The following is a 144,179-nucleotide window of genomic DNA, read 5'->3' as shown; positions in this document are numbered from 1 at the left end:
CCTCTGGCAGCTCATACTTGGCAGGTTAAATTATTTTCCTTCTTTTCTCATCACTGGAGGCAGAGCTGCAGCCCCTGCTCTGTCCCTAGCTAAGCTCCTAGAGGACAGGGAACATGGATTTTTCTGAGCTGTTTCCTTCAGCAAAGGCAAACAATGAGCAAAGCCTAGGGGTGGTCATCTGGGGACAAACACTGGGGCTCCAACACATGTCCCTGCCTTGATGGATCACTTCAACACCTTCATAACCTTAGGGCAGGACCTTTTCTTCACTTGCCCCTGCTCTCCCTTTATTGCTCTTAGCATCTAGGTCCTACTGCTCTTTGCAGGGTGAGGGGCTGATGTCCACCTCACTTCTGCAGACACATCTTGTGTCAAGCCACCATGAGCATAGTTGTAGACATACTGATTTTTATTTTTTTTATTTGATATTTTGACTCTCGAAATTGGATCCACCCTTTCTTAGATCTGCAAGGCTAATTGAGTGGAGGAATTGATTACCATGGGCATGACAAATTTCTCATCTCTTTAAACGACTCACACTGCTGTAGTTATGAAATTCCTGTGAAGTCCCTGAGTTGTGTTCTGCTGGAGAGCAGAGATGCTCATGGGGTCCCTTCTCTGGATACACACCAAATCCAGGGAGCAATGCCCCGTTGTCTGGTGCCTCTTCAGAGGGATGCTGAGATGTTTGGCTCAAGTTAGGGCTTTTCCTCAGCCATAGTAGTAGAGACCACAGAGGCAGCTTGTTTTTCAGCTGGGAATGAGGCTGATGCAGGTAGGTCTAGGCTCAAAGTGCTGGGCACCAATGTTGCTTTAGCTCCCTCACTGCACTGTTCACCCTTGGCACACTGTTACCTGTTGATCTGGAATGCACAGGACTTGGAATTATGAATCATAGAATGGTTTGGGTTGGAAAGGATCTTAAGGGTCATGACTTTAAGTTCCAGAATCTGCAGTTCAGGAAAGACAAGGAATCACCAGTGAAAGTCAAACAAAGGTCTACAAAGATGCTGAGGGGACTGGACCATCCCTCTCAGGAGGAAAAGCTGAGAGATTTGGAGCTATTTAGCCTGGAAAAGAGCAGGCTGAGAAGTGGATTTTCACAGTGCTCATCAATATCTAAAGTGTGGGGGTCAAGAAGATGGGGCCAGAATCTTCTCTGTGATGCTCAATGTCAGGACAAGGGACAGTGGGCACAAACTGGAACACAGGAAGTTCCATCTGAACATGAGAAAAACCTCCGTTTCCCTGTGAGGATGCCAGAGCAGTGGACCAGGCTGCCCAAAGTGGTTGTGGAGTCTCCTTCTCTGGAGAGATTCCAAACCCACCTGGACATTGTGATCCTGGGCAACCTGCTGTGGGTGACCTTGCTTTAGCAGGAGGGTTGGATTAGATGATCTTCAGAGATGCCTTCCAACCCCTACCATTCTATGTTTCCCTGATCATCTAGTTCCAACTCCCTGCCATGGGTAGGGACACCTTCCACTAGACTAGGTTGCTCAAAGTCCCATTCAACCTGGCCATGGACACTTCCTTGAGAGAAATGAAATACTCTTGGTGGTAGAAAACTTCTCTCTGCAAGAGACCATGGTTCCAAGTTTTTAATATAATGTATTTCAAAGGACTTAATGAAAGTTCATAGAATCACATAGTTTATTGAATTGGAAGGGACTCTTGAAGGTCATCTTGTCCAACTCCCCTGCATCTCCAAGTAGATCAGGTTGCTCAGGACAAGATTAAGTTTAACCTTGAATGTCTCCAGCAACAAGACCTCAACCACATTAATATATGTATTTCACAGTTTGAGTGCATTCTAAAGTCTGCAAAGTTATGAGCTCCAGGAGGAGATACAATGAGAGACACCATCCCCTGATGCATTCAGACCACTCTGACTTCTAGTCTTTACCCAGCACCCCTCCCTGACCTCTGTGTGTGCAGTCACACGGAGTATCAGAGGCACCAAGGATTACTGTGTGTGTTTGTAACAAACCCTGGGCCATTAACAATAGCTTCACGGTTGGTTGTTTTAGTTTCCACTAGGATATTACCAGCAGTCTAAGTGGATGCTTTTTACTTATTTTTTAATATATCCTTTGTGGGCAGAACAGCGTAGTGAGCAATCTTTGTGCTCCAAACAAGATAATGGGATGATACAGTGGACCCCCTGCTCAGCTGGAGATTGCTAGATAATATATGGTACTCTGGTGAGATAATAACTCCAAATGGAGTGAGTATTTCTCCCTGCAGCATTTACATCAAATACTTAGGATAGCCTTTTGTGGACAGAGAAGTCAGAGGTTGTATCATCTGACGGGGAATGGAAAATACTTGAAAAGAAAGGGGGAGAGGGGGAAGAGCTAGTCATTGAGATGATTTTATTTTCTTGAGCTTGCAAGGCTGGGAGACCATGGAATAAAAGGAGATGGAGAGAATAATTGGAGTTACAAAGTGTGGGCAGCAAACTGGCCGTTGGGTGAGTTAATGAGCTATAGGAAAATTAAATCCCCAGACCCCTCTATGAAGATGTTTTCCCTTGTGTTTTTTCCTTGCTGGCTGTCAGCACATGCTAGAAAACAGGATTCATGGTGGCACGGGCTTTGCCATAGGTGGTGCCAGGCCAGCCTGCTGTCACTTCATTTCTTTCTTCGAAAGGGAGCAGACTTTCTAGGCAAGGAAAACACAGCAGCTGCCTTCCCTAAAGCATCGGCCATGTGCTGAGAGGAGCTTACAGCAGGAGTTTAAGGGTTGGTGCTGTTATTGTGGGCTGGGGAAGGGCAGCAAAAGCAAGGAGGAGGGTTAGAGGTGAGAGAAAATAGTGCAGAATGCCATCTTGCAAAGGGTGAGCTAGCGAATTTGGGGGATGAGACAGAATTTCTGCTAAACTGAGGACTCCCAAGTGTGAATTAAGAGGAGGAGAAAGACCTTGGGGCATTCTCTGTGTGCAATTCATATGTGATGCTGCAGGGGGAAAGGAAAATGTGACCCTAAAGTGTAATAAACAAAATAGAGATGAGGAAATATTTGTGTCCTGCAAAACACTAGGGAAAAAGTCTTTGGGAATGTGGCCCAGAGTTCTGGTCTTCACCTGAGAAAAGTTTGAGTTGCAGCAGGTGCAGCAAAGGGTCACTGGGAAGGACAGGGAGAAAGGGGCCTATTTTAGGCAAGGAGATGAAAAACATCCTCTGTGTTTGGCCAAGGAGGTTGGGAGAAGATGTGATGCCTGTCTATAAATACAGCAGGAATGTAAGCACCAGGGAGGGAAGCAAACTGATTGAACTCAAAGGGCGATGTCAGCAGAAAAACAAATCGCTCTAAACTAGGCAGGAATAAATCCAAGAGGAGATCATCACGTGGTGATAGGATCCTGGGATGATTGTGGATAATAGGATCATTGAGGGTGAAAGACCTCAAAACTAATTTGGAGGCAGAGCTTGTTAAATTGATGAAGGATGTGACAGGGCTGTTTCTGCCGACAGCAAACTGGGAGCTGAGCTGGGAAATCCCTCTGGGTGTGTATTACTGTGAGCTCTCTGACTTGAGTCCACAGTATCTCAGTGACCCTGAGCTTATGGTAATGTTTGTAGTGACTATTAATAGCACCACATGATTTTTTTTCATTTTTCCCCCTCCCATGCCTTGTTGCACCAAGCTGGACAGATATCAGGATGGATATCTGAGCAAGGTCCTTGCTGTAGGTACCAAGGAGAAGCAGCAATGCAGACCTTGAGCTTGTGTGGGTCCTGATGAGCAAATTGTTAGCAGAAATGCTGTTAATAGTCTGCTGGTGTTCAGGACAGTTAATGAGCCCATGCAGGAGTTGGGTGCCTGCTGTGTCTGAGCTGGTGCTTTTCAGCTGGGCTGAGGAGCTGAGCCATGCTTTGGTGATGCTGGAAGCTTCCAGAGATATATTTAGGAGCATGCAGAAGGTGAGGAAACCAGCACAGCTTCAGCTGAAGTGGCAGGCACAGACTCGATGATTTGATGGTGTTTGGGCATTGCAGAAGTGGGGCAAGCAGTGCTGTAGGGGTCATGCTGTACCCTAGGGACAGGGCAGGCAGTGGGAGCTTGAAGGAATGGGGCTGAAGGATGTTCATGGTGGGAGATGCTCAGCTTTGCCTGCAGGATGAGTGGGGGAGTATGGGTACAGCAAAACCACTCTGAGATGCTGTGTACAGCTGCTGTTAATGGGAAGCACAATGCTGCATTAGTGCTTTATAGAAGAGCAGCCCAGAAATTAGCAAAACTGACTTGCCCTCCCCCCCAGTTACTTTGAACATTGCCTGCAAGCTGAGAGCCTCCAGACAGATATTTGTAAAGTCCTCTTGGTGCTTCTTTTTTTGGGTAAGACCTCTCAGGGATCACTTGGGATTTTGGAAAGGGTCATGTGAGGGGAACATGAGAGGCTTCCCTGGGGGAAAGGGTATTTTTTTCCACAGCAGAAACAGACCTAGGAATGATTTCCCTGTTATTTTTCCCCTAGGCAGCTTTGTTAATCAGACGAAGCTTGCAGATCTGTTAATTTGTTGGACTGGAATATGCTTAACCTCGTGATGAGGGTGTTTGGATAGAGGCTGGGCTGTTTGAAGACAAAGGGGTTAGCTAAAGCTTATGTGGGGTCACAGTGACCTAATTACAGTTTGGAGGAAATGCCGGTTTTGGAAATGGTCTGGGTTTTAACCAGAGAGAGAAGGTACCTGGAATGCACTGTCAGATGTGAGATGTAACATTAAATGAGCATGTAAATTAGATGCCTCTCATTATAAAGGGCAAGTTTGATGAACAGATCCTGAGAGCTTTCCCCAGAATGATGCCTTTGACTTCTGCTGCTTGTCTTATTACAGCAGGACAAGAAGGCTGGCTGGGTGGGAGGGATAATGAACTGCTGATAATGCTGTGCCTTGGAAGAACATGACTTTGATGCTGGCAATATAGAGAGATAATTTTTCCTTCAGGCCCATCATCAGTATATCTGTGCATCACCACAGAATTTAGTGTGGCTCCTCAGGAACATGGCAAAACCCACCATGAGGCCTTGGTGGGATGAGGTTTGTTTGAAAGTAAAGGTCAGTGTTGGAGTTTTTTTTGTAGGTCTTGCATCTAGTGCCCTGCTGGGGCTGGTGAACCTCTCCTGGGTCTATTTACAGTCAAACCCAAGCATCTCCCAAAATTGTCCCCAGGAGCACCCCAGCACTCAGGTTTATCATCAGCCATGATGGAGAAGAGATTTGGTCATCTCCATGCACTTGTCTAAGTCCTTGGGATAAAGCATTGCTGTTTTGGTTTGTTTGTTTGGGTCTTTTTCTGCCCAAAATAATCTTGACTACTAAACCTCAAACCCAAGACCTTCTCAATTTGATGATATCACCTCAGAGGCATAAGATGATTCCACTTGAGCTTATACTTGCTGGAACACCTTGTGTTTCAGCTCAACCTGTGCATGCTGGCTGTGTGCTCCAGCCAAATGCAAAGGTTCTGGGGATGCAAGCAAAATCACATTTAGTTTTTCTGAATGCAAATGGTTGGAGGATCAGAGATGTCCATTCCATTTAGAAACAGGTTAGAGCAGTTCTTATGTGCAGGGAATAGATTTTGCTGAATAAGATGGGTTTTATTACCAGTCCCCAAAGTGAAGATGAGAAGCCTGTTTCTCATCAGCCATATTCCTGGCTTCATTGGTCATCTCCTTTGGTTAATCATATTAATAGGTGTGGGGAGAGCCTTGGATGTTAACAGAATGGACCTATTCTTATGGGTTCTATGCTGTATCACCCAAATGATGTTGCAAAGGATTTCCTGAACTCCTCTGCTCTCCTGGAAGAGGTAGCAGGCTCTGAGGCACATCTCCAGCCAAACATCCCCAGGTAGCAGGCTCTGAGACACTCTCTAGCCAAACATCCTCAGGTCATGTAAATGTTCATGGTTCTCCTGGCTAAGTTTTCTCTGCAACAAGGAGACTGATGCCTTGAGCATCTGTAAGTTTTCCTTTTGGACTTGTATCCTATACAAGGAATAAAATCTCTTGTGCATTCTCTGTGCTGCTTTTCTTCATCTCTGCTGCACTCTTGATCTTTAACTGTGGGATTGTCACATCCAGGATGACCCCTCACAGTGTGTCTGTGAAGGTTTAGGAGATGAGGTCCCAGTGTTGGTTACACCCCTCAGCAGGAACTGAAATTCCCTTAAGCTGGAAACACGAATAAACCCTTAAAAGGCAGCCTCCCTGACTCTGATTACAGCCATTAGCAGCCCTGTAATTGTCACTCTAATTGCAGGGGACTTGCAAACCCTGTGCCCTGCCAGAAATATAACTCGATCTCCCCTGAGATGTTGCTTTGTGGGCATGAGCCTGAGGATTTGCTCTTCTCATGGTGACAGAGGACCAACCCTGAGCCCAGTGCTGGTGGGGAGGGTCTGGGGGTTGCTGCAACCTCCCAATATGTAAAAAAGATCCCAGGTAAGGGCACAGATAAGCTTGTTACAGGGCCTTTTTCACCAGATGGACAAGTCCTTCCCAGGTAGATCTTCTGTTTCATTAATATGCCATTAGCCTGGTGTGCCCTGCTCTCCCTGGCTGACCGTCATCTGGTGGAGAGATCACGTTTCCAGCTCAGCCTGTCCTTAGCATCACATTGCCATTGCTCCTCATCTCCCCAGCTGAAAACAAGCAGAGAAGGAGCTTGGACCACCTGGCTACAGTCATGCCAGCCTTCCCAGGGCTCATGAGAGGTCCTGAATGTGGCACTGAGCCACAGTCCCAAGGCTATGGGGAAAGGCAGTGGTCCCAGTGCAAAACCACATCACTGCCATCCCTGTCCTAAGTGCAGGTGTGAAATGTGGGATGATGTACCATGGGGTGAGAGGGACTCTTTTGAGGCAGGGAGATAAACTCTAGGGACAAAGATCTCCTCCTCTCTTCCTTCAATAGCCAGAATTTGGAGGTCACAAGCAGAGAGCATAAAACAATCATTAAAAATAATGGAATTATAGAATGTTTTGGGGTGGAAGGGACATTTAAAAGTCATCTAGTCCACCCTCCCCTGCAGTTAGTGGGAACATCTTCAACTAGAACAGATTGCTCAGAGCCCCATCCAACCTGAGATTTAAGATTTTCAGGGATGGGGCATCTACCACTTCTCTGAGCAACTTGTGCCATTGTTCCAGCACCCTCAAGGAGTTAACTGCATTGTCCAGGGAGGTGGCAGATGCCAGATATCTGGACACATTCCAGGTCAGGTTGAGTGGCACTCTAAGCAACCTGATCTAGTTGAAGTTACCCCTTCCAACCCAAATCACTCTATGATTTTTATGACTGCAAGAGATGCCAAAGGATTTGAATCTTCTCCAGGTGCACTTTGCTATAATTAAAAAAATCCCAACAAAAAAAAAGAAAGGAAAAAAAAACCCAAAACAAAACAAACCCACCCATAAAAAAACAACCCCACAACAATCATAGGAGCTTGGAGCCCCTGGAAGGGTGTTTGTGGGCTTTGCAGCATGGCAGTATGAGGACAGGTGGGTGACTCAAAACACCTCAACCTGCAGCACAGGGGAGAGCAATTTGAGGCTGGGAACCTGCTGGGTTCATCTGTAGCATCTATCAAATTCCTCTGAAAAAAACCCTAAAGCCTGGCAAAATCCCCCCTCCTGTGTGATTCTTTCTTACATGTTTTCTGTCAGTACATTTTGTTCTCCGTTTTCCTCGGTGCATACTGAAGTGGGAGATTTTTACAATGATTCACAGCGTTCTGCTGAGCAGCTTCAAGCAGCAACTGGGGAGACTGTTCAATAGGCATCCAGCCCAGAATATTTTGTACACTCTTTAAATGCAGCACTGTAATTAAAAGACATGCTTGAAATAAATGACAGAGGGGCTTGGGGTTTGGGTTGGGTGTTTTTGGTTCCATTTCCTCCTTTTTTCTGTTGTTTAATCCCCAAAGGAGATGGAAAAGGGAGTTGAAGTTACACTCGAGTACCAAAAGACACAACAGTCATATTTGAACAAATAACATCCAACAATGTGGGTTGACACAATTACTTTCAAATGCTAGATGTTCGCTTATCACCCAGGGAACTTTCTCTCTGATTAAAAATAATTAGTGCTGGCATTAAATCTGTTCGGAATTACCCGGCGCAATTCATCTCCTCTCGCATGCTGCTGCCATATGCCTGGTTTGTTGAGTGGAAAAATGTCTCTTTCGTTCAGATAAATAATGCTTTGTAAATATTTAGAGATGGATGTTCTGGATTGGCAAGCAGCTATATATATATATTTTTTTTTTTTTTTGTGGTGATAAATATGTGCAAATCAGCTTGGTTTTGGCGGTGACTCCCTTTGAGGCAGGCACTATACGGGGCCAAATTAATCCCTGTGTAATGGCTCAGGGGTTGTGCCAAGATGACTTACCACGGGGACAGCAGAAGGGTCATTTCTGCTGTGGAGTAAGTGAGGTGAAAGCAACTTTTAAAGGATTTTCAATCTATTAAGAGCAGTATCTGCATGGCTTTACAGCTATCTGTGGTCAGGGTGTTTGGCAAATGCCGCAGATTTTTTCTCATTCATATAATCCAGAATAGCTTTCATTGGAAGAGACCTTTAAGAATCACAGAAAGATTCAGGTTGGAAAACACTCTCATAGAATCAATAACATTGGAAAAGACCTAAAAGATCATCAAGTCCAACCTGTCACCCAAGACCTCATGGCTACTAAACCATAGCACCAAGTGCCACATCCAATCCCCTCTTGAACACCTCCAGGGACGGTGACTCCACCACCTCCCTGGGCAGCACATTCCAATGGCTAACAACTCTCTCTGTGAAGAACTTTCTCCTCAGGGTCACCAAGTCCAACCGATAACCCTACTCTACAAGGTTCACCCCTAAACCATATCCCCAAGCACCACACACTTTAAACACATCCAGGGTTGGTGACTCAACCACCTCCCTGGGCAGCACATTCCAATGCCTGACCACTCTTTCTGTGGAATTTTTTTTTGTAATGTTCAGTCTAAACCTATCCAGTCATAGCTTGAGGCCATTCCCTCTTGTTCTATCACTGTGAGAAGAGACCAGCACCAGCCTCTCTACCTTTCAGGTAGTTGTAGACAGCAATGAGGTGTCCCCTCAGCCTCCTCTTTTCCAAACTAAACAGATCCAGCTCCTTCACTTGCTCTTTGTAAGATTTATTCTCTAGGCCCTTCCCCAACTTCATTGCCCTCCTCTGCACTTGCTCCACCAGCTCCACATCTCTCTTGTACTGAGGCGCCCAAAAACTGGAAACAATACTCAAGGTGTGGCCTCACCAGAGGTGAGTACAAGGGGACAATCACTTCCCTGCTCCTACTGGACACAGCATTTCTAATGCAAGCCAGGATGCCATTGCCTTTCTTGGCCACCTGGGCACACTACTTGCTCATATTCAGTAGCTTGTTGATTAGAACCCCCAGGTCCCTTTCTGCCAGACAGCACTCCAGCCACACTTCCCCAAGCCTGCAGCATTGCTTGGGGTTGTTGTGACCTGAGTGGAGGACCTGGCATTTGGTCTTGTTGAAGCTCATGCTCTTAGCATTGGCCCATTGATCCAATCTATCCAAGTTTCTCTGTAGAGCCTCCCTACCCTCATGTACATCAATACTCCCACCTAATTTGGTGTCATCTGCAAACTTACTGATGACACACTCTGTCTTCATTAAGGTTACCAACAAAGATGCTAAATAGAAGTGGTCCCAACACTGAGCCCTGAGGAACACCACTTGTGACTGGCTGCCAGCTGGATTTAACTCAACTGACCACCACTCTTTGGGCCTGCTCACCCAGCTAGTGCTTTATCTGGTAAAGAACATCTAGTACAACTGTTAATCCAATACTGCCTAGTGTCCCTCAGCACCACATCTACACATCTTGTAATTAACTCCAGGGATGGCAACTCCACCAGCCTGTTCCAGGGACTGACAACCCTTTCGAAGAAGAAATTGTTTCTAATGTCCAATCTAAACTTCCCCAGGCACAACCTGAGGCTGTTTCTCCTTGTCCTGTCACTTCTTGCTTGGGAGAAGAGATTGATACCCACCTCACTCCATCCTCCTTTAAGAGAGTTGTAAAGAGTGAGAAGGTCTTCTGTCAGCTTCCTTTTCTCCAAGATGAACAATCCTAGTTCCCTCAGCTACTCCTCACAGGACTTGTGCTCTTGATCCTTCACCAGTGTTCTTTGGACACGCTCCAGCACCTCAATGTCTTTCTTGGAGTTAGGGGCACAAAACTGAGCTCAGTATTTGAGGCACAGCCTCCCCAGTACTGAGTAGAGGGGCACAATGGCCTCTCTAGTCCTTCTGGCCACACTATTGCTGATCCAGGCTACGATGCTGTTGGCCTTGGCCACCTGGGCACACCCTGGGTCATTTTAAGTTAGCTGTCAACTGACACCTCAACCTCCTTTTTCAACAGACAGCTTTCCAGCCACTCTCACCAAGCCTGGAAGATTGCATGGGGTTGCTGTGACCCAAGTGGAACGTCCCACTGTCAAAGCCCTAGGAGGCTCATGGGATGTAGGAGGAGACACAGAAGCTGGATCTTGTGTTGTGTCTGGATCTGAGCCTGCTCCCCGATGCCTGGAAGGAGGCTTTCCTCAACTTGCTCCAGACTCCTGCCAGCCTTCCTGCTGCCATTGCAGGCTCCTGTAGCTGGATGGGACTGTGGGTTATTGCTCCTGAAAATGTGTAATGACATGCGAGCTGTCACTTTGCATCTTTCCCCTTCTGCACATCAGAAGTGCTGCAAAGAAACCACTCAGCTCAGCGCCAGAGAGCGGGATCTTGGTGATTCACGGGAGGGAAATACAGTGAGGGCTGTCAAAGGGTGTACAGAGCATTTAAAGAAATATGGTTTTCATGTGTAGTACTTTGTCCAGAAGCTTTAAACAAGATGAAATCTTTTCCGTTGGTGAGATAACAGGCTTTGTGAGAGGTGGGACCCAGACATATCCCTCCCTTCCCGAGATGCATCCCAAGGAGGAGGGGTCATAGATAGCATGGCTACGAGATCAATTTCTTTCCATTGGGATACAGACTCATAGAATTGTTTCAGTTGGAAAAGACCTTTAAGATTATTAAGTCCAAGTGCTAACACTATGGGCATTAAACCATGTCCTGAAGTGCCATGCCTACAAATTTTTTTCATATTTCCAGGGTTGGTGACCCTGCCACCTCCCTGGGCAGCCTGTTCCAATGCCTGACCACTCTTTTAGTGAAGGATTTTTTTCTAATATCCAACTTAAACCTCCTCTGTTGCGATTTCAGGATATTTCCCTTGCATAGGAAGGGAAATGCAAGTCCCAAACTTGATGGTTGTCTTCATCAAGGTCTGCCACCTCTTTGTCTCCATCTCCTCTTTCTTCTTGGCAAGAAGATCTCATTCCTGCCTGGCTTGGTCTGACTGTCTCAGTAAACACTCTTTGGGTGTATTTGCTTTCCATTTGATTAAAACGTGAAGGCAAACAATGGATATTAATGAATCCCTTTGTTTACAATGCCAACAGGGTTTTGAGTCCTCCACCTGATTTGCCAAGCAAGCTGATAAAAAGATCAAACCTTGCATTATTTACCACCCTGACTCTCAATGTAATGTCTGAATCGACAGAGCTTGTTTACTTTTTAAAATTCAAACGAGGATGACAATAATCTCCTTTCCAGGAGGCTGCTGGCCCCCTGCAGGGTGTGGTCTTACCTACCTCTCTCAACAAGATGTCACAGCTGGAGGCCAGCCTGAGAGACCTGGTGTGACTTCTATTTCCCTGAGCTCCAAGGTCTGCACTCTGGCATAGAGGGGCAGGCGCAGGGTCATGTTACAAAAACTTGAAACCAGAGTGAAAAGGCTTCTGGCAGTCAGCTGAGTCATCAGCTCCTTGTGGTTAATTAGACATAGTTCCTAATTAAAGTCATTATTTATCTTGGAAAGAAGGGAGGCTGGGCTGCTCCAGCTGTTGCTGGAGCTTGACGAGTTTTCTGGAGATGCCAAGAGGGAAGACTGGTGGGAAATGGAGGTACACCTGCCTTCTGGGTACCTGAAGGCAGGTCTTGGTGGGGGACTCTGTGGAACCTTCCCCCCCCCCCCCCCCCCTTTTCAGCCTGGAGCAAAGGTGGCTCTGGGGAGACCTTATAGCAGCTCTCCTGCACGTGAAGGGGGCTTACAAAGAAAGCTAGGAAGTGACTTTTAAAAGGGTATGTTGCAACAGGATGAGAAGGAATTGATTGAAGCTTGGGGAGGGCAGATTTAGACTAGGTATTAAAAATAAATTCTTTACAGTGAGGGTGGAGAGACACTGGAACGGGTTGCTCAGAGAGATTGTGGAGGTGTTCAAGGCCAGACTGGATGAGGCCTTGAGCAACCTGGTCTAGTGGAAGATGGCCCTGCCCATGGCAGAAGGGTTACAACTAGATAATCTTTAAGGTTCCTTCTAACCCAAACCATTCTATGAAAAACCCTAGCTATCAAAACCCAGGAGCTATTGGCAGGGTTAGTGTCGCATCGGATGCTCTGGGGGTTTCTTCTACACTGTCCCATGTGGTGGCAGTTGTGAGATGAAGAGGGATGAGTGGTGGGAGTGCAGTTGACCACAGGCTGGATCCAAAACACCCCTGTGCAGGTTAATAGCAAAAAAAAATTGGAAAAAAAAAAAAAAAGAGGATTAAAGACTTTGCTCTATTTCTCTGGAATATCAAAGACCACAAGCCATGTCTGTGCCTCCATGCTTGTCCTGAAATTGCATGCAGTGAACCCATCTACTACTTTCTGCTCCAAAATGCAACAGTACATTAGAATAAGGGGAAATGGCCTCATGTTGCACCAGGGGAGGTTTAGGTTGGATATTAAGAGAAGTTTCTTTACTGAAAAAGTGGTCAGGTGTTAGGACAGGCTGCCCACGAAGGTAGCGGAGTCATCATCCTCGGAGGTGCCAAGCTGATGCAGTCTGTGAATCTGTGAAAAGAGCACTTACAGAGGAAAATCATGTCCTGTGCTCATGCAGCAGCCCACTGCTTGGGGGAAGCTCAGGGCTCTACTCTTGGTCTCCGTGACCCCTCTCCATGTTGCCATGATGTGAGTCAGCTGCTTCCCTCTGCCTTTCCCTCCATGATGAATAATTCGGCAGTGATAACCTTTAACAAGTCCCAGGGACTGTTAAAGCTTCATACTGAAATGCAGCCCTGTGTTTTATTAGCAGAGCCCAGGACAGAGGCAAAGTGCAGGTGTAGGGAATGTGGAGATGTCTGCTGGGGGTTTGAATGAATTCCCCCAAGAAATGCATTTAGTTCATACAGCAGTATCTGCATTTGATGGGGAGGGAGCCCTGTAACTCAGCCTTGCTTAAATTGCAGCACTGTCCAGTAAATCTTGTTTGTGTTTTAACGCTTTAAAGCTCCAGCAGCTCTGAGAGCCCTTGCCACAGCGTGGCACCTGGAGCAAGCCTTTCCCAGGATGATCCTTGTGGAACTGAGGCCATGTCTGGAAGCGGAGGTCTGGCTGAAGACTGTCCCAGGAGCAACCTGACAGCCTCAGTGATTCAGTCAGAGTGTGAACCAAAATGCATGTTTCTGATTGAAAGCTGGCCCCTCGCTCTGCTCAGGCTGTGAGGTCTTTGCAGGATGGCCAGGTTGCTTTCACAGAATCATGGAATCACTTAGACTAGAAAAGACCCTTAAGATCATTGAGTCCAGCCATTAACCCAACACTGTCAAGTCCACCACTAAGCCCTGCCCCTAAACATCGCGTTTCTGGCTCCTTCTGTTTGCACAATGACCTGGAGAGGGAAATCCTGGGCCATGGCTGGGACATTCTGTATTTTTGGTGTGCAAATAATGACCCCAAGCACAAGGGGCTGCATCTGGTGGGTACTGAGACTTCCCCAAGCAGGTCTTGCACCTCAAGCAGTGGTAGCAAAACTCTCTCTTTTTTGACTTGCACATGAGGTATCCGTACCACATAACCGGTGTGCCATAATTGCACTCGGGTTGGTGGTGAATCAGAGAGGCAAGCAATTTATGTCAGGAAGATTTCCCCCCCTCCCCTTGCAAATTATAATGTACTATATTGTCATTATAGGATTATGATTATGTCTAATAAGTAGGAATTTTGAATTGCTGGCAACTCTTTAAACCTTAATGTGGTGATTTCATTGCCTGTCCAGAAGCAAAGGCAGACAGCGATGTCATGAGAATAGAGAAGTCTGTGTGGCTGCCCAAAGGGAGATGGCTTTTGGAGGTCAGGATGAAAGGAGCTGTTGTGTGCGGGTCTGCTGCTCGCCATAGGAAGGGTTTGGTGGTCAGCAGGGCTCATCATGTGTCAGCTTTGAGCACAGTTGCTGCCCTTTGATTTTGTGACTGAGGGGTTTGGTTGATCCCTGCGGGTAATGTTCAGCCCTGTGTTGGCCATCATATAGATGAGAGATGCTTTGAAGTCATGGGGTTCTACAGAAGCATGTGATTATTCAAGGTAGTTCAAGGCTATCGTGATTCTCTTTCTGCACGGAAGGGCTAGAAACATGCTGGTGGTAATGCAAATTGCAAAAAAGAAGATGCAAAGGGAACATTAGAAGATGATAGCCACTCCTACACCTAGGTGACTCAGATGTTCTGGTCATGTTGTGCCTCTCATATAGAATCACAGAATCACTAAGGTTAGAAAAGACCTATGATATCTTTGAACCCAACCACTAACCCAACACGGCCAGGTCACCACTGAACCATGTCCCTCAGCACCACACATACACGTCTTTCAAATCCCTTGAAGGATGATGATTCCACCACTTCCCTGGGCAGCCTATTCCAGGGCTTGACAATACTTTTAGGGAAGAAATTGTTCCTAATGTCCAACATAAATTTCTCCTAGCATAGCTTTCATCTTGTCCTATTGCTTGTTATTTGGGAGAAGAGACCAACCTTCATCTTGCTCAGATCTCCTTTCAGGATTTTTTAGAGAGCAAGAAGGCCTCCCCTCAGCCTCCTTTTCTCCAAGCTAAACAATCCCAGTTCCCCTAGCCACTCCTCATTGGACTTGTTCTTTAGACCTTTCACCAGCTTAATTCCTCTTCTTTGGACATGCTTCAGCACCTCAATATCCTTCTTGTGGTGAGGGACCCAAAATTGGACCTAGTACTCAAAGTGCAGCTTCATTGGTGCCAAATACATGGGGTACATGGGGACAATCACCTCTCTAGTTCTGCTGGCCACACTATTGCTGATCCAGGCCAGGATGCTGTTGGTCTTGTTAGCTACCTGGGACACATTGATTCATGTTCAGCTGGCTGTTGACCTACATTGTAGGTCCTATGCTGCAAAGGACTGTCCCCAGGGATGTTACGCATGCATGATCTATGTTAGCTGGCTAGTGGCTGGGTGATTCCTTGGCACCTCTCACTGCCCCTGAACTTTCCTGGTTAGGGAGAGTAATGCAACTACTCTCTGATACATTAAAACATAAAAAGTCTTTTGAGTACCTGGGCAAAAGGTTGCTCAGAGTTTCTTACCTAACTCAGTTCCTCCACTATCTGTAGAACAGCCCTGTATGGGTTATTTAAATGTAAAGTTCCTTTTTCATGGGTACTGAACTGTTTCAAAATATGAAATCTCAAATCCCCAATGTCAAATAAAAAAAATATTAAATGGAGTGTTTTCTGTAGTGTGATGATTTTTTCAGTGTCAGTCTCAAGATTTTGGCAGGCATGGTCTATACTTGATCAACTGCAGTTGGTAAGGCTACATTTGAAGGACCATTGTCCCTGTAATCAAATCTCTGCTATTCATTTGTGTGTCATTTGTATGAAAATTGAATGCACCTTCTCCCTCAGATCTTCCACTAATAGGGTTTGTTTTATTTTGGGCTTGTTAATGGGCTGTGTAATTTAAGGACAAAGCCCTGTGTTTGAAGTTTTCGCCATGACTCTAAGTCACTCATCAACTCTAAGTACTGTTCTGCCTTTGCAGAAGAAGGCACCTGGAAAAAAAGGGTCTCTCCAAATCCAAACCACAGGTGAGGACAAGGGATCAAGTCAGTCATGGCCAGTTGAGCAGCTGATGCTTCAGTCAGGATTTCTCCTCTGGAGATGTTGTCTCTTGGGCTTTTCTTTACACTGCCTTCCTGATGGTCTGCTGGGCTCCTTAAGCAGCAGCAGAAGAAGCAGGAGAAGGGGGAGGAGAATGGCTGTTACATACTGCTTGCTCTTCAGCAGATTTTACAGTACCCTTGCGTGCTCTCTAAGCTTTCTACCACACCCTTCTCCTCTTCAGCACTTTCCATACTGCAGTCTGGTCACATTCTTCCCCCTTGGCTCCAACCTCACTTTTAGAAGAGAGGTTCCTACATCTCTTACAGATTTAATTCATCTGCCTTTCACCGTGCAAGACACAAGAGCAACATTAAGCACATGCACATATCTCCTCTAATTTATGGGCCTGCTTGGGAGCTCCATGTCTTCTGGGTGTTGCTGAGTGGTTTTGCAAGCAAAATAAATATCACCCTTCCAGGATTTGGGCTGATAACTTTATTTTAGGCATTTTTCCCAAGGCTGGGGGGGGAGTACAGAATCTCCACCCTTTAATTCTTCACTGATAGATGTTCCTTCTGAAAAATGTTACTCAACTGAGTCATGGAGAGAATAAATACATCTAGTTGCAGACTCAGTTCTCACTGCTTGGAATTTATGTCATAGGCAACGTCATTCCATCAAGATGTAGCTGCTGTGTGCATCTCACCAGCGAGATAGGAAGTTGCATATATCCTGTTGTGGGCATGCAGAACAGGTATCTTCACAATACATCCAGTGCCAGTGCCTCACTGGAGGATTTCCTTTCCACGGAAGGACGAACCTCATTAACACAAACTTCAGAGGAATCCAACACTGCCAGCCAGAAGACAAATGCAGCAGTGCTACCGTCATTTATCAAATGGAGAATGACCTTTGCTATCCATTAGGGTGAAATGAAAAGCTTTGGGCTTTAACTTTGTTAAAATGCACATGGCTGCCTCTCTCGATCCCGGAGCCGGCGCGTTGCTGGGATTAATCAAATTGTGCATTTTGCTTAAACAGGATTGTTATAGAATTCAGTCTCTGCGTGAATTTGAGAGAGCAGGCAGAAGAATTACACTGAGCCTGGCTGCAAAATCATCCTGCTGCGGTCAGTGGATGAGGAGGAAGAAAGGGTTTAAGAACCAAATAATGTTTTTAAATTGTATCATTTGGATTTAAGTTACTTTTGGTCAGAATTGAATACGTGTGTCTATAAAGCTCTGTGTGTGTGCTTAGAAGAGTTGGAGGAAATTGGTGAATCTCACAGAATGGTGGGGGTTGGAAGTGACCTCTGGAGATCATCTAGTCCAACACCCACTGCTAAAGCAGATTCCCCTAGAGCATGTTGCTCAGGATCACAATGTCCAGGCAGGTTTGGAATCTCTCCAGAGACTGCCTCTCTGGGCAGTCTGCTTAGTGCTCTGACACCTGCACAGGAGAGAAGTTTTTCCTCATTCAGATGGAACCTGCTGGGGTCCAGTTTGTGCACACTGCCTCTTGTCCTGTCACTGGGCACCTCTGAAAGGAGTCTGGCCCCATCCTCTTAACTCCTGATATTGATGAGCATTGAGAAGCTCCCCTCTCAGGCTGCTCTTCTCCAGGCTAAACGCCCCCAGGTCTCTCAGCTTTTTCTCCTCACAGAGATGCTGCAGCCCCCTCAGCATCTTCATAATCCTCCACTGGACTCTCTCCAGTATGTCCCTGTCCCTCTTGAACTGGGAAGCCCAGAACTGGACACAGCACTCCATCTGTGGCCTCATCAGGGCAGGGTAGAAAGGGAGGAGAACTCTGGATTTCATTTTGAATTGCACTCTGATCTGCTACAATTTTCCACACAGGGACAGTTTTTGTCATGTATTTCACTTTGAAAAATGCTGATGTCCCAAGGAAAGATGGTCATGCTGAAAAGAGGGAGAAGAAGACATTTCTCTCCTGGCACTGGGTATCAGAGAGAGGACCCACAGAAGGAAACAGGGCAAAGGATGGATGTCCATGCCTACTGGGGAAACTGGGGAAGGAGCAGGCCTGCCACAGCACATCTGGAAAATCCTCTTTCTACCAGATATTTAAGCAAGGGGCCTCAGGATATTCAGTGCTCTTTTACACAACTTGTCTCCAATGGTCATCTACCAACACAAATCGGACCACTCCCTAGAAGGAGTTGGTTGGATGACCACTGCTGAGACAGAATCCCAGGGCAGCCATGGATTGCAGGCTGTTAGCAATTATGAGTCAGCCAGGACAGCTGACTGTAGTTGGCTACAGGTGTATCCAAGACCATGAACATCACACTCAGTATAACGAGAGAGAAGTCTGCTGCATAAAGAAGACTTTCCTGCTTGTGTTCCTGACTCTGCCCATTTTCCCTCTCCTGCTTTGGAGGACTGCCTTCCTGAATATTGTGGCTGCTGCACTTTTGTTGGGCTGAGTATAACTGTATTTTATATTGACTTTGGTATTAATTTGGCTCTTTTACTAAATCTGTTTTGATTTCAACCTGTGGGTCTTCTTTCCTTTTCCTGATTCCCCTTCTCTGCCAGGGTGGGGTCATCAGGTAATACATGGAACTAGATGATGTTTAAAGGTCCCTCCTAACCCAACCCATTCTGTAATTCTAAAACCTCACATCTCCTCCTGAGCTCCTTGGCCACCAAACAGGTTCCTGTATCTGCAAGTACTTTCCTTCCTTTTCTCCCTACAAACTTTTGCCTGGTTTTTGTCTGGTCACAGTGAAGCCCAGCTCCACCCTAGCAGTCATGTGGGCTAATGATCTGGGACCATCTGTGGCCTGGGCAACTCTTAGTGTTGTCACAGTGAAGATTGATATATTTTTCTGCATAACCTCTCCAGTATTTCTATTTTCCTGGAAATTCATAAGGTGAGGACACTTCAGAGTAATGCACACGAAGGCTGAAACCTTCTTATCTTTACCCAGGAGCTGCACAAAGCTCTACGTCCCTGAATTTTCAGTCATTGGTGTTCTCTGGGAAGCTGCCTCTTCTCACATAGCCAAGTTTCATTCATAGCTGACTCAAGCTAAGGCAGAACAGACTTGGAGCAACCAAAACAAAGATAAGAAGTCCATGCAGCCATGTGAAATATGTCACATGAATTCACTCTGAGGCCTCACCTTACAGGCTTCTCCATATGGGAGAACTGGAAAACTATGACTGGGCCTCTGTTTAGAAAATCCACCAAGTTTATCAGTTGTAATTAGGTCTCTGTTATGCTTTACATAAGCCTAAAAAGGCTCATCTTTTTTTGTTTGTTTGTTTTCTTTCTTTCTTTGTTCTCCTTAATGTATCTGCTTATTTATAAACATAAATCTGTTTTGGAGCACATGATGTGACAGGGTCTTGAATCAACCTGAATTCTATGGAAATAATGTCAAGCTTTGTGTTCCAGTTGGTGTTGATCATCTTGCAGATAAGATAATAATACTTTTGCATTTAGACAAGACCAGAAGCAAATGCATGCATACTTGTAGCTTTAAAAAGCAAGAAAAAGCAGTGACCATGAGTACTGGATCTTGTAAATCATCTGAACACCATTGCCTGGTCTGACAATAGCTGGACAAAGAAGCTGGTACACCAGTGGAAATCAATCTGTTATTGGACAGATTTCCTTGTCTGTTCCTATAGTTAATGCAAAGAGACCATTTAAAACAATTAGCTGGAAATACATCATTGTTTGAGAAGGGTCTCTAGGAAATGTCTCTTTATCTAAAGCTATGGGTTACCTCCAGTGACATTGCTGCAAATCACCACTGAATGATCCTGGAATTTTGTTATGCCAAGTATCATGTATATTTTTATAGAGGATGTGGTATTTATTTCCAGGTGCTTGTAATAATGAAGTTTGCATCACTGTTACATATCCATATGTAAAAGTCATTCCCACTGTGGACTGGGAATACCTGGAGAAGCTCCATGGCTCCAGATCCAGGTCTTGCTGAGGCCCAGTTCTCCCCTGGGAATACCTCTGCTCTGAGAAAGTGAGTTAGGAGGCTTGAATGAGGAACAAGTGACTAAATATTGACTCAGAGAAAAAACAAAGATCCCATTTAGATGTAAATGGAAAAGGGGGGAGGGGGAAAGGAAGGGAGGGAAGGGGGTGGTGTGTGGAGAAGGAGGAAGGAAACAGAAATGCATAAAATAAGGGTCTACAAAGAGAATTATCCTGTTGCAGAATCCATTTTCCAGACTTCCCTTGGTGAGTTATCGGCAACACTTCACGTATTTGTGCAGTCAAATAGCTGAGAGGCACAAGTATATTCTCCAGGAGCAAATAATTCCCTTTCCTGATAACATCTTCAGTAGGGCTTGGTTGCAATATGCAAGCACAATGGCATGAATTTTGCCCTGAAGGTAGGGGGACCCAGTGTGCTGCTTGTCAGGCAGCTCAAATTCAAAGCAGAAGTGATATATGCACTCAGGAGGGCAGGCTTTCAAAGGCACTGGGGTTTTCCCATGGGAGACAGGCACGTTGGTGGTTAGGGAATCTTTCAGCACCTGCCTTCACCCTTGCTTCATAATCTTCATTCAAACAGCAAACATAATAACCAACAGCTGATGTGAGTGTTTTGGTTCTTATCAAGATGGTGCATGGGTACCAGCTTCACAAACAACAAATGTTTGGATGTGAATAAACAAAGTTTCTTTATTAGAATAAACCAAACCAGGTTGGAAGAGACCTTCAAGATCATCGTGTCCAACCCATCAAACAATCCAACCCACCCAAACAGCTAACCCATGGCACCAAGCACCCTGTCAAGTCTCCTTCTGAACACCTTCAATGACGGCGACTCCACCACCTCCCCGGGCAACCCATTCCATAGCGCAATCACTCTTTCTGTATAGAACTTCTTCCTAACATCCAACCTGAACCTCCCCTGGCGCAGCCTGAGACTGTGTCCTCTTGTTCTGGTACTGGGTGCCTGGGAGAAGAGACCATCATCAGCCTGTCTACAACCTCCCTTCAGGTAGTTGTAGAGAGTGATAAGGTCACCCCTGAGTCTCCTCTTCTCCAGGCTAAGCAGCCCCAGCTCCCTCAGCCTCTCCTCATAGGGCTTGTGTTCCAAACCCCTCACCAACTTTGTTGCTCTTCTCTGGACTCGTTCCAGCAAGTCAACATCCTTCCTAAACTGAGGGGCCCAGAACTGGACACAGTACTCGAGGTGTGGCCTAACCAGTGCAGTGTACAGGGGCAGAATGACCTCCCTGCTCCTGCTGGCCACAGTGTTCTTGATGCAGGCCAGGATGCCATTGGCCCTCTTGGCTGCCTGGGCACACTGCAGGCTCATGTTAAGCCTACCATCAACCAGCACCCCCAGGTCCCTCTCTGCCTGGCTGCTCTCTAGCCACTCTGACCCCAGCCTGTAGCACTGCATGGGGTTGTTGTGGCCAATGTGCAGAACCCGGCATTTGGATGTGTTAAATCTCATGCCGTTGGATTCTGCCCATCTGTCCAGCCTGTCAAGGTCCCTCTGTGGAGAGGGATAGGGAAGAGTTACAGAGAAGGATATGGTTTGGCTGGTAGGTTTTTTGTTGGTGGGTTTTGGGGTCTTTTTTGTCTTGCTTTCTGGCCATATCATGGATCTGGGCTGCTCATAGGGAATCCTCTAACAGTATGAGCATTTGGACCTGAGATGTCTGGTGTTGGTGCTGCCAGAGCCAGGTCCAGATGCTGGTCTTTTCCATGAGCTACCTGTCTACCTTATGCATTGCTGATTTGGGTTATCTGAAAGCAAACCGTATCCACCTTGAATGTGCTCCTTTGCTGATATTGAGCATGTACATCAGTGCTGCTTCTGAGTTAGGGCAAAGGGAAGGTCTACCAGGGAAAGCCTGCAAATTTAACAGAGCAATTTCTGCTCTGACAAGAAGACAAGATGCACCTTGGTGTGAAGTGTCAACACTTCATTTTCAAAACAGGGTCTCAGACCTCTCTGCATGAATGCAAATAACTTATATGTAGTGAGGTTGTGCGGCCCAATACAGAGACCCACATGATTCTGACTCTGGTTCAGCTTCTGTGTGGCACTCCTGTCTTCTCAAGACAGGTTATCCATCAGCACTACTCATCTGCCTTACTCTGGTTTGAGTTGTCACTTCTGAGTCTGAGAGTGTGTGGTTCCAGGAGAGTCTACATCAAGTTGGAGTGGATCAGATCTGGAAAGGTGGAGTTCATTAGTCTCCCTGGCCAGCTGAATGAGTGCTCAGGATGTGTGAAATTAGGTTAAAATAATGTAATATCTGTTGGTTCAGCTTTTTATTTCTCTGCTGTTGACGTCACTAACAGTAACTGACCAAGACAAAGTGAAGTACTTGGAGAGAAGGGTAAATGCACTTTCAAGGTCAATGGTTTTTCTGAGTTCCAACAGGATAATAAAACATGAAGGAGCAAAAATCCTGTCTCTGCTACAAAGCCCTGAGCCCATGTTGCAAAATTGGGCCGCTTGCAGGGGTTTCTCCGCTGCTGCTCTCATCGGTATTTACACCAAGATGTCAGGCATTGTAGGGATGTGCTTGCCCATGTTGGCTTGGCTGCAGAGGTGAGGGATTATATGTGTCCTGCCCTTGCCAAGCAGAAACACCACTTTTTTTTTTTAATTTTTTTTTTTTTTTTGTCCCCACTTGCTGGGAAAATGGGGGCCTTCCTGGCTTGAGCTGGGAGAGAGCTAATTCAGTTCTCAGTCTTCTCAGTGATGGCGCTTCCTGAAGTTAAGATGGTGTCAGCTTCTAGTAGTAATAAGACTGGTGTTTAGAGTTACTACTAAGGACTGATGTGCAGAAAAGCTCTTGTTTGTACTTGCTCCTGCGCAGATCAAGGTCACTGCTAAGCCTTGTGTACCAGGTTGGAGGCGCGGTAAGAGCTGGCACCTGTGGGGAAGAGCAGACAATTTGAGTGACTCTAAACTGACCAATGAGCATTTTCTTTGTAAGTAAAATGCAGTATAAAGCTGAGGGATCACAAGGGGTAAGCCCCTTCTTCAATGGCTAGTGTGCAAAGTGGACTCTGCCCATTCTGCCTTTGATCCTAACCCATATCTTTCTCTCCTTTATTCCCTTTCCCTTTGGAAAGGGAAAGGGGTTAATTGAGAGTGTCTGTCACTTGTTAAGTGGCCAGCCAAGCCCTAACCCTTCACAGCAGCAAACACAAGAGTCTATCATCCAGGTGCATGGAATTCAACTGCTGCTCCACACTGGCGGCACCAACACAGATAAGATGCTTAGACAAGGGACACTGCTCCATCAAGGGCTCCCAGCAAGCACTGTTTATCTGCATCTTGGATTTTCCTGCAGATGAAAAGCATATAATCCATGGAGACAAAACCCAGAGCTGTGTTTGCAAATTGAAATCTTGTGCCCTGCATGCTTGCTGGGAAGTGGCATATGAATGGTGAACACTTGCAGCATGCTGTGTTTCACAAGGGCACATCTGCAGGGGCTTTGCTACTTGCAAGGGTCTCTTGCTCTGCAGTGAGGGAAAATGTGATTTTCCTAGTGTTGTGGGGTTTTTTCCTCCTTTTTAAAATTTTGTGTGTGTGTATGTAAGGCTCTACAGGATGGGATTTGGAAGCTTTCCCAGTTTTTGCAAATAAAACTGAGTCTGTCTGTGGAACATTGGAAGAAGAATCTCAGGAACGTGGGAGCGTTCTCCCTAGAGCTGCTCTGGAGTTTCTCCTCTTGTTGCCTTGAAATATTCCTAAGGCAGTGGTTGTTCTGCACATGTCGTCTTGTGCTGGCAACAAAGGAGAAGTGAGACCCAACAGCAGCTTTGTATGGGGGGGGAGTATATATGTGTGTGTGTATCTGTGTGTATGTATATATATATATAAAAGACCCTGCAGTTGCAGAAAAAAAAATTAAGGAAATATCTAGCTCATATTCTTTGTAGGACGAAAGTAATACTAGCAGCAGTGACTGCTTCAGTCATTGCAGGTTATAAAAGACTTCAGTGCATCCTTGCATCCTGTTTTTCACGTCACCACACAATGGAGGCTGTCTATTGGGGCAGCTAACCAGCTTCCTAGCTCTAGTGGGACTTGAGCAAGCCAAAAAAATATTAAATGAGCTGAGATAAAAGGCTATAGCTGTCTCCCAGGCTGCATATATTAAAATGGGAGATGTACCCTTTTTGCTGCTCCCCATCTACATGAAGGATATGATGACTAATCATAACACTATGGAACAAAAGCTTACGGGCATTATAGTTGTGATTTTTGTGAGTTAGGAGTTGCAGTGAGATCAGGAACGTGATGAACCCTGAAAAGAAGAAGTTTTATCTTCATAACCAAGGACTGGAGCTGCATGGTGCCACCAGTGGGATTATCTATTTCCTCCAGGCTGCTGCCTTAAGAATGTCAAGAAGTTAAAGTGATTCGAGTAAAAATAGAGACCAACATCCTGGATGTTGGGGGAAGGCTTCACATCCGGTGGGGAGCTGAGAAAGGCAGGAAGGCACCAGGCAAAGCCCATCACTGGTGGTGAGTCTGTTTTGCATGGGGACCTGCATACTACAATGGGAAAAGGGTGAAGAAATCCTGTGGAAAGCCAAAAATCCAATTTGGTTCCTTTTCTGGGGCAAAGATGGAGTTATTTTTGCTTGGATTTGTTACTCTGGCATCTGCCTGAGGCTGATATGAGATAGGCGCCAGGGCTTTCAGGGCTGGTGGGGTGGAATTGGGAAGTGATGCACATTCTGCTACCCACAGAAATGCTGCTGTGCATGGCAAACCTGTTGATTTTATCACAGATGGGCTGTCCTGGCAAGTACAAGCTCCTGAAATTTCCTTTTGAGTAACAGTGGACAGGTGATGTCAGCAACCCTAGGATGGAGATGTGGGGACATTGAGAGCTGAGAAGTGACACTTTTCCAGGGCTCAGTGTTGAAATATCATCTCTGTATAATTGAGTGAAGAAGACTCAGCCTGTCCTCTAACAGCAAATTAAACACAACTTTGTGGGTTTGGTGGTTTGCTGCCAAGTGCCAATACAGCTCCATATTAATAGCTTATGACAGGATTATTCTCCCTGGTTTTTGGCAGGAGGGAGCTCTTTGGCCTTAATCCTGCTTGTGGCTAAGGGAAGAAGCCCAGCACATCCCCTGTGTTTACCAACGGTGTAACTCTTCACTCCCAGATACTGCTTAAGACTTAGATTGTTAGAGATGAGCAGAGTAGAATGACCTGCATTGATCCAAAAGTGCCGCCATGTGTTGAGGAGAGGTGAGGATCCTTCATATGTGTCAGTCTTCCCCATGAACACAGATTCCCCTGGACAACTGTGGGTATTCATCCTCCACCACCTAAAAAAAAAAAAACTGTCAGGTTGCTAAATCAAAGGCTCTATAAAATTTTGTTTATCTCTGTAGTGAGCCCAGCATTTAAATGCCTAGCAGAGGAAGAAGAAAAAGGATAGGGCTGGAGATAGAAAAGCAAAAGAGGTTTGAAGCAGCAGGTTTATGAAGGTAAAGAGCACACAACCAGCTCAAAATCTCTTTGGGGGGCATCTGGCTGAAGGCTCTCATAGAGTTAATCCTTCTTTTAAAATCACAGACTCCAGCCAGGTCATAGAGAATGTATTTAAATGAAAATCTCAGAGACATATGTAAGCTAGTTCCTGGGAAGTCCAGCATCCCACTCTTCTCTGTGCTTGCAGTGATGAGGAACTGACCAGAAAGGCTTCAAGGGCTTGATTTTTGGGAAAACCTGAGCTGTCAGCACTAGCAACTGAAATTCACTGAACTGAATTGGCATCGTTGCTGAAAATAAAAGCAGGAGTTTTCTCCAAGAAGAAATTTAAAAAATTTGTTCCCAGCTATTGAAGTTTTGACTGAGTTTGTCAGGATCTGCTGGTTTCTGTGTAGGCGGCAGGGCTGGGCCTGTGTTGGAGGCTTCTGGACTGGTCAGCAGTGGGGCTGGGGAGCGGGACAACAAAGATACATGTGTGCAAACCACCAAAACCTCCAGGGAAAATGAGGACAGCCTTGAATTTTTATAAGGAGGTCAGCACAGCCATCGCTTTGTGCTTCCCACAGACCTGGGGACAATGACCCTTCTCACTGTTACACATTTGCAAAGAGGAGGAGGGGAAGAAAAAAAAAGTCAAACTTTGTCTCCTTCGCCCTGACTGTGCCAGCCATGTCCTGTGGGTGCAGAGGGTTGGCTGGGCTGAAGGTGACACCCTGCAACACCAATCTGCCATCAGTGCATCTGCCAGCACTACACAGAGATGATGTGAATTTGGGGGCTAGAAATGTTTATATCAGCTTCATGCTGGAAATTGCATGGAGTCACCAGGAGTCAAAGCACGAATAAATAACTACAGGGGGAAAAAAAAAGAAACTCAAAGCTCCCAAGATGCTTAGGTCTGCATTAAAGTTATCACAGGGCATGAAACAGAGACATTTGTACTTTTTCTGCATTCCCTTATCTTACAGAAGCACAGAGAAGCATTTATTCACATGCACACAAACATTTCTGAGAGGATCCAGACAAAGTCACACTAAAGTATTTAAATGTAGCACCATGCCCAGTCAATGACCTTTGCATAATTAGAAACTCTTTCTAATGGACCATGGCTTCTGCCTTTGTTTTCCCTGCTATAGTCTCCATATGCTCCATTTGCATCCTGGAATTATCGATCAGCTGCATGTCTCAAATGTAAAGATTTATAAGTGGTGATGCAGGGTTGGGGGTCCCAGGTGGTGGGTTTTCAGGTCACTGAGGTTCTGGCTGCTGCAGATGGGACAAGCAGAGGGTTTAGCTGCACAGGGCCTCACTAATGAATTGCAAGTTGGGCCAGTTCATGTATGAGGAGGCTTCCTATGGCTCTGTTCCCATCTGTTCCCAAAAGTCAGGCTAACAAAACATAAAATAACTCCCTCCTTGCACACAGGGCTGTCACAGCCAGTTCTTCCTTGTAAAGATGTCAGCATGTCCCTACCATCAGCTTCATCATATGCCTGGAAATCAGAGGGTTTAACAGCCTGTGGGGAAGAAAATGGTACATATCTCTTCTGCTAAGAGCAGGTTTGGGATGTTTGTCTTATAATCAGCTTGGCAGGGGGCTCTAAATGCGGCCACAAGGCTGCCTTCCATTGCTTTCACCCTCTGGAGAACTGAAGTCATAAGACCCTATCCTCCACCTATTAAGTCAATGAGATTTTGCCACCAGCTCTGTGGTTCCTTATTATCCAGATGTGGATTTATAGGGTTACTTTTGCTTTCCTAGATGCTTCCATGTGACTAAAACATCTGAACTGATGAGCTCTTCATTCCAGAGGCAGATGGTGATTTTTATTAGCAAATGGTTTCCTGTTCCTTCTATTCCTCCAATAACATGTTTCTGTTGCTGTAGTTGGATGTATGATCTATATATGATCACTAACACTTAGTGATGAATTCATGTGGATTTGCTTTCAGCTCAAAGGCTTTTTTCATTTATCTTCTCTCTCTTAATGGCAACAGCAGGTATATGTGTGCTCTTCTTGTACAAAATAAGTCTTGCAATTTTTTCATACCTTCTTCCAGTATTTTCATACAAAATCTTCTCTAATTTAACATAACTACTAAATCTCAGTGACCCATAACTCTGTCTTTTCCCTGTTCAAAAGGTGAGAAGCTCTCAAACTCTTCCAAGATAACTTAGAGCCTTTGTTAAGGAAAGACATTATCTGATGAGGTATGAGGTATCTTCATCTCCTAACGATTCCAGTGAAAGCCAGTAGCAATCAGGGGGCTACCAGAATCACATTTCTCAGCCATTACCTTATTGCTGTGAGACACATTTTCAGCTATCCATCTGCTAAAGAGCCCATAATAATGACAACTCGACCAGCATTGAGGCTGCTCCTGACAATAGAAGCCCTTCAGCTCACAGAGCTAATGACTTACTAATTACCCACACTGAACAGGTGTAGAAGTAACCATCTATAACCATCTATACCAAGAAAGCACCCATAACTGGGAGGAAAGCAGCACTAGGAGTTTCAGGAATTGCAGTCAGAAATACAGAATTGTGTCTGTGTTTTGTTTGGAAGAGAACTTTAGGATCACTGAGTCCAACCATTAAACAAGCACTGCTAGGTCACCACTAAACCACGTCCCTCAGCACCCTGTCTACACGTCTTTTAAGTCTCTCCAGGGATGTTTGCATGTTGACTTTACAGGATGTTGTAGGATGTTGTTCCTTTTGCTACGTCTTCCTGACATCTGTGCCTGCCTGGTGGCTGGGGTTTTTTGATGGTGTGTTTGTTGTGGGTTTTTTTGTTGTAATTTGTTTTTATCCCCCCCCCCCCCCCCCCCCTCAGATTTCAAAGTTTTGGGGGCAGCAACAGCCTCTATTTGTCTGAGTTTATCCATTGCCTGGCTGAAGGCAGCCTGGAAGCTTGCCAGGAGCACCTGGCAATGCACTTAGTAAATTATAGTAATGAAAAGAATGTCAAATGCTAGGAGGTAGTTATAAGGTTTTACTGATGTATATACTTGGAAGGCCAAATGTTGCTTTTAACATATTCAGATATGACCTGGCACTTCTTTACCTTAACAAGATGCAGAGGAGCAATCTGATTAATTGATAGGTCTTACTGCCTGTGAAGTGTGGACTCCCAAGTAGTTGTTAGATCCAGATCCTTATAAAAATGGTGGTGTGGTTTTCTTCTAAAATCATATGCACATATCAGTGCTGCAACAACTGCAAAAGGCAGTGCTGAGGAGTTTGGGGAGATGAGGTGATGGGTCCCTACTGGCTCAGTGCTTTTGGCCATGGAGCTGCTCGAGAACAGCATGGGCTGGATCACACTGGAGATATGGAGGATGTTTCTGCAACTCTGCTGCCTGAATGGGAGCCAGGGAATGGTCTCTTGTTTCTAATATGCAATAATTTCTAAAGCACATTTAATTTTCTGTAGTGGAAATAAGTGGAAATGACATTTAATTTTAAGTGGTTATGTGGGTGTTCATGCTTTGCTGGTGGGTGAAATACTTCAGTGCCTGCAAACTGGGAAATTCTGGAGTCTGAGGTTGATGGTGCTGACATAGTGAAGCTCCCATTATCCCATCTCTCCTCAAGCATCCCCTGAAATGAAGACTCCTTGTTTAATAAAAAGATGATTGTGTGATTCCAGCAGCTAGATGAGGCTTTCAGCATAAAGAGAAGTAAGTGACAAGCCCTTGCAACAGGAGCCTTTCATTCACAGGCAGCCATAGGGCAAACCAGAGCCAGGCTGAGACTTGAGCTTTGCCAGAGCTTCTGCACTTGAAAAGCAGAACTCCCCTCCTACCTTCTAGTCTGCAATGATTTGGATGTTTTCACTATGTTAGATGGGGGCAGGCTGGTTGATTACGGGATGACAGAATATCTCTTTGTGGATGGAGACCCAGCCAGCTGCTCTTGAAGCTGCTCTCCCGGGGGATGGGAAGCATTGCCGGGGACTGTTCCCATAGTAGGATGATGTGGTCCAAGCCTGGAGAACCAATCTCACCAGGTTTGTCTACTGGGATAAAGGTCAGAGTAGTAGAATTTCCCCTAAATCTGATATAAGTAAATTATAGAGTAACTGTCTCCATTCTCTGCCTCTTACCACTGTGTTTGTACTAACTTTCAAATGGAGTTGAAATTTAAAAGCAAAATGGAGCAACATCTTGGAAAGAGAAAGTCCCTTCCTAGATGAGCAGCTTGGGCAGGAGAGAGCATCCTGCAAAGAGGGACACAATGATTTAGGAAGGGACTCAACTCTGGGCTGCAGGTCTTCAGGCAGGGGCTGGACCTCTGGGTAGACCTGCATCCTTCTGAGGAGAGGTCAAGAAAACAATGCTGAGATTTGAGTTGCCAATGCTTCCCATCTTGGCAGATGGGTAATAAAGGTGTTTGTTCTCCCTTAGCTATGACAAGTCCTTCAGGAAAGAAACTACAAAGAGAGTGAACAATGCCAGTGATCCTGGGGGTGAGCTATGTGGCACAGCGTGCTGGCTCTGCCCCATAGGAAAAGAGATCTGGACCATCCACTCAGAATAACTCATGTCCCTGAAAAGACACATTTCTTGACACATTTTATTTGTGATTTAGACTTTAGACTGTGTTTTCTGAGCTGATCTTGCAAGAGAAGGACCAGTAGTGACTGTAAAACCTCAGGATGTCTTTCTTGAATGATAATAGATCAGTTAGAGGCAGTCATTAGACAGATATGACTAAGGTCATCCTTTATTATATTCTTTACTTGGACATTTTCTTGCTGGGTCCTTCTGTAATTTGCAGTCGGCTTAAAATTTTTGGCTGCTCAGTCCCATGGTACCACAGAATCCTAGCAACAGCTTCTCCCCATTGTGAAAATGAGGACCTCTTTCTGGCCTTTGGTTTCTCTTGCAGTCAGCTGCTGATCCATGAAGACCTTTCTTTATCTCTTGCTACTTTCATTATTTGACAACAGTTATGGTGGAAAAGCTTTCTTGAAACCCAGGTATGCAATACACGTTCAGTCACCTTCTCCATCATGTTCGTTGACTGCTTTGAAGAATGTGAATGCATTATAACCTTTGACTTCTTTCTGCAAAAGCCCCCTGTTGCCCTTTCCCTGGTGTATCAGGTCTGCCAAATGGATCCCTATGGATCTGTATGTGCCTACACTTCGTCATGTTTTGTATTCATTCGCCTAGTGTAGGTCAGACTGACTGGACCACAGGTTTTAAACTTGTCTGTTCAGAAACCAGTGTCAAGTTTACTATTTCTCATCCACTGTGGACAAACACTGTTAATTATTCACATAATTATATTTTAATCTCTTTAGAAGTCTTAGGGCAGTGACATCTTAGCTCAGCAATTCCAGTTTGGAGCATGTCTGAAAAAGGGCAGTGAAGCTGGTGAAGGTTTTAGAGTACAAGACTTGTGAGAAGCAGCTGAGGGAATTGGAGTTATTTAGTCTGGAGAAAAGGAGGCTGAGGGGAGACCTACTTGCTCTCTACAACTATCTGAAAGGAAGTTGTTATGAGGTGGGGGTTGGTCTCTTCTCCCAAGGAACAAGTGCTAGGATGAGGGGAAATGGCCTCAAGTTGTGCCAGGGAAGGTTTGAGTTGGACAACCCTGGAAGAGGCTGCCCAATGAAATAGTGGAGTACTAATACCTGTAGGGATTTAAAAGACACGTATATGTAGTGCTGAGGGACAAGGATTAGTGGTGACCTGGCAGTGCTGGGTTAACGGTTGGACTTTGATGATCATAAATGTCTCTCACAACCAAAACAAATTTAATTATTCTATAATTTGCTCCTCTAATTTACCTATTGATTCCAAAATATCTGCTGGTGACACTTGTATTCAGCAAATTCATCAAGTCCATTTCAAATAAATAGAGTTTTGTTGTGGGAGCCTCCAGCCCCCTTCCTGATGCAGACACATGAGGGAATCATTTACCTGATCCACCAGGGCTGTATTTCACCCATGACTTCTCATGCACTTCCACTGCTTGCTGGCCCCATCAAGGCCCTGGTAGACTTTCTGTCTCTTATGTGGTTTTATGTGCATTTTTATGCCTCTGGCAAACTGTTCCATAAAATCTTTTTCACTTGCCTTATTATATGTGGTTTTATATTTGTCAGTGTTTATACTATATTCTGTTTTTCTGCTTTAGATGTAGCTTTTTGATTACTATCTTTTTTTGTTCCTAATAGACTTCTTCACTCTGCTGCTCCTCTGCTTTTAAAAATCCTTTAGGGTCTTTATTAAGGAGCATTACATGTTAAACTGGAGCCTGTAACATATCTTTAAGCTGCTGCCATGACACTTGAAAGTGTTTTATCCTTCTGTTTATTTTTTGATGTAATTCTCCTTTCTAAATTTTAGGTGTTACTGTGAATTAACACTATTACATGCCATGGTGGAAAACTAAAAAAATAGCATGTCCAAAGTATGTGCTGCTTAAATGTTGTAAAGAAGAGCAAATCTGTTTTAGCCTAGTCAATGTTAGTCACTGGACCTCTGAAACACAGGACTGAAAGGGTCCCCAAAATATACCAAGCTCAGTGCTTCATTGTTAGGAGCAATCACATCATATTTTTTCCTGCAGTGTATTTATCAATCCTAAATTTAAAACATCTACATCTTTCTCTTGCAACTTCTACTCACCCTCTGTGACTGGGGAAGTTTGTACCTACCCAGATCATACCTGGTTGATCCTAACCTTAGAGCTGAGAAGGTTTATTCACTGCCCTGGAGCACAAAAGCCAGGCTATTGTGACTTCAGAGATCAACTTTTCCAGCCCACACCATCCACATTGATGGCTGAACATAAACCTAAACCCACTCCTGGAAACTTTTCCATTAATGGTAATAATGCAGGACTAGGAATGGAAACCTTTAACCCATTTTATGTGTTAATCCTATGTACTGTGAGCTTCATATGCAGTGTAAGCTGCAGGTATGATGTGAGGGCTTTCAATACTTTCTCTACATTTCAAGTCCAGTCCCTAAGCTATGATTCATAAAAGTGCTAAAGTACTTACTCAGGATCCAGCACATCTGTAAGTACTTTGCTGAATTAGAGCCTTATTAATCTTCCTGCATTTAAAATAACTTTTTATTACATTTTAAAAATAAATGGGCATGTACTATTTCTTTGTGTTTGGGATTTTTTTGAACATGGATTTTAATGCTCTTCTAGCTTGGCTGGAAAACCCTCCTTCCAGCCAAGCAGCTGCTTGTGCTAAACCTGGGACCAAACTCTCTCTCACTGACACCACCATGAAGGAGCTCCAAGTTATCTGTGTTTCCCACTTCCGGAGAGAAAACAACTAAACCTCCCTTCATTACTCCGAAACATCATGCCAAGCCATCCCAAAGAAGAGACCATAAGGCATTTTGAGGAGAAAAATAGCAGAATGCAGCTGTGAGTCTATTTCTCAGTGTTGCTGTTTAACATCTTTGTTGGTGACATGGGGCGTGGGATTGAGTGAGCCCTCAGCAAGTTTGTTGATGACACCAAGCTGAGTGGTGCAGCTGATGTTCTGAAAGGACAGGATGTCATCCAGAGAGACCTGGACAGGCTTGAGAGGTGGGCCTGTGTGAACCTCATGAAGTTCAACAATGCCAAGTGCAAGGTCCTGCACATGGGTTGGGGCAATCCCAAGCACAAATACAGGTTGGGCAAGGAGTGGGTTGAGAGCAGCCTTGATGAGAAGGACTTGGCAATGTTGGCTGGCAAGAAGCTCAACATGACCCAACAATGTGCACCTGCAGCCCAGAAAGCCAACCTTATTATGGGCTACATCAACAGAAACACGGCCAGCAGGTCAAGGGAGGTGATTCTTCTCCACTCTAGTGAGATCACACTTACAGTACTGTGTCTAGCTGTGGAGTCCTCAGCAAAGGAAAGACATGGACCTGTTGACACAGATCCAGAGGAGGGCCACAAAGATGATCAGAGGATTGGAGCACCTCTCCTATGAGGACAGGATGAGAGAATGAGGGTTGTTCAGCCTAGAGAAGAGAAGCTTCAGGCAGACCTTATAGCAGCCTGCTAGTACCTAAAAAGGGCCTATAAAAAGATGGTGAGGAACTTTTTACAAGGGCATGCAGTATATAGGGCAAGGGGGAATGGCTTTAAAATGGGCGGGGGGGGGGACGGGGGGTGGGACACGTGGGGAGGTGGGAGGAAGGAAGGAAGATTTAGATTAGATATTAGGAATAAGTTCTTAATTGTGAGGGTGGTGAGACACTGGAATGGATTGCCTGGAGAAGCTGTGGATGCCCCATCCCTGGAAGCATTCAAGGCCAGTTTGGATGGAGCTTTGAGCAACCTGATCTAGTGGAAGCTTGTACCTGCCCATGGCAGGGGGGTGGAACTACGTGATCTTTAAGGTCACTTCCAACCCATTCCATGTTTCCGTATTTCTAGTTTAATGGATTTAGGGGGAAATGCCAGCAAAGATGTGCTTGTACCAGTTTCAAAAGGAATTTTTGGAGCTGAAAGAAGCAGTGGTGCTGGGTTTTGGGGCTATAATCTGTGTGGCACATGGAGCTGTGTGATGTACAGCAAAGCTGCTCCTTCCTCCTGGCTCTGCTTCACTAGTCAAAGATTTAAAATTTTAAACAATTAAAAAACTCAAATGCAGGTTTCCAGTGCTGGGAGCAATAGGTCCTCAGAAATGGCAATGACAAAATCCCTGCTTGGGAAGAAAAGACCCAGCAACCCTTAAAACACTTTGTGGGGCTGGGTCTGAGCTTCCCTCTTTACTTGCCAGGCTAAAATACCCCAGGGGAAGTGCAGAATGAAGAGATTTTGTATGTACAAGTGAAGAACATTTCCAAGGGAAAAAATAATGTATCAAACCACACAGCAAGGGTTATCTTGCTGTCCCTCACCCCAGCACAGCTCTTCCACCTCCTACAATTTTTTTCCAGGTTTGCACATTTATTTTTCAGCAATGCAAACCAGTGCATGTTCTGCTGTATTTAAGCACAGCAGTTTGTACTGATGAAAGAAAACACACAGGCTTTTCCCTATGCAACTTTCCCCTGCTCTCCAAAAAGCATAGTGTTTAAAAATGAGATAGTGTGAAAAAGAGGCAAAAATGATATCTTCAAGGTCCTTCCTTGTCCCTCCCATCCCTATGTGGGGCTGGGGGAGCAGCAGAAGATGCTGTAAATCCTGTCACATTAATGGGAAGTTTGACTTAAGAGAAGCCGAGCTGAGGTGTTTGGGAGTGTTTTTTGGAAGAGTATTAAAGTTTGTTTACATCGTGTGAAAGCAAAACTACAGCGAAGGTCTTGCTTTTGGCGGGGGGAGGAATGGGAGAAGTTGAAGAGGACACAGCCAGGAGGTTTGTTTTTCACACTGTTTTCACTGCTGTATTTGTTTTCTTTGACAGTGACTTACAGCCTGGCTTTCTTTTCTATTTTGTTAGGGCAATAAAGAAGATAAATCTGTAATAATTCAGCTCTCTGTCTTTAATAAAATCTTGTCTTCTTCACACAGCCTCTGGGAAGATCTCCATTTTGCGGCCCTGAGAGATTGGTTGGTTTTTTCCATTTCACCTCCTCACCAGAAATGACAGAAAAATAACATTACCAGGAAAATTAATAGCTAAATACAATTTCAGGCAGAGGGAAAGCTTTTGGCAAGAAGAACAGGACTCGATCCTGAGTCTGCTCTGACCTGGGGGATCCTTTGCTCCTGGGCTTTTCTGAAGTATGATGGCCACTGCAATCACTTTTGCCTTCATTAATGGGTTTCTGAGTTAGAGACCTCAAAGAGCAGTTAATGAGAGTTTCTGTCCTCAATGCAGATTGATGTTGAGCTAATCTTTGTTAGTTTTTCTTGTGTTTGGTACCAAGGAGAAAGGAAATTAAGCTCTGAGTGAAGACGTTGGTGAGGGAGAGGCTGAAGCAGTGGCAGGCTGGAAGGAAAGTCCTTGGAAATCATAGAACCACAGAAACATTGTACAGTTTGGTTTGGAATGAACCTTCAAAGGTCATCTAGCCCAATGCCTCTCCAGAGATATCTTTGACTAGATCAGGTTGCTCAGATCCCCAAACAACCTGGCTTGGGATGTTTCCAGGAATGGGGCACCTACCACCTCTCTGGGCCAGTGTTTCACCACCCTCAGCATAAAAGATGTCTTCCTTCTACCTACTCTGATTCTTCCCTTTTTTAGTTTAACGCCATCACCCCTTGTACTGTCACAACAGGCCCTGCTAAAAATTCTGTCCCTATCTTTCTTACAAACCCTTTAAGTGCTGAAAGGCCACGAGAAAGTCTCGCTGAAACCTTTTCTTCTTCAGGGTGAACAACCTCAATGCTCTCAGTTCAAGAAAGTGGAAAGTTTAAGGTTTTGGTGTTTTTTTTTTTTTTTGTTTTTTTTTTTTTTAAATTTTGCATGCTGGTGATCTAGAGCTATAGGAAGGTGTGGTCTAGAGCCCATCCCAGCTGCAGGTGATGGTAGGAGATGGTCTGCAGCCTTTGGAAATTACACAGAACCCTGAGGTGATCTACAATTCCAGGGTGAGAGATGAGATGACACAGAATCCCAGGTGATCTGCAATCAAGCCTGCAGACAGCTGTGGGTCTGACGAACCACCTAGGATCTAGACACTAGCTGGGGGCAGGAGGTGATCTAGAACCCCCAACTCAGACAGGAAGCAATCCAGGCTTCCACGTGATCTAGAACCAGGCCTCTAGGCAGCTGTGGGTCTGAAGATGGGGTGAAGACCCATCCCCCCCACCCCCCCGGATCTAGACATAGGGGGGCACAAGGTAATCTAGAACTCTGCATGGTGGTCCAGCTGTAGATCCAGGTGATCTAGAACCAGGATGACCCTGGTGCAGGTAGCCTAGAAGATTCTCCCCGCACTGTCTCCACGGTCGAGAACCCTCGGCCCCAAAGCCTCCGCCGCTGCGCCCACGGGAGCGCGGTCCGTTTAATAGCGGCCCCATCCCTTTTACTCTATGTTTACATAACACACCGAGGCCGTACCACTGCGGGCCGTGATGGGGGTGCAAGGTGAGAAGCAAGGGGCGGAGAGCAGTGGTGCCGAGCTCCACCTCCGCGGGCGCACCCCCACCGCAGGCGGTGAATGGGAGCGGGGAGGGTGGGGCCACGCGTGTACAGGCAGCGGGAGGAGGGCAGCGTTATGCTCCGCACAACCCCCTGCCGGAGGGAGTTGGTAGGTGCCGCGCGGCGCTCCTCCCCTCGCCCCCCCAGCCCCTGGTGTAGTGGCCGTTGTCGGGCGGCCGGCGGCTCAGTGCGGGGCGCATCGCGGAGCCCTGTGGGGACTGGCTCCCCGCCCCGCGGCGGATGTGGGGGGGACTCTTTAGCGGCCGAGGTGACTTTGGCGGCGGCCCCATGTTTTCCCCCAGCCAGGAGGAGCACTGCGCGCCCAACAAGGAGCCCGTCAAGTACGGGGAGCTGGTGGTGCTGGGGTGAGCACTGTGAAGGGGCGACGAGGTTGTGGGGAGGCAGGGGGACGCGTCGGGGACTCGTCCTGAGGCGATGGAAGCGGCGGCCGTTTCCTCTCTGCGCCGGCTGAGGCAACGCTTCTCGCTTTGCCGCGGCCCTTGGGGTCCCACCGCTGTGAGGACGGCCGCTGGTCCCCGCCGCCGGCAGCAACTTTCGCGGCGGGGAGAAAGCGACTCGGCCCTTGGCCCGCATCCCGCTGCGGCTTCGGCGGCTCGGGGTGGGGGCATGTGGGGGCTGCCGGGCACTGCGGCTGCGGGGCCTGCGGGCTGGAAAGAAACTTTGAGTGGGGTGGGGGGGATGAGGGTGTGCGGAGTTGGCCGGAGAGGCTGTGGGGAGACCCCAGCCCTTTCCTCCTCTCAGTCGCCGCCGCTCGCTGGGCTCTCCCCTCAGTCCCTGTCTGCCGGCGTCCTCCTTGCAGATTGCAGGGAAGATGACTTTGGAATTAAGGAGTGGGGGAGGAGGAGGGTGAAACACTTGTATTCCGATTCGTAGTGGAAATGTTTATTTTCCCAGCTTGATACGGATCTTAAAGTAATCCGCTTGGTATTATGTTCTTGCCCTGCTGTTAGAGCTCGAAGCCTTTCTGCTGAACGCCGTGGAAGCAGATGAGGGAGAAGCGTCTAAGCCGCGCTTGCTGAGAGCCCTTGTGAACCTTAGAAGAGATGCTTAATTTTGCTAGTTTAATACGCAGAAACAGTTAATGGTATAGATTTTAGTAAAAAACACAATAGAGGCGTTTTCAGCCAGCCATGGAGCAGAACAGTTACAGCCTTGCTGCGCTGTTCAGTTCCACTCCCCCCTCAGAATCTGTTACATATTTGCTGCAGGGTCGTAAAAAAACCTTATGCTGGTTTGTTACGGATTTTTGTTGTTGTTGTTATTTGTTTTGGGTCAAGTCATCTCTTCAAGGAGTGTGTTCAGCCCTGCAGAATAACTGTTTGAATCTCTGGGAGCTGATAAAAAGAGCAGCTAAGACTGGGTACTTCTGTGTCCAATGATGTATCTTTTTTTTCTTGAGGGCTGCTAAATGTTTCTTATCACGAGACTAGGTCAAGATATGGTTACTATGGAATAAAATAGAGCTATTACCAGAGCTGGTATTTGAAAGGTTTGAATTTAAGCTGAGTAACTTGATTCAGGAGAAATATCCATATCAAACTAAATTTAATAAAGAAACCTTCTTGCTGTTTCCATTGTGGAAATGGAGGGTAACCTCAGCTGTGCAACACTGTCTCTGACAATGAAGTCGTAGTATGATGTTGAATCTTTAATTTAATTAGAGTGCATAAATTGATGTTGTGCTGCAGAGGCTTTTTGTGCACAGCTGGAAGCGTTTTCCTTTCTGTTGCTTTCCTATTTTTAGCAGCAGTTGAAAGTACAGAAGTATGAAATGTTTTGGCTCTGATCTTAACCTAGCAAAGCCTGGTGTGCTTTTGCTTTAATATGGGAAGGCATTGATCTCAGCTTATCGGTTCTGCCAGAGGTCCTGATCTTCACTGCTGTATGTTTGAAACATGTCAATAACATTTAAATAAATTTTGTAGGACTGAGGTTTGGTTTTGTTTGAGGATCAGCTGTTCTCTAAAACTACTGAGGTTGTAGTTTTGGGGTGTTACATGTACTAAAAAACCAAACAGATTCCCTTACCCTTGCAGTAGAACCAAGAGGAAGAGGTCTGCAGAGGGGCAGAATCTTTCTGGTCAGTATGTCTCTAGGCTGCACTGAAACAATGGGGCCTTGGCTGCCACGGTTGCTGACACAATGCGCTTGGTGGATGTGATGTAGGAATAGGTAGATGTGGTGGAAACAGTCCAGGAAATGCTTTGACTTCAGTAATTAGGTTTTTCCCTTTTTGGACTGAAGATTGGGGGTTTTAAGAACCATTTAACATTTCAGGAGTTGATTACTGCATTTCCTGTCAGAGATGTCTTAAATGTTGTATGTAGTGCCATAAATAATACAAACATGTATCTCTCTTTCATTGGTGACTCAACATTTGTGACTAGGAACTGTTGGAACAGCTTAGGCATCTGTTCAGTATTCTAAAAAAAAAATATTTCTTAATAGCTATTTTATATTAAAATCTTGTAATCTGGAGTTCCATTTAAATAAGGCATGTAAATCTGCTTTTCTCCCTCCATGAAACAGACCTGTGGACCAACAGAAGCATAGCATTGCAGCTTCTGTTGCAACTGCTTGATTCACATTGATAGAGTGACCTCACAGCTAGATTTAAATTAGCAAAATCAACAAGCCCTAGTTGTTTTGAGATACTGTGTGGTTTTAAGGGGTGGGGTAGGGGGTGGTGAAGAAGCATTGATGCTGATGTTGATGAATAACTTCTGTCCTGAGCTGTGAGACTTTTAAATTAGGTGCTGAAAAGGCTGATGAACAAAGGAATTGGTGTACCTGGCAAACTGCTGGGAGTCTGGTTTTAAGATGATAAAATTTCCCTTTATCTTTTGCTCTTACTCTTCTTAGCAGTATTTAAGTAGGGTTGTTGTGTACTTGACCCTTAAGAAGGTGTTCTTTTGGCAGTAGGTAGCTCTCTCACCAGAACATGTTCCTGTGTTGTCTTGAAATAGTTGGGATTGCTTGTCTGTATGTTAGTGTGATCAGAGGGTAAAAGCCTGAGGCATCTGAAGTCAGTTGTTGCAGCAGATACATTTCCTATAACCTCCTCCCAGTAAACTCTTTCGTGTTTTCTGTCAGTGATGTGACATTGCATGTTTGGCTAAGATTTTGCTGAGGTTTACATAATCAATGTTGTAGTGGATAAAAACAGTTTATGTAAATCAAGCCAGACAGGTCAAGATGGCTGGTAAAGAGATCATCTGCTGATTGTGAATCTGCTTGTGGAATCTGATTGTGTGCATCTGCTCCTGACATCATCTGCTCACAAAAGGCTACAGATTTCTTGGGGAAGCGGACATATTCATACTCTAATTTTGAGGTGGGAAGCAAGCTTTTTTTGAAGTCCTAAGTAAGTAGTAGCCTATTACATATTCCTTGAAACATGGGGTCGGAGGCAGAGTTTTGAAGGAGATACCAAATACAGTAACCAGTGTGAGCAGAGTGTCAGGGTATTAGTACATTTTCAGTAACCTTCATTTGACTGGTGTCCAGTTAGCACTACAGAGCAACTTCCAGTTAAGAACTGTGCTAGGGAAAGCAAAAATTAACCTTTTGAGGTGGATGTTTTTCTCCTTCCTCCAAGTACCCCTTTTCCCTCTCAAGTTTGAGTTGCACTGTGAATAATTTATTCTGGCGTAACAAAATTTAGGCCTATGTGGCTTTGTCTTGTGTGCAGGGTGCTTGGTCCTGGCAGTGTGGGGTGGGTTTTGCTGAAGGCAGATGTTAGTGGCCTGGTGCTGTTAATGCTCTCTTCCTTTGGGACTCTCTGAATGTGTCTTGGTGAGCTTGCCCAATATTTAATGATGTTGAAAAGTCACTTAACTAAAATGATGTAAACTGAAGGAGGAATACCAAAGCGAGCAAGTCAATGGTAATGTAGCAGTGAAATAATTTTATACTTGATGTTAGGTTCTTTCAGTGTTATGTATTGTCACCAATTCTGAGGAGTTTGGGGTTTCTAATAGGTGTGTAAAATATTTCTTACTAACCAAAGACATCTGTTAGCTGCTCATTAGCAGGGGGCACAGCGTTTAATTGAACTAGACAAAAATCTTAAAGGCTGTTGCTCAGTGTTGTTACAGTGCTCACTTTAAAAATCTCTGTCAGCACTTTATGAATAAATTTTCCAGAGTCCACCATTAAAATGAATGAATCTGTTAACTTGGGTGCTACAGTGTCCGAAGAAGCCACTAGGAGCTGTGAACTTGAGCTTTGTTTAATGTGGATGGTTGGATGTGCTTGAATAAACACAGAAATTTCAAATTGAAGCATAGGGGGTTTGTGTTAATCTGAAGGAACCTCCAGGTTTTGAGTCTTGTTGCTTATGCAGAGTTTTTCTGGTGGATCAAAGTTGCTCCTTAAGCAGTACCTCTTTGAGGTAAAAATTCATGACGTGTTTCCTACTTCTGAGCACGTTTCCAATTTTTTACTTAATTCTTTGGTTTTTCATATAATTCTTGTTAATCTTTTGCTGTGCACTTCAAGGAGAAGCTGGTGCAGTTTTCCAGTAGTGTTAACAGTGCAGATGCATTATGGTATCTGTTGTTCTCCCTGTTAGCTGTTGGATTCTGTTTAGGGACCAAAGACAGGAAGGGTCCCCCTGGCTATGGCATTAAACTGTTTTACTTACCCAGATTTGCTGTTTGATATCAAGCTGAAGCTCTGCCTAACGATCTTGTAGTTTTCTGTACTACTCTGTGATTCTGTATGGTGTAGATGTGTTGCTGAAATTGTTCAGATGACTTGGATTCTGCTTTCGAGCCCTATCTAAAAATGTAGTTTAGGCTTCATTTCAAGGAGCATCTACACCAAACCATGGTAGGCACCCATTAAATATGTTCAAGGTCATGATTCTCTCTGCGAATCATTTGCTTCAGCAGACTTAGCTGGAAGACTGGCTTCTTGAGCGGCTTTTTATGTCCTGCACTTAGTTTATGACATACTGAGAATGTGAACAGTGCCAATTCAGAGCTTGCAAGAAGATTAATCAAATACAGTAAGTATTGTGTCTGAATAGAACTTTACCTGCAATCCAGAAAAATTAGTAGAAGGGGTTATGTTTGAGGAAATATACATGGTTTTTATTTGGTGGAAGTTTGTGTGTGGCTGGATAGAGCAAAGGTTTCACTTCATGTAGCTATGGAAGAGAAGGCATATCCAAGCTGGTTCTCTGCAACTATCCTATTCCTTGGAGTATTTTTGACTTTCTCAAAGTGCAGATTTGTATTTGGCTGTAGGCTTTATTCACAGCATCTTGATACTGTGAATTGGAGAGAAGAAACTTCAAACACTAGAAGCTAAAATTCTATATTTGCTGAAGCAAATCAGAGCATCAAATATCTGCATGTTTACTGCTTGTTACAAGAGGGACACTGAGTGTGTTCTTGAAGTTAAACTGTAATCCCCTTAGTATGTGCAGGGAGCAGGTCACACGTGTATGAGTGGAAGACTTTTCTTCTTAAAATGTGAAAACCAGACTGCTTACTCTGAGTAAACAAGGCTGAGAAATTTAAGACTTTGCTGCCTTTGACTGATGCACTTCTTGCATAGAACCAAATGGCTGCTCCTTTCCTATCTTCGGAGAATTAGGGATGGATAGTTTTCAGTGTTCAGCTGCAATTGATAAATGAGTAGATTCTATGAAAGCCCACTTGGTTCTACTTTGAAATATGCATATAAACCTAGAAATTACTTTCTAGGTTATTAAGTGTAGTGTTTTGTTGCTGAAAGCAGCATCTTGCTTAAGCTATTTCATGCTCCATCTTTAACAGCAGGCTGTTTTTCATCTGTGATTACAAGGTTGCTTGAGAACAGATTTTTCCTAAAGAAGTCAGGAACTTTTTATTATCCAGTTCAAACTAAATTATGACTGGTATGTACTCATTTATTATGCAGCTAATGCTGCTCTCTAAATCACTTTGCCCTTACTCCTCAATAATGACAGCACATATCAGCTTGATACTTTGAGGAGATGTAACCTTCTTTTCCTGCACTCTGAGTAAATAAGAAGCTGTGTGAGTGTTGTATGATGCTGAGCTTTAGCCAATGTACTTTGCTGAAGGTAGATTTATTAGTTCAGAGTCGCAGCAGAGAACTTTTGGTACTGTTTGTGAAGTACTATAGGAGTGCCTGTAGGCAGCAGCTGTTTAGATAGACTGAACCAGCCATTGTGTCATTTTTCTTTTTGGGATTGTCTGCACATGTTTTGGTTCTGAATTTGTCTTGAGTATGTGTGATGAGTATGGGAATGAAGCTTTCCAAAGGATGCTCCTCTAGCATGTTGTACAGTTGCAGTCTTCATGTTTAGTAGAAGTGCTTCTCATGATGTCATCTAGAGTTGTCTTTGGTTATTCTGCACTATCATACTTGTGGCTTATTTGTCCTGTGATCAGCAAGTTACATAAAGGAGGATTCAGTCTGAGCTCCCAGTTTGAACCAGACTGTAGTTGGTTTCTAGCTTTACTTTGTGCTGTCAAATCTTGTTCCGTTTGTACTGTTTGATACCATAATCTCATTTGCATTGAGGATGCTTTTCCTTTTACCAACAAATATATTCTTATGTTTATTCTCACTCTTTCCCAAGGTCAGCACTGAAAAGCTTACATGTGACTTGTCACAAGCTTAAACCTTGAGGGACAGGAATGGGGATGGTGACGTAAGGGAGCGTGCGCACTTCCAGAAAGATTTGTAAGGCAAGGCTTCTTTGTTTTGCTTGTTTTCCAAATACATCACTAAGTGGTGGCCTTGCGTTTTTCATTTGCGTCACCTACATATGCCAGTAGTCTGTTGAAGGGGTCCTGCTTTTCTTTTAGATGACTTGTTTCCCTGATGACAAGATGCAGTTAGGAATTCTATGCCTCCCTTACCTTTCTCTCATAAGTTTTTAAAACGTCTAATGTAGCTTTATGCAGGTTAGTGCTGGGTTTTGATCATAACATCACTCATCATTCACATACTTTGGAAGATCAATTTGTAACTTCTCTGGCAAACTGCAAGTAACATAGAATAACAGCTAATAATGATAAAATAGTTTGGGTTGGAGGGGATCTTTAAAGGTCATCTAGTCCACACCCCACCCCCGGGCCCAGTGACCGGCGATGTCTGCAGCTAGATCAGCTTGCTCAGAGCTACATCTGACCTGACCTGGAATGGTGCCTGAGATGGGGCATCTACCACCTCTTTGGCCAGCTTGGGCCAGTGTTTCACCACCATTACTGTAAAAAAAAATATAAATTCTTCTTTGTATCATCTAGTCTGCATGTTTGTGATGAACTTCAAATAGTCCCCCTTCTGAAATGAATGATCTGCTTTTGGTCTTAATGCATTATACAATAGACTCTATTAATCTTATTACTTGGTAGCCTAGAATAGGTCTTGGTCCTCATATTAAGCAAATAGTGCAGTCAAGAGCACTTGAGGCTTCCTTTAGTATGCTGGGGGTTGGTGAATAGGTGGAGTAGTTCTGTCCCAGCTTTTCACCTGTAGTACACCACTCTGCATCCTCTCTTTTTGACCAGATATGCCCCTTCTGTGATGACTCCTTTTGTGATGAGCTACCTGTTGGAAAAGGACCTGGGTATGTTTGTTGACAGCATGCTGAGTATTAGCCAGCATGTGTCCAGGTGGCCAAGAAGGCAAATAGTATCCTGGTGTGGATCAGAAATAGTCTGACCAGCAGGACTAGAAAAGTGACTCCTGTACTCAGCACTGTTGTGTCCACACCTCAAGTACGAGGTTTGGTTTTGGGCCAGATGCTCCAAGAAGTTCATTGAGGTGCTGGAGTGTGTCTGGAGAAGACAATGAAGTTGGTGAAGGATTTAGAGGACAAGTCTTTTGAGGAGAGGCTGAGGGAACTGGGGTTGTTCAGCCTAGAGAAAAGGAGGCTGAGGGGAGATCTTCTCGCTTGCAACAATGACTTTAATGGAGGTTGTAGTGAGGTGGGTGTTGGGTCTTTTTTCCCAGGTAACAAATGACAGGGTGAGAGGAAATGACCTCAAGATGCACCAAGGGAGGTTTAGGTTGGACATTGGAAGCAATTTCTTCACTGAAAGGGTTGTCAAGCCCTGGAACAAGCTGCCTAGGGAAGTGGTGGAATTGCCATTCCTAGTCAATGTGGAACTTCAGGACATGGTTTAGTGGTGAACTTGGCAGTGCTGGGTTATCAGTTGAAGTCAGTGACCTTGTTGGACTTTTCCAACCTGAATGGTTCTATGATTCAAACTTGTGATACAACCTGCTCTGCAAATAAGTCTCTCACTGACTCTTTATGCACTGCTGATGATTGCATAAAGGGTGCACTTCTGGCTATGTGATTTCAAAGCAAACAAAGATTGGCAGAGGGGAAGGGCATCAGTCAGTAAGCTGTATGTGGGATTTCCTTAGTGTCCAAATAGGTATCATGGTGCTGGGAGTTCAGCAGTAACCTTCCTTGAGGTTTGACTGACTCTGCAGAATAAAGCTCTTTCTACTACCCTTCCCACAAAGAGCACTTGTTGGTTTTACTTAGCAGAGCTTAAGTTACAAAAAGACAATGCTTGCTAGCTGTGTGAAACCCTGTGCAGGTCAGTCAGAAACATGCATGCAGTGTCATAGTAGCATCAGTTAATTACTAGGTTGTGGTGAAGAAAGAACCATTCAGCTAAAAGCATTCCTCTGTATCACAACAGAAATGTCATATGGACAAAAGATACTGTAAACAGCAGTTGTGAAAATGGATACAGACAACATCTACAGTGTTGAAGAGTGTGTTGTATTAAAAGCAAAGTGGTTTGGAGATTAGCTTGATTTGATTAGGCACAATGCAAGGTACCTATTGCTGAAGGACCTATTGCATGCTTCTGTCAATAGCAATTTGTTTCTACTGTAGGGAGGGAAAGTAAGCAAGCTCTGTTTTGTGCTTCTGGAACCTCACTTCAGGTGAAGTTTTTTCCCGTTTATCAATATTTCTAGTAATGGACTGGGACTCACTGTGTCTTGATGTCACTGGAGATAAAACTAGTGTGCTCTAAGGAGCATGAACTAGAATCACAGAATGCTTTAGGTTGGAAGAGACCTTTAAAGGTCATCCAGTTCACACCCCACTGCAGTCAGCAGGGGCATCTTCGGCTAGAATGGGTTGCTTAGAGCCATAAATGACCTGACCCAAAATGTTTGCCTGCATGGGACTCTTGCCACCTGGGCGAGTGTTTCACCACCCTCATTGTAAAAAGATTCTTTATTCTATGTAGTTTAAATTGCCTCTTCTAGTTTAAAACTGGCACCCCTTGTTTTGTCACAACAGGCCCTGCTATAGAGATGTCTTCATTTTCTTATTGGCCCCCCCTAAGTAATGAAAGGCTGCAAGATTTGGGGCCATTCCTAATCTAATGGAGTAGAAGGTTTCCTGTGCTAGGGGATAGTATGAAAGCCACACGTGTGCCTTTTTGAAGTATTTGGCAATAAAGACCTAATATTCATCTGTCACACTTACTACTTATATTAACTATGATACAGCTACATTGTGTGGCAATGAACTGTATTAAACGCATGAAAGCAACAAGTTGCGTAGCGAGACAAATGCTAAGTGAAAATGTGTTTACTGTGCTGCATCCCCAAAGGAATGGGGACAGGTAGGAAAAGTTATGAGATAGGTGGCACTTAGTAAGGTTACAAGAGAAGACCAAGAAGCATTATGGCCTTCTCATGAGTATTGTAATGTTAACTCATCCTTGTTGCAAAATTCTCCTTTTTCCTCTCTTCATTCAAGGAATTGAGGATGAAGAAGTGTTGGCATGGTCTTTAACTGATAAACACTATTCAAAGGCAAACTTCATATTCAGCTGTAGTGATGCATTTAGTAGGCTTTCACATGACTCTTCACCCTCAAATATTTGTTATCTTTATTTTAGAATCCAGTAAGTTCATAAAACAATTTTATCCATTGAACAGGATGGCTTAGTAGTGCCTAAACAAACAGGTGGGTGTATACTCTTAAGGCATGTAAATGTCTTGGATGAATACAGTGGAGACAATTAGTCATTGTATGAAAGTAAACTAAACAAATCGAAGCATAGAACAGCTTAAATCTTCTCTTGTGTATTGCAAATAAACTGGAGACCGAATGTGCAAACTGTCTTGCACGTGTCTTTAGGAAGAGTGAAAGAAGTGTTTAGTCTAGACACAGAAGTTAATGGGCTGAAACTCTGATATAAGCACAGCTGTATTTCTTCATGTGCAACAGTGTGACTTTTTGATTGTTGATGTCTGATTTAGTATGGTTTGGTCATAGCCTTTGAAACAGGAGCAGTGTGTCTGTGTCCTCTTTTCACAGGAAAGACAGAGCTCTTGAAAGATGCTAAGAACTGTACGGTTCTTTCTTCCCTGAACATTGGTACAGGGTTCTGCATCTCCCAGATGATTGTGTTTTTATGGAACATTGACTAATAAACCAAAATATCACTCTGCTTCCAATTTGCCTTCCTAGTCAATGCTTGACCTCTGAGAGCAAACAGCTGTGAAACTCAATACTTCGATTCAAAAATCATTTTTGGCTCTGGAGAGGAATCTTTCAGGCTGGGTAGGATTCATTACCTTGTAGTTGTCCTAACCTTTCTACTAACTGATGTGTAAAACCTACTTTGCATTACTTTTTGAAATTTAATGTCTTTTGGAATAATTTCCTAGTGCATCAAGGAGTGAATTTTGATTTCAGGAGTTTAGCCTTTTGTCACAGGCTGTGGGCAGAAGTCCTATTCCATAACTCTGATGTGGTGGGGGAGGTTGCAGTGCCTTGTTGCAAGAAATACAGGTTGCCTAGGGAGGTGGTTGAGTTTTTAACGTCCTTGGAGATGTTAAAAAAAAGACTAGATGTGGCACTTCAGGACATTGTCTGGTAGTCTGCTGGGTAGAGAGTTGGACTTGATGATCTTAGAGGTCTTTTCCAACTCGATGATTCTATGGTTCTATACTTTCCCCCCCCCCAATGCAGAACAGCTTTGGGATGGAGGATTTCTTCCTGAGAGTGTTCTCTAATCTGATTCTGCCAGAAGATTTAATCAAATGGGCTGTCAGTGCCTTGGTGAGTTTTGCCAAAATACTACCAGCACATTAGGCAAAGAGAAGAAGTTGATCTTAAGGCAGCTTTGGTTGACATAAGCAGCTGAGTAACTTCTTCCATCAGAGCTAATCTGGAGAAGGAAGTTTGGCAACAGAGCAGTGTTGCACTGTTTTTGACTCATCTCTTGTTTTTAGCTGGTCTTCACTGAACTAATAAAAAGCTTGAGACACGAGAGATGCTTTTGAACAGCACTGGCAAGTCAGTTGGGACAGCACGAGCTTTCCTGGAGGTTACAGGAATGTGCTTCTGTGGGCCATGTCTGTGGAAGTGGCAATGCTTTGGTCTTTCTGACTGTGCTGAGATGTTTTCCTTCTGTAAGATTTTTTGCTGAGGGTGCTGGGGTACAGACTGCAAGGGACTTGATTTTTTTTAAGAGATGTGCACTGAAACTTCTTTCCGCAACCTCAAAAGCATTTCTTAACCCTTTTTGATAGTGAGCCCCTACAACCTGTTTAAAGACTTTGACAGAGCTTTCCCCAAAGCTCTAAGTATGTTCCTCCTTTTGCTTTGAGGCAAGCCATTTTTTGCAGTATTTTCACAGTCTGTTTACTGTCAGAGCAAAAGACCCTTAACTCTTGATTTTTGTGCACAAAATACTGTTACATTGCTGGCTCAGCCCTGTCTTATCTCTTTGGTTGCACAATCACACTTTCAGCTGCATTACTTGAGTGCTCTATATGTAGTTTTATTGCAAGCATTGAATTTCCATCATGCAGGGTTGGTATAATATAGCAAATACCTTTCCATGTAAGGAAGGCTACAAAATAAATAGTGCAGGTCCCTCTGTAAGCAAAGATAGGGTTTCAGTGATTAGCAGGGTCTAAGTCAAGCTTGGTCTACCCTCCTAGTTTATTATGTGCAATGTGACTTTAAATTCAACTCAGGAATTGGCCTTGGATCATATATTGATAGTTTGCACCTTAGACTCCTTGGAGGAGCCTGGTTTGTATTAAGATTTTACCTACTGGAAGTCTGTCAGCATAAGGAGAACAATTGTGAAATAACACTCTGCTAAAGGGTAGGCAGATATTTCTGTGGCAAAAGTGATTTGCTCTTTCTCCTCTGGGCATTTTGTAGCCAGTGAAGGCAGGCAGGCAGACAGGAACTGGGTTTGGGGCTGGCTTGATTCCAGTTGCAAACTCTATTCAGACCCAAGCCAGAAAGAATATGGGCCAATGTGTAAGTTTTGGGCAGAGATGACAGTTGAGAAAAACCAGCTGTCTTGGTTTTGTGAACTGGGAAAATTTGTTGTCAATATGTCAGGTGGTAGAAGTATGGGGTTTTGTGCTCTGCAGAGTTAGAGAAATGCTTTAAGGATGAGTTTGTCCTGCATAAGTCAAGAGAGCAAGACACTTAGTTGAGTTAAACCAAAATAAATACTGGTAGATAAGCATGTATGGTGCTCTTTAATATTCAGAAAGCAAGCATATTCATTAAAACCAGATGTACAAAGTGACTTTCTTCCCCTATCCACCACCATCCTTACCCATCCTTGAAGCCTGTGTAAGTAATTTTTGAACAGTCTTTTTTTCACTTACATGAAGGTAACATCCTGGTTAGATTCATTACTAAGTCTGAAGAGTTGTCTGTTTAGGGATAATCTAAACTTTGTTTTCTACCTTCTGCCACTCCCAGGTTGTACATATGCTGTTGCTCATTTTTGAAGAAGAGTTTTATTAGATGTGCAGTCCTATGCAGAGTGTGACAGATGTCAAAATTAAAAAGTGCTGGAGCAACCCAGAAGTCCAGACATGCAGCTTATCTTGCTGTAATTTAAAGCCACTTGAAACCTAGAGAAGTTCTGAATGAGATGCCTCTTTTGCATTGATCATGGTAGCTGCTCATAGCCTCTACACCTGCTTGTATTTGGGATGCCTCTTTGAAATTCTACGGGGCAGATGTTGGGTAGTGACAGGATAAGGTAGTCAGTTTTGTGGTGATGATCCAAACAGATGAAATCAGTTGTCTGAGATAGTTACTGTTCCTAACCATCTAAGCAGTCATCTCACAGGAGAACACTGCATCCTCAACTCTACTGGCACTGTTAGCTCCCTGTTCCAGTCATTTTCCATCTGCCTCTGATGAATACATAGGGAGTTACTTGAAGATGTAGTGACAGATGAGGTGGTGGTCTGTAACTGGAAATGAAGTATGTCATTGAGTTAATTTTGTTCCAAAGCCTCCCAGTGCTGTTTGAACTATGTTGAGGAGAGTCTGTATAATGGAGCCCCCCCAATGCCCCTGCCTCATTCAACATCAGAGAATCCATGTGACTACAATTCTCACCTCTGAGGAAAAGCTTCAGTTGGAGCTGTCATGTTAGTAGACAAAGGAGGAGTCCAACTGCATGACATGTACTCAGAGGAAATCACGCTTTGGTGATTCTCCAGCTTATGAAATGCCTTGTTTTTTGATTGTTCTTGTTGTCAGTGCTGTTGTTTCACCTCTACTGCCTGCAGCAATGGTGGAATGTCAGCTTTGAGTGAATGGGAATGGACACAAATGTTCTGGGTACTGCAAGTAACTATGGTGAAGAGATTTGGATGTAAAAGAGTGGTGTAATCCCTAATGGCATACTAGGCCACACCACTGGTACTTGTGAAGAGAACTTCAGTAGAGTAAATGTATGCTGTGTCTATGTACAAATCAGCACAGTGCCTTGGAATGAAAAATGTTCTGGTTGTGTTTGGGGTACTAGAAAAAGCCTTAATAAATTGTTTCATGAAGTACTCAGTGTAGAACATTGATCTTGTGGTGATACCTACTTTTGCTTTGGATCAGTTCATCTTTGCTTTTTCAGTAGAAAAATACGCCCCTGAAGAATAACTAAGTGTCAGCTTTTCTTGGAAAGCCAGTTTTTTTGGGAGGCATTTTGAACACAACCCCAAACTTTGTTTCGGTAATTGTGAATAGCGTCCCATTTAGTTTAGCAGCCTCATGCTCTTCTCTCTCATGAGCTCAGTTCAGAGCTAAAACTAGTATTCTGTTACTCAACACAAACATTAAATTCTCTGGATGTGAAAAGTCTCACTTTGCAAGTGGTTGTAACATAGCCTAGTTCTTGGCCAAAACTCTGTTTGGGATTTGTCCAGACTTGGAATGTTTCTCTAGTGGACTTCAGGTTGGTTCCATTATAATGGGCAGATCCAGAAGATTTACTTCTGAGTTTTGCAGACAAAGATTGAAACAGGCTGATGAGGTGTGACTGTTCCTGTATGTCTGTCTTATCTTCTGCTGCGGTTCAAGGTGGTAGAGTGATGGCATCTCTCACTTGAGGGAGTTCTACATAATAGAAGCAAATGCTAGGGCTCTTTTCTCTGCTTTTGATAGGACAGTTGGAGGAAAGTAGAACAGCTGTTGGAGACTGACAGGTATTCTTGTGGGTATAATGTCGAAGTGTTGACAGGAGCAAGGGGAGGTGTTTTGTATTTTCTAAAATGCGCATGCAGTATCTTTAGCTGGGCAAAGAGGTAAGAATTTGGCTATCTACAAGACATGCATAAAAGGGAGCTAGATTGTACTTTACAGAATCACAGAATGGTGGGGATTGGAACACCTCTGGAAATCATCTATCCAACCCCCATGCTAAAGCAGAGTCACCCAGGTCAGGTGGCACAGGGTCACATCCAGGTGGGTTTGCAGTCTCTCCAGAGAAGGAAACGACACAGCCTCCCTGGGCAGCCTGTTTGAGAGCTCTGGCACCTTCACAGGAAGGTTGGTTTGGTTCATGTTCAGATAAAGCTTCTTGTGTTCTAGTTTGTGCCTGATGCCCCTTGTCCTGTTGCTCAGCAACACTGAAATGTCTGACCCCCAATAGCTTTAGATATTGATAACCATTGAGGAGAATCTGTCTTCTCTTCTCTAGTTTAAACAGCCCCAGGTCTCTCAGTATTTCTTAGTCAGAGAGGTGGTCTGTTCCACTCATCTTTGTAACCTCTGCTGGTCTCTCTTCAGTAGTTTCTTGTCTCTCCATGTGGGGAATACAGAACTGGACACAATATTCCCTCCAGATGTGGCCTAGCTGGGGCAGAGTACAGAGGGAGGAGACCTTATGTATCTTCAGACACTGGCAGGAGAGAGGGATGCAAAATTTCTTACCATTTTACCCCTCTACTACCCTGTTTTCAACTGAGTATCATGGCCAAGGTGCCCTTATGGATGGCAATGTGGACTGTAAAAACTTGAAGGCAAAAGGTCATCTCTTCAGCCAGCTGGCTGTAATTGATTGCTTGATTTCTGTCTCTGAACTAGCTCTATTCAGACGTGCTTTGCCGGGTAATCTGCTTCCAATTTCAGTTTTGGGCTCATGAGCCTTGTATCTACAGCTGAATTTCCATTTGGCTTGCAAATGGTACTTCTAAGTCCTGTAATACTGTTTGGAATTATAGCCTGTACTTTGGGAAACACTGCTTTAAACAGATCCTGTGTTTTCGTGGTCTGGTTTGCCCCATAGGTGCAAAGAAATCTCAATAAATAGAGAGAAACATATGGAGTGGCTTGGGTTTTTTTTTTTTTAAAGCGGGTGAACAAAAATAGTAATAGGATGCTGACTCTGTGGATTTTGGCTAAGAAAAAGAGATGCATTTCCAAAGGGGAAAAAAGAGGGAGAACTAGATGTGGTTTTAAGCTTGTTTTCTGTTCTACAGTCCATTGTGCCACTTGTGTGCGTTACTTAATATCTGCTGGAATGCATAACACAAATTTTTATGGATCTTCTTTTTGTAGAGTTTGTAAGCAGAAGCAGGCTGGGTGAGCCCTGCTAATAAACCAAGTGAAAATGTTGGTCCTCCAAGAAACTTGGACACTGTAAGAGAGCTTCACTGTGGCTGCAGAGTTTCAGCAGTTGCATCTTTAAGAAAACAGTTGCATAGTTACCTTTTGTAAACCCATGTGTTGCTGCATCACTGGCAATGGTGTGCCATTCCATGTGGAGACACAGCAGTGCAAAATCTCTTGTTCAAGAAGTTGCTGCAAGAAGCTGTGTAGTGAGATTCTCCTAGAAACCAGAACCTAGAAACATGAACAACTTGAGGAATGCATCTCTTTGGTGACTTTGATTCATACTTAGTTGGTGCATGGTGATACCTCAGCTCTTAAATATTTGTGGTGGTGTTCAGAGACCTGTAAAGGGTCAGTGTTTATTTTGATGGAATATTTTGGAAAGCCCTCTTAAGGCCTTGAAATCCTGTGGGTAGAATTGTGAAACCGAAACACTGCCATAAAGCTATAGAGATCAGATTTTTGTTTTGCTGATTAGCAGTACAGCAGCAAGATCTTTTCCTGGAGGGAGGTGACTGATTAACTTTGTAATAGATTATGATACAAGCAAACAGCCAAGGTTGCTGCAAGTTATAAAGTTGTCAGTGTGTTTTGAATCTGAAGAAGATCTATTGAAGTCTAGTTCTGTGCATTGCTTATTTCTGGTTTATTAAGACATTTTTGAGTGATGCACTGTGCTTTCTGGTACACAGTGATCTGATTGGTTTCAGGTAGTTCTTTAAAACTAGATATGAAGAAAGAGTTATCCTCTATGGTTTTTAGGGCCCTTAACACACTTGTTACCAAAAAACCAGTTACTGCTTGGCTTTCTGGCCGAGTATGAACCAGGTGGCCAAGAAGGCTAATAGTGTCCTGGCCTGAATGAGTAACAGTATGGCCAGCAGGGCTAGGGAAGTGCTTGTTCCTCTGTATTCAGTGCTTGGTGAGGCAGCACTTCAAATGCCAGGTTCAGGTTTGGGCCTCTCACTAGGAGGACACTGAGGTGCTGAAGTGTGCCCAAAGAAGGGCAACAAAGCTGGTGAAGGATCTAGAGAGCAAGTCTTGTGAGGATTGGCTGAGGGAACTGGTGTTGTTCGGCCTGAGGAAGAGGAGGCTGAGGGGAGATGACTTCAGTCTCTCCAGCTACCTGAAAGGAGGTTGCAGTGAAGTGGGAGTTGGTATTTTCTTCCATGTAACAAGTGATAGAACAAGAGGAAATAGCCTTAAGTTGCACCAGGGGAGGTTTAGGTTGGACATTAGGAACAATTTCTTCACTGAAAGGGTTGTCAAGTCCTGGGACAGGCTGCCCAGACAAATACCTTAATGATGATTCAACCACTTAAAAGGCATGTACATCTGGTGCTGAGGGACATGGTTTAGTGGTGACTTGGCACTGTCGTGTTAATGGTTGGACTTGATGATCTTAAAGATTCTTCCAGCCTAAATGATTCTGTGTTTCTATAATGCTGCACTGCTTCGTTGTGCTCTGCTGCCCAGCTCTTGTAGGCTTCTGTGTTCTTTGTTCCTCTGCTTTTATTTCTATATCTACCTCCTTGCATGGCCTTTCTTTTCATTTTTACATTGTTTGGAGAGTAAGATCTAAAAGCCTAAATCTCTGACAATAACTCACACTGAATACTCCATGCTAAGTGTAACCATGGAATGATCCTCACCTAGGTTGTAGTGCAGCAGCTTTTGAAGATAACCGTCTGAAAACTTTTCAACCTCTAGATCTTGCTGGGTGCCAGAAGACCGAAAGGGAATTCTTTGGTTTTTCTTCTCACTTAACATGCTCTAACTCTGTTTGGAGCAGGCTGTGTGGCAGATTATCTTGCCTGTGACTGCTTGTGCTGCTATAGCAGTTGATGATAATTTAGCATCGAGGATATTAAGGAAGCTGTTGCATTGGGAGAGGCAGTAATGCTTGCGAGTGCTCCAAAGAAAGAACCCTCTTTTTTCTGTTTGAGACAATCATTTGGGATTCTGCTAAACAGTTGGGATTGACCAGAGGGCTGTGTCTTTTGTAAGGTTGTCTTTTCCCTAAGAAACTAAAAGGAATGTTAAAATCAATAGGATTTGACGCAATTTGCAGGTCAGGATACAGTAGAGAGCTGCGCTTACTATTCAGTGCACTGCCTGTGAGATCACCTGTATGCACAAAATGGATGCAATTTTTCTCTTCAACTGTGCTAAATGGTACTGGAGTAAACTGAAGAAGATTCTCATCATGTTTAAGTGTGTGAAAATGCTGTAAGTGACGTGTCCTGGAATTTCTTGTCTGTGGAATCACAAAACTGATGTTATAACTGCTTGTATTTGGAGGATAACTGAAGTCATAAGGAAGCTATCACTTTTTGTTATGAAAATGTGAGCTGTCAAATAGTTCTTGATAGCCTTTTAGGGAAACACTAGGATTGATAAGGAAATGGTTTCCCTGGATTATGCTGCCTTTTTTTTTTTTCCAATGTCTCAAATGGTCCTTTGAATCAAGTGTAGTTCCTCCATAATGTTTAATGTAGTGAAATTACAGATGTAACCTGGTATTATTACTATTCATTCCTCAGACTGAAATTTGAACAGCCTGCTTTTGCCCCTTCAAGCATGTGTGAAGATTAAATAGGTTGGGAGTAAGCTTGGTATGTCAGGGGCTTTGAGGTCTGTGATCTCCTTGTTTTATGTGAAGTCCAATTTGTCTTAATTTTGAAGCTTGCTGGGTGTTGTTTTTTTGTTTGGTTGTTTTTTTTAATCTGGTATTTGAGAGAAGATAGTAAATTGTTCCCAGACAAAAGTGTGTGGATCCTAAGTCCCTGGTGTGTTGGATGAACAGCCTTCCTTCTTCACTTCTTTCTCTCGCACCAAAACCTAGCTGTGCTGTGTGTAGTACTTGCCTTCGAAAAGGATTTTGTGTTTATCTGACTTGTTTTGAAGGCAGCAAAACTTCGATCTTGCTTTCTGTTGTGCCTCTTTCTTTTTGGTTTAACAAAATGCTGTAACAAGCAATTTCAGTGGCATTTGGCTAGATTATAGACACTTCTCAGATGAATGGCATTTCCTCTGTAGAATGAGAGGTTTAGGGCTGGAGTGAAGATTCCTTAAACGTGGTGCTTTGCTCACCTCTTATGCTCTTGTAGCTAGAATAAAAAGCAGGCTTTGAAATGAACTTGATTAGTTTATACCTGGTATTTTGCTGCATGCTAGCATTGTTGGTGTTATGCAGTGGTGAATGGTTTTAGTTGACTGCTTTGGAGATGGGCTTAAGGCACCAAATAAAATTGCCTCCTTGTTAAATGAGTGCTGGATAGAACAGTAAAATGTTGGAAATAAGGATTGTTAAGGAAGTCATTATGTGAAAAAACCCCGACAACAGATTCCTTTTACTCTTTGCTTTCTCAGAAGAAAATCCCTTGCATCCTAATGATCTTCTGGCATACTACTTGCATGGGAATTGGTATCCTAAATGTGAGGGTTTGGAGGTGTTTTATGTGTTGTGTTTTTTTTTTTCTCCTGTTAAAGGTAGCTGCTCTTTTCCCCTACTAGTATCATAGTTATGGATGACTTCTACTAAGTCTTATGTTGTAGGTGAGACTATAATAATTTCTTTCTCTGGCTGTGGTGCTTAACTGAGCTGCCTTGATAGGTTTTTCAGCTATTAAGTTGTTTGGAACTGTCAAGTTATTTGACTGCTTTAATTGAAGCTTACCCTGATGCTCTACTAGTCTGCATCAGCATACTCCTTTAGGCACTTTGAGAATATTAGCTTTTAATCAAACTCTTGTGCTGCTTATATAGTTGTCTTGCAGAAGCTTATGCAGTGAATATCCTCCATTACTGCCTCTTGAAACACCTCTTTCTACCTTGTCATTAACACATGCAGTTGAAGAATGTGAATTCCTTTAATTAAACTAAGGTTGCAATGCCAATTGAAACTTCTGCAGAAACTTGGATCTTTCAGTGGTGGTGGCATTTGCTCTCCTCAATATCGCAGAAGTAACAAATTATTTTTTGAGACGAATAACCTGAGACAAGAAACAAACTACTTGCTAAGAAAAATACAGTCAAAGAGTTACCAAAAATTGCTGTAGTAAGTTCTTCCCACCTCAGAAGGAACATTTAGTTTATATGAGTAACAAAACCATGTTCATGACTGGATCTCAGTTGTCTTGTTACAAGTATATTAATTGTAGAATTATAGAAGTTTGGATTGGAAAGGACTTTTTAAAGTCCAACCCCTCTGCATTAGGCAGGGACATCTTCAACTAGAGCAGGTTGCTCAGAGCCCCATCCAGCCTGACCTGAAATGTTTCCAGGGATGGGATGTCAACAGTCTCTCTAGACAACTGGTGCCAGTGATTTACTACCCTTAGTGCAAACAGTTTTTTTAATTGTATCTAGTCTGAATCTACACTCCTGTGCCACTCACTCTGAGACTGTTCACTTTTGCTACTGCTTTATTTTCTTCCCCTATTCTCCCAAATCAGGATTAAACTGGCTGTGTGGTGTAAATAAAGATGATTAAAAGCAGTTCTTACACAAGCTATTTGCAAGCCGATAGCATCCTTTAACTTTTTGTTTAGGATGATGCTTATGTGTATCAGGTGTATGTTTTCTAGAATTGCCTGTGTTACTTAAGCTAAACATGCATGAGGATTAGTCAGCTGTAGTTTCTATAAACGTTCTTCCTAAAACAAACTCTATTATTTTCTTTGAACTATTTTCACAGTTGTTATAACAGCAGGGCAGTTCTGCTGACAGTGAAGAGAATGTGTACAGTAGAATAGTTCAAAAAGCAGGCTGTAAATTAATCTCCACTATAGTGTACTAGATCCTTTCATCACTTGGCGAGAGGTATGACAACAAGGCTTTCCCCCTGCCTTCAGTCAGGATCTTGAGAACCAGAAGAGCAACCAGATCTTTTCCAGAACACCAAGGGAGAAGTAGGGTCATCTTGGAGACCGTGGAGCTACTTTACATGTGATTTCTTACCTTGTTTTCATTAGATAAGGTTCTACTTGATTTGTATACCTTGTGAAGGAGGGAAGTAGGTTCCATCTTATCTGATCTGTTGTAGGTGTCTGCAAAAGATTTATTATTATTTTTTTTTCCCCCTATGGTGTGCGTAACCTTTTAACTGTATGTTCAGCTAATCCACACTTCTGATTCTGCTTAGAAAGAGGCTGGCTGTATTTGAACACAAAGCAGCGTAAGTGCAGTGTACAGCTTCTGGTCAAGCTGACTGCAAGGCTCCTAATGGTGGCAGGAACAATTAGGAGCAGCTTTTGAAGGGTAGATTACAAAAAGCCCAACCAACCCACCAAAATGCCCTGATCACTAGCTGGCAAGGTAAACTGACCTTCTTTGAAAAATCTACCTAATTGTCAGGTCTGACTGCATTTCACTGAAACTCTGCAACTTCTGTGGAGGCTCTGTTTGCCCTAGTGAAGGCACAATACTCCAGAAGTGGCCAGTTTTGAGCCCCCTAGTTCAAGAGAATAGAGTCCAGCAGAGGCTATGAAAATACTGAGGCATCCGGAGCATCTCTATGAAGAGAAAAAGCTGAGAGACCTGGGGCTGTTTAGCCTGGGAAGAGCAGACTGAGAGGGGATCTTCTCAATATCTAAGGAAGTGTCAAGAGGATGGAGTCAGACTTTTCAGTGGTGTCCAATGACAGGACAGGGGGCACAGGAGATTCCACCTATAAGTAAGGAAAAACTTCTTCACTTTGAAAGGAGACCACTGGAGCAGGTTGCCCAGACAGGTGGTGGAGTCTTCATCTCTGGAGAGATTCGAAACCTTCCTGGACACAGTCCTGGGTAATTTGCAATGACTCACCCTGCTTTAGCAAGGGGGTTGGACTAGTTGAACTCCAGAGGTATCTTCCAACTCCCACTATTCTGTGATTCTAGGACAGTACAGGTAGCAGTAAACTGGGGAAGCAGTGCTAAAATTGGGCACTTGGTAAGAAAAGGTTTGTGGTGAGCAAGTAAGATTGATTGCTATGCCAAAAAGTCTTTGACAAGTACTGGAGAAGGGAATACTTCCTGAAATGCTTTGACAGTAAATGACTTCACAGGTGCAAGTTGTAAGAACAGACATGTGACTGAAAAAAAAGGCAACTGATTATAGCCACATTTAACTTTTCCAGTATACCTTTCTCAGGGATTGTCATGTTCACAGATGCAAAAACCTTGCTTATAATTGGGGAAAGATATTATTTGAGACTTTGAAACTGGCTGGTTTGGATTTTCTTGCTCTGCAGGAAGACTGCTTTATGAAGCTGTGCTGCTGGTAGTGATTAGGAGGCATTTTTGCCTACTAGAGATATCTTAGGTAGCATATTCTGAGGCAGGACTGTGCCTTATATTAGACTTCCTCCAAGATTGCATAAACCAAAGATACTGAATCAGTGGCTCTCCTTAGTCAAAGAATGGAAGCTCTTTGCTTACCCACGAGCTACTCATTGCTATGGTTAGAGTAACAAAACCTCTACTTAAGGCTACTTTGCTGCTGTTACTTTTTTAAATGTTTTCCTTGAGAAAGAAAAATCAGATGAGAACCAAATCTAGCATGGGAGCCTGCTGTGAAAAAGGAAAACAGGTTGTTTAGGCTTTTTGGTGGATTTGGCAGGAAGTGCAAGAGACTTGCTTTGACTTCAGTCTCCCTTGCTGTGTATCTGAGGAGTATTTTAACTCTGATGTTGAAACATGGTAGAGAGGCCGGGATTTTGCAGCCTAACAAACATAAATGACTAGACTAAACCTTTGAGTTGGGGATGGGACTCTGACCCCTTGAATTTCCATCTAGGTCTGTTTTCTGTCATTCATATGATCAGGAAGGAGCTCTCTTTTGCCAAAGGTATGTCTGTGGAGCACAGAAGGGAACCTTCTTGTCCATCTAGGCTTGTGAAGCTGCTTGTTGAGTGTCAGGGGATGATGAGAACAATAGTATCCTTCCAAACTCAAAGAAACTTCAACATTAAAGGGGTGGGTTTTTTTGTAATCTTCATTACAGGAACAGACTGACAACATAACCCTAGTGCTTCTGGGATCAAGTGATGCATGTAATCATCAGCTGGAAGACAAGCTTAGACTTAAATTCACATGGAGTTAATATCTATAATGCTGATACATAGTACCAGAGAATGAAGTTCAAAGGAGAAAATAAGCTAGTAGTATCCCGTTGGTACAGAAGTGCTACTTATATTTGCTTTTCATATTTGGCAGCCCTTCCCAATGAGATTGAGTTTGAAAATAACTTCACTGTTCTGTTTCACTGAAATTCTCAGATAATTGGCAGGCAGCAACTGCTTGTTTTGTGATGGTCTAGTACACAAAAAACCTATCTGGAATAGATACTGTCCTTACAAATAGATCCAAACCCTTTCAAGTTATTTTGCTGAAACAGTTCTCTGAGATACAAAAAGAATTTTGCAGTCTGATGCAAGTATGAAGTTCTGGCATTGATAAACCAAGACACAAGTTCACTTTTTTTTTTTGTCAGTGTTGTGTATACTGAAGCTTTCTGTGCATTTTGGTCTCGAGTGGTAGAGTTGATAGTCCCCCTGTACTCAGCAGTGGCAAGAACAAATCTTGAGTAATGGGTTCAGTTTTGGGCCCCTCACTACAAGAAAGATATTGAAGTGGTGGAACAGGTCTTGAGATGGGCAACAAAGCTGGTGAAGTCTTATGGGCAAGGGCAAGTCTTACGAGGAGTGTGAAGTAGCTGAGGGAACTGGGGTTGTTTAGTCTGGAGAAAAGGAGGCTGAGGGGAGATCTGGCTCTCTACAATCAACCTCAGAGGAAGTTTGTAGCCAGTTGTAGAGTTGGTCTCTTCTCTCAAGTAGCAAGTGACAGGACAAGAGGAAACAGTCTCAAGTTGTGCCGGGGAATTTAGGTCGGACATCAGAAGAAACATCTTCCCTGAAAGTGTTCTTAAACACTGGAACAGGCTCTGTGGGGAGATGCATGAATCCCCATCCCTGGAGGTATTTAAAAGACATGTAGACGACATAGTGCTGAGGGACATTGTTTAGCACCAGAGAGCTGGTAGAATTAGATAATGGTTGGACTCTTGTCTTAAAGATCTTTTCAAACCAAAATGACTCTGTGCTTCCGTGAGACTTTTCCTGTTTAATATGTGTTCAAGGGAGTACTTGTTGCATGCCTCAGCAGAAGAGGGCTTTCCTGTCAGTCAGGACTTGAGCATTCAGTCATGAAAAGCTCTGGGGTTGGATATTGTAAAGGTGAATAATGTCTTTTTAGACTTCTAATGTTGTAGATGCCATGATAACTGTAGACTCAGAATACTTATGAAGGAATCTCCTGCCCTTTGTGCCATTTCTCCCTTGTTGCTGATGTAAGAGCTTCTGTGGCTTTGCAGTGAGCTGGAGAGCCAGGAACTGATGTGGTTTAAAACTAAATTTAAGGAGTAAATCTGGTTTTGTTTCTGTTTTGTGTGAACCAGGCAGAGAAGTAGTAGGAAGAAACTAGCAAATGATAGGTGGGACTGCAGTGTTGGCCCACTCTAGTTCAGTGATGATAAAAATACAGTGTAAGCACAAACTGAATTTTTGTGTGGAATATTTACTGCTGGATGATACAGAACATGGAATTGGAATGTACTTGGAATTGGAATGTACTTAGAAGGAAAAAGTCACTCAAGTGTGACTTTACTTGTGCAGCTTTATTGTTTAGTGCAGCAAAGATGTGCTCTCTGTCCCTCACTGGAGCTATGGTAATAACTGAATTGCCATCTGCATAGCTAAGTCTGGAAAATGGGATGGCTTGCATCTGAAAATGGTGAGGTGTGCAGCCAAACTGTTAGTAGTATGTGAGGAAAGCCAAGTGAAATCACTCCTTTGTGCCCAGGGGAAATACTACCTGTGAAAATTATGACTTGTTCAGTTTGTAGTCTTTTTGGAGGTAGATTACATAGGTATGGGGAAGTATTTCAGTTTTATGACAGCTTGTATTTTCATAGCATTGTAAAAAATAAATTGGCTACATGCAGCAGCTTCTGTCTGGTAGCTAGTAGGTATTCCCTGTAATTTTGAGGATGACTTCCCTGAGCTGAAGTCTGACTTTTCAAGATACAGGACAAGATTTTTAGAGCTCTTATCCTTAATAGCAGAAGTCTTGTTAAGGCTTTGCCACTGACTAAGCCTGATTCCTTTTAAAATAAGCCAAGCAAAACAAAAAGGTGGTGTAACAAGCTGTCCCACGAATAGTTCAGAACTGGTTGATGCTCGCTGAAGTAGTCCAGTAGGTTCCTACGAGACTTGTAGAAAATAGGAACTTGCCACACTGTTCGGACTGTGGGAGAGAGCATGTGTGGTCTTGCTCTCCAGACAGCCATGAATCTAGGCAGAGGAGAGGCTTTCGTTACGTATCCCAGCTATGAGAAAAACCTGATTGGAGTTTGCATTTCATTATATACCAAAAGTACTGAACTGTTTGATGTAAATCTGTAGGAAACTGGCTTTGATAATTATGGTGCCCACAGCCTATGCCAACACCACTCCCTTATTTGCAAGGAACAGTGCTATCAACAGAGATAATTATCCCACAAGGTTTCATAATGCCCAGTACTGCTGTCTCTGAGTAGCATTTGGAAAAACTATAGGACTGCTCTTTCCACATGTGTTGGTCTGATGTTTTGGAACATCCAGAGAACTTCAGCAGTGCCCTGTAAATCTGTGTGTGAGCAGAATGGTCTTGGAAACGGTCATTCTGTCTCTGTGAAATTTAATTTCTCCTAGTTTATTAGTTAGAAACAATATTTGTTGTTGACTTCTTGGTGGGATAGAGAGTTCCAGCTGTGGGTTGTCTCTGGTAGTGCTGGCCTCTTGTGAAGCAAAATGCTTCCCTGACATGCTAGTAAGTTGTTTCCTAAAGTGTATCAGGTTTCTGGTGCTACCAGAAGGCACTGAGGAGAAGGGAAAGGAGCTGCTGCTTGTGAAGAGGTGTTGTAAGAGGATTTGACAGGGAACTTCTGTTCATGAAGCTCCTGTTGGTTACGGGGTAGCTCAAGAGTCTCCCAGTATACAGTGATGGGGAATTTTTTCAGTCCTTGTCCATCCCGTTTCATTGCTGTTGCATCTTGCCACTGAGCACTGCTTAGTGAAACAGTTAAGAACAATGAAGGATAGCAGAAGATAGCTCCTTGTTCTTAGAAAACCTGACTTAAAGTGGCCATGCCTGTATTCCTCCTCTTGAATACTGAAACTGATCATGTCCTGTGGGACAGCTTGGATCAGAAAGGCCAAGAAATTACCATGGGGTCTGTTGCTTCAAGGGCAACCTTAGTTGCACATCTTCCAAGACAGAGATGCTGCATGAGTGGGTGGGTGCAGGTCCTGTTGTGGCTGATGAGAGCCGATGGTGTTAATACTGGTTCATTTGGTATGTAGATCATGTAGGTAGTAGCAAGGGAAGGTGTGGCCCGAATGCCATGGGGAGGGTGGTTTGTGGTGAACAAGTTGAGAATCCTGGCCTAGAAAAAATGAAGGCGTCTGCAGGCTGTGGAGAGGAAGGAGGCAAGTTCTCTGACACTCATTTTAACTCCTGTGAAACATACACTTGTCTTAGTTTTTTTACCCATGTCAGATCAAAATAAAACTTCAAGGTCTATAATTAAGGCATAACAAAGTAAAACTACCACTTGGCTCCTCCTGCCCTTTTGTGCAACTGAAATTTAGGAGTTGGCACAAAGAAAATCTTCATGAAAACTTGTCAGTGCTAATCTGGATGAACAAATTAAACTTTCACTTTGCTTTTATTTCCCTCCTATGTAAAGTTTCCAAAAGACTTTTAAACCTTGAGTGGTTTCTTTCCTTTTTTTTTTTTTTTTTTTTTTTTTCCCCAAAGAGAATTAAATCCCACAGAAACCTGAAAGAAAATAAACTTGCCTTTCCCAGTTCAAATCAACTTGCCTTTCCCAGTTCAGATTATTTTGTGAAGGGGGGGGGGGGGGGAAAGGTGAACAAAATAACCCCACTAGCCTGACTTTAACTTGCAGTGGAACTGCTTCAGTACTGCTTAGGTTGTACAAATATCAAAATACAGAATACAAAGGTAGTGATGATACTACTTACAGATCTGTGTTTCTGAAGGAGTAGCTACTTTCTCAGGTGTTCAGATGAAAATACTTGTAGAAAGAATGTTGTCTTCAGGCAAGCTAAAACTTGCTGGCATATTCCTGGTAATATAAATGTCTTTGCAAGGAGGCATGTGTATCTATCTAGGAAGATTCAAGCTGCAGAATCAAATCATTCCTGTTTTGAGGACTGGTATTTAAGTTGCCTGTGGATCATGTTGTTACCTCTTTCTAGAAACTGGTCTCTTGTGATGAGGATCTCCTGTGTAGCTTAGTGCTACTCGTGTGTGGAATTAGTAACAGGTTTCCAGATATGATCAGGCCTGGCAACAAATAATAATGACTTACTCCTGTTTTGCTACTGTATTGGGGATTTTTTAAAAACATTCCACAAACATACAGTAGCTTTCCCTGTGAAAATGGAACTGGAAGAAAAAGTCCAGGGTAGAGCCCATCTGAAAAACTCTTAACTTACCTGATGTTAGAGACTCGTAGTATTGTATGTTTTAAAAAAGTCTGGGTTTACATTCTACAATACTTAAATTTGAAATTTTCAGTATTTTATACTCTCAAACATTTGGCAGTTCTGCAGCTCAGCCCACTGGTATTCAGACACACATGACACAAGGTGATCCTTGCCTGAAGTCAGCAGCAAGCCTTCTGCAGGGCACTGCTCCACAACAGTGACACCACTTGCTTTCTTTCACACCCGTTTCTCATTTGTATGCAAAGGGATACAAGGGTCTGCAAGTGTGTTCTCTTCCTATACAAACTAGTTTGTTCCATATACAAAACACAATGCTGTGGGTAAAAAAACACTTCAGGGCTACTGCACGGCTTTTCCTAGCCAATAATTGTCACAGAATTGATCTTACAGCTGGAGCAGTGAGTGTCTCTTGGCCTTCTGTAGGGCTACAAATGATTTCAATCTGCAGGTAGTGTGGTGGATGTAAAGCTAAGTGTATTTCTAAACAGATAATGAGTTCTCCTAGCTTTTGTAACCTCTTTTGCTTTGCAAGGAGTTAAGTCACCTTTAAATCTTCTTCCTTCTCCTTTTCAGATTCTATCCCTGACAGCAATATTAGCTTTAATCATAAGGACTGCAGGAAAGGGGTAGATATGATCAGTGTAGAACAGACCTCACCAGCAAGACAAATGAGATTTCTAAGTGGAATAACATCTGTAGCTCTTCAGGCAAAAATCTGAAATCTCTGGGGATCAGGAATGGAAGAGGCATCTCTGTAGTGAAGTGGAGTCCTGAGAGACCATAGACCAGCTGAGAGTTAGCAAGAATGTTCAGGTGACAGTGCTGTGAGGAGAGGCATCTACCTGTCTTAAATCTTTGGGGTAGGAGGGTGGTGAATTCAGTGCTTCTGCATTGCAAAGAATTATCCAGTCAATCCTTTCCGTGGGGAAGGAGCTGTGTCCTCCTGAGACATGAGACATCTCTGAATAATTAATCTGTTGGGTCTGTCCTCAGAGATGAAAGAACTGTTGAAGGCTACCATGTTACACCTGGTAAAGGAAGTCATTAGTGAGTCTGCAGATGTAGTCACATAAATTAAAACCACTCTCATCTTCTTTCCTTAATAGATGAAGCCTTTAGGATTAGAGTTTGTGTTTGTTGTTGTTTTGTTGTTTTTTTTTAAAAGGGGGGGGAGGAACCCCAGCCCAACTAAAAGAACCTGCTTTGAGGTAAAATTCCCTTTACTTGCATCTGAATTACTTTGTTTTTCCAAACCACTTATGCTCTTCCTCTTGTCTTCCTAATTTCTGCATGAGATGTGGCGAGGTGAATGGTGGGGTAAAAATGTTTTTAAAGCACTCCCACGTATTGAAATTGCAGAGAAGATTTAGGATTTGTTCTAGAGGTGAAGAAGTGTTTCTGTGACTGAACAACTCAGTACTTAATTAGTAATTGATTCCCTTATTAATGATGAATAAAATTTCAACCATTGGCAGGTAAACAATTTTTGAGTGTTCATAATTCAAGAAACAACATTTACCGTGGTTGTCACTTTTTGTGTTCTGCCCATGGATTTGATGACTAAATTGCTGCTCCTTTAATCCATTTGGTGGTGATTTATGCCATTTTATTTTCTTTTATCTCTAGGTATAATGGGTCCCTCCCTAATGGTGACAGAGGACGCAGAAAAAGCAGATTTGCCCTCTATAAGAGACCGAAGGCAAATGGAGTTAAGCCCAGCACTGTTCATGTGATATCTACTCCCCAGGCATCAAAGGTATGTGACAGTGGGACAAATCCTGTTTATTAGATGATCCTGGGTGGAGAACAACTCGTGTTTTACTGATGACTTCCCTTATTTCCTGTTCATTCTGTGGTAGATATGTTTGGTTTAATAAAAAGTCTACAGTGGATTTTCTTTCCAGGGGTATATATCTTTAATCCAGTTACCTCTTTAAATAGTCTTTAACCTTAGGTATGAGATAATCTGGTGTAGGAACACCTGTTCAGAAATCTGACTTTTTCAGGACTACCTGAAAAGGAGTACCTGAGCCAAAGAGTAGTTAGGTGAAGCAAGTACAAAAAGTACTTGATTGCATTCTCAGATTGGTGTGTCTCTTTCCTCTCCAGAAAGATAACTGACATGATATATAAAACCATCACGATCTCTCTGTTTCTTTAATTTTTATTGTTTATAGTGATATTCTGTATGCTTTTATCTGAAGTTCATTGTAGGTGAAGGAGGAAAAGCAGTGAATATATTAACATATTAATTTATGGAGGAAAAACCAATGGAGTAAAATAAAAGTTAATATAGTAATGTTATCATAGATCTGGTGGAGGAACATATTCAAGCTGCAAAGTGCTGCTATCTCTTCTCTCAAAGCCTTTTTCTTACAAGTAAAAGGTTACTAGAGTTGAGGTGGAACTAGAGGGTGGTGACACTCATGTGGCTGGTTTGTAAGAGGCTTACCTTGCTTTTACCAGAATACATATCAAGCAAAGTGATTTAGACATGAACTTCCCTAGGGTGGCTTAGGATAAACTTCCATGCTTAACAACAAGCTCACCATGAACCAGCAGTGTGCTCTTGTGACCAAGCAGGCCAGTGGTATCCTGGGGTGCATTAAGAAGAGTGTGACCAGCATGCTGAAGGAAGCTTTCCTCCTTCACTACTCTGCCCTAGTGAAGTCACATCTAGAGTATTGTGTCCAGTTCAGGGTTTCCCAGTTTGAGAGACAGGAAACCATTGGAGAGAGTCCAATAGAGGGCTACTAAGGTGATGAGGAGAGTGGAGCATCTCCCTGATGAGGAAAGGCTGAGAGACCTGGGGCTGTTTATCCTGGAGATGAGAAAACTGAGAAAGGATCTTCTCAGCGCTGATCAGTATTGAAAGGGCAGGTGTCAGGAGGGCAGAATGAAGCCAAACTCTTTTCAGATGGTGCCCAGGACAAGGAGCAACAGTCACAAAGTGGAGCACATGAGGAAAAACTTTGCCGTGAGGGTGCTGGAGCCCTGGAGCAGGCTGCCCAGAGAGCTTTTGGAAAGACTCCAAACCTATGTTTGTTGTTATCCTGGTCAACCTGTTGTGGGTGACCCAGCAGGGAAGATGGATTAGATGATCCTCAGAGGTCCCTTTCAACCTCTGTCATTCTGTGATTCTGATATCAAGGGCCAGAGAGAGCCTACACCATTCTCAGAAGTGTGTTGTTAACTTAGACCAAGAGAAAAATATTGTTTAATGGATTCTGTAGGATAGGTTAGTGGAACACTGGAACAATTTGTCCAGGGAGATAGTTGAGGCCCCACCCCTGAAGATATTCAAGGTCAGGCTTGACTGGGCTCTGGACAACCTGATCTAGTTAAGGATGTCCTTTCTTGCTGCAGGGAGGTTGGGCTAGATGACCTTTGGAGGTCCCTTCCAAGGCAGACCATTCTATGATTGTTTTCTCTTATAGTACCATACACAGTATATAACACCTAGACTTATTACAACATGTAATATCAGATTGTGCTGGTCCTGCCTAATGCAAATCTTTTCAGATTAAAGTTGTCTGTAAATATTTTTTTCAGTATTCATATACTAAAAATTGAAATTAAATCAACCCCCAAAATAAGCCTGTAGTCTGTCTGTATGTTGGTAGCTCTCCTCTGTAGCTCCAAATGTAACAAATGAATAAAATGTGTTTCACGTAGCGGATGGAAACGTACACATGTTCTCACTGGATAATCTTAGGCATTTGGACTGCAGATGATAGGATTTTGGCATTTGAGTTGCAAAATATTTAAACACCTGGCAGACACCACAAGGTATCTGGTTAATGTTTGTCCGTGTTGTTATTGTAGTGCAGATAAAGTGTGTGTGTGTGCTGCACAAATTAGTGCCCTTCTAAAGATAGCATATGGGCTGGGAGATTAAACCCCTCCTTTGAGGATTTGGATTCAGGTAGCTGTGTCAGGTTCAATGCATTTTCTTGGACTTTCTCTGAACCCTTATAAAAGAGCTTTTGTCTATTTATACTCTTGTCTGGGGCTAGGCTGGTGGATGTGTGCCAGAACAGTGATGCAGTGGATTTCAGTTCATGCTCTTTCAATGCACTTACATTTTAAGATGCTTTCGTAGGCTTTTCTGACATCTTAGACACCAGATTCTAAATCTGTTTTACAAGGAATGGTTTCTGCATACAGCTTCTGCAAATGATAGCAGAAATGTAGACTTAGAAAGGAAAGAGTGAGCTGCTTTGTTCTTAGAAAATAATGTGCAACTTGACCTCAAAAATTTTTGCTCTGCTCTCAGTCTTTCAGCCTAACTCTTATTTAAGGCAGATAAAACAGTGGAAACTTGAGCTGCACAGGATATTAGCAAGTTTCCTCTCTTTACATTCTTCCTTCTACTTTTCAGATACCACTTCCCTGTTCTGCTTTGTGTGTCACTATGTAAAGTGAATCTTGAAGTAGAAAGAAACATGTTGGGTTTTGTGTATTGATGCTTTTTGGGTGGTGGATTTAAGTAGTGGGTAAAACACTGTCTCTCTCCAGTTGTTTTGTCTCTCCTGTGGCATGGGTGCTTGAAAAATGTGTAAAGCTGATTTTGTGCTAATTCCATTAATACAGCAGCTCAAGAAGTGGAGCTGTCACCAATTTTCAGTTAGCATGTCAGCCTGAAAACTGTAATAGATTGTAAGAGGATGCTTGTCATGTTCCATTGTCCCTGCTATGCAGGTGTCAAGGACAGCTGGAGTAGCAATGGTTTCAGTAGTAAATTTAGCTGAGCTAATTGCATATGAATCAGTGTCTTTTGTTTCTTCCGTTGGAGTGCTTGTTTTTTTGCCATTCTGCCTTCTGGAGGTGCTGAAGAAAATTCAGAATTGCTTGGCCTTGTGAGGACATGTGGCTATATTGGGGGGAAAGCACTGCACAGGGTAACGAGCCTCAAGTGTTTTCAGAGTATTGTTAAAATATGCATGTCTTTCTTCAACATTTTGTACTTCAAAACCTATTTTATTAACTCTGTTTAGGCACCATTCAGGAAATTTTCTAGTGTCCCTATTTTATAACAAAACTCAGACTGTCTGAGACAGATACTGCCAAAATTGGTATTACTGAAAGAAAGGATGATAAAAACTCTTGGATTCTCTTTTTTGTCTGTCTGTATGTGTCTGGGGTGGGGTGGGGGGATATGAGACTCTTAACTGTATATGAATGTTACTCAAGATTTAATAATCCTTTTTGCTCAACCTAAGATTTGTTTCAAAATCAAGTCACAGGAGAGGCCATTCTTTTCATGTACTTGGGCCTCATAATGAAGAGGAAGACAGTCATCAGTCATAATTATTATTCTGTGAAAACCTTCCTCCGACTACCAAACTTAGTTGTATGCTTACTACGACCTCATGATGACACAGCTATGATTTACTGAGTTTTATTCAATCTATTAGAGCTATTTAACAAAATCAAAAGGTGGTTTTAATGCTTATTTGGTTAACTGCTGCTTTCACACAAAATAGTTCATGCTGTGGAACTCAGGTGTAGGGCTGCTGGTGTGTGAGGTGGTTGCAAGGTTTACTTGGGCAGAAATTTTCCAGTGAGTGCAGAACATCAGGTGAGAGAGGGATGTAAGTTTTTATAATAATCATCTGGGAATGATGAGATATTAAACTGGAATTTACTAGGGGCCTGGGAGGGAAATATGGGAGGTTTTAAAATTGGTAAAACTTTGTTTGTGTGGTAGGGTGTTTTGTTGTTGATTTGACTGGTGGTTGGTTGTTGTTTTTTGGGGGAGGGGTGTGGTTTTGTGGTGTGGTGTGGGTTTTTTTTGTCTCAGGTAATGCATGTCTGGCAGGGAAAGAGGTGTCTGTAACTGAAAACCCAGCTTAATATTACTGTAGTATAATATTTGAGGACAGTGTATCTTTCTTACTGATCTAAAGTAGGTGGATTATGTGTTCTGTCTAAATAGAACTGTGATCCCAATTTCTGCCAAGCAAAGATGTTCATGTTCCTGTACACATCCAATCTGTTGGTTCAGTGGGCTGTTACATTAACACTTTCCCCTTGTGCAAACACAGGTAGATCTTCACTCCTCCTCTTCATAGTTATCACTAACCTCCTGGCTGGATGTTGTTAGTTGGAGTTCTTTTTGTGGAACAGTGTGAGAGAACTCCTCCAGTTCCATATGAGGGAATTAAGAATGAGGTTACTGGTGATACTGAGCTCTCAAGTTGTGTCATCCCCCATGACTTCAGGTATGCATGCATTTGGATTTCTTTATTGGTTTCTAGTGCTTTGAAATTACTTCCATGGGTGTGAAGTATGAAAAACAAAGAAGGAGCTTCATGTGCATTTGAGTTACTTGAAGGGTGGCTTTAGGAAGCATGAATTGTGGGCATTAGCCCTCCAGGATTCCCTAGGATTGTCTCTTGAAGTATGAATGTATTCTATTGTAACAGCATGTACTATATTTGAGACTTCCAGAGTACTGAGTCAGTGGGCAAGAGAATGTAACTAGCGAGAACTAGAAGTGCTCCTTTAAAAAGTGAGTGTTATGCCTTGATACCTAAATGGTTGGATCCTTAATACTGGCTTGATAGAAGGTTGCAAATGTCTTTTGAATTGCTGCAGAGTGCAAAAAGGACCCACCTGTAATCCCTTTATGGTGGTAAGTCTTAGTATTTATTATGTGTTTCTTGGGATCAAAAGTTTTCATTTGGTTAACCTGTTGTGGATGAAGACAACCTCTTTTCTCCCCTAAGAAATTACTGCTTCAAGCTGACTGGGGAAGATCTTTCTGACTTCAAGTGCAATTACCTGCCGAGTTGGCTTCTGCTTTGTGCTATCACAACAGCAACTTTTATAGTCACTGTCTGGGTTCCTGCAGCTCAAATCAAGTTTCAAGCTGCTACTGGAGAAGAACAAAATGCAGCCATACGAATAATTATTAGGTTGAGGGAAGAGCTGCAATTTGTGTTTTGAGTGATGAGAGAAAATGAAAGTATAGAATTCTTGTCATTAGTTATCTACTGTAGATATTGCATCTGCTTTGACGTACTTTGTGAATTCTGAGTAAAAAGAGTAGAAACCCTTTTGACAGACAGCTTTTTGGTGTTCATTCTGGTGGAGAGCTGTAGAGCTCAGCTGCTATCAGGAGGATATTGTGTCTTGTCAGTGGCTTCTCTATTCCTATTTGGTTTATTTATGGGGTAATCAGTTCATGGAGCACTAATTTATTCTCAAGTAACTTAATCACATGGGTATCTTGAGAGTCCTGAGTTGTGCAGAGGCAGCTTTTTCTTGGCTTGTCAGACTGAGTCTTCTTGAATAATAGTTTTGTTAGTGTAATGTCCTTCTATTAAATGAGCATTACCTAAACATTTCAAGTCCCTATCCCTTTACCCTTGCAAATAGCAGGGCAGAAGAAAATGGTTAGACCAATTTCATTTGTGGGGCTTAATAAATAACAACTGTTACTTGGTTTGAAGCTCTTCTTCCCAAGCTTTTGTGACCTATAGAGCAGAATGCATGTCAAAGGTTTTGGAAAATCATTTTACAGTGCTTTCTAACAAACCCCAGATGTTTAGTAAAGGAAGGGGAATTAAAAATTGGTGAGGACTACAACAGCGCTTTTTTTTTTATGACTTAATGTTGTTTTTTTGTTTTCATGCCCTTCCTTCAGAGGGTAGACAAAAGATCAAAAAAAATGCTTTCCTTGTTTAAGCTACATCTGCTCTAAATCAATATTTAGAGCAGATTCTGCTTGCATTTGGGTGTCCTTTGAAAGCAGAAAATAATGCAGTGCTCACCAGGGCTAGTGTTGAGAAACTTGAGAGCATTGCATTTCCCTCCACATGCTTCTTCACTTTCTGCAGAAACCAAGCTGTGTAACCCACTACTGCACAGTATCTAGCATCTTGGAACTTCTTTTACCCTGTCAGAAGTAACTTGAGGCAATTTGATTTTGTGGTAATGGAGAGCCAGGTACAGGAGAGACTAAATCTGAGCTGAATTTGAAATGCTGTGCTGTAAGGTCAGACACCACACACTTTTTTTTCCCATCAGGGAACGCTCTCAGTGGTTCATGCTGCTGAAAAAGCTACAGGGAGGATTTGCCCTGCAAGCAGCAGTGCCACTTGTTTCACTGGAAGGTAACAATTTTACTGACCCAGCTTTATGTCGCGTGACTTCTTTAAAACCATCTTGTTCCAATTTGGCTGTTTTCAGCCTGCTGCTGCCCCACCATTCCTCACGATTTAGAGTGGCAAATTTGGACCACCTACTGTAGTGGTGAAGCTGTGTCCTGTTACACATGTATTCTGTTTGGACTCTCAATCATCTGGAATGGATCTGCTGACTGCTCTGATCTTCCTAAAAGTTAGGAGAAAACCCAAAACTGGTTTTGGATTAAACAAACCCGCATGGATTGTGTGATGCTTCTGCCTGCATGGTGGTACAGCCTCTTGAACTTGTTGTCAAGGACAACACATCTTTGCAAGTTGGTGTGAGAACTTCCCTGGAACATTACAAAGTGATGACAATTTGCTGTTGTATTCCTGGTGCTTGGGTGGGCCATGCTGCATCACAATTCTGAACAGCCTGTTGACTCTAAGAACTCTAATACTATACTTAGAAGAGCCTAGGACTGTAACAGAGGAATTCCTAGCTACTCTTGGAAATGTGCTTCATCACCTCTGTCATGGGGGCACAAGTCTGTAGTGTGACTTTCATGTTAGCTTTGAACTGCAGAGACCATGTAGAAAGAGGCAGTTGGGTCCTAGGCTGTGTAAAATGTATTTTTGTAGCACATGGGATGCAGAATCTATCCTTAATGGAAAGTTGTAGCACAGAACTAGACATACAAGCTCTGGCACTCGGAAGAGTCGTAAGACAGGGTGCATCTTATTCTTGTTACCCTCTTGCAATGAAATGGAAGGTTCTTGGAGTGTCTGTTGCTGATGATATGTGTATAGGTTGTTTCATGCTCAGAAGAAGCAAGAGGAACATGCAACTAATGATATATGTGCTTTTCCTGTTATCACAAACTAGTGTTTAACACAAAGTGGTGTTAAATGGATGGAATTCTCTGTTTTGGAAAAATCAGGCAGCATATACTCGATCACAGCACTGTGAAGAGCTTTCCTGGAACAGAGGAGTTGGAACTGCATCAAAGGGTAGATGAGACTCCTATGCTCTAAGGCTTTGTTGAGAAGGGCAGTTATTTTGAAAACACAAAGGATTCAAGCTTTATGGGCCAGCAGTAACTTTTCAAAGAAACAAACAGATGCTGTTCCTGCTTTACAAATTAGGAAATACTTGTTTTCCAGAGTGCTTTGAGATGGAAAGAACAAAAATCTAAATATTTCTCTTGTTGGGAGTCTCTTGTGACTGTGTCTGAAAATGAGTAGTTTTGTCTGTTCACTAAGTGAAGTACCAGAGGGGTGACTGACTTGGGAGACTGCAGGATTTCTCTCTTCACTGTTGGTCTTGTCTGAGAGATGTTTATACTTTCTTCCAGATGGACTTTGTTTTGGATCTTGCTGGTTTGCTCAACACCAAAGACTTTACAAAGATTTTAGGAGAAAACAGGGAGTACTTTATTAGGATAATCTCTTTTGAAGAGATGTACCCCCAGCAAGGTGCCTGTGGTGGTGCTTCATTGGCTGAATGCTCCAAGCTCTTTAGTGCTGCATGCAGAAATTGTTATCTGTGCTTAGCAGTTGAAAGAGCAATTCAGAATTCTTTAGCTTCTACAAGATCACGATCTCCATTTTAATCATTTCATGAGCTGCTCTTCCATGAAAACAAACTTGTCTAGCCATTGGGTCTACATCAGATCTTGTACTTACATGACCTTCATGCAGGACTGCATGTGTTGTGTACAGACTTGTCTTTAAGTTCTACATGTGTCTCTTGTTCATAGTGATTGTGCCAGTGCTTCAGGAAGTTCTGGGATCTGCTGATGCCTGGTGTGAGATAATGCATGTGGTAATAATACTTTGGTCTTCTAAGTTCAGTAATAGCAGATGTCTATCACTTTACTTGAAGAAGCTCGTTAAAAGCCCAACATTTCCAATTTCGTTGGTTCTACAGGACTCAGTTTTCCTCTAGCTCCTTATCAGTGGGAGCTCAGATCTCTCCTATGCTGACTTCACCACTATCAGGGAATGATGAATGCTTGCTTCTCTGCTTTTTGATACTAGCAAGAAAGGACAGTTCCTGTCAAGCTTAAAACTTTTGTCTGCGCTGCAAGCTCATGAATGGTCAAAAATGTCTTCAACACTTATGGGCTAATTTGTCTAGTTTGCATGTTAGAGGGCTTTGCACTCAATTCAAAACTAGTGAGGTTTGGAAATGCAGTCTACAAAGCAGATTTGGAGAAAATAAGGAGTAAGACAATGACTGCAAACTCACAAAAACTGGAAGGAGGACTGAAAGGAACTTGGAAGGGGCCTTGTCAGTTACTTTTGACTGTTGGCCTTTATGTAATGACATTTATGAATTTCAGACAATAGACTACTGTAAGTTTCCATACCATTTTCTCTTTGCTTCAGCCCACCAAAGAATCTTCCACTACTGAAGGCCAGCAGAAAGGCAGTTCCTTGGTGGTCCAGGTGGGAGGCAGACAGAAAAAAAGCTGACCTCACTTCAGCATGGGCAGCTGCTCTTACTTTGTTCCAAATGAAAAGCTGGCCTTAAAAAGCTGGATTTCAAAACTTGTAATAGCTCTAAGTGTTCTTCCTAACTCATCCCACTCCCAGAAAGCTTTCTCAAATCTTACTGTTTGGTGTTTTGTCACAAAAACTGATTTTGTTGCTGCTTGAGTGTAATAAATAAACTGTAAGTCAAAACAAAATTTTTGTGCAAGAGACATCCCATGATAAGTATCTTAAAATATCACTCTGTTATGATCCAGACTGATACTGGGAGAGTCTAACTCTAGTTTCCTTGGTTAAAAATATCTTGATTATTTAATGCTCTATCTTAGTGTCTTTGTGGTATCTTTGTACTACAGTAGCAGACACTGCTGGAGTTGAGTGTTGCGGTGTCATTGTGATGCATATGGAAAAAAAAGACTCTTCTTGAGGAACTTATTTTTACTCAAAATAATAGAAAAGGATTTCGTACAGGAAAGAAGTTTCACATCGAAGCTTCTTTGGATGTGTAACTTTTCCCCGAGGTCTCAAGGAGATTGTGAAAAGATCAAGCTATCAAGTCAAGTTAAGGTAGTCCCATTTGTTACTCTAATTGAGAACTTTTCCAGAAGCATTTTTGTCAAACACTTTTGTAATGTACATGTTTAGATGATGCAACATATGTTTTACAGATGGTTTTTCTAAACTGGTTTTACAGTGTTTGCCATGGAAATATTTTAGGCATTGGGGGGGTGGGGGGAGGAAAGCATTCCAATTGATGTTTGAAGAACACTGGAATTTGAGAAGGAATTTGTAGCTTTAGATCAATGGCTATAACACTTATACAGTAAAATTTGGGCACAGAGTTCATTCAGTACATCTAAGCGAGTGCACATTCTATACCTTGAACTTTGTTCCAGTACTGGATGTTGGACAACAACTGCTCCTTCACAACTTATTATTTACAACCCTTTGGCAGAATTTTTTTCTTCATTTTTGCTGTAGGGTTTAATTCCAGACTTTCAACTTCACAAAGTGCTTTCTTCCCCACCCCCCTTCCCTGGGGAGTAGACACAAGGAACATCATGATAGATCAGCTTGCACCTCCCCTGTAAACCTCTGCAACATACAAGTTTATTTCTAATCCTTGGTGTTCTAGGATCAATTTCTCTCAGTCCCCATACCTGTGCACTTCTTGCCATTGTGTCTGCTATTGCTTTAGTTCCAGTTCTCCTCGTTTTGTAAACTTTAGATGTGGAACACTGTCTAATACTTTGGAAGGTCAGCACTTGTGAGAAGGTGGTGGTGAAGCAGTGGTGTTGTACTGCTTGATTCCACCACCTTAAGGAGAGATTTCCCTTCCTGCAATCTCTTGCTCTGCCCAGATGAAGATGTACTTGCTAAAATGAAAAAGTAGGACTCTGATTTTTGTGTCACTACATGAGTAAATGAATTCTGTATAGAAAACAACTGATTAGATGTTAGCCATAATGAAGACTAATGCATGTATGTGTATACCAAATAGATGATGAGAGGGAATACCATCATACAGTGTGGCAGTATGAATCTATTGAGAGGTGTTCAGACTCAAGTAGTAGTTAATTTTGCTTGGTGGCAATGAAGTTAACCACATTTAACATTGAAAGTGCTCAACCACTTTGAAAAGTGAGTGTGTAGAGGCACCTGCCCAGGTCAAAGGGTTGAATGGCTTCAAACAAATTTCTGAAAAGGAGAAGATTGTGGAGTGGAGCAAAGGGTTCCTCAACCTCAGGTAGGATTGTGGGCTGTGGAAATGCTGAAGGATGATAGTTCTGCTTCAACAGGCAAATGTGACAGCTTTCAGGAAGCTGTAATCTTTTCTGTTCCAGTGTTTGCTACGTCATGTTTAGCTGCAGTGTTCATGACAGCGTACTAATGTCAATTAGAAGATGTCTAATACCCAAGCATACCCAAATGAGACCATGCTCATCAATATCTAAAGTGTGAGTGTCCAGAGGAGGGGGCCAGACTCTTTCCAGTGGTGCCCAGAGGTGGGATGAGGTGCCAGGCAAAGGCGGACACGAGAAGTTTCACCTAAACATAAGGGAAAAACTTACTGAGTCAGAGTGATGGAGCCCTGGCACAGGCTGCCCAGAGAGGTTGTAGAGTCTCCTTCCTCCTCTGGAGACTTCAAAATCTGCCTGGATGTCATCCTGAACAACCTGCTGTGGTTGACCTTACTTTAGCAGAGGGGTTGGACTAGATCTCCAGAGGTCCCTTCCAACCCCTACCAGTCTGTAATTCTGTGAAATAGTCATGCTGTCAGCTGCAGCAGTCCTGCCTAGAATGCTTTGAAAAAGCCACTTTGCAATAGACAAAAACACAACACCACAGGCAGGTACAGTGGAGATTCTCCATCACTTTGGCACCTTTGCTGTTTCAGCAGCTCTTACATATGGAGGTCATCACTGAAAGGAGTGTTGGGGCCATTAAGGCTGGGCTTGAGTCCGACACCTCTGTTGCCACACTTGCTGTGTTGTGTAGAAGTTGAAGCCTTTTCTGTGCAGGTTTAATCTCTGTCAGCGAAGTCTAGAAGATGGCTTAAGCTGAGCAGCACATGCCTATTTCAGAGCAAACCAATTTAGTCAAGGCTCCATTGACTCAGTAGCAGCTTAAACATCTGATGTGTATGGTAGGTCATACCAATTTAGGTATCTTAACTGCTGACTTAACCTCAGTTGAAGATGATTCCAGAATGAACTTTATGAAGTTTAGGTACAGTGGATGTTTAACGTTTTAGAAGCCCTGTGTAATCTGTCTTTCACTGATTTTTCTGCCAATCACTTAAGGAGTGTCTGCAGCCATTTTTCCTGTACTTCTGCCAAGATTCAGAGACTGTTTTGAAGTCAAGGAAATCTTTCTTCTTCAAGGAAATGTCATACCCAGAATAATTTGTTAATCGTGTATAGCTCTACTCGTATTTAGGGCTGGTTTTATTAGCCCTGAATGCTCTGTCTTAAAGGCAGTACTTTCTTGGCTTTCACTCAACTTGTGAGTTGAGTTAGTATTAGGAAAAGATCATAAATCTGAGATGCCTTGATTCTGTCTCATCAGCATATTTAGTGTTGCAGAATTGTCTCAATTTTGTTTCTCAAGTTTCATTAGCAGGGAGGAGAGAGCACTCAGAACACTTGTTACAGTCGCATAGTGTCTGTTCTGTATCACTTGTATGACCTTTCCTGTTGTATATCAATAGGTATTTGAAGGACAGTGAAGATAAAGGGTAGGTTTGCTTTAAAATGGAAAACCTCCTTGTTCAAATATCAAGGACTTGCAATCTCATTTCAGTGACTGGCCAAAGTCTTTACAGTATTTTGACATGATGGTTTGCTCTGTGTGTGCTTGCTTCATTTGGGCATTTTTTTAATCGATTAGTCTAGACACCACACTCCTCTTGTTCCTAGAAAGGATGACTAGTGGTAAAGTAAACTTGCAACCTATGGTGGGGTGAAACTATACAATTTACAATTGCAGCCCTTTTTCATGAAGCACCTTGGGTAGATTTAAGTCATAGAATGGCTTGAGTTGGAAGGGACACTAAAGATTATTTAGTTCCAGCCCCCCGTCATGAATAAAATGTGTTCTAGTGCCTTGTGTCTAAATAATCTTTCATGCAGACTAGTGGCAGACTTAGTGTGGAGTAAGAGTCATCATTGATTGCATTCACTGACATCACTTGTGTCAACAGCAAGAAATTGCATGTGGAGTGGAAAGGCCAAAAATGCACTGAGTGTCTTGACATTGTCAGTGCTGTAATTAACTGATGATTGTGCCTTGGTGTAGTAGTTCTGTGTTTACAGCTTGTTACACTGAGTGTATGTTGTTGCTTCACATCAGCAGGGGGAACACCTTGCTGTTAAAATAGGGATTGTGGTCATATTGAAGTGCTGTTAGCAGAAACTAAATTGTCTTTGTGGGGAGGGTTTTCTCATCAAGAAGAGAGTTTGGTTGCTCTCTATGGTGTTTTGGGTGAATGGCTGCAAAATTGTTAAGTTGGGAGAGTTAGCTCCTAAATTTCACAAGTTTTTAAAGAAATAAAAAAAATGCAGCTGAGGGAGTCACATTAAACTGACATACAGGATTGGGCTGTGGCATAGTTTTGGAAGGATGTATTCAAATAACTCTATGAGAAGATGACATATAGTGTGGGGAAAACAGCTGCCTAAGAAGCTTGTGGATTGTCATTTTTGCCTTACACGTAATCTCCTGCACATCTTATGAAAGCAGATATAATACATGGCTTAAAGAGGACCTTTGATTTCATGAACAGACTTGAAAAGGGTAGGTTAGAGACCTTTAGTAGTTATTCTGTGCCAACACACCTCCACTCTTTCATCCCCTGACAGTTACTCACCTTGGGCTGCTCCTCTTCTCATAGAATTATTTAGGCTGGAAAAGATCTTTAATATCTTTGAGTCCAACTAACTAACCCAACTCTACCTGTCCCTCAGCATTATATCTGTGTATCTTAAATCCCTACAGGGGCAGTGACTCCACCATTTCCCTGGACAGCCTGTTCCATGGCTTGACAACCCTTTCAGTGAGAACATATTTTTCCTTACATCCAACCTAAATTCCCCTGATGTAACTTCCAGCTGTTTCCACTTGTCCTATCACTTGCTACTTGGGAGAACAGACTAAACACAACCAGTTAGTTCCCTCAGCCACTCCTTATATGATTTGTGCTCTAAACCCTTCACCAGCTTTACTGCCCTTCTTGGGGTCTGCTCCAGCACTTCATTGTCTTCCTTGTAGTGAGGGCCCTGCTACTCTTTTGGCATTGGATAGTAAGGGGCACCAGGAGTCTTCAGTCTGGTTTAATATTTTTTTTTCCTAGTTGGCCTATGCTAGATAGCAGTCAGATGCCTTTGAGCCTCTTAAAAAACCAAACCAAAACATTGCTGAACATTTTCTTCTTGGAAAGAAAAATGTTACAACTGCACTCATGGGGATTTTAGTGAGAATTTTCCTTCTCATTTTGCTTTTAATATATAAAACATATATGCACAGTGCTTAGCACTCACTACTGTTGATAGAGCCTTGCTCCTGCTGGAATGCGTAAAACAGAAATAAGTCCAGTATGTCTAGGAATTGTGAGACTTTATGTGTCCCAGTTTTCACTCATACCATATACACCATGTAGATCCATTGCTCCTTGTTGGTAGCATTTGATTTTTTTTTTTCTTTTTTTTATTCCTTGAGCTGGCAAAATGTGAAACTTGTTCTTGCCGCAAGAGGCTTGTTGTCTCTGAACACAAATTATGGCAGTGTAAGGAGAGAAAGGGGTGGGGGGAGGTGGGTGGTGTTGACAGAATAGTCACATATAGCATAGCCCTGGAAAAGAGATTTCAGTACTCTAAAATGTAAACCTACAAATTGTTCTCTTAATCGTTTGTTTTCAGTGCCTGTGTTAATGTAAGTAGTTGAATACTGATGGTTCTGGCTTAAATCCTAAAATCTCCACTGAATCCTGGTTTTGAATCTTCATGAATAAATGGGTCTTAACTTTGTAAGGCAGGAAATTGTAGGGTGGTTTTTTTGTGTGTTGCTTTGTTCATGTTTCTGTGAAGGGGAATCTCGGAGTAATAAATAGGCTTCTATAATTGGAGTATTAGTTACACTAGATTATCTCTTAGTTTTACTGTTTTATACTGAAATTCAGTACTTTGTGTGCTTTGCTAAGTGAGATGCACAGAGGCAAGCATTAAAAATTACATGTTACAGCTGACTTCAAACTCTTCTGCTTTTATGTTTTCCTTGGTACTGAGGCCTTTTGCTACTGAAAGGAAAAATGCAGGATACAAGCTGTTCTTTCATAGCTATCATTTCCTCAACACTATTATTTTGCTTGGAAGCTAGTCTGAGCAGAAAGTGTCAGTCATCTATCTGTGTGTCTAGCAGCAGAACATTGATTTGTGATCTCCTGGTGTCACAAATAAAATGAGTCTTTCCAGAGCTGGACAGAATTTGAGCTCGTTTTTACTGCAGCATTTGCACTGGTGAAGTTTCATAGTAACAACTCAGCTTTTCCTCCTCCAGGAAGAATGACTGCCCTTTGTTCTCACAACTTAAGCTCATTGTTCTTCTCTGAGTGCCTTTTCCATAAGTGCTGTGTGGGAGTTTTTGTTTGTTTTTAACTAAACTGGAAAAAAAAAAACCAACCCTTGTCTTAATTTGTGAAATCACGTTTGAACTTCCTAACAGAAGTGAGTTGGGTTGATGTGCAACCATCCAAAGCTGCAATTATCTCTTATCTTTGTACTCCCATGGGGCTTCATTAAAGTGGCTCCTCTTTCCCTGCTGCTGTTTCCCACCACAGTCAAATCTGGGATTCAGCAGACATTTCTTTTATATATATTTTTTTTGGTGTGTGTGTAGTATTTTGTACCTACAGGTGGAATATCTGTGTGAGATCTGACAGACCTTCTAGTGTTTAAACCTGCTTGTTTGATGGTTGATGCTTTTGCTGCTCCACTGTTTTGCTGCATCAGCTCCTTTGCTGCTCTCAGTCAAAGACAGGACAATTGCCTCTCTGAAATGGCTTCAGACTGGTGTATTTCTAATATTGCTTAGTACAATTTGACAGGCACTTAACACTTTAATTCTTAAAACCGCATTTCATGGTGGGATAGTGTGTATTTAATTTAAGCAGGCTTTCCTGAAGTTTTAGCTTTGCTAGCCAGCCCTGAGGGCAAGGATTTAATACTTAGATACTCCAGGCTGTTCAGAACACAGTGTAGTAACGTTGTGCTCTTCAGGTAGTGCTTTGTCTTTTCATAACAATTAAGCCTTCTTTCATTTGATAATTTTAGCTATCAAAATAAAGTCTGAGCCTCAGCTCAAGACTAATAAAAATGCAGTGGGTAGGTGATGGACACAAAACCTTCTTCATGCTTGTATTTCCACTGTGTAAAGTTGGGCACCTTTTAAATTATTAAACTCAATATAATTCATAGAGTGGGTTGAATTGGAAGGGACCTTGAAGATCATCTGGTTCCAGCCCCCTGTTGTAGGCAGGGACACCTTCCACTAGGCCAGCTTGCTCAAGGCTTTGTCTAACCTGGCCTTGAACACCTCCAGGGAGGGAATACCCACACCCTCCCTGGGCAACATGTTCCAGTGTATCACCATCCTTACTGCAGGGAATTTCTTTCTAATATACAGTCTAAATCTACTCCCCTCAAGCTTCATATTCATAAATGCATATTAGATTTTACTATTTTTTTTAATTGACAATTCTCTCTTTTTGCTGATGTATTTTAGTAGGGCTGAGTTGATTTCCATAGCGTATACGGTGGTGTCTTTGACAGCATTAAAATGTTGAGTGCAAGGCAGGGGAAACTAATAGCTTATACCTGCATTTGTAACTCCTGGATAAGATGTCTGTAATCTTTTGACAAGAATATGCTTAAACTTCTGTCTGTACTTCATGACACTCTGTCTATGCCTAGCAAGTGAATGTTAAGTGTGTCAATATAACTTGTAAAATCAAATTAGAGGTCTTTGGGATTACATACAATATATGAGAAGCTTGTTCAGCAGGTTCTAGTCCAAAGAAATATCTTACTTGCCTAAATAATAATGCAAGGAATCTTTGCAAGTGAGAAGAATAAACTTTCTCTGGCATTTCTGTCACTTGCTAAGGAGTTGTAAATGAAATGCTACTATAATAAAGGACACTTTGGGAAAGTAGGAAGAGGTAATGCAATCTCCTAAACTTCTTACCATCTTGTGTAGGAAGGGATGGCTACATGGCCTGAATACCATGATCTAGTTCCTCATCCATTCCCATCCATTAGCTTAGAACTCCTATGGGATCTTTCCTATAGTTAATGAAATTTTCTCTACCTTTGGAAAGGCTCAGGGGGTACCTTTATTGTGGCCTTCCAGTACTTAAAGGGACCTATAGGAAAGGTGGGGATGATCTTTTTAGCAGGGCCTGTTGTGACAGGACAAGGGCTGATGGTTTTAAACTGAAAGAGGGAACATTTAGACCAGATAAAAAGAAGACATATTTTATCCTGAGAGTGGTAGAAAAACTGGTCCAGGCTGCCCAGAAGGGTGGTAGATGCCTCATCCCTGGAAATGTTCCAGGTCAGGTTGGACAGGGCTCTGAGCAAACTGATCTAGTTGAAGATGTCCCTGCTGACAGGAAGGGGGTTGGATCAGTTGACTTTTAAAGGTCCCTTCCAACCCAAACCATTCTATGACCTAAGAGCCTAGCTGTATTTCCTTCCCAAAGGTAGGAGGACATTGTAAACCTTGCATAGCACCTCATCAGTGCCTTTTTATCCCTGTGCATGTTTGCCTGTATTTGGGGAGAAATACAAAGCAGAATGTGTTCACTGGAGGGTTTTAAGGTGAGTCCTGCTTTACTGAGTACCGATACAAGAACCACTTCTGAATGTGTTTCCAGGAATCCTAAGTGGCTGGAGAGAGAAAGCGAGAGCACATGCTGGCTTGGTAATTGATTACTGCTATTAGAGCAGTGGGGGGAATTCCTGAAGAGTTTTAATGGTCTACTAGGAATGTGAAGAGGTAAACTGGATGATTAGGGACTTAGAACTGAATTTCTTAACTCCATGTCCAGGATGGAAATGTGGTGCTACTGAACACAATTCTGTGGGTAATGTATTTTTGGTGATAATCTATTGATTTATATAGGACCTTGGCACTCAACTTGTCTGGTTAACCATTTCAATACCCTATTGCATGTGATTCTAAATAAATTACTGTGCTTCAGCTGCCTAGTGAGAACAATTTAACAGTGCTGTTACTATGATGAACATGAGGAAACTTACTTAAGTGAGAGGGATGCAATTACTGATGGTGTCCCATAGTATTGGGGGGGGGGGGGGTGTGTGTGGAAGAATAAGCAAGGATGGTAAACTGGCTGATTGGTGACAACAAAATACAACTTTCTGTGTTTTCCTTGGTGTTTAAAATACTGTTTTAAATTTTGTGATCTAGTCTGAAAAGTCCAAAACAGAAAAATGGAAAGGAACACTATATAATGTGATTCCTAGAATGGTTTAAGCTGGAAGGGACCTTAAAGATTTTCTAGTTCCAACTCCCTTGCCATGGGCTGAGACATCTTGTACTAGGCCATGTTGCTCAAGACTTTGTACACTTCCAGGCTTGGAACCTCCACAGCTTCTCTGGACATCCTGTTCCAGGGCCTCACCACCCTCATGGAGAAGACTTCCTTCCTAAAGTCTAATTAGACCAAGCTTCTTCCACTTTGCAGCCATTACCCCTTGTCCTGTCACTATGCCTTTGCAAATAGTCACTTTATGGCTCTCCTGTAGGCCACCTTCAGACATTGGAATGCTGCTCCAAAATCTCTGTGAATCTTCTTTTCTCCAAGATCAAGAACCCCAACTTTCTCAGCCTGTCCCCACAGCAGAGGGGTTCTATCCCTCTGATCATCTTTGTGGTCCTTCTCTGGCCCCGCTCCAACAGTTCCATGTCCTTATGTTGAGGGCTGCAGAGCTGGGCACAATACTGCAGCTGTGTCTTAACTATTATAATTTGTCTATTAATGAATTTAAATATCAACAAATTATTTGGAAAATAATTGGTTGCTTGTGGGATTTCATAGCAGTAAGCAATTTGCAGCATAAAATATAGTTTTAAAGAAAGTTTAAAACAACAGCAAAAAAACCCCAACAGTCCTACAGACTTCATTTGACAGTTCATAGAGGTTCAGCTGTCAGAAGGGTGAACAAAAGAAAGGTGACTGCATAGAGTAGTCTAGATGGCTTGGTGATACAGTTGCTTAAAGAAGGAATATTATTTGTAAGCTGACTGTGACCAAAATCTTGGTAAAGCTAGGAGTGATAGGACGAGAGGAAACGGCCTCAAGTTGTACCAGGGGAGGTTTAGATTGGGTATTAGAATAAACATTTTCACTGAAAGGTTTCTTAAACACTGGAACAGGCTGCCCGGGATGGTGGTTGAATCTTCATCCCTGGACATGTTTAAAGTACAGAGATGTGGTGCTGTGAGACGACGTGGTTTAGCACCAGCCTTGGTAGAGTTACGTAGTGGTTGGGCTTGATCTTGTAGGTTTTTTCCAGCTGAAACAATTCTAGTATTCCACGATAAATGTGTGGAGGATTTTAGCAGGGCCTGTAGTTATTACAACAGGGACTTTGCCTTGGAAACCAGAGCTTTCTACAGTCTTTGAGAAGGAGTAATAGATTACTTGGCTTGGATGAGAAGGGGAAGGGCAGCTGGAGGGGAGTAGAGGCATCATATACTCTGATGAGGCTGCTTAATGAAATACTCTATGTGTAGCTCTGCTGTCAAGCATTCAGAAGGATTTTGAAGAACTGGAGAGGATGCAAACAGGAGTCTCAGAACTGATTTGAAGGAGGGAATAGAAAGTCCCTACAGCATCAAATGAAAACTGGCAGTTTGAACTAGCTATTCTGCAAGTTACTCACCACAGCTGCTTGAGAAACTGCCATTTACATGGCAGAAAGTGGCTCACAAATTTGCTTCTGAACTGTAGCAACTGCCGAGCAATTTCAGCTTGCTGCTGTGTGAAAGCTGAAGCTCCTTGATGAACAGTCTGGCTTACTTCTCAGACACTGCTGAGCTCTGAGCATGCATCCTGCGGTTGTGAAAATACGAGATACTAAAAGGCATTCTGTTCTAGCAGGAGAATCAATAATGAGATCTAGAAGCTGAAGCCAAACCAACTCAGATGGGAAGCTTTTTAGGAGACTAGTTAACTACTAGAGCAAGCTAGCAGGAAAGACTACTTTTAATATCTTTGAAATTAAGTTGGCATGGAGCAGACTGAGAGATCTTAGCTGAACACTGAGTGCTTAAACCAATACAGAGATAGGACCAATTTAGCAGTAGGATAAGGGGCAATAATGGTTTGAAACTGAAGCAAGGTAGATATAGGCTGGACATAAGGAGGAAGTTCTTTGCAATGAGAGTGGTAAAATACTCGAACAGGCTGTCCAGGGATGTGGTTGAGGCCATGTCCATGGGCAGCCCAATCTAGTTGAAGGTGTTTCTGCTGACTGCAGGGGGTTTGGACTAAATGACCTTTGAGAAGGGTCCTTTCCAACCTGATGCAATCTATGAAAACTAGATGAAATTGTGATCTATGAAGTTGTGACCTGGAGAAAATTTGAGCTGATAAATTACTAGGATTTTTTAAACTTTGTGTTGAAGTGCTCTTTTGGAGAAATTAAGTGGACAAAGTTATTTGTTTTTTCTGACACAGGTTTTCACTGTTTAGCATTAGAGTGGGGGGGCAAGGTTAGTTGCCTCAGTCACTGTGGTGGTGTCCTGAAAATTAAGGGAAAAGGTTCCTGTGTTACAGTGAATAGTGGCTACTGTTGCAGTATGTGAGGGGAATAAAATAGAATAATTTAGGCCTTTATGATCATGGAGTCCAACCATTAACCTAATGCTACCATGTTTGCTTGCTAAATGTTGTCCCTAAGCACCATGTCTACGTGACTTTTAAATCCCTCGAGGGATAGTGACTCCACTTCCCAGCACAGCCTGTTCCATATCTTGACAACCCTTTCAGGGAAGAATTTTTCCTAATAATCCCACCAAAACCTCCCCTGGTGCAACTTGAGGCTATTTCCCCTCATTCTATCATGCGCTACTGGGGAGATGAGATGAACACCCACCTTGCTCCAAACTTCTTTTCAGAGGCCAACAAACTCCCCTGAGCCTCTTTTTCTCCCAGTTCCCTCAGTTTCTTCTCACAGCACTTGTTCTCTAGACTCCTGAAAAGCTTTTTTGCCCTTCTCTGGATCTGCTAAAGCACCTCAATGTCCTTGTAGTGAGGGACCCAAAACTGAGCCCAGTACTCAAGGAGCTGTCTTGCTGGTGCAAAGCACAGGGGTACAATCTCTTCTCTGCTGCTGGCCATGTTGTTGCTGATACAGGCCAAGGTGCTGCTGGCCTTCTTGGGTCTTGGAGAAACAAAATTCAATTGTTTGTGAGAAAGCTGAAATGGAGACTTCTCTTAGGTGAAGAGAATGATAGTGCTTGTTGAGAGACAGCAGTATCTGTGTCTACATTATGGATAGAAAACCTGGGAAGCATTAGTCTGGGAAGATTAAAGGAAGATACCAGCTTTATTGCCCATAGGTGATTTATAGCCTCAGCTCTGTCTGCAGAGGCATCACATTGCAGGGAAAGGGGTAAAAGCTGTGGAGAAACTTTCTCAGCTCTTGAGGCTTTTGTTTCTGGTGCCTCATTAGACAAAGTAGATGCCATCCAACTTTAACAGAGGAGCTGTTTAAGAGATTATTTGCTACTACTAAAAGCTCAATAGCAAAATCTGATACCCGAAAGATCCTCAGTTTGAAGATTGTATTTAATCTGAGGAATTGTAAATTGGAATGACACTATGCAATGTTAAGTGGTGGTTTCTATTCGACTATAAAGTTTTGTTTTATAGCTTCTGCCATCATTTTAAATCCCTGTTATCCCTACTTGCTGACCTAACTTAACAGTCAGAGGGTGAATCTCTTGAGTGAACGTATTTTTATATCACGTACCATGTACAGAAACTCAAATGTCAAAATGAGAAGCTGTGATAAAAGGTGTCCTGAATTACTTGTAGTATCTATAATAATAAGTTGATACACCAGGATAGATTCATGTAGTTGGAAAAAAAAAAAATCCTCATAGCTGTGAAGTATTTTCTACTTCATTTCCCAGGCTTTCTGATAATCCATGAATGGCATAAGAGAGTCAATGCAAAATAGAATTTTTTGATAGGACAAGACATACTGAGTCTGTAAGTTGTTTGAAGTCATGTTGCAGGTGGGGAGTCAATTCAGTTTGAGACAGACTGAAACTCTTCCTTACATGGTTATAGGTGTCTTCCTTGTTTGAGTTAGAGCAGAACTAGTTCTGTCCAGTGATTTGCCACTTCAACTCAGTCTCTTTAACAGCACTTCCTGAAGTTAACACTGTTTTGACTGACGGTGTCCGCTTCTAGCAGCGATAACACTCGATGTTTATAGTTAAGTGTACCAAAGGTTGAGAAGCAGACCAAGGGTACTGCTAAAGCTTCTGTTCTTTGTTGGGGTGCAGTAATAGGTGGCAACCGTAGGGAGAAGCAGACAGTTCACCTGAACCTAAATGTACCAACAAGGGATTCCATTCTGTGGTGATCATATTCAGTGTAAAGCTGAGGGATCACAAGGGTCAGGCCTCTTCTTCAGTTGGTGGTGTCCAAGGAGGACACTGACCCTTCTGTCTTCAATGCCAGTCTGTCAGCTACTGAATCCAGTTCCCGTCTGCTGCTGAGTCCAGTCTGGGACTTCCCCAGTGCCTGCCCACAGCATCAGTGGTGACTAATTGCCATCAGAGGGCTGGGTGCAATATTTGTGTTGTATCTAACTGTATCTGTTTTATTTTATTATTATTTTCATTAAGGCTATTTTAGTTTTCCAACCCATCAGTCTCTTTCCCTTATTCTCGTTTCTCTTCTGCTTTGGGAAGGGAGAGGGGCTTATAGAGAATGTCTGTCATTCATCTAGTGGCCAACTCAGCCCTAACCCTTGACAATAGAAGAACTGAATAGGGGCTCTGCTACAGTTTTCTGAAAGTAATTCTTCAAATAAAACTAATTATTTGTGTACAGTCTGTACATAAAAGGGATTTGTGTTGGTATTGCACTCTGTGTGGTCTGTGTTGCTCCAACAATGCAATGTTATTAAGTTCTTGTTTTTAAGGATCAGTGAATCTGTACCAGCTTGTTGGGTGTTTGTTATGAAAACTGAGAAGCTTTTTTTTCCCAGTTATAATTGTATTAAATGTGAGTTTGAATCCATTCTACAGTTACATTGACTTTGAAGAGATATTTTTCTTTGGATTTCCATTTATCACATTTTCCCTAAAAATATGTAAGTTCTTAATGAATTTATTTCTTTTCCTTGGCATTTGATCTGGATTGCTATTTTCATCTATTGCCATTAATTAGTCTCCCTGCTGTTTTTTGTAGATTTACAGTTCATGCTTAATGAAAGAACCAGTTGGTTTCAGTGCAGATTCCCACATGAACTATTCCTAAATTTACTTTTTGAGCTCATTAAAGTGGTGGCTTTTGCCAAGTTTTGCAATTTGATCTTCACGGTCACTGCTGTTTAGCGTTTAAAACAAGCCTATTCATGATTTCTCTACTGCTGCCTGCGTTAGATTAATTCGATCATTTATTTGTAGATAGAATTTGCTTCCTGATTCACCCATCCACAGCTGACTTCACTTGCCCTTCGTACATTCAGTATCCTGAGGATTCTGTTGGATGCTATCCAGATATGCCAAAAGTGTAATGGAATTTGACTAACACTTGACCCAAAGCCACATGGTTTCAGTGGTTTTAATTATATGCTCTATAGAGAAAGTGTGGGATATATGTAACTTATCTACACTAGGTAAATGTTCTAAATTGTAGAACAGCTGTCATTAGATAGTTGGTCAAGAAAACATAAAGGACAGGTAAGTCTGGAGGTGAAGGTGAGTGGAGAAAATGGGACAGTGCCAATGATTTGGATGATTCTAGAAATGCCTTTATGCTGCAGCCCTCTAGAAAGTGGTGATTGGGTGTTTTGGACAGAGGAGAATCTGTGATTCTTATATGCAACATAGTTTTTGTTCTGGAGTTGTCAATGCTCAGAGACTTACCCGTGTTGCTCTGTAATGCACAGCAGTTACTGTATGTTCATTCTGTGTGCCAAACAAGCTTAAAAACCTGGAGAATTTGAATAGTCAACAGACTAAGCTTCAAAACTGGTTGTGTGGATGGAAGAAGTTGTCCTTCAGACTGCTTGTTTTGATGCATTAAATGATAGTACCCAGTTAGCGCAGTTTACAGGTCCAGACGGGTTTTGGAACTTCTGAATGAGCTGTTCCATTGACAAGAGCTGTGGTCATGGGCTAGAGAGAGTAAGCAGTGATCTCTTCAGCTGTATGCAAAATATGTAGGTGTCTGTACCAGCACTTTTAAACTGGCAGTCTCCAGCTCAGTGCTGCCTTCCAGGGAGAGCAATGAAAGTGTCTCCAGCAAAGACATTAAACTTGGAGAAAGTCTTTTAGAAGCTCAGAACTGTCACTTGAACACAGTGTGGTGTCCAGAAGAGTCTGGCAGGCTCCTTATGCTGCATGTGTTGTGCTGCAGTGTAAAACAGATTGAAAAGTGAAATACTGGGAAGAATTTTTTTTATGTTCTACCTGCTTTTCAGTAAGCTTGTAAAATTGTGGATGGTGTGGTGGTTTGACACTGACATGTGTCAAGTATTGCTGATAAAACTCTCAGACATATATAAATTTACATATTCCTACATGTAAGCAATAATGTTGAACTCATTTGTCATCTTTATTACTACCAACCTAATAGTACTGAGTGCTAAATGGGTTCTATCCCATGGATGGCATAGAATCATAGAGAATCTTAGAATTGTTTTGGTATGAAAAGACCTCCAAGATCATGGAGATATTCATTAGAAAGCTGAAGAACCACCATGGTCAAGCCTCTTTTTCAGTGGCTGGTTTTCAAGGAGGACTCTGTCCATTCTGCCTTCGATCCCAGTCCATGATTTCCTGAAATCAGTTCCAGAATCCAGCTCCTGAATACAGAATCGGTCTCCCAAGTCTGGTTTCCAGCTGCTACTGAGTCCAGTCTGGGACTTAGCCAGTGCCTGCCCATAGCATCAGTGGTGATGATGACTAATTGCCATTAGATGGGTTGGATTTGATACTGGTTTGTATCTAGCTCATATTATCGTTATTTTCATTAAAGCTGTTTTAGTTTTCCAATCCATCAGTCTCTCTCCCTTACTCCATTTGTCTCTACCTTTTGGGAGGGGAGAAGAGTTCGTAGAGAGCATATGTCAATTGTATAGTGGCTGGCCCAGCCCTAACCCATGACAATACCTTTTAAAAGATGAAGTCTTTTTGTCTGTGTGTTCAGGTAACTTGACCCTTACCATTAAAGGTATGTATGGGGAAAGCCAGGTGTTAATACAGGACATAGTTCTGCTTATTTTTGAGAGAGTCTCTATGTGTGTTTGGGGGAGGGAGGGAAATGGGTCATATCGGTGGTAAAATTGTGTTGTATGAAGTGTGTAGCTTTTGATGAGCTGTTCTGTATCTAACACAACATATGAATATAAAGCACATTGCCTGTAAAGCTTGCTTTAAATTTTAATCAGCTGCAGAAGGGATAAGTGGTAACTTCTGCATGTGAGTGCATCTAGCACAGGCTGCTAAAACCAAATTCCAGTATTATAAATTTTAAAACAGGTCTTTGCGGCTTGAATTTTTCAGCTGGCATTTAAATTTTAGGGACATAAATTTTCCTTCCTCTCCTCTGTCTGAATCAATCTTACACAGAAATGACAGAAGATTTGAATTTGAGAACACAATGAAAATAACAGGAACTGAGACCAATAGAGGCGACTAATCCTCTAATTACTTTCTCTGAACGCTGGGAATTGTGCTGCAGAATATCCTTCAGTACAATCCAGAGTAAGCTAAATTTATTCTATTCTGCAGCTAGAGAGGGGAGGGATTTTGCTGCCAACTCGGAATAGTAATGGGCTGTGGTGGTCTTTATCTGATGGAACTTAAACCAGATGTGGCTACTCTGTCAAAGGGCTGTTTACAGGCTTGAATTTTCCAGGGTGTTAATTGCCTGCTGCTCACCCTTTCACACCCTGGGGTTTGAAATTTAACTAAATGGTGAGGTAGACAGAGCCCTTTGCTCTGGGGGTGGGGGCTGAGAAGGTGGCAGATTTGCAGCAGTGACTTGTTTGTGTTGGACTGACCTACAAAAGCTCTGTGTGGCTCCACTCTGATATCAAAGCCGTTTAGTCGCAGACATGACCCATATTTTGCTTAAGTGCTCTCAGACAGTTTTTTTTCTGTAGTTGCCTTATTCTGTAGCTTGCTGTTGATACTGATTTTATTTTTTTTTCCCCAGTCTGTGATTCTACACTGATGTTAGGAAATGCATAAGTACCTGGCTTTCAGTTGAGCTTCCCTGTGTTGTTATTGAATGTATTTTGTGAACCTAACTATTAGCTCGGACTCTAAAAAATTTGGGGGTGACAGCCAGGGACAAAACATTATGATAAATCAAGCCTGAATTTGTTGATCAGAATCTCAGAATGGTGGGGTTTGGGAAGGATGTCCAAAGACCATCTAGTCCAGCCCCGCTGCTAAGCCAGGGTCAGAGCAGGTTGTCTAGGATCACATCCAAGCAGGTTTGGAATCTTTCCTGGTGAGACTCCACAACCTCTCTGGGCAGTCTTGTCCAATGCTGTTGTACCCTCACAAGAAAGAAGTTTTACCTTGTCATTTGTTGATTTGGGTTTTGGTTTGTGGTGGTTGTTTGTAGTTGTTTGTTTTGTTTTCCCCAAGTGGGTGATAGAGTGGGATATAAATTCAAAGAATGGCTTGGGTTGGGAGGGACCTTAAAAATCTAGTTTCAACCTTCCAGTAGACCAGGTTGCTCAAGGCCTCATGCAACCTGGCCTTGAACACCTCCAGGGAGAGGGCATCTGTGACCTCCCTGGGCACCTTATGTACTTGTTGCTTCACTTTTCAAGATGTAGAGGGCGTACTAGTTACCATGTATTCCTATAGCCCCATTTCCTCAATAAAGAGGTCATCTGTTTTGTTTTTTTTTTTCCCCTGGATAACTTAAGAACAAAACAAAAACCAAACAGCACAACAAATCCAAAACAATCCTCTGGGAATCAGGGCTAGACTTGTTAGTCCTGTGCAGATTCAGAGACAGCACTGGTGGGGCTCACAGCCAGTTATGTTTTGAAATGAGCTTGGCAATGGCTCATACAGTGAAGAAAGCCTCTTGCTTCCCACTTGTTCACAAGTTGATTTTTCAACTCCTGTGCAGTGCCATAAATCAGGATTGCATTTTGTCTGCTGTTGTTATCTTGTTGACCTAAATCATTTAAGTAGCTTGGCCAAAGTTCAACCAAAGTGTGTCTGTGTATTTTTAAAATATACTGAACTGTGCTCAAGGAACTTAAGTTCTGAACTTTACACAGGAACATGCTTGATATGGAAGAAGTTTGATTTAGATTAGACGTTAGGAAGAAATTATTCACCATGAGGGTGGTGAGGCACTGGAACAGGTTACCCAGAGAAGTTGTGGAGGTTTGAACCTTGGAAGTCTTCAAAGCCAGGCTGGCTGGGGCTTTGAGCAACCTGGTCTAGTGGAAGGTGTCCCTGCCCATGGCAGGGGGTTGTGACTAGATGATCTTTAAGGTCCCTTCCTGACTAAATCATTCTGTGATATGTCTAAATAACTGGAAATATTAGAAATGCTTCTGTTTACTGTAGACTCATAGGACTTGAAAGAAAAAAAACAAAAGTGACCATTTATCATCTGCAAGATATGTGCTGTTAGCTTGGGTGCTGTTTCCTTGAGTGTTAGTGTACTGAGAGCATGCTGGTCAAACCTACCACCTTCATCCACCTAGGAGACAGGTCCTACAGATGTACCCTTTGTGCCTTGTGCACCCAAAATGCCTTGCTGTAAAAGTTCTTTGTTTTAAAGGGGTGAGCTTAACTCATGTTTCCTGAGAGTTGCTGTCACTAGTGTCCAGCTTGGTTCAAGTACTAGCTTAACTATTCTGCAGGAATTTCTTGTATTGGTAGTCTCCATAAAGGAAAATTCTGCAGAGTCCAGTTTGCTGTGACAACTTGTTGCAGTTTCTGTAGGAATTTTAGACCAATTAAAAATCAAACAAAATCTGATCATCTGATTTGGTTTGGGTTTATGTTGAATAGTGCTCTAAGAACATGAGCTATAGTGGGAAGTCTAGAAAGCTGCTTCTGTCCCTTAGGAGGCTTTATGAAGCATAACTGCTTTTTATAAGCACTAAATGGCTTTTTGGCAAGAGGAATTCTACTTGATTTTTTGGTGCAGCTGCTTAACAGGTCTGTTAAGGTAACTGTCTGGAGAATCTTTGGCTGTCTTAATGTAAAATTGATTTGTGTCAGCTTGAATTTATAGTTTCTGGAAGCTGCAGAATGATATGCAGCTTCTGGTCTTGTTATATGCTCTCCTTTTGGCAGGCAGGCTTAGATTGGTGCTTGTGGGTGCTTTGATTCACAGAAGCATTCACTCCTGTTACACCGAGTGTACAAATCTTTCAGTCTGTGTATTGATAGAAGCCCTTGAGGGGACTTTATCCCTATAAATTATTTTTTTTTTGCCTTTTTTTTCAGCTGAGGATTCTAATTTGTGGCTATTTTGTGTGCTTGGCATATCCAAGTACATAAGTGTAGCCAGGCATCTGCTGCCTTTGTTCCTGATGTATATAAATGAATTGTAGACTCTTGGCACCCGAATGTTCGGCAACAAACACTGTTACATCTTTTTCTAATTACTGATATTTTTGTGGGTGTATCAAGAGTTTTGGGGGATGTGCTCCAGCTGCAGTGGCAAAATCATGTGTATGCTTTTGTGTTTAAATTTTATTGGCTTCTATGGAAGAAATCCTACCCTTACTGAACTAATTAATGCCTGGAGTTTTGGGGTCGGAAGTTTTCCTTTCAGAAAGTCATACATCACTGGTCTTCAGTGTGTGATCTTAGAAGTGAACATCGTATTCAACCCAGCTCTTGCCATAGTAGGCTTTCTTCCAGTCAGCCATTTAGTTTTTCTCCCTACAGTGGCTGTAGCTGAGCTGTCTCTTGTGTAATGTCTCCTTTAACAGACTGCTAGTCTCTTCAGCTTCTCTCGCTGTTAAATAAAAAGGTTTCTCTACTGTGGAGATGAGGAGAACTGACTTCATTATAAAAAGATAGCAAGCCTTAGTACTACCAAAGTCAGTCCATCCCCCCACCATAACCAGGAGCAGCAGCTCATCTGCTTTTCTCTTTCTTGTTGGCTCCAGATAGAGGGCCTGGAATGCTCAGTGTATTTTGAACCTTCATAAGAAGATGCTGGATATGGCTTCACACTGGAAGAAGTTTGATTTAGATTAGACATTAGGAAGAAACTATTCACCATGAAAGTGGTGAGGCACTGGAATGGGTTGCCCAGAGAAGTTGTGGAGGTCTCAACCCTGGAAGCATTGAAAACCAGGCTGGCTGGGACTTTGAGCAACCTGGTCTAGTGGAAGGTGGTCCCTGCCCATGGAAGGGGGTTGTAACTAGATGATCTTTAAGATCCCTTCCAACCTAAACCATTCTGTGATTCTAGGATATAGGATACTGTGAGAGGTCAGCATCCTGGCAGGAATATGTTCAACTTCTTTTGCCCTACTTTTCTGGGGCATCTTGCTTCCTTTTCACAAATAGCAGTAAAATACTCTACAAAAACACTTGCAAATTCATGCCCATACAGATTTTTCTTTGATATATAACTGCATGGTGGTTTGAAGCTGAAGCAGGTACAGATGAGTCCTCAAAAAAAGTCTTAATCATTTGGTTGCTGTCTGCATCAACAGGTACATGGAAATCTGATCTGCAGTATTGTGGGTGCATCTCTATATGCTCTGTAATGATTGGTTCTGATCATGAAAAGAAAACACCTCATAGAGTAAATGAGAAGTTGTAGCACACCATAGTATTTTACTAGCATGAATAAATTATTGCGGGCAACTGATACACAAACTGCAAAATTCAGAGAATTTTGCATATACTGACAGTCTGAAACAATCCTTCAGCACTAGTTAAGGTCAACTCAGTACAGGAGAGTGATAAATACATATCTCCTGTGTTTCCAAAGCAGGTAAAATGTGTCCTCAGCACAGGACTACAGCAGCTGACTGGAACAGTTGCAATAGACAGCGTAGAAGCAATGTACAGGCAGTAATTTTCCCAGAGGAGCATTCTGGAGCTTAGGGTAAATGATATACTCTGTGGGCAGTTGATGTGTCTGACACCGGCATGGCTTTGTGTCTCAGCTATCTCTAGCTCTAGTCTACTCAGGGGAAGAAATTTAGCAAGCTGAGTAAAGGAGGAAAGCAACAGACTGGATTTCAGAGATGGATGAAAGATTGATAGCAATATAATATTGCAAAACGTGGATGGAAGAAAGTAGACGAGGAAAGTTGTAAAGGTTTGAAAAGCTGAGAGATTGGGAGGAAAATTATTCACAAGTTGCTTAGTGAGGGTGTTGATTCACAACCACCACAAGTTTGTGATTTACAAAACAATTTCTGAGCTACTGTATTGTATAGCTATGTCTGTTAGTGTAAACTAGCACCTTGAGCTGCTTTTAATACTATGAGATAAGGGAATAGCTTGACCAGAGATGATCAAGAGTCCTGGATATGAAGTAGGGCTTGAGTCTTGTAAGTGGCAGCAACAATAATGGTTTTGGCCACCTAACTTTGATGCTGACTGAATTGCACAGACTGTGTTTTGAATACTCACTTCAGATTCAGCAAATGGAGAAAATGGTTTAACATCTGCCTATTGAGCTGATAAATGGCAAATTGCTTGAGTGGTAGCACACAACCTCACATGTGCACTCGCAGCAGATGGCTTTGATGTATACTGGAGACAAATGTTGTCCCTCCTGCCCCCTCCCACTCAAATCCCCAAGCTCAGCATGAAAGGGTACATAGAACCAACTTGTGAATGCTTTGAAAACCATAAAAGCTTGAAGTGTAAATAAACCAGACTATTTGCTGAAGTGGTTTCTGCATGGCACTGAGCCTGGCTATCATGAGTTTCAGGAGGGGGGGACTGATTTTGCAGTCAGTGGATTGAACAGGGGTGGCCTGCAAGTTCCATGCATCAGCTAATTTATTATGGCTGGGATTGCAGACAGCACCACACATATGTGGCTTTAAACTGTTTCTTTAAATGACAACTATCTGTTGTACAATTACTTGCTACATGCAGATTTTTAGCTTGCCCCCAGTCTGTTAGTGCTTGGATCATTTAACAAATGAGCAAAACTATCTGAAACCAATAAGGAATTTGTAACATTTTTCCAGTTAATTGATGTTTTTCAGAAGGCAAACATTGCTTTGTTCACCATGTACTGAAGAAAAAGAAACAATTTGCCTGTAGGTGGTTGTACCATCAGCATATGTATTCAAAAATCTTTGTCAGAAATGCTTATGAAGTGCTATGTACCAAATTTAATTAATTTCTTTATGGTGGAATATTCTTTTACCTGCATTTACTGACTCTTGGTGGGTTTTGACAATTTCCTAATGCTCATTTAGTTGTCAGGACAGTATTGACACCTGAAAGGTTAGGATCTTCAGAAAAAAATGGTCTTAGGTGGTGTTGTGGTTCTCATGTAGACACTTGCTTAGCAAGGAAAGGAAGGAAGAACATTGAGGCATGGGTTTGTACTGATCTGCGAAGGAGGCAGATGCAAACTTGGGAAACAGCTAGGCCTGTGGTTCTGGTTAGTACAGTCGCTTCAGTCCCTCCTGCAGGCACATGAACCCCTTAAGGCCTTCATGATAATGTCTCCTATTTTCTCTGCAAAAGGCTAAGTGGAAATTATACTTAATAATTGTATCAGTAGCCAGAGGTTAGTGTAAATTTTCAGTCTCATTGAAATCTAGTATTACAGAAGCAGTAATTCTGAACAACTGCTGCTGTGTTTATGAAGAGAGAGTAGAATTGTGAACAGTTTTTAGTTAATGTTCTATGAGGTGATGTTTGTCATAATTGGCTGGGAAATTTCCTAAGTGGACAAGCTTTTCTGATAGGAGCAAAATATCAGTGTAGTGTGATTTGAATTTTCTTACAGTAACCAAATGCCTGCTGGTAGTCAGTCTGTCCAGAAATCCAGTGGACATGTGATGTGTTCTTTGCTTTAAAAAGATTCCTTCCTTGCTAGCTAAAGCTTCCTTTTAAGTTGCAAGATCTTTTGTCAGACAACCCTGAGTGTTTCTTGTGTTCTCTTTTTCCAAAAGAAATTGAAGGCTGGCAGCCAAGTAAGAAAGCATTTAACTCATGAAGGCACTGCTGTCATTAATTTTAAACACGTCACTGTGATGTCGGTCAGCTTGACTACCAACAAAGAAAACTAAAGTGTTCCCATAAATCATTTTATTGTCCTAATCCAACCTAATTAACTAAACCAAAACTCCTATTCTAATGGAGCAGTCCTTCCTGTGAGACATCTGCCTCTTTTCTTAATGGGTTTTAGCCTTCACTTCTGCTATAGTGCAGAAGCATTGGTAGCCATAATAATGTTAAATCCCTTTTGTGATCTTTGGGGAGCTAGTGTGGCACAAGTGAACTGGAAAGCTGAAATTTCCAAGTGTAGAGGGTTTGTGATGGTTGTTTTTCTTGGAAACACTGTTAATGGGTGAGAAAAAAGCAGCAAAATCTCCATTTCTAGAAGTAGATTATGCCTGCTCCCTGAAAGCTTGTGAGCAGCAGCCTAAATGCTGTGTGAATTTTGAGATCTGGTTTAAAAGTTAGCACACTCGCAATCTCAGAATGTTGGGGTTGGAAGGGACTTCCAACCTCCCAGGTAAAGCATGTTTGCCTAGAGAAGTTTGCACAGGAATGTATCCAGGTGAGTTTTGAAAGTCTCCAGAGAAGGAGACTCTTTGCACAGAAGGTTTGACCTAATAGTGTGTGTTAATGGAGTCCTGCCATGAGCTCATGACCTGTTCTTGAACTCCTGAGCTTAAGATGGCTAAGAGAAATGAGCAGCTTTATCAGTGTCAGTACGCAGGAGAGCTGCGGCACACCAAGAGATGCTCCTAGGCAGGGAACATCTGGCTGAGCATAGAGTAAAGTCTGTGTAGTAGATAAATGTAGAATGACTTACTAAAAATAATACCATTTTTAGGGAAGAAAACAAGCACAAAAACCACACGTAAATGGCAGCCTTTCTTCGGGTTTGATCCTTCAAGAGGGTTTGCTAGACCCTTACCTCTGTGGAGGTCAAGAGTTGCATGTTAATTTCAGAGATTTTATTAATATAGAATCATAGAATTGTTTTGGTTGGGAAAGACCCTTAAGATCATCAAGTCCAAACATTATGTAACTCTACCAAGTCTGGTGTTAAACCATGTACTCACCACATCTCGTGTCCTTTAAACACCTCCAGGGATGGGAATTCAACCACATCCCAAGGGAGCCTTTTCCAGTGTTAGAGAACCCTTCAGTGGATTTTTTTCTTCTAATATCCAATCTAAATCTCCCCTGCTGTAATTTGAGTCCATTTCCTGTCATCCTAGCACTTGTTACTGGGGATGGGAGACCGACCCCCCCACACCTTGCTCCAACCTCCTTTCAGGTAGTTGTAGAGAGCCTAAGCCTCTTTTTCTACAGACTAAACAACTCTAGTTCCCTTAGCTGTTTACAGAGGTTCATAACTATGTGCAAACCCGGGGTTTTCAGAGCTCTCAAAGAATAACCCATAAAAAAAGGTGTAAAAGGAAAATGCAAGCTTTCTTCACAGAATCACAGATTGTTGGAGGTTGGAAGGGACCTTGAAAGATCTTTTAGTCCAAACCCCTGCCAGATCTGGATCACCTAGAGTAGGTCATACAGGAACATATCCAGGCAAGCTGCACTTGGACAAATCCATCACTAGAGTAGTTAACCTCTTTAAAAATAATTTTGTCATAGGTCAAATTATTTTACAGGCTTTCTGTATGCTCTTGCAGAAGAGAGTCTACTGTTGAGTTGCAAGTGACCTTTAAAAATCATCCAACCATCCTGCTATGGGAAGGGTTGCCTTCCACTAGGTCAGGTGGTTCAAGGCATTATCCAACCTGCCTTGAACACCTGCAGGGAGGGGGCATCAATGACCTCCCTAGGCAACCTGTCCCTGTGTCTCACCACCCTTACTGTAAAGAATTTCTTCCTAATACCTAGTCCAAATCTCCAGCTTCAATCCATTTCCTCTTATCCTGTCACTACAAGCCCTTGTAAAAAGTCCCTTCCCATTTCTCCTGTAGCCCCCTTCAGGTACTGGAAAACTGCTATAAGGTCTCCTGGGAGCCTTCTCTTCTTCAGGCTGAGCAGCCCCAACTCTCAAAGCTTGTCCCCATGAGGGGAGGTGCTCCAGCCCTCTGATCATCTGCATGGCCTTCGTGTGGACCTACCTCCTTATTACTTGCCATTCAGTGAGGATGTTTTTGAAGATCTTTGTCAATGTGCAACAGGAAACCAATAAAGATTTTCAGATGTGCTGACCTTTCTTCTCATTTCCAGCCACCCATTTGGAGAGAGGTGGTGGCACTGTGGGTGGGGTGGTGGCACTGGGTGCAGCACACACTGCTGGGTAATGCTGGATTTTTGTGAATATGATGATGTATGTGCCGCTGGTCAGTTGGACCTATGTCCACTCTGCTGAACATTTAGTTGAGGTTTGTTCCCTTTTTCTGCTAAAAAAGCAGAGTACTAAGAAATTATATTTGTAGATGAAACTGTTGCCTGGTCTTATTCCCCTTACCTGCAGGGTGTATTTATATGTGGGGTGAGGGAATTGTACTTTCTTGTTACTTGAAATGAAAGTAAAACTGCTAGCAGCTGCTTTTCTGGGGGAATGAGTGGACAGCAAAGAATTTGGGTGGGCTAGGATGTTCCAAGAGCTGGCTGTGTTGCTGCTAGGAAAGCAGGCTCTGTTTGATCTTAGCTCCTCTGAGACCTGAGAGATTTGTAAGCTGTTGCCTTTAGCTGCTGCTTTGATTGTGAGTGCAGAGTGCAGGAACGAGTTTTTCTTCTCGAAACAGAGAAGAATGAAAAGTGTGTGTAAGGAGGCAGGGGAAAGACCAAGGCCAAGTGCAATTTCAGCCAGTGGGAAGGATATAACTGAAAACTTGAGGAACTACTTGCAGAGCTAGCTTATTTTTTTCTTTCTTTTTGTTAGATAAAAATTGCTTAGGTCACATTTGTGTAGGGGTAGATTGTAGGGCTTCTCAAACACAGCTCATATCACTCCTTGATAAACATAAGGGTAGTATTGATGACCCTAAGGCTCTGAAACTCAAATCTCGAGGCAGTGGGAGTGCCACACAGTTGGGATTAGGTGTGGGGTTTGGTTTGACTGATAGGGTAGGAGAGGAGCCTTCCTGTTAAGATAAACTGGCTCAATATATATAGTGAGGCTTGGAGGTGCTGCCTGTTGTCCTTCAACTTAAAAGCCCAGTGGAGGTGGATGGATTACTGTGCAAACATGAGCTCCTCCTTGGAAAGGTACTAGAGGAGATCTTGGATATTAGGAAGAAGTTCCTTACTATGGGGGTGGTGGAGTATTGGAGGAGGTAGAGGCCCCATCCCTGGAGACATTCAGAGTCAGGCTTAATGGGTCTCTGAGCTGCCTGGTCTTGTATATGATGTCCCTCTTACTGCAGGAGTTTTGGACTAGGAGACTTTTAAAGCTCCCTTCCAACACAGTGTGTTCTATGATGTGTCCCTTCATAGCAAGCGGAATACAGCACTTAGATTTTCCTTGTTGCTTTCATTTGGACTTTTGAAAATCCCTCATCCTCAGTGTGGACGCAGGGTCACTACAAGTGGGATTATTCTGGAAAACTCTGATGATGCTGTTTTCTGTTACTTCTGTTCCTCCACAGGGCTTTTGTCAGTTAGTCTCCACTTTGCTATCTATTTCTTCCAAAGGGAATTGCTTGAATTCTGCAGTTGAGATGCTTAACAATGTAAAACAAACTGCTGAGTAGGCAGCTGAATTAATATATCAAATATTTCCCCACCAGCATTTCTATTGGACAAGAGATCGCACGTGATATGGCCAGTCTGAAGCCATATGTTTCCAATCTGTTCGGCAGGCTCAGGCGATGTATGTTAGTGAGGGTTTGTTTCTTCTGGGAACTAATTTTGGTGGCTGGGGTTTTTTAGCCCATGCTCTCTGATGTCCAACCTAAAAGCTATGAGAAAGCAGCTCTCTAGCCACTGTTGACCCACATGCTTAAACATTTTGTGGACTCTTGATTACAAGCTTGGAAAATACAGAGTAGTGCTCAGGTGGAACTTGGGATGGGGGCAAGTAGATATGGGTTAGTATTTTAGTTTATTAAGGCTTCTAGGAGTTGGGATTCTCCTCAGAGCTTCAGTCACCACAGCAGTGCAATTTAGTGACAGTATCAATGTTTTTTTGGGGTGAGAAATTGTAGTGGTAGAAAAAAATAATCTAGGAATTTGATTATTAGAAGTACTAAAAAGGCAACCTCCGTATTTGGTTGCTACAGACCAGTTTTGAAGCAGTTGGGGCAATCACTTTTCAGACTTTCCTGGGACTTGTAGTAGTGTGGTTCTGTAGCTCCTCAAGCTGTCAAAAAATCCTTCATGATTTTGCCTGTGGCTGCATTCTTCTTAAGAATATTGTTCTATTAAGATACATACTTGTCAGAGACATTGCAGATAGTTCCTTGTATCTCTGTGTTGTGTGCTTCCTGAAATACTGCTTGGGTTTTCTTTGGTTTTGGTTGGTTGGGTGTTTTTTTTTTGTGATGTGTTTGTTTGTTAGTTTTTGTCTGTTTGTTTGAGTTTTGGGGTTTTTTTTTGTTTTTCTTTTGGAAGTGTCCAGTTGCTTTGAGACCGGCAGTTAAAATGCCTGTAAAACGTCTTTGAATTGTTGCAACTGTTGGTGCTGAGCAGACCGAAAGCACAAGAGCTGAAGCATTTCTCATAATGTTTGAAAAATTTACACAATTCCAAGAAATGGAATGTGGTGTGTCACAGTGAAAATAACCAGGTTCAAATAGTGGAAAACAAAAAGAAGGGGAAATAAGAGGAAGAAAAATTAGGAGGGGAAAGGAACACACAGAAAAGAAAAAGATTGTCCTGCTCTGTTTGAGATTACTGACCCTGGTCAGCCTAATGGGAATTATTAACATATCTAAACCTTAAGTTCTGTAGGCATAGGACATAACCTTACTAAGTAATTCTGGAAGTTCTTACATTTCTCCCCTTGTATTTTTTTTTCCCCAGTTGGATTTTCCACCTTTATTTTGCATCTCACCAAAGTTTCCATTTGATCCAGTGTCTTGTCTGACAAGAGCATAAGCATAGGGCACACCCCTCTGCCTGGGAATTTTACCTAGTTGTTCCACAGGCTGGCTGGAGCTGCATCCAGGACCATCATGGTAACAAGTTGCTGATGGGCATGTCTTCCTTTGGATCTGCAGCTGCAGCACAGGGTTGTGGAAATCGATGAAGGTTTTCTGTGTGGAAGTCAAGCTTTCTGATGCTTGAAAATATGGTAGTTGATAATATAGGGTAACAGAATAGTTTGGGTTACAAGGAGCCATAAAGGACATCTAGTCCAATCCCCCTGTAGTCAGCATAGACTTCTCCAGCTGTATCACATTTCTCAGAGCCCTATCCAACCTGACCTGGAATGTTTCCATAGATGGGGTATCTTTCAATATTTAAAGGGGGCCTATAAGAAAGATGGGGATAATCTTTTAAGCAGAGCCTATTGTGACAGGACAAGGGGCAGTGGGTTAAAATTAAAAGAGAGAGATTGAGACTAGATATAAGGAAGAAATTTTTTATATGGAAGGTGGTGAGACAATACACAAGGCTCTGAGCAACATGATCCAGCTGAAGCTGTCCCTGCTCACTGTGAGGAAGTTGGACTAGATGACCTTTGCTCACCCTAGTAGGCTTTTAATATGCATGTAGATGTTTTTAATACCTCCAACATTTGATAAGATTTTTAATGATTTGTTTAACAACAATAGCTTTGGGATCATTTAGACTTTTTTGAGTGATGACAGACAGATAAGAACATATTTATTTGCTTAATTTAATCATCCCTATCTGTCAATTTTGTAGGTAAAGAGCAGCATTAAAGAGTGGAACCTCTTCTAGAAAATTACCACTCTTAGCAGAAAACTAGAGAAACCTTTAATTAACCTATTAATTCAAAACTTAAGTGTCCAGAAAGTGTTTTCTGAGCAGTAACAGTCATTACCTCTCATAATTGTGTGCAGTTATATGGACCATATATTTACATATATTTCCCTTTTAGCCAAAGGCTTTAGTTTCTCAGCTTGTTTCCCTCTATCCTGAAGCTTTTCCTAGTGCATTTAAGTTTTGCCGCCAGTACAGTTACACTTTTGACACTTCTTAGTCATTTGAAGTGAGTGTTACTCTTTAAGCTTGAGAAAGAATCATCAGGGCCATGAAGACTTTGTGTGCTAAGTCTCAGGAGGCTCTGAAAGGATCACTCTGCCCTGCCCCTTATGGCACTCTGCTGTGACAGCTGTGCTCTGTGTTTATTCATCAAAGAAAAGTAGTTACTCACTGTTTCTTTGAGATGTGACTGCTGTGTGTTATGGGGATGATGTCTCTGTTCTCTTCTCTGAAGTGGTGTTTACTATGCCTTTACTAGCTGGATTAGTAAAAAGCAATTTACAGATGTAAATCTGGAAAGCCTTACAAGTAAGGAGTTCATTCTTGGAACCACAGAACCATAGAATCATTTTGACTGGAAAAGACCTTTGAGATCATTGAGTCCAACTGTCAACCCAGTACTGCCAAGTCTGCTTCTGAACCATGTCCCTCAGCACCATACCTACATGTCTTTTAAATACCTCTAGGGATGATGATTCAATCACTTCCCTGGGCAGCCTGTTCCACACCTTGACAACTCCTTCAGGGAACTTTTTATTTATTTTTTTCCCCTGATGTACAACCTAAATCTTCTCTGGTGCAAGTTGAGGCCATTTCCTTTTGTCCTATCACTTGTTACTTGGGAGAAGAGATCAGCACCCACCTGGTTCAGCCCCCTTTTCTCCAGATTAAACAGCCCCAGCTCCCTTAGCTGCTCCTCATAAGACTTATGCTGTAGACCCTTTACCAGCTTTGTCACCCTTTTCTGGACCTGTTCCACCACCTCAATGTCATTTTTTTTTTTGTAGTGAGAGGCCTAAAATTGATCACTGCATCAGTAAAATACAGGAGAATAATGGGACTTGTCCTCATCTAGTCTGTCTTTAAATACTGAAATGCTATTTAGTTTTTGCTGTATCCATATCTCTAGAGATCGGTTTCCATTGACAGGTACTAAGAACTTCCTTTTAATGAGAAAAAAACAGGTTGAAATTGCTCACTGTTCTTCACAATTTATATAAAATTCCTGGGGGGTTTCTGATAAATCCACTTAAGTATAATGATATCCCTGAAACCTTGACTCTTAGCTGGAAATCAATTGTATTGCTCACCTGCTTTAAAAACAAACCAAAGAACCCAAAGTTGATGCTGGGGTACAAGTTGCTATGAAGGTTAAGAACTTAATATAATTTCAGAGAGAAAACTGTAATTTTGGAGTCTGAACTATGACAATGGTAGTAGCTATTGGGTGCTTCTGAACTGAAATCAAGCAAGTGCTGCTTGGGATTTTCCACTACAACCGAAACAAAATATCCTTTTGTACGTGTTTACCCAACCTTGTAATAAAATGTTATGATACACTGCTTTTCCTGATCATAGAAAAGTGTTTATATAGTGAAATGAATTTGACTACAATATTTGTGTGGGAGCTGTGGATAACAGACATGTTTTTTTATTCAACAGGCGATCAGCTGTAAAGGTCAGCACAGTATCTCTTACACATTATCCAGAAACCAGACTGTAGTGGTGGAATATACTCACGATAAAGATACAGACATGTTTCAGGTAAGAGACTCTGATTTCCTATCTTGCTTTTCAAGAGCACAATGCACGTATTGCAGAGTGTTGCATTATATTCTTCTGGGCAGTCTCTGTGTTCTGTGGAGTTTCCAGGGTTGAACCCAGTTGCATTAATATCGGAACACTTTGAAATGTTGCATTGTCTGCTCTTCTCACACTAGTGCCAGCATCTGTTAATATCCTCACTGCTTTCCCTTGACTCTGCAAGGGTACTGTAGCAACTATACAAATAGTGCTGGAAAGAAACATGTCCTGTTTGAGTTCCTGAATAAAGGCAAGAATACACCCTTCCCATTCTCCACTTAAGTAGTATCATGGAATTGGCATGGTTGGACAAGCACTTTAAGATCCTCAAGTCTAATCATTATCTAGCTCTACCAAGTCGGGTACCTGAAACATGTCCCTCAGCACCACATCTGTCCTTTAAACATCTTCAGATTGGGGGTTCAACCACCTCTCCACTGTTTTGAGAACCCTTTCAGTGAAGGAGTTACTTCTAATATCCAGCCTAAACCTCCTCTGGTGCAACTTGATGCACTGAGCCCCACCTTTATCCAGCCTCCTTTCATGTAGTTGCAGAGACCAAGGAGGTCTCCCCTTGGCCTCTTTTTCTGCAGGTTAAACAACTCCAGTTCCCTCAGCTGCTTCTCAGATCTGTTCTCCATTAGCTGGAGTAAAAGGAAGTGGATAGGTTGGGGGAGGAGGAAGCTAGAAGGGCATATAGAGAGGGGAGTGAAGGGGGGCTGTGAACTGGAGACGCCAAACTAGTGATAAACTCTTCCTGAGGGGTTTTGCAAATATATCAAAAGCTGTAGGGGGCTGTGCTGAGTTTCTCTAAGCTGCCAGCTATCCAACATGTTTTCACTCTCCCCTGTATGCATTTGCAGTTTTCTGCATCATCTAACATTCTGGGAACTCCTGTTATTTTCCTGTGCAATGTTTATTTCATATATAATAAGCAGAAATTCTCTACAAAATTAGACCTTAAGCTTGGGGGGAAAAAAACAAACACACAAAACCTCTTTCAGTCTAGACTAGTCGAGTCTGTCTTGTTAGTGACCTCTGTAATTAGAGCATCTTATCATGAAGTGTTATCCCTCCTCATTAAGCCTTTCATATGTAGAAGGGTCAGCAGTTGAGTGTTGTTGACAGAAGAGGAAATAGCTCTGTCAAGATGTCCTTGCTTCATAAGGCTTCTGCTTTTGCACTACATAATATTTTTCCGGTGTGACTTTGGAATTAAGTCCAAATAGAGATTGAATAAAGTAAGTCTTGTTCATTTGCTGCTGCATGATGGGTCACACAGCCAGAGTGAACTGAAATAGTTTTTTCTGTGTTCACTAGTAAAAGAAAACTGTAACCCATCCTTTTTGGGTTATTGTGTGATGCTAGCTTATCTCTGTAAGATGCTTTTGTGCCTTGAGTAAAACATTTTGTTGTTTGTAAATTTTGAAAAGCTGTTTTTGAAAGGTGGAATTTCCCCACGTCTTGTGTACAATAAAAAAGGAATAAAGAGGAGTTGAGTAACAGCTGCTTCTCTGGTTCTATTACATAGACAGTTCTCTTCTTAACTGTATAATATTCTAGTGGTGGTTACATCTTTTACTGGGGGGGGGGGGGATACTAATGAAGAATTAGCTGTGCTTAGTTGTCACTAATGCAATATAGCAACTTGAAGCGAGATGTAGCACAGGCAAAGCAGTGCTCCACAGGTTCAATGTTTGGGTGACCCCTGTCTGAAGCAGTACTTTAAGTGTTTAAAGATGCTTTGGATCCAAAGCAGTAAGGGATAGGCTGGTCAAGCATAGCATAACGCAGCTAACAACATATTGTTCCTCGCTCACCTTTGAGATCCACTGATGCTCAGCAGAGGAGGAATTCTCTCAGGGTTGTACCTGGTGACACTTTGGACTGTGCTGCCTGAAACAGAGGCCTGCTGATCTTCTGCAGCTGGTGTTGGAGTGGCCATCTCTTACTGTCATAGTATAAGCACAGATTATCGTTGCCCCTTCTGTCACCTCTCAGGTGCCTGGTGAAATGTCACAAACACTAATTTCAGTCCGTGTACATTAGTGAGAGACTGCCTATGGTTCAGGCAATTACTTGCCATGCAGATGTTTGTTTTGGAACAACAGGACAAACCACACACCCCCTCTTATAACTGTAAAACTTTTTGAGCTGAATCTTATGTTGGTAGAGCATCTCAGTCATTTTGGTGCCACTTCAAATGGCTGATATGTCAGGGTTAAGGCTTCCATGTTGTTGGAATTCCTCTTCTCATTGTTTCTTCTGCCTTGAGATGTGTCATGCTGTGACTTGATCTCAGCTTCACCTCAAGCATTTCATCCACTCTGTGGCTGTCTTCTAAGGATTGCACTCTGTGCCTAGCCATGAGACTGGGAAAGAGAATAGCCTAGTAGACTGAGGGGTTGGACTGGATGATCCCCAGAGGTTCCTTCCAGCAGCCTGGGCTTCTGTGAACCCATTGGGTTAGACCTGATTTTCTGTGAAAATCGAGGGAGATTCACAGTTCACAAAAAAAGCCATCACCTTTTTCCTTCATCCGCTTTGAGACTCTGTTGTCAGTCAGTTTCTTAAAAGAAAACATGAGAAGTGTTTATGTTGGTGATTTGCATTCTGCAGTCTTTCCAGAAACAAACAGAAAAATTTTGAAGATTGCAAACCCTGAACAGCTTCTCACTTTATGCTTTCCAAGCTTATAACCGAGAGGATGCACGAGTGGATACTTACTGGGCATGAGGCATATATGGAAAATGTGGGGAGACTATACGAGAGGCATTTAAAGAAATTCAGAAAGCATCGAAGAGCAGTGTTCAGGCTGTCTAAACACCAATTTTCTTGACATTTTCCATAATGAAATGAAAACGGCCATGTTTTCCTGCATATAACTTAGCAGTTAAAATAGCCATGCCTGTGCTCTGCCTTCCACCCCCATGCAGACACATCATTTGTTACCCATGTGGGCTATATGATGGAAGTTCAGATAGAAGTCCTAGCCCTTGTTCTTCTACTAGCCTCTTCTTTTTTTAAATAATATGAAGAGTTATTTACAAAGATTGCTCTTTAAACGAATGTTTGAATATCTTACTCAAAGCACTAACCAGGAAAGTTCTTGCTGCTTGAAAGCTGCAGGAATGGATGCTCTTGTCCTCATGCTCAGTCACTTGTGCAAGTAATCTAGCAGATGTTTGTCAAAATGGCTTCACAGCCTCCTGCAGCTTTGAAACTTGCAGGTGCTCAGGTGCTTTGGAAGGTTGTCGCAGACATCTCATGATTCTGTTCATATAGCCTGGGCTTGGTTTTGGGAATAGGCTTTTCTTTCTGTTGGTTTGTTGGTTTGTTTTTTTCCCCCTCACTGTTCTTGTTCTGCTGTTTGGTATGTGATTTTTTATAATTTTTTTTTCTTCTCCTTCCTTAATGTAATTCTGTGGTGAAGTTGGTGCACAAATGCTGTTACAGAGCTTTGCCTTAGTTACACGCAGATCAGGTCCCTTCTGATAATAAAGTAATAATAAATAATAACAAAGTAATGCTAAAAAGAATGGAATCACAGATTCGATCTGGTATCTATATGCAGCAAAGTACAAAAATCTTCAGAGTTTAGTAACCATCCTCCTCCTTCATGGTCTAATTGGCCGAGAATGGTTGATTTGTACCTGTTCATACCACCACAAGGAACCAAAACATGTAGCTTGTACCCTAAATGACTACAAGTTTATGCAAGAAGCAGGTACATCCCAGAGGAAGAATTGATTATTTTTATATTGTTTATTGATTTATTATTATTATTGATTATATTTATTATTTTTTTTTGTGAAGAGGAGCCTATCTGAAGATGCCATGGTCTAATTCTCCTGTCTTTGGAATGAAATTCTGTTGAAGTCCAGGAATTTGCAGCTGTTAAATTTTCTGCAGGCAGGTTGTCAGGTTTTGCCTTGTATCAGAAGCCAGTGTTTTTAATGGCACTTTTTTTGATTGACAGTAGACACTAGCAAATTGATTGACTAGCTGACTTCTACACAGCTTTTAACAGTAACCTGTAGTGCAGACTACAGAGGCTGTCTTGTGCATCAGTCGGAAGATTTATGGTTTGGTATGGGAAGTAGATTAGTGCAATAATGTATGATACGACACAGTTAACAGAAAGAGTCCCAAAACACAGCTAGGAAGAAACAAAGCAAGTCTTCTGCTCTATGGAGCAAAATGGAAGAAAAATGAGTAGTGAAGTTTGTGAAGAGCTGCTTTGCATAATGGAACTAGGTCTGTAGTGACGGGAGTCTGGCAGCACCATCAGATGAGTTAACATTTTTGGAGGATAGATGTTGATAGCACCATGTTCTTTGTTCCCAAGGGGCTTGCATTTCAGGTGATTTTAAACCCTAGATTTTGATCTAATAGGGTGCATGAGGGAATTGCCATGCTTTGAAGGCCACTTAAAGTAATTTCTAGTGATGAAATGTAGCACAATACATGAGACTGGAAGGCTTTTTCAACAGAAGACAAACCCAAATATTGAAAGCATTCAATACTGTATGGAGGGACTTGACACAAATGAGATAATTACTTTGTAGCTTAAAATATTACACGTAAATGCAGAGATTTTAAAACCACATGAAAGCTTGGTATAAAGATTTTAGCACTTATATCCAAACATATTTGGATTTTATGGTGACTGATTAGTATCATGTGAAGAAGATTGGTAGCAAAGAGTTGTGTTTTGTCATCCTTCAAGTGAAAATAAGGCAGGTTTTACTTTAATTGTCTCTAAAAGCTTTTAGAGTGTTTGGAGAGACTGCAGCAGGCAGAAACCTGTTATGAGTGAACTTATTTCATGTTGGATATTGATGATCCTTTGAGAGTCTTCACAGACAAATGGAGAATAGTCAGAAGTTGCAAACAAGCTTCCTGCTTCTGGTTGGGGCCAACTCTTAGCAGGATTTGCATTGGGTGGGAAATAGAAGCCTAGTAAAAATGACACTAAAAGGAGGAAGAATATAGCTTTAAATTTTAATTTCAGTTTGTCAATCTACATAAACCATAAACATCCCATGTTAAACCATTTCTAAACTCTGTCTCTTGGGTGTTCTAGTAGTCACTTGATGTTCTGTGAAAACTTGAAATGTATACTTTTAGGTTATTTATACTATTTCCTCTGCACTTTACCTGCAGCAAGCTCATCCCATTTTATACTCAAGTTGAGACCTGTGACACAAAGAAAATAACTCAATGTGTCACTTCAGACATGAACTTTGATATGGGTTTAACGCTGCTCAAACAGAGGTAAAGCAGAAGTACATGAGAGATCCCTGTACTGTTGCTATCAGTTCACTTGTGGCAAAGGTTAAGTATTAGTAATATCGCTTTCCTTGACCCTTGAGTGATGTTTCTATACAGCAAATGCAGTTTGCAGATGTTTGTTAATAATGGAGCCATATGTATCTTCCACAGCTGCCTTAGAGACCCTGGCTCAGGTTGCCCAGAGTGGTGCTGGATGCTCCATCCCTGGAAGCATTCCAGGTCAGGTTGTTTGGGCTCTGAGCAATCTGATCAAGTTGAAGATGTCTCTGCTGACTGTAGGGATTTTGAACTACGTGCGCCTTACAGGTCCCTTCCAACCCAAAATGTTCTGTGATTTCAAATTAGTGATTCCTTAATTGACAGAATATAGTAGTAAGTAATTTGCTGTGGCTGGGTTATGAGCTGGGAAGGTAATAAGACTGTCATGTCATTGACAGTACTCTGTCAAACAATTAACTGTAGCCTCTGTTGAGCAAGTATTTACATCACTAGTAGTAAGTGAAAATTTGTCCTGTCAGTGATGACCTTCTGCCTGGGACAAATGAGAAAATAGAGATTAGTCCAAGTCTGGATCTTGCCATCCAAGACTTCAGGAGACAGTAATTTACTCATGTCACCAACATTAACTTGTCAAAATTTTGGCCTTAATGTTTGATGATTTCTGTGGCTCTTTCTAATAATATATTACATTATTTTTATTTCCCCCCCCCAGGTTGGGAGGTCAACAGAAAGCCCTATAGACTTTGTAGTAACCGATACTATTTCGGGAAGTCCAAATAACGATGAAGCCCAGATTACGCAAAGCACCATATCCCGTTTTGCCTGCAGGATTGTTTGTGACAGGAGCCCACCATACACAGCAAGGATTTTTGCAGCTGGATTTGACTCATCTAAAAACATATTTCTTGGTGTAAGTACTACTAATTATGTACAAGCAAACTCTGGTGTTTTATTCTGTTATTTTTAAGCCTCAAAATTTCCTTGTACTGGTTGATAGCTTATGCTGTCGTTAGATGTTTATTGCTTCAGTGTACCAGCTGCAGTGTTGAGTGGAAACTGCACTTTTATGTGCCTGATTTATTACCAGCATGGACTCATGGTCATAATTGCCTTTTAACAATGGAGCTCTACTTCAGTAAGTATTAGTGGATTTTCTTTTAGGTCTGTTTGATACATTCTTGATAGTCTTTGTGAATAAGCTTTTGTTGCAGTTCTGAGTGCTGAAGGCCAAGGAGCTTATCGGCGGCATTGCAGAAAAGGCTGTGCCTGTCTGACCTTTGAGGCCTTAATTCTGACCTGGCATGCAGGCAGAGGCACTCAACAGGGTTTAAAAACAATATTTAAGGAAGAATTAAAGATGCACAAGCAATAGATCGTAGATTCATAGAATGCATTGGGTTGGAAGGGACCCTTCAAGGTCATCTTGTCCAACCCCCCTGCAGTGAGCAGGGACACAGAATCATAGAATGGTTTGGGTTGGAAGGGACATTAAAGGTCACGTAGTTCCAACCCCCCTGTCACGGGCAGGGACACCTTCCACTAGACCAGGTTGCTCAAGACCACATCCAGCCTGTGCCTGATGTCTCCTGGGGAGGAGACATTCACAACTTCACTGGACAGCTTGTTCCAGTGTCTTACCACTCTCACTATAAAGCATTTCTTCCTAATGTCGAGTCTAAATCTCCCCTCTTCCACCTTAAAGTCGCTCCTCTTTGTTCTACCACTACAAGACGTTGTAAAAAGTCCCTTCCCAGCTTTCTTGTAGGCCCTTTTCAGGTCCTGGAAAGCCCCCTTCAGGTACTGACAACTTCAACTAGATCAAGTTGCTCAGAGCCCCATCAAGTGTGACCTTGAATGCCTCCAAACCTGGGGCCTTCACCACGTCTCCGGGCAACCTGTTGCAGTATTTCACTACCCTCAGTGTAAAGAACTTCACCCTAACATCCAAGATGTTACCACCCTGGCACATGGTTTGGTTTGTTGTTTTGGTAGGTGCATGGTATGTTTTCTGTGTGTATGTGAATCTGTGCCTATGCACTGCATGACCAGTGAGGAAGTGTTGTGTTTTAGCCAGGGCCAAAAAGAATTTAATGTGTAAAACTTCAGTCCATTATCTTTCAGGCAAACTCGGTTTTGTTTTTTTCCCTGGGGTGATTATCATGTGCAGGAAAAAGCAGCAAAGTGGAAAAATCCTGATGGCCACATGGATGGATTGACAACTAATGGGGTGCTGGTCATGCACCCAAAAGGAGGGTTCACAGAGGAGTCTAAGCCTGGAGTTTGGCGGGAAATCTCAGTCTGTGGTGATGTGTACACTCTCCGGGAAACCAGATCGGCTCAACAGAGGGGGAAGCTGGTAAGTTGAAAGTAAACTGGTAATTAAAGCAAAGCAAGGGATACTTTTGTTTCCCTGGGATTGAATGGAGGCAGTCACGGGCTGACTGCAGAATAAGAGTGTTGTTCCTGGGTAGTGGGCACTGAAGTCATTGAATTATATGTGTTACAGTAGACTGTGCTGCTTTTCTGTTTACTTATACAGAACAACACTTAAGATTTCTGTTAGTGTCACATTTCCAGCTGAAATAGCACGAAGTGTGAAAGCTAAATAAACTTTGCTCTTGAATCTCCATCTCTGAAATGTTCTCCTGGGGCATGGGGACATCTGGAAGTTACTGCATGTGGAGCTGTCTTTTGCAGTACTGTCTTGACAGGAAGAATCCACCTGCATGCAAAATAAGTTTGGATAATACAGCTTGTTTGATTTACCTGGCACTATGAAGATAAGAGAAGCCCTGCTAAGGATATTCCTCTTTTATCCTGTGAGGCAAGATGGACATTGCCTTCACCACAAGTGAATGATTTTGGCTGCAACAGAGATCTGTGGCATACATAGCCAGAAGAGAGGTTCCCATGAAAGCATGTATCCACTTTTCATAGAAGATAGAAGGGAATTCCCATAGCTATCTTGTTCTTTCCCCTTCCCAAGATCTGTGGGGGCCTACAAAGGAGAAGGCCATAATCAGTCACCCCTTTATCTTCACCCTGAAAGTGGGGAAGTGCAAAAACTACTGCCATATCATGGAATTGATAGAAATAACCCAGAAAAATACAGACACATCTATATTTCCAGTTAGGCAAGTGAGCTTCCCCAGAGGTCCTCTTTGTCTCTGGGTAGGTGAGAAAGCTGTCCTGCCTGTGGACCTGGAAAAGCCTGTTCTGCCCTTTTGGTAGGGTTCAGGAAGTGAGAGGATGTTCAAGGCGCATCTTCACAGCAACTGAATATTCCCCTTTTCTTTAACTTTATCATCCAACTGCTAGACCTTGAGGACTGAGAAAGGGTGCTCTACAGGGGGAGAATATCCTTCCTTCTCTTCTTGATACCAAAGTTGCTTCTGTGCACTAACTTGAGCTTCCATTAGAATCATAGAATCAGTCAGGGTTGGAAGGGACCACACGGATCATCTAGTTCCAACCCCCCTGCCATGGGCAGGGACACCCCACACTAGATCAGACTGGCCAGAGCCTCATCCAGCCTGGTCTTAAAACACTTCCAGGGATGGAGCCTCAACCACCTCCCTGGACAACCCATTCCAGGGCTTCACCACTCTCACGGTGAAGAACTTCTTCCTCACGTTCAGCCTGAATCTCCCCACCTCCAGCTTCATTCCATTCCCCCTAGTCCTATCACTACCTGATATTCGAAGAAGTCCCTCCCCAGCCTTCTTGTAGGCCCCCTTCAGATACTGGAAGGCCACAATAAGGTCACCTCGGAGCCTTCTTTTCTCCAGACTTGATTGTGTTTGAGGTATCCCAGACACTCATCCTTTGCCATTGACTTGGCAGAAAACTGGCTGCTTAGAGGATTCGGGAAAATGGAGTTTGGCTGTTTTGTTGTTCCTTCAGTAGACAGCCTGCAGTACATAAATTGCTTTGTCACTTTAACGATGGCAGGCGAACATAGCCTCAGGGACTGGGACAGATGATGTTGCAATTGCACCCTTTGTAAGTGGTTAGCAAAGCACCTTTTTAAGGCTGCTGAAGGAAGGCATAGTAAAACAAATAAATCCCCTTCCCTGCATCCAAAGTGACTTGAATTCTCATTTAAATAAAATTACCCGGCACACTGGCATTTGTGTGATCAGTATTCGCTGATTGGGTTCATAATACCAGTGCACACTGTATAATGAATTGAACACATTGCATAGGAGAAAGCTTTTCTTTTTTTTTTTTTTTGGCTTTGCTGTTTGTGAAGGAATTACCTGGGAAAAAAAATGCATTGAATCAAGACTTCTCTCATCTCTTCCTGAAATGCCAGATTTTTTTTCTGCTGCAAGTACTTTGCGCTGGTGACCTCTTACCTGTAGTCTACCTGTGTTTTGTGCAAGGATGATCCACAGTTCATCTGTGAATTTAAACTGGGTTAAAATGTAAAAGCCAAACTGGTTGTCATTCATAGTATTCTTAGGCAGACATGATTTCATGTCACCTACTTAACGTGTTTGTTTATATTTGGGTATTTGTTTTGCCTTAGTGATGTTCTCAAGGTAATTTCTTTGTATAAAGCCAGGCAGTAGATCTGTTTTCCATTTTAATTTCATAAAGAACCTCTTTAATGTATATTTATCATTACTGAACTGGTAGCAGTAGCACAAGTTGCTTATGTGTTTGTGACATTAAGATAAATAATATTTCAGCCAAGTACAAAGTGTTTGGCATAATCCCTTGAAAATGTTTTAAGTACCTGCTTTTAGCCAGATGAGAGAAGCCTTTAAGTGGTGCACATTGGGGCTGTATTTGCATGGAATACCTCATTAAAGGGCTTAACTAGTTGGGGTGGCTAATTGTTCAGAAGTTGAGCCTGTGTGGCTTCAGCTGCAGAACTTGTCACTTGAGAAATTCAACTGGTAAGTCACTCTGCTGTGATGATAATCTATGCAAGTACCTGTGCACGTCGCATTTGTCATTTATCCCTAATGTATTCCTGGAACAGTTTCACTGTTGAGGAGGTACACTGTGGGAATTCATGCTTCTGAATGTTTACACTTGCCACAAGCCAAAAAAAAAAACACCCCTAACAAACAAACAAAACCCCAAAACCACACCCAAACAAACCCACAACCCAAAACCTGAGTGGCAGGACAGCTGGTCTGTCATGGGGAGCAGTTTCAGTCCAAAAAGGAATTTTTGCTGCATGAGCAGCCTCTGTCAGCCTACATGGGCAAAGAATTCCATGGGATCATTTGCTAAGAATGGCAGATTTCCTCTTCAGTTTATCGTGATTTACAGAATCCCAGGATGGTGGGGGGTGGGAGAGACTGCTGGAGCTCATCTAGTACCACCCCTACTTTAGCAGGGTTAACCACAGCAGGTTGTCCAGGATCACAGTGTCCCGGCAGGTGCTGCCTCTCTGCAGACGAGGAGACTCCACAACATTTCTGGGCAATCTGGTCCAGCACCCTCAAATAAGTTTTAACTCATTTGCAGATGGAACCTCCGGAGTTCCAGTTTGTTCCCATAGCCCCTTTTCCTGTCACTGGGCACCGCTGAAAAGAGTCTGGCCCCATCTCTTGACCCTTGCCTTTTAGATACTGATAAGCATTGATGAGATCCCTTCTCAGTCTTCACCAGGATAAATAGGCCCAGGTCTCTCAGCCTTTCCTTAGAAGAGAGGTGCTCCCTAAACATGACAAAGGCAAACAGAGTATTAGAGATAGAAAGTGGCATGCTCAGAGGTAAGGGGGTGTTTGTGAAGAAATTAGAGGTTACATATTTTTCCTGAGTAATTATAAGCAAGAGAGAATCAGTGATAAGTAGTGTTGCCATAGCATGTAACAGCTGAAAATGTAGGACCTCCTCTACAAGCACAGAATGAGAGACTGATGTTCATTATAGTCTTAAATATGGGAAGAGACAAGGGAAGGATTTGGGCAAATAGGGTGCCACAAGGGAAGGATTTGGGCAAATAGGGTGCCACAAGGAAACAATAAGATAAAAATCAAGTATCTTAGGCAGGGTAATGATTGGTAGGACGACATGGTAGCAGAACTCAGTCGTCTGTAAAAGCTCTCAGACTTAACTACTTACCCTTGTGTTCTACCATTAGGTAGAAAATGAGACCAACGTACTGCAAGATGGCTCTCTGATTGACCTGTGTGGAGCCACCCTTCTGTGGAGAACGGCAGATGGACTGTTTCACACTCCGACTCAGAAACACATCGAAGCCCTGCGACAGGAGATAAACGCTGCCAGACCACAGTGCCCTGTGGGCTTAAACACTTTAGCGTTTCCCAGTATCAACCGTAAAGATGTGGTAGAAGAGAAGCAGCCTTGGGCATACCTCAGTTGTGGTCACGTTCACGGCTATCACAACTGGGGACATCGCAGTGACACAGAAGCCAATGAGCGGGAATGTCCTATGTGTAGAACCATTGGCCCCTACGTGCCTCTCTGGCTTGGTTGCGAAGCAGGCTTTTACGTGGATGCTGGTCCTCCAACCCATGCTTTCACCCCCTGTGGACACGTGTGCTCTGAGAAGTCTGCAAAATACTGGTCTCAGATCCCACTGCCTCATGGTACTCACGCATTTCATGCTGCCTGCCCTTTCTGTGCAACGCAACTGTCTGGGGAACACAACTGTGTCAAGCTAATTTTTCAGGGTCCAATTGACTGAGATCACTTGGCGATGACCACAACAACATTTTCTTTAACAACTTACTGTGAAGATTTTGCCACTAACTCTAGATTTGACCTTTTTTTTTTTTTTTTTTTTTTGTAATCTATAATTTGGGTGGTTAGGGTGGGGCTGGGGAACCAAAAAGGAAATCATGAGGGGCTGTGGTGGAATTGGGATACATTGATACCTGGAACGTGACAGATATCAGTGGTGTTGCATGCTCCAAAGCAGCATTTTCATGAAGTCTTCTTGGTCAAAATGTAGTATATTTGTAATCTTTTTATTAGCACCCTGGGTCAGACAAAGGTGTCTTAATGATTTTTTTTAAGCTAAGATTTTTTAATGGAAAGGTCTTTTCTTCTGAACTTTGACAAGCCTTTAAAACCTATTTTTCAAATCTAAACCACACAGAATGTACCTGTCTTTAATTTGCAATATAATTTCACTTGAATCTTCTCTCAAGGAACTAATACAGAATGTGTGGACCACCAGAGGTGAATGTTCACTAGAGATAATTCGGTATGTAAGAGAAAAATTAGCTGCTTTAAATTGTAAAGTATAAAAGCTATTAAAATATTCCTTATGATGTAGCACAGCTGGCCAAAAAGGCATCAAAGATTACTTGAAGCTGAGGAAACCCTGTTTGCATTGATTTCCTTTCAGTGTACTAGATATCCACTGTTCGTTATGTATGGTATATGGCTGATTTTCTTTCTTTCTCTTTTCCTCCCTGTGTAACCTCCAGCTAGTGAAACTGCTTTGCTTTCTTTTTTTTTGCTTTTTCTTTTTTTTTACTTTTTTTCTCCACACTTGGTTCTGTGTCCTAAGCCAATGTTCTGTATATGTCTAGTCTGGCCTTTCTTATTTCTGCTTAACTTAGCTTGCCCTAACTGCTCCTCACCTGCCCAGGGCCAGTCGGTTAATTGAGACGTAGCAAGCCTCTTAAAAGAAACTGCATTAACGAAGGGGAAGGTTTAGGTACAACTTACACAGAGCGTACTCTACAGACCTGAATTCAGGAGAGCACTTAGTTGATGTTTTGAATATAAGCCCACAGATGGGACTGTTTAGCTTCTCGAGTGCTTCAATGGATTGTGGTTATATGCTGTTATGTTTTGAAATAAAAAGAGCAATTAAAAATAAATACTATTTTTTTTCAAGCTCGCTTGCTAGCCAGACTGCTGTAAGGAGAGCATCATTTCTAGTTCAGCTGAGTGTTTTGCTTCAGTTTTCAACTTGCTGCCATCTGTCACCTTTTTTACTTTTTTTTTTCCCCCCCCTGCAGATTGAAATGTGTTTCTGTTCTGTTTTTTTTTCCTCTTTTCTTTCTTTTTTTTTTTTTTACCCCTTAAATGTTTGCAAATCAAACAACATTCAGATGTTATCAAATATATGTGCCAGGGTGGGATGTCTGAAGTGGATCACTTCTGACCTTTTTTTTTTTCTAAGAGAGCTGGTAAATGTTTACTGTGGAAATAATTAAAGCAGAATTTCATATGAGATATACCCCACCCACTGCTACTGTCATTTCATACAGAATGAGAACTCTTTGATTTGTGGTGGTTTGTGTTTAGGGTTGGTTTTTTTTTTTTTGTTTGGTTTGTTGTTTTGTTTTTGTTTGCTTTTTGCTTTCTGTACTCTTGGTGTCTGAGGTATCAATCTATCCAAGTTTCAAAAATAAATGGTAAAATAAATAGAACTTGGGAGAAAATTGCAACATCTCCAGATGAAATTGATCCTTCAAGCTCAATTCTGTTTAACCAGCTGTAGCTTTTTGCTATGTTTGTGCCCTTTGTATAAATACATAATTTATATGATTTTAATATATTCTGTGTGTGTATATATATATATATCTTCTTGAATTGGCCTGTTCATATTTTGCTTGTAAAATTGTTTTATAGTTAACCTTATAAACATTTTACATGTCCCGGTTGCCAGTGGTGGTGGGACGTACTTTGTCTGCTGCTGTTTTTAATATGACTTTGCTGTGTAAATGGGGAGCATTTCAATAACTTGACAATGGCTTTTCTTCTTATGCTTTTGCTGTTAAGGTTTTTGTTTTTCTGCAGCACTTGCTCTAAAAAAATCCCAAACTGTACCATTTTTATCCCGCTCTGTCATGGGATGAGTCTCATTAACCTAAAACTATATGCTTCTTCCTAGTGCCTTTTCAATGAGATCCTCTTGTGATTCCATATTCTGAGTCCTTACTCCCACAAGACAACCTTGTGGCTAATGTTCATCAAGAGTGGCAGCCCAACCAGACTGGGGAGGAAACGCCTTTGGCCTTCAATTCCTTGTCATGGTTTCTGTCATAAACATGAAGGTGCCTCTTCCTTGTTTCTTTTTCAGTACAAGTTCCTCAGGTCCCATATGCATACTGCAGCATTTTTTCTATTTAGCATATACCTCATCTGTGAGAGGCAGCCTCACCTCTTCCTTATTGGACTCTGTGAAATAATTCACTTTGTTTCTCACAAGAGATGGTTTGAGAACACACTTTCAAGACATGTTCCTCTGTGAATTAAGGCCACGAGCCACATGTTAAGGCTGAAGGCCTGAGTTCAGGAGCAACATGTCCAACAGCTTCACAGCTCTGGGCTGGCGACTGTATTGCTGAGCTGGTCAGGACTTGCACGTGTAGTCTCCATCTGCGCATAAATGGATTGCAAACATGCAGGTTCTTTCACTGTTGCAGTTTAATTGCTGCTTCAGGGCTTGATACAGCTCTGCCCTGTGCAATGCGAGAGTAGAGTGTCAGAGGAGTCGTTTCTGGAAACATGAGCACACCATCTGGCTCTGGTGTGTTTGGCTCACATGAAATCGAAGACTGGCTGATGGTTTGTATCCAAGGGAAGTGTCTGAAAAGACTGTTTTAAGTGAGTTGTTTTTTCTCTTGCTCTTGGCTATTCTGTATAACACAAATGCTGTAGGAAGGAAAACTCTTATCTGGGAAACAAAGTTCCACAGTTCCTTTGCATGAATCCAGGTACTTTGCCATGACCCAGTATTCAAATCCAGGGCGAGTCCTGTAGAGCTGGATTTTCTGGGAAGACAGAAGGGTTTGTAGTAGTATTTTTCTCAAATACTACATGCTGCTCTCCTGAAATAATGAACCATTTGGCTGCTAAGCCCTGTTCTCCTTTCTTCCTCCTAGTAAACACACACCTTCACTGGTCTTGTAACTCAACAGGAGAAAGTAGTTTCTGGATAAATAAGACTGGTTCTGTTTGGAGTGAGTAAACTTGAGAGCCATCTTCAACCTTCCTTTTGAAAGTTTGTATCACAGTTTCGGTGTTTTGATGACTCTTGCACACCATTTCAGATGCTGGCAATGTATTCTGTAAAGATATTTATTTTTTTCCCCACCTGTTACCATTGATTCTATTTGAATGCTTCAAAATGAGCTTTGACTGCATAACTTGCAGCTAAAAGTATTTCTCTAGTCAGATCATAAAAAAAAAAACCAACCCACCCAATAATAAAAAGATGTCTGTCACATCCATGCTCGCTGGAGCTGTAACACTGCCCTCTTTGCTGGAGGCTTAGTGATAGTCCCAATAGGCGTCTCAGCGGTAAGAGTCCTTCTTGTTTTGGATCATGGTCCAAGATGTACAAAAGAGTTGGCATGATACTGCATTCTAATCGCAGATCTTTTTCAAGTGGGGCCACTTTGTGCCTCAGGGTACAGTAATAGTGCAGTACTGGCAGAGTAATTGGAGGAGGATTTATGTTTTCTTTGTGAGGGTGGGAATGTGGCTCAGAACAGACAAAAGCCATTGTCAGGTTGGTTCCAGTAGGGACAGACCCACCTTGAAGCAAAGACGTGCCAGGAACTGATCAGAAATGTGATTGTGGCTGTTCCTGCCTTCAGACCTGGTTTGTGCTCTAAAAGGATTATCCTCAGTTTAAGATCTCCAGGAGGACATGGGAAGGCTGTGATCTTCCCAACATTCCTTGGTGTTTTAATAGCAGTTCCTGGAATCTGAGGGTTCAGCTTCTGACCTGAGTGAGGAGCAGAGGAGCTGAGTGTATTGTATTGAGGAACTGCAAGAGTCTCTGAATGGAACCTCTTTCTTAACTCCACTGAAAAGGGCTTGTTTTCAACTGCGGTAACTCTCCCTTTAGTGCTGTTGCAGTAGCTGATTGCATTGCTCACCGTGTTTTCATTCTTCACAAGTGAAAGCAGGCTTCTCCAAACCTGTCATTTTTCTGTTCATCTGGCTCATGGCCTTGATGTCCTTTTGAGGTCAGAGAGCTATGGGAGGCTATCTGGCCATCACAAGACCTGATAGAGGCATTTAAATGCATTGTTTTGTGTGGTAGGAAAACTGACCTGGGTTGGCTCCTGCTCTTGCTTAGATCTGAGCTACAAATACTGAGCTGTGCTTGTTCATTCTCCGTAAGGGAACACTCTGTCACGGGTAGTTTGGTCTTTTTTTTTCCTCCGAGTCTGTTGCTAACGTGCTGTGCCACATGCAAAGTGGCATGGACAGGTAGGAGCTGTTGATCAGAACAGGTAGGAACAGAAGTTTGTGAGGTGTTTGAGCCAAATAGGTGTGACTGCCCAGCTATTGTGCAGTGTTCTGGCAAAGGATTCCTCCCCCTCCTCGTTTGCTCAGTTTTCAGCCTCTTGTTGGTTCTTCTCTCACTTTTTATTTCTCCATGTAGTTACAGGTAAAAATGTAAATATAGCCTGGAAAGAAAACAAACAAGCTTGCTTATCTCTTCAAGAGGAAGAGAAATTTGAGTTGCAAATGGTTTATATGGATTTTGCTTGGGTTTTTTTGTAAGCACTCTTCACAACTCTTCACGCTTGGTGTTCTGAGTTAGAAAGAAAGACTTAGAAGGCAAGGCTGTATATTTTTGGGGGGTGGGGGGTGGAGAGGGGTTAGTTTCTAGGATGAAATTGCAGTAGTTCTGCAGGCCCTGTGCAAGCCATGTCAGCCTTGAAAGAATAGAGTCAGTGTTGACATGCAGTGAAGGTAGAGCTTTACTTTGTGTTGATCAATTTTTGTTTGTTGGCAGCAGAACAAAAATACAAATTGTTTGGGCAACCAAACCACAGGCTAAACTGGTGGTGGTTGTCAAGGTTTTCTCTTAATGGGGCACATTTGTACTTCCCTTGTGGGCAAGCCAGTCTTGGAGTCACCTGGAAGTCCCTTCTCTTTGTGTCATGGTGATTAGGGATAGGTGTCACTTTCCTCTTGCATGAAATAGGTGATGGCAGGTTCTTTCTTGTGGCACAACCATAGAAAATGTCTGAGTGACTCAGAGAGCCCTGTATGATGAAGTAGTGATGTTTACTTTCAAATCAGTGTTAGCAGCTGTTTAAACTTCTGGGTTTATTTGTGAAATGGGTCTTTTATACACCATGTGAAACAGCCTAAAAGAATTTCTTTGCTGTTACACCTGTGGAAGAACAAGCCATTTTACAGGAGAGAGGGGGAAAAACAAAACACAAACAAACTAAGCTTAAAATAATTAAAATATTATCCCAGTATTGTCACTGACTCCTTCCATTTTTTTCCCTCCCCACCAGCTGGTTTGATTTGCACAAGCATATGAATAACTTCAAAACTAAACAGCGTTTCTCTTCTCCTTTTATCCTCTTTCTTCTGCTCCTCAGCAAACTGAAAAGAGGCTAAGCCTTTGATTGAGGATTCTTAGACATTCAAGGTAGCGGAGTGCATTCAGGTGTGAGTGCCCCCAAACTTCAGTCAATTCTCCTCCCCGATTTTTAGATTGAACTGTTTGGTTTTGATGCCAGATGCCTTCTTGTGGTGTTAACATAATTGCTAAATAAAAGCAGTTTCCAGGAATAATATGCTTTGTGACTCTTAAAATTGATTTCCATAATGGTAACGCAGCGTTTTGTTTCCATGTGTGCCTTCAGTCCTTTTTGTACGTGGTCCCTCTGAGCGCATAAGCTTCACATTTTAAAATGAATTGTCAGCCTTTTTCTGCTAAATAGGAGGAAAGGAAAAGAAGGTTGGCGTGAGCATAGGAAAGGGAAATAAGGACATCTGCAACCTTCTTGGTGTGTGGTGGGCTGCCAGCTTGGCTGTCAGGCTGCCTTGTAATTGAAGACTGCTGAATACTTTCCAGGGAAGATGATCCCCGGGCAAACTGGAGAGGGGGAAGCATTGTGTTGTTTGTGTGTAACTGTGTCCACCTTCCAAGATGAGTAAAACTTCTTTTCTCTGGGACCATCACAGTCTCTATAGGTACCAGCTTCATTTCAGGACATGTTCTCCAAGTGGAGCTGGACAAGCACAGTACGGATCTGGTCCAACCAGTCTCTGGCCTGATGGGTTGTGCTGGGGAGGGTTATGTTGGACATCAGGAAAATATTTCTTCGCCAAAAGGGTTGTCAAAGCCTGGAACAGGATGCCCAAGGAAGTGGTGGAGTCACCTTCCATGGAGGCATTTTGAAGATGTGTAGTTGTGGTGTGATATGGATTATTGGTGACTTGGTAGTGCTGGGTTAATGGATGGACTTGATAATCACAAAGGTATCTTCCAACCAAAATGACTCTGTGGTTCTATGAGGTGTCCTAGGAGTACTAGTTCTGCTGCTATCAATGGTGGGGAGAGGTTTCTGCCTCAAGGAAGAAACAAGGACTGAGGAAGCAACAAAGAGCATTCAGAACTGTGGTGATTGGTGGTGTCACTGAAAAGCTGAGAAGAGAAGCATCTCTGCTCATATCCTAAAGCAACCCTGTAATGCACCTTAGTGGTTACCTTGTGTGAGCTCTTCATGCGGAAAGTGCATTTCGTATCTGTTTTACCAGCCAACACCACACCACAAGCTTGGGCTTTATTATTTAACTCTAGAGCTTTCAGTCTGTTCTCGGTTCCTTTTATACAAGAGAACAGGAATAAACCTCATCCTAATGATCCCATTCCCTTGTTGCTTTTCTCCTCACTCTTTCAGCTACCTGATTAAAGACACTGTGACCTCTTTTTGCTCTCTGCAGAAGAGAGGGTGGATTTCTGCCTGTGTTACCTGGCTGTAAAACTTCACTTCTTCCTGCAGCTTGTGCTGCTGGGAAATGGTCTTTGTGAGAGGTTTGCAGAGCGTTTGTGATTACTGCTTTCCTTTCCCTTTCAAGGTATTGCTGTGCAGATGCATATTTTTAGGAGAAACTTCAAGAAATCTCTTTCATGTGAAACTAAGGCAGACAGAAGTTTGACACAGGAGTCTGAGCCTGATGGTTTTTTTCTTTTGCTGAAAAGTCATGTCTGAAGAAGAGCTTGAGGTGTGGGAATACTTCACAGCAGAAAGGAATTCAGTAGAACCTCAATTACATCAATTATTAAAATTAGATATGTGCATGTATATAATTATAGATGTATAGATATATATTTTGTGGCATCTTTAGAGTACAATCATAGAATCATTTTGGTTGGAAATCACCTTTAATACTAAGTCCAACCCAGCACTGCCAGGTCACCACTAAACCATGCCCCTCAGCATCACATCCGCACAGCTTTTAAATCCTTCCAGGGGTGGGAGCTCCACCACTGTCCTGGGCAGCCTGCTTCAGGCCTTGACAAGCCTTTTGGGAAAGAAATTTTCCCTAATGTCCAACCTCAGCCTTCTCTTGAGACCATTTCCTCTCATCCTATCACTTGTTACTTGGAACCCCCATTTCACTACAGTCTTTTCCAGGTAGTTGTAGAGAGCAAGAAGGTCTCCCCTCAGCCTCTTCTCTCAAGGCTAAAATCTCCTATTTGCCTTAAATGTTGTACTTTTAGGGCTCTGGGTGAAGCAGACTGCAGAGACAGGGGCCTCCCAGCTGAGTAGGAATTTGGCACTTCTGAGGGAAGAAGGCTGTATTTAAATCTAAACCCGATCTCAGACTCTCTTGCTCCAGGGTGAGGCGTTGGGGACTGTCGCTGCCCTTTCCAGAAAAGTGACTCCAATGCCTCTCTTCAGTCTGGGGTTGGATTGCAGAGGGTGGCTGGAGCAGTGCTGGCCATGGAACAGGCTCACCCCACAGCCCAGACAATGGATTCTGACAGATTTCCTCATGGGTGGTTTCCCTGTAGTCCTGTGCATCACCTTGTGAAAACAAGGGAGGTGTGCCACAGACAGCTCCCGGGCTGCTGGAATCCAGCTGTGGCTCTGCAGAGCAGCTGTTCAGCCAGGTCTGCTCGCAAGGAGGGGAGCTGCCTCAGCCTCAAGGGCAATGTGTCATTTTTGGCCAAATTGCCTGTCAGGAGAAGAACACAAATTCACAGCGGGCTGTGGAGAGCAATGAGTAACATCTGGCTAATCATAGGTCTGTGGAGCATCCCCTCCCCTCTTTAGTTTCCTCTGATTAAATCAAAGTGAGGAGCCAGGGAAGGGGTGGAGGAAGGGAGAATGGGCCAAAGTAATTCTCCTGATGAGAGGGTCCAGGCTCAGTATTGGCCAAGAAAGGTCATGGAGACTCCTTCTCTGGAGGGATTCCAAGCCTGCCTGGATGCAATCCTGGACAACCTGCTTTACCAGGGGATTTGGACAAGGTGATCTCCAGAGGGTCCTTCCCAGCTCCTACTATTCTTTCATTAGATGTGGTTGAACGAGCCCTGCCTGTGTGCATGTACCAGGAGGCTGTGTTCCCCAGCCCTGCACTCACCTCTCTCCTGCTTCATAGTCCTGGGAAAATTACTTTGCTTTTTCTCTTTCATGTACACTCATATTCTCTTGACCTTTTTGGAGACCTTGAGCTCCTCTGAAATCTTCAGGTCCCTGCAGAAAGGCACTGAAGCCACCCAATGCTATGTGGGGCTGCATGGGCACCTAAAACCAAAGGATTATGGAGCCCATGGGAAAGCAGCGAGTCCGCAGGGAGGACAAATCTGGTTGGACTTCAAGCTTTTTCCAGCTCTACCATTGGGCTGGACCTTTTCCTATCTAAAGAGCAGGAACTGCAGACCTTCTCAGCCCTGCATGAAGGGTTGAAACAACAATCTTACAGTTTTCTGAAAGGAAATCTTTTGACTTCCCTTTTTTTTGTTAATGGGAACTTTCCCTGCAAAGTGCAGCATCTTCCTTCATGTCTGTCTTCTTTCAACCTCCACTGGCTCCCAGCAGTGCTGTCCCTTTGGTAAAATGTTTTCTCTCTCCCCTCCCTTCCCATCAGGATACACCACCCCAGTCCTGTAGTCCCCTGGCCAGGCCCTTCAAATCAAGATCCTCCTGCCTTTCCCTTGGCTGGAGAGAGCTGTGCTGGCACAGGAGTCAGTCTCTCCTTGGGAGAAGAGCCAGAAGGGTCACTTCAAGCCAGATCAGGAGCGGCTGGGGATTTGAATCCATGTAACCAAACATGTCTAGACAGCCAGGAGCCTCCAGCAGAGAGAACAGCCAGTTTTACAGCCTGCCCCTGATGTGTAAGGAGACATCTTTCCTCCCCATCACATGTGTGGGCCACATGTTCCACCTCGCCTTTGCTGCAGTGATGCACAAGCTCCTGAGCTGAATGGACAGCAAGCAGTGAAGGTGTGCTGCTGCTCTCCTACCCAAGGTGAGGTTTATGAAGTGGGGACATGTATGTGTGCAGCAAATGCGGAAAGGGCCTGTGTGTGTCTGGACAAACCACGAATACACAAGGATTCTGAGAAACTTCGGGTTTGATCAGTCCATGTACGCTTCAACCTGTCAGCAATAGGTGGCACCTGGCAGGGTGAACTTGCTGCAAGCCATCAGGCCATAAAATGCATGCCATGCATAGGTCTTCCAGCACATGGAAGCACACAAATATACAAACTTCTAAAATTATTATTGTTATTAGGATAGAATTTGCAGGTGGGAAAAGAGGAGATTTATACTGACATTTAAATAACTCATAGCCCTACAGTCAAGAGGTAGCATCTATAGCCTCAGTGGAAGGGTGTTGCATTTAAGGCATAGGAGCAACCTGCTTGTCTTCATCCTCATCATTGTCTCATCCATTTTCCAGGGAGAGTGGTTATTTCTTGGTCTTCCCTCACAAACGCAAAGCTCTGCTGCTGCAGATCATTTAAAATAGAAAAGTATCTCATGGTAGAATCATTAAGTTTGGAAAAGACCTTTAAGATCATTGAGCCCAACCATTATCTTACTCTGTCAAGTGTGGTGCTAAACCATGTCCCTCAGCACCACGTCTCTGCAACTTTTAAACACCTCCAGGGATGGGGATTCAAGCACCTCTCTGGGAAGCCTGTTCCAGTGTTTGAGAGCCCTTTCTCTGAAGAACTTTCCTCTAATATCCCATCTAAACCTCCCCTGCTGCAGCTTGAGGCCGTTTCCTCTTGTCCTATCACTTGTACCAAGGGAAAGACTCATCTTCATCTCAGTCCAACTTCCTTTCAGGTAGTTCTACAAGGTAAGAAGGTCTCCCATCAGTTGTCTTTTCTCCAGGCTGAACAACTCTAGGTCCCTCAGCTACTCTTCCTGACTTGTGCTCTAGACCCTTCACCAACTTTGCTACCTTTCTCTCTGCAGCACATCAATGTCTTTCTTGTACTGGGGACCCCAAACTTGAACCCAGTACTCACCAGTGTTGAGTACCTAGGGAGTAGTGGTACAAAGTGATGTGGATAGTTTCCCACCCATGGAAAACTTCAACCAGTTTGGTTTAAGTAAACTCTGCAATGAGAATCATTATTTCTCCATCACCTTCCCAACAGAAGTGTTGGGAGCAGCTTGTTCTGCAGCAATTCTCAGCATTTTAAACTTGATCTCAACCAACCAAAGAAATTTAAATACTGAAAACATCTCTAAAGACCTTTCCAGAAGGGTCCAGAGGCTCCTGTTTCTGGAAACATCATGTGTGCCAGCAAATACACCAGAAACTTCCTCAAAAGCCCCAAGTCTTTCCAAGTGACTCATGATGCCAAGCAGGCTGAGAAGACAACCCAGACACTGTCTGCAGATTTGAAGGACTTGGCAGGTTTTGTATTCAAGGTCTCCAATTAATAAACACATAACCTGCTCAGAGATAGGGCCTGGACCCCTCAGCTCAACACAGGTCCCTGCTGCAGGGAGCACTGAGGTAACGACTGCACTTTGGTGCCCTGCATCTGGCTTCTTTAAAGAGAAGTATTTGGAAACCGATCTGGAGGGTTTGGCAGGAGTTCTTCAAAGTGTGTTTAGCCCGGGAAGATAAACCACTGTTAATGTCACCATGTGTACACCAGCCCTGCCTGTCTCCCTGCAGCTCCTATGTTCTGCAATCAAAGATGAAAGCAGCCAGGTCCTGCCTTTCTGAACTGAAGACACACTTGCACTGATGGATTTCTCTGGGAAAAAAACCCAAACAAGAAGTATCTTGGGTTTGAGTCAAAGAAACGTATATTGGGAAACCAAAGAAGCTGATGGATGCTGTAGCCTAGGGTTCGTTCCAGCAGCTCCCTCTCATGCACAGGTTTGCTTTGGGACCCTGATCTGCAAAGCATCAAGGAACACTAATAGCTTCCAGCCCCAGGGCTTGTATAAACTGTCCTTTCAAGAGAGATGTGATGAGTGTTGAACTCACATTTTCATCTGAAGAAGCCGTACTGGGTTGTAAGGGATAGCTCACAAGCCTCAAAGGTTGGGGTTTAAGTAGTTTTTTTACTCAAATCAGCAGTTTCTGCTGTGGTTTTGTTCCTGTTGATAGTCTCACCGTTGGATTATGTACCCATGTTCGGTTGCCTCCTGCTTTCCTTGTGAGCTGTCCTGCTCCAAAGCAATTGCTTGTCTCTAGTGTTCTACCAGTTTCCAGAAAACAAACCAACCAACCAAACCCCACTTGCAGGCTGTGTTAAATGGATATATTAAAGCAATATATGGAAAGGAGAGGGGACATTAACTGTCCCAGTGTCAGTGGCCAGGTACAGTAGGATGCTGTGGGTGGAGGGAATGAAGGGAGATGGACACATGGATGGAAACTAGGTGCAGTGAGCCACTGCCATCAGGATTTTGCTGGGGATTTGGTGGCTCTAGAGGCTTGTGAGGCAGAGCACATTTAGAAAATGCCTTGCTGATGTGTCTGAATGCAGATGGATAAGGAGATGGCTGCTTAGAGTCTATGCTACCAAGGATGATGCCCACTCTTGCTGCAGTGGTGTTCCCCAAACCTCCCTCTTCAGGGTGGTGCTTGTGAACTTAGCCCAGGAGGGCCCAGGGAACCACCTTTGATCCACAGGTCTGAGATATGAGGGATCGAAAAGTCAGCCTAGGCTGCTGGATGCCAGCCTTGTTTTAGCTTGTGTCCGACCCATGCAACTCTCTCAAGAGCAGGTCTCGTCTTCTTTTTTGAGCTAATTGGAGAGGACTATGCTGAATTCCCTTGGAGGCTGTCCTGCCATTACTTACCCCCATGAATGAGATGGACCTACCTACTTCATCAAGTCTGGCCCTGCTTTTCAGCCACCCTTTTTCAAAACAGGCTACAAGCCCTTCCAGTTCTCAGGTTTGTCTTCCTGTTCAGGTGCATGGAAATGGTCAAGCTACCATCTTCTTTCCTGTAAGCTTCAGCAGGATGAAGCTTTGTGAGCCTTCCTACCTGGTATTTTCTCAGCCCTTAAAACCATTTTTGTGCTTTTTCTGTACTTTTTCAAATTTCTCTGCTAGATCTGCAGCTCTTTCCCACTGAGCCCATTGGTGAGATACAGAGATGTAACATCATCTTCCATCCTTTTAACTACCTTATCCATATCCACAATGCCCTGGGCTGTTGGTGAGTAATGGGGGTTGCTGATTTGGACAAGTTCAGCCAGGTGAGATTTGTGGTCCCTTGGCTGCAAACTGTCATCCTGTGGAGCTGACAGACTCTACTCATCCTGGATTCCCACCACCTGCCCTAGGCCCCATTCCTAGGACCATACTTCATCTGCCAAACCAGGCGGTTTGCTCAAGGACAAGAGGAAATGGCCTCAAGTTGTGCCAGGGCAGGTTTATCTTGGATATTAAGAATAATCTCTTTAGTGAGAGAGTGGTTAGGCTTTAGAATAGGCTGCTCAGGGAGGCAGTAGACTCACCATCCCTGGAGGTGTTCAAAAACCATGTAGACATGGCACTTCAGGACATGGTTTAGTGGGCGTGCTGGTGTTGGGTTGGTGGTAGGACTTGATCTTGGAGGTCTTTTCCAACCTTAATGATTCTATGATTCTATAATGACCATCCTGCCTTCCTGATTACCTGACACTCTGCATGTACTCAGCAGAATGGGATGGATTTTCAGCTCATTAACAGCAAGGCCTCCAGGCAACAGCTCAGCACTGATTCCTGATGTGCCCTGGGGAGCTCCCCCGAGCTGGACTCCAGTATTGACCATGTAGTAAGCCACTTAGCTTGTGTTTATTGATATTTTGCAGTCCTGCTTTCAAATGTCAGGGTGTTCAATGTCAGAAGCCTCCTGGAAGCCTCTCTGCATTCCTTTCAGCATGCTGGGCTGTTAGTAAACCTCAGCATTAGCTCATTAAGAAGAGGAGCACGTGTCTTTGATTCTTATTTCCTACACAACCACCCCTGGAACCAATTGTTTTTGTGTTTCTTTATTCTTTGAGCTGAATCTGGAAAACCACAAATAATGTTGTTTGACACCTGGTGGGAAGCATCCTGCATTCCCCCTCCTCGTCTTGTTTGATTTTCCCCATCCACACTAAACCATCTTTCTCTTTTCCTCGAATATCCTTGCTCTCTGCAAGTAATTAGATATTAGCAGCAGCCTATTGGCTGCCACTTGGCTCTGGAGGATTTCTCCCCTCTGGTTTACATGGGAGCAGAGCCACAATGTGCAGAGATGACTGACAGCTGCTTCCACTAGGTACCAGTAAGAAATCACAGATTCATAGAGTGGTAAGGGTTGGAAGGCCTTCTGCCAGAGCAGGATTGCCTAAAGCAGATCACATAGGAACACCTCCAGGTAGGTCTTTTAAGTCTCCAGAGATGGAGACTTCACAACCTCTCTGGGCAACCTGCTCCAGTGCTCTGCCACCCTCAAAGTGATGAAGTTCCTTGTCATGTTTAGATAGAATTTCCTATGTTCAAGTCTGTGCCCATTACCTGTCACTGGGGACTACTGAGAAGAGTCTGGCCCCATCTTCCAGATACCCACCTCTTAAATATTTGTAAGCATTAATAAGACCCCCCCCTCAGCTGCTGCTTCTCCACGCTAAACAGATGCAGCTCTCTCAGCCTTTTCTCCTATGATATATGTCCCAATCCCCTAATTATCTTAGTGGCCCTGAAGTGGAGTCTCTCCAGTAGTTCTTTGTCTTTCAGGCATGTGAGGCCTCACCAGTGCAGGGATTACCTTCTTCACCCAGTCTCAGTGCACAAGCACACTGCACCCAGGGGTTTGCTTTTTCCTCACCTATTTTTTTTTCCCTTTTTTGCCTCTTTCTCCTCTCCCCTCTCCTTCCATCCCCAGTGATAGCACCACCCTATGTACTCCAAGATTTACAAGGTAAAGCTCCTCCCTGGAGAATACCAGCAGTGATCAAAGTCCCAGTAGCTTTCATTCCGCAGTGATGAGCTGGGTGCTGCCACCAGCCCTGCACCACGTGGGTTGTAGTTAATGGGATCGTGCAGAGCCTTTTGCTGTTGGGTGGTGGGGTGAGTCAGGCACCTGGGATTATCTCCATTGTCACTTTGATTTAGGGAGGGCTCCAATGGACTGGGTGGGGATGGAGAAGCCCATGGGCAGGGTGAGGTTCTGTTGGGAGGTGCTGGTATGCTCTCCAGGTTGCTGTGTGGGGTTTTCCTTTCATTTCCTTAACAGGATCAGGAACTGGAGAGAGGTTTTTTCCTTCTGCCTGGTCCTGGGTGCAGGATGAAGCTGTGGGAAATGCAGATGTGCCTTGACTCCTTAACCAGCTACTGGAAACAGCATTAGCTTCTTCAACAGCTATCCCTGTCACAGGGCTGGTTTTTTGTAGGATTTTACCTGCAGGTTTATGGCCTCTCCTGCTTTTCCAGGAAATCCAGATCCAGCAGAGCAATAAGATACTGGACCCATAGGATTCATCTTCCACAAGAGGTTGCTGAAGGACTCATCCAACCTGGCCTTGAACACCTCAAGGGAGGGGGCATTCACAACCCCCTTGGGCAACCTGCTGCAGTGTCTCACAGTCTTTTAGTGTAAAAAATTTCTTCCTAATATCCAGCCTAAGTCTGCTCTTCTCAAGCTTCAATCCATTCCCTCTTGTCCTATCACTACAAGCCCTTATAAAAATTCCCTTCCCAGCTTTCTTGTAGGCCCCCTGGATGGGGACCTCTGAGATAACCCAGGGTTGGAATTTTGGATGTGAAAGCAAATTCCTGGAGCTTCCCACCACCTATTGTGACTTCATCCTGATATTTTACTATTTCTGAACATGTATTTTTCTCTCTCTGCTTTGTTTTAAGGATTAACATCTGGAGCTGTGTGAATGTGTCAGAATTGCAGCTATCTTTTAGACTTCTTTCTTTTTTAATGCCCATATGGTTGCAGGGAGAAACACAAACCCAAGGAGCAGATACATCAAAAGAAAGCCAAATATAGAACATTTTAAAAGGGGGGGGGGGGGGGGGGGGAATATAATTTTGAATAATAGCAAAGTACAATTTCTAAAATATCTGCCAACTTTGAAGCCAATCTCATGACTTATGAATATTTAGAGCTGCTAGTCCTGGATACAGGCTTTTTCTTGAGCTTATTTGGAAAAGTGGAGCGAAACTCAGGTGTGAAATGATGAGCTCAAAGCAACCCAACCCAGTGGGGCATGTTGCATTTACACCAGGGGGAGGTTTGGATTGGATATTAGGAAAAAAATTATTTAGAATAGAATTAACCAGGTTGGAAAAGACCTCTGAGATCATTGAGTCCAACCTATCACCCAACACCATCTAATCAATGAAACCATGGCACCAAGCGCCCCATACAGTCTCTTCCTAAACATCTCCAGTGATGGTGACTCCACCACCTCCCTGAGCAGGTCAATCACTCTTTCTGTGAAGATGATCTTCCGAACATCCAGCCTAAACTTCCCCTGGTGCAGCTTGAGCCTGTGTCCTCTTCTGGTGCCGGTTGCCTGGGAGAAGAGACCAACCTCTGCCTGTCTACAACCTCCCTTCAGGTAGTTGTAGACAGCAATGAGATCTCCCCTGAGCCTCCTCTTTTCCAGGCTAAGCAACCCCAGCTCCCTCAGCCTCTCCTCATAGGGCTTGTGCTCCAAACCCCTCACCAGCTTTGTTGCCTTTCTCTGGACATATTCCAGCAAGTCAACATCTTTCCTAAACTGAGGGGCCCAGAACTGGACACAGTACTCAAGGTGTGATCTAACCAGTGCTGAGTCCAGGGGCAGAATGACCTCCCTACTCCTGCTGGCCACACTGTTCCTGATACAGGCCAGAATGCCATTGGCCTTCCTGGCCACCTGGGCACACTACTGGCTCATGTTCAGCCTACTGTCAAACAGTATCCGCAGGTCCCTCTCTGCATGGCCACTCTCCAGCCACTCTGATCCCAGCCTGTAGCACTGCATGGGATTGTTCTGACCATGTAGAACCCAGCACTTAGATGTGTTAAATCTCATGCTGTTGGACTCTGCCTATCTGTCCAGCCTGTCAAGGTCCCTCTGCAGAGCCCTTCTACCCTCTAACAGATCAACACCTGCCCCAAATTTGGTGTCATCTGCAAACTTACTGATGATGGACTCAATCCCCTCATCCAGATTGTAAATAAAGATATTAAAGAGCATGGGGCCCAGCACTAATCCCTGGGGAACACCACTAGTGAGTGACTGAAAGAGTGGTCAGTCATTGGAACAGGCTGCCCAGGGAGGTGGTGGAACCACCATCCCTGGAGGCATTCAAAAACCATATAGATAGGGGACATGGTTTAATGGCCATGGTGGTGTTAGGTCAGTTCTGGGCCCCTAAATTTAAGAAGGACATTAAGACACTTGAACATGTTCAGAGAAGGCCAACAAGGCTGATGAGAGGCCTTGAGCACAAGCCCTACAAGGAGAGGCTCAGGGAGCTGGGATTGTTTAGCCTGGAGAAGGGGATACTCAGGGGTGACCTCACTGCTCTCTACAACTACCTGAAGGGAGGTTGTAGCCAGGTGGGGGTTGGTCTCTTCTCCCAGGCAACCAGCACCAGAAGAAGAGGGCAGTCTCAAGCTGCACCAAGGGAGCTTTAGGCTTGAGGTGAGGAGAAAGTTCTTCATAGAAAAAGTAATTGGCCATCGGAATGCGCTGCCCAGGGAGGTGGTGGAGTCACTGTCTCTGGAGGTGTTCAAAACAGGATTGGACATGGCACTTGAAGCCATGGTTTAGTTAGTCATGAGGTGTTGGGTGATAGGTTGGAATTGATCTCTGAGGTCTTTTCCAACCTTGTTGATTCTATGATTCTGATAATCGCTTGAAAAATGTCGGCAAAGAGCAATGTTGGAGTTTATTTCCTCTTTCAAACACAGAGGAAGGATACTGCTGCTTTCAAAAGGTTTGGTGCTTTGGAGACTCCGGGCCAGGTTGGTCAGGACTTAGAGGAAGGTGTCTGTGTCTATGACAAGGGAACTACATGATCCTTAAGGTCAGTTCCAACCCAAACTATTCTATGACTATAGCCAGGCCTCAAAAAACAAGGAATGGCTGCAGGAGACTGCTGATGACCAGGCTGGACTTCCATGTTTCCTTGCATATCTCCAGGGCTGGTTGCCAGTATGGGATGCTGTTGTGGGTATCATCCAAATGTATGATGTTTGTCATTTAAAATCCCTCAGAATTAACCTGCTGGTAGGAATGAAGCCACAGGTATCACTGGTGAACTTTTAAAATGGGTTTTCTTTTTAAGGTTGAACTTCTAATGTGGACACAGAAATGTGTAGTGTGTGCAGAGGCCAGATTTGGCATCGCGTGTGGGTGTAAAGATGCAGGAGGACTTTCGGCTGTTGGAGTCCATCGGCTTGTGTGTGGGATTCCCAGTGATGTTGTGCTCCTCCCCTCTTTGGATGTGGTGCTGGTTTGCAAAGCTCATACTGGGGCATCTTTGAGCAGCTTAGTGAGCTATGCTGGGGCGTGAAGTATGATGGAGTGATTGTGGAGGACCAGCCTTTAAGTGGAGTGGCTGCTGCACACAGGAGCCTGTCCTAATGCCTACCCTCCAATACACTCTGGCAAATGTCATGGCAGCTATCTAAAGAGAACCTGGGCTCTAAGGCAGCCCCAGACCCTGCACCATGGCATATGAGAGGCTGCAAAACTTGATATCAGAGCAGCATTACTTGGCCAGAGCCACCACACTGCTCATAAGCAAAACTCAGATTGAACATCTGAGCATCCCCAGCTCTGCAGGTCTGTGTCAGCCTGGGCAGAAGAAGAACTGCACCTGGTTATTAGCATCAGAGATTTACTGTTTTCCTCGCCAAAACCACTTTGCTTTGACAGCAAGGGCTGCTAGGGCTTTGTCACAGCTGTGTTGTAACTCACAGGAGAGCATCAGAATGATGGAGATGGTGGCAAAAACCACTGAGCTTTCAGCAGATGTTCATCTGGGATCGAGTGCACTCACAGCAAGTTTGCAGATGACACCAGGCTGAGTGTTGTGGTCAACATGCCTAAGGGACAGGATGTCATCCTGAGGGAATTGGACGAGCCTGAGAAATTGGCCTGTGTGACCCTTATGAGGTTCAACAAGGGCAAGGTCCTGCAGCTGGACTGGGGGAAACCCAGCATCAGCACAGGCTAGGGTTGAAGGGGTGGAGAGCAGCCCTGTGAAGAAGGACTTAGGGGTGCTGGTGGGTGAAAAGATGGACTTGAGCCTGCACAGTGCACTCACAGACCAGACACAACCATGTCTGTGGCTAATCCCCAGCAGTGTGGGCAGCAGGTGAAGGGAGCAGATTCTGCCCTTCTGCTGCACTCTGCTGAGACCCTCACCTGCAGTGCTGTTGGACCTGTTGGAGTGGGGCCAGAAAAGGCCACAAAAAAATGATCTGAGGTCTGGAACTCCTCTGCTTTGAGACAAACTGAGAGAGTTAGGGTTGTTCAGCCTGGAAAAGAGAAGGCTCTGGGGAGATGGTTTGAATTAAAAGAAGGAGATTCAGACTAGACAGAAGGCAAAAAAAGAGATGTTGATAGTGTTGAAACACTGTCCCAGGTTGCCTGGAAAGGTGGTAGATGCTGCCCCATCCCTGAAATCATTCCAGGTCAGGCTGGATGGGGCTCTGAGCAACCTGCTCTAGTTGAAGATATCTGTGCTGACTGCAGAGGCCACTTCCACCCAACCCATTCCGTGATTCTACACAGCAGCACAGGCTCAGGTGATGCTCTTCCTGGCTATCATCAGGCACAGCACTGAAAAACAGACCCTCAAAGAAATGCATTGGAAGTTTGTTTTTTTGTTCACTAGTGATTTTTGGCAGGAGGAAAAGTGGAGCTCAACAAATAATGAAACAAAGCTGCAGCTCAAGGTCTTGCTGGAGGCTGTTGTGATAAAGGTCCCGGGGTGCTATGAGAAGGCTGTATTTGCAAGGAAATACTTGCTGTAATAAATAAAGTGATTATACATTTTTCCAGATGTATTTAGGGCTAGGAGGCAAAGAGGAAATTCCTAGCTGAAATCCTGTCTGTGGGATAACGCTCTTTCCATGGTCTTCCCTGCCAAGAATCACTTCATTATGAGTAATTAAATAACCCCCCCAACCCTAAAACAGGGCTTTGATTTGTCTTTAAAATGCTGTGGGATTTAGGGACAGGAAAATTGAACAAGGGAATAAACAGTAAAACAATGAACTGAGTGACCTCCTGTGCGGGTAGGACTCAGGAAAGAGCGAGATGTTGTGGCAGAAAGAGGGTGCTGGCGGGGAAGGGGATGCTGCTTATCAGGGCAGGGATGTTGGCCACAGCCAAGCAGTGTCTGGTACAGCATGATCCTGCACACATGCTGCAGCCAGGGATGCTTTTCAGTTCTTCAAATAAGCACAGTTCCTTCTCACTAGAAGAGTTGTTAATTGTGTCATTTCCCTCTTTATTCTCCCTGGCAGGCACAGTCTCTGTTTGCTCCAGGGACTTGGGGTTGTGGCAAAGGACTGGTGGCTTGCTTTCCCAGGAAACCCTGATGTGTTTGGATGGAGGCTGGTTTTCAGTTGAAGTGAAAAACCCAGGCTCTGGAGCACTTGTGGTCAAAAATTTCAGGGATTTATTTGATTTTCCCTTCCTTACTAGTTATCTCAGTACAGGCCTTCCAAAATGCAACACTTTAAAGCAGTGAAATGATACCAACAGGTAACTTTCTCCCCAAGAAATTGAAGGGTTTGCTCAATCCTCATCTTAGAGAAAATGGAGAGGGTCTCTTTTTGAGATTTGAAGTTGGATTGAAAATCATAGATCCTCTCTGGTTGGAAGAGACCTCTATACTGAGTACAACCCTTAGCTGCACTGTCATGTCACTGCTAAACCATGTGCCTAAGCCTTTTGCAAACTGTTTGCCCTGGAGATGGGTCATTGCTCTGGGTCATCCTACCATAAAATGGTTTTATTTTGAGAGTATCTAAAAGCCCCACATGGCTCTGGGGCTGCTAAACACCTGTGCTGGTTTTAGGGGAATGAGTCTGTCAAAAGATGCTTTAGCAAAGCACAACCCCAAGTGGGACTTCTGTGTGGTTCATCCATGTTGTCCTTATTCCTGTAACTGATGGGACTCAGAGGATTTGCCTGTGTACACCTAGCTCTCTTTGGGTTGTGACTTTTAGGTCCTGGCCATAACTGCTCCTGTTCTGTGTTGGAGTGGGTGTCCTGGACACGGGTGAAATTGCACTCACAGGAGTGCACATGTTGTGAGGAGATACATATTGATACCATGCAAGTCAAAACACACTGGAGGCAACCTCCTGGGTGTGATGGCTTTGGAAACATGAGAGAATGAGACAGAATGGGAAGTGATGGAGGGAAAATATGATGTTGAGGGAAATGGGTCGGGGAGGAGGGAAAAGGAGGGACAAGCTGATCCTTGTGCATGTGTAGGTTATGATAGCCACAAAGGTAGTAAAGCAAGCATGAGGTTGGGATGGAGCCCACATCCATAATCCCTTTCCCTGGGACTTGGCCCATCCATGTGGGAGTATGGCCCATCTCCTGTCCAGCTGAGGGAAAAAGCGGGGAGGGGGTGATAAAGAAGGCTTGCACTGATCCCACCTGTCCAAGTTCCGTTGAGGACACGTAAATCCCCCCCAGCTCCCACCAATAATGTTGCTATTTTACTTCACCTGTCAAGAGCTTTAGGGCCAAAACCAGGTCAATAGGTCTGAGACATTGGTTGAAGTTTGGACTCAGCTTTTGTTCAAAAGGCTGTCAGCATCATCCCAGAGACTGTCTCTGCCCATTTTCTCTCTAGGATGACCAGCACTAACAGCTTCTGTCTTCACTGCCTGGCTGTAAAATTCTTTGAAACACTGCAAAAAGCCTGAAGGTTTCAACAACATCCTCCTTATGAAAAAAAGTCACAGCAACCATCTCAAGCAGCCCTGGCTGTGATCTTTAGCTGCCTGGGAGAGAGCCATTGGTGCAGATGCAGACTGAATAACAAGGACTGCTGTGGCTGCAGAAGACAGGACAATATATTCTTGCAGGGCAGTAAAACCTGTTTGATGCCAGGCTCTGACAGGAGCTATGGCTCTGATCTGATCCTCAGTGCAGGACAGAGTGGACCTCTTTGGGTGGGTCCAGAGGAGGCCACAAGAATGGTCCAGAGGCTGGGGGCACTCTGCTGTAGGTGTGAAGTGGGAGAGTTGGAGTTGTTCAGCCTGAAGAGGAGAGGGCTGAAAGGACAACTTGTAGCTTTTTTGCTGAAGGTGGTGAGGCACTGACTCAGGTTACCCAGGGAGGAGGCAGATGCCCCATCCCTGGAACCATTTTAGGTCAGGTTGTTCAGGACTCTGAGCAATCTGCTCTAGTTGCAGATGTCCCTTCTGACTGTAGGGGGATTAGACTGGATTATCTTTGATGGTCCCTTCCAACCCAAACTGTTTCATAATTCTCTGATCCTTCCTCATCTTCAGGTTCATCATGTCATGGGCCCGACCCTGCAATGTGACTCATCAAAGCACCATTCCAAATATCCCATCCCCATGATGCTTTTTGAGGTGGGAATGATGCAGAGCAGGGTCTCACCCTGACCACACAGGTCTGGGGCAACTGTTGAAAGGGACTCTATCATGGAGAACTCTGTTGGTGTTCAATCTCCATGACATCTGAATCATGGGGGAAGGTTTGATAATGCAGCTCTGACAGCACCAGAGAGAGACACAGGGAATTTACAGCTCACTGGCTGATGCTGTTTAATATGCTGGCAAGGCTCAGGGTGGTGAAGAATCTCTGCTTTATTAGGAGTACAAAGAGAACACAGGAGTTGGCTGGGGATCTTCCCAGCCCAGGTGGTTTAACCTGCAGGACCAAAGGCTTTTAACGTTGATGTTGGGGTGTAAGGATTGCCATAAGGGATGGCTGGGCTCCCATCCTCTCCTGGTGACCAAGGAAGGCATGTCCAGGGAGGGTGCATGATTTTGTGATGCCAGACAGCTGCAGTGGGAAGGAGGTGAAAGATGAGATAGTTTTTTGGAGGTGGGGTTTCATGTCCAGAACCCCAGCAACTGTATTTTGACCTTGAGCAAGGCTGGATGAAGGTGCAGAACAGGAGCAGAGGGTATGTGCATTTCTCTTTTTCCAGGCTCTTTCACAGCATGGGCAGTGCTCTGGGCCCTGTGGTCCATCCCCTTAAACCAAAAACCTGTGGAGAATGTCCTGGGGGTACTGGTGGGTGAAAAGATTGACATGAGCTAACACCGTGCGCTGTCCTGGGCTGATCCCCAGCAACATGGGCAACAGGTGGAGGGAGGGGATTCTGCCCTTCTGCTCCGCTCTGTTGAGCCCCCCACCTGCAGTGCTGAGTGCACCTCTGGAATCCTCAGCGCAGGAGAAACACAGACTTGTTGGAGCAGCAACAATGATGGAAATGCTGAAATCCCTCTGCTGTGAGCCCAGGCTGATAGAGTTGGGGTTGCTCAGCTTGGAGAAGAGAAGGCTCTGGGCAGTCCTTCTTGTGGCCTTTCCATGCTTAAAGGGGCATACCAGAAACATGGGGAAAGACTTCTTAGCAGGGTCTGTTCTGACAGGACAAGGCATGATGAACTTCAACTAAAAGAGGGGGAGATCAGCCCAGACACTCTATGATTCAGACTAGATGGAAGAAAATTAATGTTGTTTGCAATGGGAGGCTCTGAGCAACCTCTTCTAGTTGAAGATGCCCCTGCTGACTGCAAGGGTAGTGGACTAGACGAGCTTTAAAAGTCCCTTCCAACCCAAACCATTCTCTGATGGAAGATGTTACTGCCCATGGCAGGGTGGTTTGAACTAAATGACCATTAGGGTCCCTTCTAGCCAAACCATTTTATGAATCTATGAAAATAAAGCAGCTCATTTTTGAGCCCAGATGGGGTTCCTTTGCAGGTGGTAGGAAAGATATATTTTATCCTGAGCCTAATAGCAACTCCTGGGATCAACCCTTCCCTGACCATGCTGAAGTCTTGGCATACTGCTTTGATCAGAGCTGGAGGGACTTTCCTGCAGCACACCCTGCTCTACAACTCATCCCCAAAGGTCCTGCTCCCAGATAACACCTTTGTGTCTGTTTTTCTATTTCAATCTCTTGTGCTTTCAGTATCTTTGAGTCTTTGCTGGCTTGGAGATGTTTGGTTTTCTCTCTGTCTCCTACCCTTCATGCTACCATCAGCTTTCTGACACAGGAGTTTTATTGGAATAAAAGTAGATTTTTATCTCCCAAGCCTGCTTATTAAACTCTCTCCCTTCCTTCACAGCAAGCAACCACCCAGCCTCCTGGACGTTCGTCGATTCAAATCAGATTTAATCAACTCACAATATTGGACACAGTAAAATTGGATTTCTAGAAGCCCAATAAAGTTGTGCCACTGCACTGTACCAGAGCTTGAGGAGCTCAGATTTCATCACATCATGTCGGCAGCTGTAAGAAACATCCCATAAGAAACTCATCTCCTGTGCTCCAGCAGGCTGCTAAAAATGGATGAAGCCTCTCCTGAAGAAATATTGACTATTAGTATTCTTATTAGCATTCTGCTGTCAGAAATGACCAGTGGTAATAAATATGGCTGTATCTTTTCATCCTCCTGCCCATTCATCACTGTCTTCCTCACTGTCTTCCTGAGCTCCCCTTGGTGCTGGTTGTGCTTCCCTGTTACTGCATGTGACCCCTCTCTTCACCCCGTCTCCTTGACAAAAAGGAGCCATTTGCCCTCATGCTGTGACCTTCCCTTTATTATTGTTATTATTAATTTGATTTGATTTCTTTTTAACAGAGCAAAAATCGGAGCAAGACAGAGCCCCTGAGAATGGCTGCTCTGCATCTTCCACAGCAGAAGGTCCCATGGAGATGGGAGAGGGCAGGATGTGGTCCAGGAACCCACAAAGGTCCTCCTTGCCTGTAATCAGATTTCCATATTTATAATGAGAAATATTGGTAGGCTTGGATTATCCTCATGTCCTATTTTTTCCTTAATCTTGGCTGAATTTCAGTCCTAGGCTAAATCAAGATGTGCTTTGGCAATTACTTTGAGCCTTAGTTCAAAGCTGGCTTTGCTCTGTGCCATTGCCCAGCACCAAACACTTCATGCCACTGTAGACCTTCCTAGGGCCACACTGCAAACCTGACCTGAGAACTGATCCAACTTAAACCAATCCTTTTCTTTTCTTTGCAGGGTGGTTTTTCAACTTGACAAGCTCCTCGATCTGTGTGGACATGATGAGGTTCAACAAGAACAAGTGCAAGGTCTTGCTGCATCTGGGTTGGAGAATTCCTCAGTATTGATACAGGCTGGGGATGAAGAAATGGAGAGCAGCCCTATGGAGAAGAATGTGGAGGTACTGGTGGATGAGAAGCTGGACATGAGCTGGTAACTTGCACTCACAGCCCAGCACCAACCGTGTCCTGTGCTGATCCCCAGAAGGGACAACTGCAATTGGAACAGGTTGCTCAGAGTCCCAGACAACCTGGCTGGAATGGTTCCAGGGATGGGGCATTTACCACCTCTCTGGGAAACCTGGGCCAGTATCTCACCAAACTCTGCAAAACATTTTTTCCTTCTCTCTAGTCTGAATCTCCCCAATTTTAATTTAAACCCACCACTCCTTGTCCTGTCACAACAGACCCTGCTAAAAAGTCTTTTCCCGTCTTTCTGGTAGGTCCTTTTAGGTGCCAAAAAGCCACAAGAAGGTCCCCCTGATATCTCTAGGAAGTCCTCCTGGCTCCTCTCCCAGATATGGAAATTAAATCTGAGCCAATTTCTAGGTGTCCCAACCCACCTGATGCAGAGAGTGGCTGCTCTGAAATAAATCAGCTGTAGCGTGGAGGCAAGGTGATATGAGCAGGGAGATTGGATTAAGGAGTGAAGGTGGACAAGACAGATGGTGAGGTGGGAAGGGATGAAATGGGCTGGTGGAAATTGAAAGGGAAAAGATGACAAGGATGCTGGGCTCACTAAAAAAGACAAAGTGCTGGGATTTTCATACAGGGAGTTGGAGAATAGCAAAGTGCTGAGGAACTTGTTATGTTGCCACTGATGTTGGCCTCTTTTGGGATGTGATGAGCTTTGCTGGCCATAGCACAGCAGGACCTGGCCCCACCACAGTCCAAGCCCAGCAGGAACAGTTGTAATTTTTAATTAAGAAGAAGCACTGTAGCTCTTTTATTTAAGATGTTTTGAATGGCCTCGTTGTGAATTATGGCCAAAATACAATGCCTAAATTCTCAGGCTGTGACACAGAGTTTGTATTATTGATCTTCTGTGTGATTTGTAGGAGCTTCCAATCATTGTTTTGACAGTTTTATCATACAGTAATAGACTTCCTTTTAGATAATTACAGTTAGTGCCTTCAATTTCAATCTTCTCTAGGACATTTCCTTAGGTAACTACACTTGGATCATGCTTCTTTCTTTACTCGTACATATGGAATAAACTTGGATAACAGCACTAATTGTTTCATCATGGTAATTGGAGCCTTACCAAAACAAGTGCAAGGGTTAGTTACACAAGGAAACTTCTATCTTTAACTTAGGTTTTTATAAGACAAAGTACCTTTTTTTATCTTAATATACCCTAGAATCATTTCAGTTGGAAGAGGTCTTTAAGATCATCAAGTCCAACCATCAAACCAGCAGTGCCAGGTCACCACTAGACCATGTCCTTCAGCATCACCTCTACATGGCTTTTAAATCCCTGCAGGGATGGTGACTCCACCATTGCTCTGGGCAGGCTGGGCCAGGCCTTGACAACCTTTTCAGGGAAGAAAATTTTCCTCACGTCCAACATAAACCTCTCGTGGCACATCTTGAGGCCGTTTCCTCTTGCCCTATCACTTGCTGCTTGGGAGAGCAGATCAATCCTAAACTCACTACAAGCTCATTTCAGGTAGTTGTAGAGAGTGAGAAGCCTCCTGTTGTCCAGACTAAATAACCCCAGTTCCCTCAGCTACTCCTCACAAAACCTGTTATTTCACAGAATCACAGAATTTCAGGGGCTGGAAGGGATCTTGAAAGATCATCTAGTCCAATCCCCCTGCCAGAGCAGGATCACCTACACCAGATTACACAAGAATGCATCCAGATGGGTCTTGAGTATCTCCAGAGAGGGAGAGTCCACAACCTCCTTGGGCAGCCTGTTCCAGCGCTCTGTCACCCTCATGGTGAAAAGAATTTTTCCTCATATTTACGTGAAACTTCCTATGCCTCAGCTTCTACCCATTGCCCCTTGTCCTGTCATTGGGCACCACTGAGAAGAGCCTGACTCCATCCTCTGGGGACTCACCCTCTACATATTTA

General features: G+C 43.3%; 1 protein-coding gene across 1 annotated transcript; it reads left to right on the top strand.

Moving 5' to 3' along the window:
* The first annotated feature begins 36,768 nt into the window (after positions 1-36,768).
* Positions 36,769-119,438, top strand: PELI2 (pellino E3 ubiquitin protein ligase family member 2). Its single transcript, XM_068149019.1, has 6 exons — positions 36,769-36,970; positions 65,699-65,828; positions 105,223-105,324; positions 111,371-111,568; positions 112,826-113,014; positions 116,762-119,438. The coding sequence occupies exons 1-6, from the start codon at positions 36,846-36,848 to the stop codon at positions 117,326-117,328; spliced, it is 1,311 nt and encodes a 436-aa protein (XP_068005120.1). The 5' UTR covers positions 36,769-36,845; the 3' UTR covers positions 117,329-119,438.
* Positions 119,439-144,179: the final 24,741 nt, after the last annotated feature.

This window comes from Melanerpes formicivorus, unplaced genomic scaffold (assembly GCF_026170545.1).
Source record: "Melanerpes formicivorus ecotype bairdi unplaced genomic scaffold, bMelFor1.0.p_v2 SCAF_17, whole genome shotgun sequence".
Lineage (NCBI taxonomy): Eukaryota > Metazoa > Chordata > Aves > Piciformes > Picidae > Melanerpes > Melanerpes formicivorus.
This window is presented reverse-complemented; position numbering and strand designations above follow the sequence as displayed.

Bases quoted from the DNA above. Each gene is read 5' to 3' on its own strand.
- PELI2 (XM_068149019.1), top strand. From the start codon at position 36,846: ATGTGGGGGGGACTCTTTAGCGGCCGAGGTGACTTTGGCGGCGGCCCC. The intron at 65,829-105,222 runs GTATGTGACAGT...TTTATTCAACAG, and splicing joins CTACTCCCCAGGCATCAAAG to GCGATCAGCTGTAAAGGTCA. The intron at 111,569-112,825 runs GTAAGTACTACT...TATCATGTGCAG, and splicing joins CTAAAAACATATTTCTTGGT to GAAAAAGCAGCAAAGTGGAA.